The sequence below is a fragment of the Bufo gargarizans genome, chromosome 6 (assembly GCF_014858855.1).
Source record: "Bufo gargarizans isolate SCDJY-AF-19 chromosome 6, ASM1485885v1, whole genome shotgun sequence".
Taxonomy (NCBI): domain Eukaryota; kingdom Metazoa; phylum Chordata; class Amphibia; order Anura; family Bufonidae; genus Bufo; species Bufo gargarizans.
This window is the reverse complement of record NC_058085.1, coordinates 379,454,876-379,572,756: the sequence shown is the minus strand read 5'-3', so window position 1 is coordinate 379,572,756 and position 117,881 is coordinate 379,454,876. Positions and strand designations below refer to the sequence as shown.

Below are 117,881 nucleotides of genomic sequence, written 5' to 3'. Positions count from 1 at the left end.
CCCCGGATCATGGTAACTGCATGCCTTTTACTAATGGCTGGGCCTGCAACATAACCCGCGGCAGATATGGGAACCAGTGCAAAAAGCACGCCGTTACCGCCACCTTTTGCAATGGGTGCGGTGAAATCCGGAGCAAATCCAAACCCGTATGTAACACGGCGGAAATTCTGCTTTCATCCCTGCAGACAGTCCTCCCCGTTTGGACCCAACAGGATTTTTTGGGTGTGATCCGATCAGCCACAGGATAAAGCAGATGCCACATGTTCAACCCCAAATACCGCAGCCAACCCCAAATACCGCAGCCGGTCAGACTGGGCACCAAAGGGTAACTATCAACCCATGGAGTATTAGTGCTAAAGATGAGCGCATTTCAGAATATAAAATTCATTCACTCTTCGTTTGGTGGTGAAAGGTGAGTTGAGTTATGGATTTGTTACCACGGACCATACCGCAATTCTAGGACGGGAATGTCTTTAGAGGACTTCCCTGCATAACGGAAATGGGACGGATCTGTTTATCAACCCATAGACTTCTATTAAGACCAAATGAATAACGGAATGTCTCTAAAGGCATTCCGTAATAAAATTGCGTTATGGTCCGTGGCAATGGAGTCCGTAATACAATTCTGCTTTTACCACCAAAAGAAGCGTGAACGAATTTCAAAATATGAAATTTGCTCATCTCTACTTAGTGCCCATTACCACAGCACAGGGCTCCCCCCCCCCCCCCCCCCCATAAGCAGCACCAGAGGAATCAGCAGCTTCAAGTGACCTGCAGAGACAATTACATGATAATGTCCTGTCTGCTCACCCCATCACTAGAGGGAGCTCACTACATACAGATTATACAGTCACCACTAGGGGGAGCTCACTACATACAGATTATACAGTCACCACTAGAGGGAGCTCACTACATACAGATTATACAGCCACCACTAGAGGGAGCTCACTGCATACAGATTATACAGTCACCACTAGGGGGAGCTCACTACATACAGATTATACAGCCTGCACTAGAGGGAGCTCACTATATACAGATTGTACAGCTACCACTAGAGGGAGCTCACTACATACAGATTATACAGTCACCACTAGGGGGAGCTCACTACATACAGCAGGGGTGCACAACGTTTCCCGGTTGGGGGCCACATTGCCAGACTAAACCAATGACGAGGGCCGAAATTAAATTTTAAAGGTGTAATAACAACTGAAATATTGTACTTATGGCATATTGAACACACATTATATACCATTAATGTCTAGTTACACTTCCAGGACTCCCCTCTAATGGGAGAAATACATGAAAAATACATGTGAGCAGCAACAAGACATAGGCATACATGTCTGTTACCAGATGGTTGGGGGCCGCATAGAATGGTATCAAGGGCCGCATGTGGCCCCCGGGCCGCAGGTTGTGCACCCCTGACATACAGATTATACAGCCACCACTAGAGGGAGCTCACTACATACAGATTATACAGCCACCACTAGAGGGAGCTCACTACATACAGATTATACAGCCACCACTAGGGGGAGCTCACTACATACAGATTATACAGCCACCACTAGAGGGAGCTCACTACATACAGATTATACAGCCACCACTAGAGGGAGCTCACTACATACAGATTATACAGCCACCACTAGAGGGAGTTCACGACATACAGATCATACAGCCACGACTAGAGGGAGCTCACTACATACAGATTATACAGCCACCACTAGAGGGAGCTCACTACATACAGATAATACAGCCACCACTAGAGGGAGCTCACTACATACAGATTATACAGCCACCACTAGGGGGAGCTCACTACACAGATTATACAGCCACCACTAGAGGGAGCTCACTACATACAGATTATACAGCCACCACTAGAGGGAGCTCACTACATACAGATTATACAGCCACCACTAGGGGGAGCTCACTACATACAGATTATACAGCCACCACTAGAGGGAGCTCACTACATACAGATTATACAGCCACCACTAGAGGGAGCTCACTACATACAGATTATACAGCCACCACTAGAGGGAGTTCACGACATACAGATCATACAGCCACCACAAGAGGGAGATCACTACATACAGATTATACAGCCACCACTAGAGGGAGCCCACTACATAAAGATTATACAGCCACCACTAGAGGGAGCTCACTACATACAGATTATACAGCCACCACTAGAGGGAGCTCACTACATACAGATTATACAGCCACCACTAGAGGGAGCTCACTACATACAGATTATACAGCTACCACTAGAGGGAGCTCACTACATACAGATTATACAGCCACCACTAGAGGGAGCTCACTACATACAGATTATACAGCCACGACTAGAGGGAGCTCACTACATACAGATTTTATTACAAGACCCGGAGGCTCATATTGCTATTCTCCTTCTTTACTCTGACCAATAGCAGCAAAGATAAAAATAAATATTGAACATTTGAACAGCCCCTCCCCATAGTCCCAGTATAACAGGCCACTCCGCCTGCAAATCCCCCTCTTTCTTTGCTGCTGACCGCAGAGATAAGTACCTGTGATATTTGTCTGATTACTATTACTGTTTCTCTTATTGTAGTTTTTTCCCTTTTGGGGTTTTATGTGATACTCTATTGTTTGCAGGTTGTTTTATGGGATCTCCCATTGACTTTTGCTGTGTGATTCCTTAGCACAGCTCTGGTGACCTGTGTTCAGGGGTACCCTGTGTGTCCGATTATCCCTTTGGGGGTTATCATCCCCTTCTGTCTGTGCCTCTCCCTATCAGGGTTTCTTCTGTCATCTGACTGAGTTTTTTCTCTCTCCCCGGCTTGCCGTTCGCACTGCGCAATTCCCCTCGCTCTCCCTCCCCCATCCGCTTATCTTTCGCGCCGCGGCTCACCTTTGATCTGGCCGCCGGCGCTCCTGCTTGCCGCGCTTCGCTCCGCCCGAGATCTCGCGAGATCTCGGGCGCTTCCGCTTCCGGGTTCAGTGCGGCGCTCCGTAGTCTCGGCGCGCACTGTCCTGCATCTGCTCCGGCTCCTGTGCTCGGCGGCCTCCCTGCTTACCGGTTCCCGCTTCTTTCTATCAGGTTTCTCCCCCACTCTAGTTCCTCTCCCTGGCTGGGGAAAATCCTCACCAGCGGAGTTCTTAGGGTAGGATTAGTGTTCAGTTTAACCCCTTTCACTACAGATATAGAGGCGGGCTGTGTGATAATGCCCCATACAGATCTCAGTGGGCAGGGCCCTATGGAAGAGGATATGCCTCAGGCTGATTTAACCCCTTCTGGGGATGATTGTGAGATGGGGACACCCTCTGCGGATCCTTCCCTGGTTTTTCAAACTACCTTATCTAATGTGATTGCTGCGGCCATGGGATCAATGACTTCGGTCATTTCCCAGTCTATTGCCCAAGCCCTTGCAACCCATCCAGCTGCCTCTCCCACCCCACAGCCCGCTACGGTATCTAAACCTACCGGGCCAGGGCCTGCCTCCAGAACAAGCTTGACTGGTGACGTTGTCTCCACCAATGTTGGCGCGCTGGGTTCGCGCAAGAGAGCCTGTACGCGTCAGGCAGAACATACGCGCAGTTGGAAAAGTGCTAGAGCACTGCAGGATACAGCTTCCGGCTCTGAAGTCGGTTCGGATGAGGAGGCTTTAGGTGACGCCTTTGAGGAGGCAGAGGACGACCCTTCTGGGGTCATAGATTCAAACCCTTTACCCGGGTGCAGCTCCATGCTTTCGGCAGCAGACGCGTCTTTGACGGACCCGTCAGGGCAACCTCTCTTTGACCCGGATTCCCTACACCACCCTCGGTCTGCGGAATGGTTGCCGTTGGAGCATGTCTCCAAATATTTGGAGGCCCGAGTGCGTTGCCCCCTCTCCAAAGAGGCGCGCAACAAGCTTAGGGCGGAATGCCCCAGACCCGTAATTCCCAACAGGGTGTGCGAGACTCCGGCGGTAGACCCTAAAATGACCCAATTCCTCACCAAATCTGGGTGGAATCCGAGGAAGGGTCTGGAGTCGGCCCTGCGTGCCTGTCAGGACAAGCTCCTGGACATATTTGGCCCCCTGGCAAAGATTTTTGATCTGGCCGAGGCTGCCAAGGCCGAGGGTAAACAGGTAGACCCTCTAGAGCTGCGCGAGTGGGTGCAGCGCGCGATTTGCGTGGCAGGAAACGTCAACACGTCCCTGGCCATTGAACGGCGCAAGGCCATTCTTTTCAAGATTGAGCCTAAACTCTCCAACTTGGCGCTCACGGAAGCCGGTAAGGAGGCCCAGGGCTTGCTGTTTGGCGAGTCCTTTATTAAGGACTTAGGCCGTTTTGTTGGTGCCTTTACAGCACTCGATAAGGCCCAGAGTTCAATGAAACGGGTGTTTCACGGTAGGGTCTCTACCAGGGCCGGCAGTTTCAGGGGCCGTCTGTCCGGCCGTGCCCACTTCCAATCCCGTGCTACGGGCAGAGGCTCCTTCTCCCAGAGACCGGCATTCCAGGAGCAGAGGCGGGAGACATCATCTTTCTTCCCTTCCCGGGGAGGATCCTGGAGACCTAGAGGATACAGAGGAAACCCTGGTTCCAGACGTCCTTATGGTAAGACCGATGCCTCATTTCAATTCTTCAACTGTTTGTGTAGGGGGCAGACTCCAGCTCTTTTCTCGAGCTTGGTCGCGCATCACCTCGGACCAATGGATTCTCTCCACGGTCAGGGGTTTCCACATAGAGTTGACATCTCCTCACCTATCCATCCCGCCCCCACATCCGGCAGTGCTGTCAGTAGAGAGCCGCATACTTGTGGACTCAGAGCTATCCGAGCTCTTCCGCAAAGGGGCCATAGAGCCGGCTCCGGCATCCTCTGGTGCGATAATCAGCAACATTTTCTTGGTGGCGAAAAAAGGGGGCCAGCTTCGGCCCGTCATCAATTTACGCGCTCTCAACGCGTTCGTCAGGTACCGCCATTTCAAGATGGAGGGCATCCATCTCCTGCGGGACCTGCTTCAGGTGGGCGATTGGATGGTCAAGTTGGACCTGAAGGACGCGTATCTTACCGTCCCTGTCGAGGACGCGTCCAGGAACCTTCTATGTTTCCTTTGGAAGGACAGGATTTGGCGGTTTACATGCCTCCCTTTCGGCCTCTCTTCAGCTCCGTGGTGCTTCACCAAGCTGATGCGCCCTGCTATGGCCTGGCTGCGCAGTCGGGGAGTTCGTCTCATCGTCTATCTGGACGACATCCTGATCATGGCACAGGGTCATGCAGTATTACTGAATCACCTTCGCTGGACGATGGATCTCCTGTCAGATCTGGGTTTCCTTCTCAATCAGGAGAAGTCCTGTCTCACCCCGGCTCGCGAGATGGAGTTCCTGGGGTTTCTGGTGGATTCCACGGCAGGGACTCTCAGCCTACCGCCGACCAAGGTCCGGTCCATTCGGAAGGAGTTGTGCAGAGCCAGGTCGTCTTCCCAGATCCCGTTGCGTCAACTAGCCAGGATCATAGGCCTTCTGGCTTCTTCCATCCAGGCGGTCTTCCCAGCCCCACTACACTACCGGGCCCTCCAGCGACTGAAGATTTTTCCACCTCCGGAGGGGGGCTTCCTATGCGGATTGGATTTCCCTGGACGAGGAAACCAAGGAGGAGCTATCCTGGTGGATCCACAATTTACAGGCTTGGAACGGCAAGGCTATTTTCGGTCATCGCCCGGACTTCATGGTGGATTCGGATGCCAGCCTGTCGGGCTGGGGAGCTCACTGCGAGGGGATCTCAACCGGAGGCGGCTGGTCAGCGGACGAAGCGGGATTCCATATCAATGCGCTGGAACTGTTGGCAGGTTCGTTCGCAATCAAGAGTTTCACGAGAGACACGGCCAAGGCTTGCATTCAACTTCGCATGGACAACGTGTCGGCAGTGCGTTACATCAACGGCATGGGCGGTACACGTTCCACCATCCTATCTCGGTTGGCGAAGGATTTCTGGGACTACTGTCTGGACAAGGAGTTGATCGTCTTGGCGGAATATCTTCCGGGCGTCCAGAACATTCGGGCAGATTGGAGCTCTCGATATCTCTCCGACTCCAGCGACTGGCAGTTAGATCCGGCAGTGTTCCGTTCCTTAACATCTCTTTGGGGGCCTTGCTGTATCGACCTGTTTGCCTCCCGCCTGAACACGCAGCTGCCACGTTTCTACAGTTGGCGCCCGGACCCGGAGGCCGAGGCTGTGGACGCATTCCTACAGGATTGGTCGCGGGGTCTGCTTTACGCATTCCCCCCCTTTCAGCTGATCCCCAGGACCCTGATTCACGTACGCCGTCATTCAGCGGATCTGGTTCTGCTGGTCCCGTTTTGGACTTCCCAGTCGTGGTTTCCTCACCTTCTGGAACTGATGATAGAGACCCCGTACTTGCTCCCGACATCTCAGACTCTCCTCCGAGGTCCGAATCACCAGCTACATCCTCTCCTCCTGGACGGTTCTCTGCGCCTGTTGGCGTGTCGCATTTCAGGGGACCCTGGGAGGTCCCGGGAGTTTCGGGAACAGCTAGAGTCCTGTTGGAGAACGCTTGGGCCCCAGGAACCAGAAGATCTTACAGATCTGCCTGGGGATCTTGGGATCGCTGGTGCGTGGCTAGGGACTTGGATCCCGTTTCGGCTCCTGTGACGGAGATCTTGGATTTCCTATCTTCTCTTTTCGACCAGGGCAAGGCATATCGCACGATCAGCCTTTTCAGGTCGGCCATTTCTGCGTCCCACCAGGGGTTTGACGGTACTCCTGCGGGGCAACATCCTTTGGTGTGCCGTCTATTGCGTGGCTCTCGGATGTCTCGGCCTCCTAGACCTAGATTTTCGGCTACTTGGGACGTGTCTTGTGTCCTCTCGTTTCTAACTTCTTGGCCTCAGAATTCAGACCTGTCCTTAAGGCAACTGTCGGCGAAGCTGGTCACTCTTTTCTGTCTAATTTCCTGCAAGCGGGTGTCTGACGTCCGGGCTTTGGATTATGATGCCCGCTCGTATACTCCGGAGGGGGTCTCCTTTGACATCTCTAGGAGGACCAAGTCTCACATACGCTCAGTCGCTTATCCGGCTTTCCCGGCCTCGCCTTCTCTCTGTCCGGTGGAATGTCTCAAGGAGTATGAAGCTCGCACTTCCATTCATCGATCACGGGAGTTTTCTCATCTTTTCCTCTCTACCATTCGTCCGTTTGCCCCGGTGACCACTCCCACGCTGGCCAGGTGGATGAAGTGGATCATGGAATTGGCGGGCGTGGACACTTCCATTTTTTCGGCGCATTCTGCTAGGGGGGCATCCGCTACCTCTTTGGCGGTGTCTGGCGCCAGGTTGGAGGACATTTTGAAGTTGGCGGACTGGTCCAGAGTGTCCACGTTCAGAGAATTTTACTTTCGGCCAGGTCCTCACGTTTTCTCATCAATCATTGAGAATTTGTCTTAACTTTGAACTCGCAATATGAGCCTCCGGGTCTTGTAATAAAATCAGGTGATTTTCCTATTTCATGACGTAAAGTCATGATTTTATTAAAGACACGGAGGCGAGTATTGCCCACCCTGAGTTCCCTCCCTATAGGTATGTTTATTATTCTGAATGATGTTTATTCTGCAGATAGTATTGATTTGTGTCATACACATGTTGTTCTTAACTCTATGAGTTTTTTTCCTGAGTAGGTTTATCGCAACCAGTTGATTTTGGATGCCATGTCCCAAGTTTTGTTACTGTCATTTTTCTGTTTTTTTTTTTCACCTTTTCAGGTTGAGACCGGCCCGGTGTGCGGTGTCTGTTGGTCTACGTCGTCGGCAGTTCGGTTCCGGCCGTTTGGTTGATGTGGACAAATCAAGGAGCATCCTTCGGCGCTGTTTCCGGCTCTTCCCGTTTCGCTTCCGGATGGAAGGCGGTTGTTGTTCCATGATGTTCTGGGACTCTTGGTTTTTCCGGTTCTGTTGGATGTTCGGTCTTGCGTTACAAAGAAAGAGGAGGATTTGCAGGCGGAGTGGCCTGTTATACTGGGACTATGGGGAGGGGCTGTTCAAATGTTCAATATTTATTTTTATCTTTGCTGCTATTGGTCAGAGTAAAGAAGGAGAATAGCAATACTCGCCTCCGTGTCTTTAATAAAATCATGACTTTACGTCATGAAATAGGAAAATCACCTGATTATACAGCCACCACTAGAGGGAGCTCACTACATACAGATTATACAGCCACCACTAGAGGGAGCTCACTACATACAGATTATACAGTCACCACTAGAGGGAGCTTACAACATACAGATTATACAGCCACCACTAGAGGGAGCTCACTACATACAGAGTATACAGCCACCAAAGCATCTGACACTGTACCACATAAAAGATTAGTATATAAAAGGAGAATGCTCGGACTGGGAGAAAACGTCTGTATGTGGGTAAGTAACTGGCTCAGTGATAGAAAACAGAGGGTGGTTATTAACGGTACACACTCAGATTGGGTCACTGTCACTAGTGGGGTACCTCAGGGGTCAATATTGGGCCCTATTCTCTTCAATATATTTATTAATGATCTTGTAGAAGGCTTGCACAGTAAAGTATCAATTTTCGCAGATGACACTAAACTGTGTAAAGTAATTTACACTGATGAGGACAGTATACTGTATATATACTACAGAGGACAGTATACTGTATAAATACTACAGAGGGATCTGGATAGATTGGACTGTTGGGCAGATAAGTGGCAGATGGGGTTTAACACTGATAAATGTAAAGTTATGCACATGGGAAGGAAAAATGCAAGTCACCCGTACATACTAAATGGTAAAACACTCGGTAACACTGACATGGAAAAGGATCTAGGAATTTTAATAAACAGCAAACTAAGCTGCAAAAACCAGTGTCAGGCAGCTGCTGCCAAGGCCAACAAGATAATGGGTTGCATCAGAAGGGGCATAGATTCCCGTGATAAGAACATAGTCCTACCACTTTACACATCGCTAGTCAGACCACACATGGAGGACTGTGTACAGTTCTGGGCTCCTGTAAACAAGGCAGACATAGCAGAGCTGGAGAGGGTTCAGAGGAGGGCAACTAAAGTAATAACTGGAATGGGGCAACTACAGTACCCTGAAAGATTATCAGCATTAGGGTTATTCACTTTAGAAAAAAGACGACTGAGAGGAGATCTAATTACTATGTATAAATATATCAGGGGTCAGTACAGAGATCACTCCCATCATCTATTTATCCCCAGGACTGTGACGAGGGGACATCCTCTGCGTCTGGAGGAAAGAAGGTTTGTACACAAACATAGAAGAGGATTCTTTACGGTAAGAGCAGTGAGACTATGGACTCTATACTGTAAGAGCAGTGAGACTATGGACTCTATACTGTAAGAGCAGTGAGACTATGGACTCTATACTGTAAGAGCAGTGAGACTATGGACTCTATACTGTAAGAGCAGTGAGACTATGGACTCTTTACTGTAAGAGCAGTGAGACTATGGACTCTTTACTGTAAGAGCAGTGAGACTATGGACTCTTTACTGTAAGAGCAGTGAGACTATGGACTCTTTACTGTAAGAGCAGTGAGACTATGGACTCTTTACTGTAAGAGCAGTGAGACTATGGACTCTTTACTGTAAGAGCAGTGAGACTATGGACTCTTTACTGTAAGAGCAGTGAGACTATGGACTCTTTACTGTAAGAGCAGTGAGACTATGGACTCTTTACTGTAAGAGCAGTGAGACTATGGACTCTTTACTGTAAGAGCAGTGAGACTATGGACTCTTTACTGTAAGAGCAGTGAGACTATGGACTCTATACGGTAAGAGCAGTGAGACTATGGACTCTTTACTGTAAGAGCAGTGAGACTATGGACTCTTTACTGTAAGAGCAGTGAGACTATGGACTCTTTACTGTAAGAGCAGTGAGACTATGGACTCTTTACTGTAAGAGCAGTGAGACTATGGACTCTTTACTGTAAGAGCAGTGAGACTATGGACTCTTTACTGTAAGAGCAGTGAGACTATGGACTCTTTACTGTAAGAGCAGTGAGACTATGGACTCTTTACTGTAAGAGCAGTGAGACTATGGACTCTTTACTGTAAGAGCAGTGAGACTATGGACTCTTTACTGTAAGAGCAGTGAGACTATGGACTCTTTACTGTAAGAGCAGTGAGACTATGGACTCTTTACTGTAAGAGCAGTGAGACTATGGACTCTTTACTGTAAGAGCAGTGAGACTATGGACTCTTTACTGTAAGAGCAGTGAGACTATGGACTCTATACGGTAAGAGCAGTGAGACTATGGACTCTTTACTGTAAGAGCAGTGAGACTATGGACTCTTTACTGTAAGAGCAGTGAGACTATGGACTCTTTACTGTAAGAGCAGTGAGACTATGGACTCTTTACTGTAAGAGCAGTGAGACTATGGACTCTTTACTGTAAGAGCAGTGAGACTATGGACTCTTTACTGTAAGAGCAGTGAGACTATGGACTCTTTACTGTAAGAGCAGTGAGACTATGGACTCTTTACTGTAAGAGCAGTGAGACTATGGACTCTTTACTGTAAGAGCAGTGAGACTATGGACTCTTTACTGTAAGAGCAGTGAGACTATGGACTCTTTACTGTAAGAGCAGTGAGACTATGGACTCTTTACTGTAAGAGCAGTGAGACTATGGACTCTATACTGTAAGAGCAGTGAGGCTATGGACTCTTTACTGTAAGAGCAGTGAGGCTATGGACTCTATACTGTAAGAGCAGTGAGACTATGGACTCTATACTGTAAGAGCAGTGAGACTATGGACTCTTTACTGTAAGAGCAGTGAGACTATGGACTCTTTACTGTAAGAGCAGTGAGACTATGGAGCTCTCTGCCTGAGGAGGTGATGATGGTGAGTACAATAAAGGAATTCAAGAGGGGCCTGGATGTATTTCTGGAGTGTAATAATATTACAGGCTATAGCTACTAGAGAGGGGTCGTTGATCCAGGGAGTTATTCTGATGCCTGATTGGAGTCGGGAAGGAAGTTTATATTCCCCTAAAGTGGAGAAAATTGGCTTCTACCTCACAGGGTTATTTTTTTGTTTGTTTTTTTTGCCTTCCTCTGGATTAACTTGCGGGATAACAGGCCGAACTGGATGGACAAATGTCTTTTTTCGGCCTTATGTACTATGTTACTAGAGGGAGCTTACTACATACAGATTATACAGCCACCACTAGAGGGAGCTCACTATATACAGAATATACAGCCACCACTAGGGGGAGCTCACTACATACAGATTATACAGCCACCACTAGAGGGAGCTCACTGCATACAGATCATACAGCCACCACTAGGGGGAGCACACTACATACAGATTATACAGCCACCACTAGAGGAGCTCACTACATACAGATTATACAGTCACCACTAGAGGGAGCTCACTATATACAGATTATACAAACACCACTAGAGGGAGCTCACTACATACAGATTATACAGCCACCACTAGAGGGAGCTCACTACATACAGATTATACAGTCACCACTAGGGGGAGCTCACTACATACAGATTATACAGTCACCACTAGAGGGAGCTCACTATATACAGATTATACAAACACCACTAGAGGGAGCTCACTATATACAGATTATACAAACACCACTAGAGGGAGCTCACTATATACAGATTATACAGCCACCACTAGAGGAGCTCACTATATACAGATTATACAGCCACCACTAGAGGGAGCTCACTACATACAGATTATACAGTCACCACTAGAGGGAGCTCACTACATACAGATTATACAGCCACCACTAGAGGGAGCTCACTGCATACAGATTTTACAATGTTACATGTCAAAAAAAAACTAAACCATTATTATTTTTTTTTTATTATTAAAACCCCACATGATCTCATTAGAGCTTCATTTAATTAGATAGTTTTCATTAGATAATACATATAATATTATTAACATTGGGCAGTCGTGGTGACACCATGGCGGTGGATCCTACGCTGTAAGACCACCAGAAGAAGTGCAGCGAGGCTGTCACCTGCTGTAATACATAGTGCGGAGAATACATGATTCAGCCAGGGCCCCGTCTGTGGAAGCAGCACCACCTAGTGGAGGATGGTAAGACAGCGCTACACTAGGGTAACCACAGGGGGGTCCAAGTCACTGCTGCTCGGCCCGAGGTATTGACTTATGGAGAACGGATTTTTCTGTATGATCGACATTTATAAAAACAAACAAACATAAAACCTCAATCCCTGTATAACAAGAAGTCCTGCAACTTTCTGATATGCCTTCTGGCCCTTACAATTTATAAGAGTTCTGCTTGCCGTCAGTGAATGGGAACACTGGAGGAAATTTAACAAGTAGAACGTGACAAAAAGTAAACCAGCCAAGAAGCGACATTACGGCGGCTGCACACCTTCATGCTGGCCAATAGGAAATTATTAATGCCGCCTAAACATGATGATCTGAGTGTGCCGGTTTTTCAGGCGTTTAACCATAAATGTCACTATAGGAAAAAAATTAGGCATGTGACCCAATATATGCCACCCCAAAAACGTGCGAATTTCACACAGACGAAGAAAGGTTCCAACACCTATGCACATGGGGTGGGGGAAGGGGGTGCCTTTAAAGGGCAACATTAATAAATCTCCACCATTTGCATCCAGAGGTGGAAAACCTGCACATACCCAATGCATTCACAGCTGGGGGTTTGTTACAATAGCATCCAGTTTATAAAAATCCTCTGATTTTCACAATGCTTACATTCATTAACAGCAAGCAGAGCTCTTAGATAATTGAAGCTCTGAGCCCATTAGAAAGCTGCAGAACTTCCCATCACACAGAGATTTAGTTCCATAACCCCGGAGACCCCCTGTAGTTCACGTGTCCATGTCATGAAGTCTCTGCGCGGTCAGTAAAGTGCGGGTACATTGATAGAAGACGTCACAGAACCTTTCCTCATCGGCATCCTGAGAGCCATTCAGCAAAGTACTTCTCCATGGTGGTGCGGGATTTCCAGTTCCCCATATTGACGGTCGGGATGATTTTCTGAGGTTTTATAAACTGCACAAATCTCTTCATCTCGGAGAAGCTGCTGTGTTCGCTGTAGGGGATCCCTGAGGCGAGAAGCAGAAGATCAGAGACAGCAGAACCAGGACAGAGACAGACCCACCACAGACACGACACATACCATAGAGGGTCACTTTTCCTCGAATTTGCGGCCGGATATCGGCCACTGAACCGCAGCCCGCAGAATACGTCCATCCTGTCGGCTTGAAGGCCAAGATGCGGTCGTATCTTCCAGAGAACTTGTTGAGGTGGGCGTTCAGACCCTGCAAGAAGACATGACGCATATACCTAGGTAACACAATGGGGGTCATTCACCAAGGTATTATGTGCATTTTTTGTTATGGTTAACATGTCAATTACAAAAATGTAATTACAGGAAAAACCAACATGGCCACCACTGCAGCCTCCAAAGGGGTTTCCCCAGATTCCTGAACAGCATTTTGGATGAAAGGCAGCGTTGCCATCGAGGAACGCCGTCCGTACAGTGGAGGCTAAATCCCCGACACCTTACCTTAAAATTAACCTGCATCATGGGGAGGACGTGCAGCGCGGTGCTGTGCCAGTCTGTGGTCACCAGTGCACGGATCTCATCGGACTCCAGACACTGCATGGTTTTGTATTTGTCTTGGGACATGCAAACCTTACAGCCCAAAACGTCAGCGATCGCTGCAAACAAGTGGCAAATAAACACAATGAACGGCGGTATTGTCGCAGTTTACATAATTCCTCTACTGTACCGATCCTGTGTACAGACACCCCTCCCCCATTATAATCAGAAGACCTGTAAGGGGGGTGTACGATACAGATAAATGAAGTACACCATCCAGCAGTCTCCTGATGAAGGGTTAGAGGACTGGAAGCAGAGTCTGGAGTGAGGAGGGCGAGCAGAGGAGATGGCCCCATAGTCAGAGCTATGGTTCGTCAGCTGCTGCCGGTCACGGGTTCTGCTGCACAAGTGTCCCCGGCAGGGATCCGGTCATGCTCCAGTGAGACATGCTGCTTGTATGTATGATGCCATATTAGGGGGAGGGGTCCACTTTATATAGGATTTGTAAAATAACGCAAGATGAACATATGCTTTAACCCAAAACAATTACCCAAGAACACTCTCTCCTTTCCTACAGAGTATGTGCCGCAAACCACCAACGTTCGAGGATGTAGAGTCATCATCTCAAACGCAGCATTCACAGCAAACTGCACCGCTTCCTGCTGCGGAGGGAAGGTGTACTCCGGACTGCAGTATCTGCAAGGGAAAATACACACCCGACGGTGTAAAGAAAGCGGGAGAGCAAGAATATCACACAGATCCACCTGCAGAGATGTGGTCTGTACACATTACTGTATTGTACTCCAGAGCTGCACTCACTATTCTGCTGGAGCAGTCACTGTGTACATACATTACTTATCCTGAGTTACATCCTGTATTATACTCCAGAGCTGCACTCACTATTCTGCTGGTGCAGTTACTATGTACATACATTACTTTTCCTGTACTGATCCTGAGTTACATCCTGTATTATACTCCAGAGCTGCACTCACTATTCTGCTGGTGCAGTCACTGTGTACATACATTACTGATCCTGTATTATACTCCAGAGCTGCACTCACTATTCTGCTGGTGCAGTCACTGTGTACATACATTACTTATCCTGTACTGATCCTGAGTTACATCCTGTATTATACTCCAGAGCTGCACTCAGTATTCTGCTGGTGCAGTCACTGTGCACATACATTACTGATCCTGTACTGACCCTGAGTTACATCCTGTATTATACTCCAGAGCTGCACTCACTATTCTGCTGGTGCAGTCACTGTGTACATACATTACTTATCCTGTATTATACTCCAGAGCTGCACTCACTATTCTGCTGGTGCAGTCACTGTGTACATACATTACTTATCCTGTACTGATCCTGAGTTACATCCTGTATTATACTCCAGAGCTGCACTCACTATTCTGCTGGTGCAGTCACTGTGTACATACATTACTTATCCTGTAGTGATCCTGAGTTACACCCTGTATTATACTCCAGAGCTGCACTCACTATTCTGCTGGTGCAGTCACTGTGTACATACATTACTTATCCTGTACTGACCCTGAGTTACATCCTGTATTTTACTCCAGAGCTGCACTCGCTATTCTGCTGGTGCAGTTACTATGTACATACATTACTTTTCCTGTACTGATCCTGAGTTACATCCTGTATTATACTCCAGAGCTGCACTCACTATTCTGCTGGTGCAGTCACTGTGTACATACATTACTGATCCTGTATTATACTCCAGAGCTGCACTCACTATTCTGCTGGTGCAGTCACTGTGTACATACATTACTTATCCTGTACTGATCCTGAGTTACATCCTGTATTATACTCCAGAGCTGCGCTCACTATTCTGCTGGTGCAGTCACTGTGCACATACATTACTGATCCTGTACTGACCCCGAGTTACATCCTGTATTATACTCCAGAGCTGCACTCACTATTCTGCTGGCGCAGTCACTGTGTACATACATTACTTATCCTGTAGTGATCCTGAGTTACACCCTGTATTATACTCCAGAGCTGCACTCACTATTCTGCTGGTGCAGTCACTGTGTACATACATTACTTATCCTGTACTGACCCTGAGTTACATCCTGTATTATACTCCAGAGCTGCACTCACTATTCTGCTGGTGCAGTCACTGTGTACATACATTACTTATCCTGTACTGATCCTGAGTTATATCCTGTATTATACTCCAGAGCTGCACTCACTATTCTGCTGGTGCAGTCACTGTGTACATACATTACTTATCCTGTACTGATCCTGAGTTACATCCTGTATTATACTCCAGAGCTGCACTCACTATTCTGCTGGTGCAGTCACTGTGTACATACATTACTTATCCTGTACTGATCCTGAGTTACATCCTGTATTATACTCCAGAGCTGCACTCACTATTCTGCTGGTGCAGTCACTGTGTACATACATTACTTATCCTGTACTGATCCTGAGTTACATCCTGTATTATACTCCAGAGCTGCACTCACTATTCTGCTGGTGCAGTCACTGTGTACATACATTAGGCACATATAAGATGAGGAGTTTTCTGCCCCCCTCCCCCGCTTACAGCCAGTATATTATTTGGGAGGTGGGGGGGGGGGGGGGTCTCTCAGGTCAATGATCTTACGTGGTGTCCAGGTACAGGGTGTGGATCTTCCGGCCCAGCAGCGCTGGATACCTCTCCATTGAGGGCTCTGCGCGGAAGTCTCCTGTGTGTAATATCGAGGTCCCATTGGGGAGGATGAAGAGCAGCAGAACCGCCCCTGGGCAGCTAAAAGGTGACAGCAAAGGGGACACATGAGCCAAGCGAAGAAAAGCGCAAAGAGCAGGGGTTTATCCCTCTACCTGCATCTCTCCTGTGCTCCGTGCTGCACGCTCTCCATAACATGCCGAAATACAGTAGGGGCTGTTTCACACGAGCGGATGCCGTGCGGGTAATCCACTGCGTGAGAGACAGCCAAGCCCCGCTCCGGACAGCAGAGACACGGAGCAGTCACATGACTGATAACGCTCCGCGCCTCTCTGATCTACATAATCACAGTAAGATAAAGTGGTCACCAGGATTTTGTAGTAAAGGTCAGAGAGGCGCGGAGCGTCATCAGTCATGTCCGGAGCGCGGTGTGGCTCTCGTTCACACAGCGGATTCCACGCACGGGATCCGCTCGTGTGAAGGAGCCCTAACTGTGCCCTATAATCTGTATAGGATCCTATGCTGTAATGTCAAGAATACTTCTCACAGCTGAGGGTATGCTGCAATTGTATCCGGTCCACACAATCATCTGAAGTCAATTATTAGCAGCACAGATCTGTCACAATGTATCAGTGCAGGTAACATGTATCAGTCTGGGGGCCAGGCTGTGTCCATCACATAGGATTGTCTAGACTGGATACAACTGTAACAAACCTCCAGCTGTGAGCAGTAAGTCAGGACAGGATTTCAGCCTCCCGACAAAGAATGTTCCTATTCACTGACTGCAAGAAGATCTATTGAAAATGGTGTCTTATTACAATCTGACTAAAAAAGGTTCAACCCCCTGAACGCGAGGAGAGCGGATACGCACTGGTTGGCGTCCAGCAGCACCACCTTGACGCCGTCCACGGTGCACTCCATGTACATGGGCAGGCAGGTAATGAACTCCTTCTCTACTCGCAGCTTACTCTGCACCAGGTTCCCCGTGATCTGAAAGACAAGAGCAGTGACTGCATGTATGACACACGCATGAACAAGACCTGAAAGGCGCACAACTGCATGGTCCGAGTATGACGCGAACAGGCTCATAATCACGGGCCGTTCTGCAGCTTTACAACAGGCTCTGCGCTGGAACACTGTAACAAGCAGGACAGCTGCAGTAGCACCAGGACTAGGTCATGTAATAGAACGCATCTATTCACTGACAGAAAGCAGAAACCTGTAGACTAGGTCTACACAACTGTGAAAAGTGTCAGAACCATCGCAGTCTATGGGGCTATTCACACGTCTTATTTTTGGCTGTTTTCACAGCAAGACGGATCCCAGTGAAAATCAAATCAATGGGACAGGAGTGCACCCGTCTAACAGCCGTGAGAAACAGGTGCACTGGGGAAAAACGGACGGGATAAGGCTGGCGGCCACTACGAATGCTGGGGGCATTAATGAAAATCATCCACTTTTAAAGGCAGCTAAAAACGGACAGAAAATTGATGCAAAAATGGCCACGAAAAGCTAAAATTGTGTCCGTTTTTAGGACCATTTTTCAGTTCTGTGAATGAAGCCTTAATATGGAAAGAAACAAACCGCTGGGCGAGAAACTGTTCATTGTAATCTGTTTAAGCTTTAGTTACAGCGGGCTGGCCCTTTAACCCCTCAGTGCCCGCTGCTATGCAGGAGTAGCTGAGCGGAGCGGCTCCTGCCAAGCTAAGAGCTGACCTGCAGGACGACAGAAGTGCAGCCTGATGGGGATACTCTGCAGGCCTGGGGCCTGGTCAAGACATCAGCACCTGCGATCTTATTTGTGGGGTACAGATGGGAGACAGAGGGAGCTCCCTCCCTCTAAACCACTTAGATGCAGCGGTCGCTATTGACTGCAGCATCTAAGGGCTAGACTAATGCTTCTGCCTGTCCGGGCCATGAGAGCCAAGGCCCTGCTCTCCACAGGAGACTCGTGCAGCGCTTAGACTAGGCCTCCGTAACAAGGTGTATTGGTGGTCACTACCAGTTAAAATATCAGAATGAACAGAAGCGCGTGGTTTGTACCTTGCTGCAATAAATTGGAAAGCGGAATTTCTTGGTGAGACCGCCATAGTGATCCGAGTGAAAGTGGGTGAGGAAATACGCAGAGCAGCCTTCTATTTCACCATACTGGAACGCGTCCACTGCAAAACCAGTGCCTATAGGACGACCAGAGGGAAATCAGCATAAGTACAGAGAACAGTGAAGAACGGGAAACTACGGGATCTGAGAACTCCTGGAATATCAAAGCTCGTATCTACCAGACGGCCCGTTAGGTCAGTATCGTCATCAGAGCTAAACCTTTGTTACGGCCGGCGTCAGAAAATGAAGGTTGCGCGAAATGCTAATTATCCATCCGAGTGCTTGGTTGTAATCATGGGTGGGAAGCCAGACTGAAGTCTCAGACCGTCTATTTTTAAGTCTCATTTACCCACTGATTTTGCACCTTAATTAGCAGTCTTAGGCCTCATGCACACAAACTTATTTTCTTTCCATATCCGTTCAGGTTTTTTTGTGAACCATTCATTTCAATGGCTCCGCAAAAACAAAACAAAAAAAAACAAACATGGAAGTTACTCTGTGTGCATTCCGTTTCCATATTTCCGTTCCGCAAAAAATTAGATCATGTCCTATTATTGTCCACATTACAGACAAGGATAGGACTGTTCTACATACATAAAATACATACGGTCGTGTGCATGAGCCCTTATTTATTCCCCATCTGTTTTAAGAGGGAACTTGCACAATTTTTTGCACCGACAGTTGTAACTTTTTTTCCTCTGGTCATTTGTGCGTTTTTTTTTTTCCATGCGCAAACCAATGAGACCAGTCTTGGTGAATATGAACCAGTCTTACAAGAAAACGACCACTAGAGGTCAGACTTAACCAAATACGATTAAGCCGATTTATTAAGGGATTATTTAAAGACAGAGGTTTTCAAGTGCTCCAGACTTTTTTTTTACTCCTTAGGCCTCATGCACACGACTGTTGTGCAGCCATTCCGTGCATTGTGGACCGCAATTTGCAACATCCATGTGGTGGCCAGGACGGATCGAGACCCTTTCAACTTGAATGGGTATATGATCCGTCCGCACCGCGAAAAAATATAATGCTCTATTTTTTTGCGGTGCGGAGACATGGACAGAAACACCACGGAAGCACTCCGAAGTGCTTCCATGGGCTTCCGATCCGTGCTTTCGTTCCGCAGCCGTGATGCGGGGTGCACACAGCCGGTGCCCGTGTATTGCAGACCCACTGTATGCGGGCCGCAATACAGCAACAGCCGTGTGCATGAGGCCTTAAAAAGACGGCGAGCTTAAGGTCTCTTTCACACGAACGATACAGATTGGCTCCGGATGCCTTCAGTGAAACTCGCACCATTTTGCGAGTTCAGTCAGTTTTGTCTGTGCGGGTGAAATGAGTTTTGATGCGTTTTTCACAAACATCTCTTGGCGACCATCAGTGAAAAACGCATTGCATGCGGACTTGGTTCCCGATACCATGCGTTTTTCACTGAAGCCCCATTCACTTCTAAGGGGCCAGGGCTGCGTGAAAAACGCAGAATATAGAGCATGATGCGTTTTTTACACGGCTCAGATGCGGACCCATTCACTGTCCGCATCCATTGCTACGTTCCGTGGCCCCAACATGTCCTATTCTTGTCCGTTTTGCAAGACAACAGGTATTTCTATTATTGGCAACCCGTTCTGCAAATTGTAGAACGCACATGGGAGGCATCCGTGTTTTGCAGATCCGCAATTAGTGGACTGCAAAACGCGGCACTGTCGTGTGCATGTAGCCTAAGGCCTCATGCACACGACCGTTGTGTGCATCCGTGGCCGTTGTGCCGTTTTCCGTTTTTTTTCGCGGACCCATTGACTTTCAATGGGTCAGTGGAAAAAAAATCGGAAAATGCACCGTTTGGCAGCCGCATCCGTGATCCGTGTTTCCTGGCCGTGAAAAAAATAGGACCTGTCCTATTTTTTTCACGGCCAACGGTTCACGGACCCATTCAAGTCAATGGGTCCGTGAAAAATCACGGATGCACACAAGATTGTCATCCGTGTCCGTGATCCGTGTCCGTTTTTTCCTATCATTTCAATGGCAAACTTGACTTAGATTTTTTTTTCATTTATCATGTCCGTGGATCCTCCAAAAAACAAGGAAGACCCACGGACGAAAAAACGGTCACGGATCACGGACCTACGGACCCCGTTTTTGCGGACCGTGAAAATAAACTGTCGTGTGCATGAGGCCTTAACCGGAGGAATTCCCTGTCAGCTCAGCCTCTTGCTTCTGGTCTAGAGCCAGATGATTCAACACTAGTGTTGGGCGACTTGTGTTTTCCAGTTCGGCGTACAGGTTCAGATCATCTAAGAATCCAGTTATGGATTATGTTACCACGGACCATAACGGAATTCTATGACGGCGTGCACCACAGAAAGTTAAACCTATAAGAGGCATTGCGTATGGCCAGCATAGACTACTATTATGAAGGAATGAAATATGGAATGCCTCTTATAGGCTTCCGTGGTGCACGCCGTCATAGAATTCCTCATCCCAATTCAACACATAAGGCCGAATGCACACGGCCGTGTATAGTGTATTACTGTAGTGCAGCGTCGGCATGAAGCGCACGGCGTCATAGCAACCAATGATGCCGTGCGCGCCTGCTCTGAACAGGAATCCAGCCCGGCATACCACGGACCGCTCTCGGCCGCGTGCATTCGGCCTTGTGTTGAGTTGGGATGAGCTAACTTGTTTTTCAAGTTCGTGGTACAAGGTTTGGGTTTTCTAAGAATTCTATTATGGATTCCGCTACCACTGGCCATAACGGAATTCTATGACGGCGTGCACCACGGAAGCCTATAAGAGGCTTCGGCCTAAGAGGAATGTTACTGCATAGTATGTATAACAGAACACAACGTAAAGGGCAAATAGCAAAAACCAGCAGGTGTGAACGAAGGCAAAACCCGTAACATGCATTTTGTTTTTTAACTTTCAACCTGATTTAAATGGATCAGCTCTATTCCCACACTGCAGGGACAGTACGTGCAGCGCTCATGTAAATACACCCTTAGTAAAACCTACAGCAACATTTTTTTAAAATTTTTATAAAATATAATAATAAAAGCAGCCCCACAGGGCGAGCTGAGACACTGACCTGGGATCTTCTTGTAGAAGGGGCACTGCTTCTTCCCCCTCCCCCCCTCCTCAGTGGTCGTGTTCTGCCTGAACCTCTTTCCACCTCTTCTCTGGGTTCCTGAAGCCGCCGGCACTGGGATCCCACTAACATTTTCCACAACTCCACCATAATCGCCAAGAGAACCAGTTGCCTTCCTCTTCTGGGCTGGTCTCACATTCTGCGAGGACACGGCATTGGACGTCTGGGTTTTTAAAGGCACCTTTTCCTCAGTCTTTGTGGTCAATGCTTTAGGTTTTAACCCAAAGAAAACCCCAATGTCCATTTGCTTCATGGCTTTGGCTGAGGAGGTCATGGCCTGAGACGCCTGTGACAGTCCTTCCTGGCAGTGTGCTGCGGGCCGCTCAGCCTTTACTGGATGCTGCAGGTGGGGGAGCAACACATCAAGCTGTGAGTTTAGGGACGAGGCTGCGTCTCCTTCTGTCTTCATATGAGGTAGAAGGAGCCGATTATCGGGGCCGTGGTCATGGATATCTGAGGCAGCGGTGCCGCACCCAGACCAATAATCAGCATCCAGCAGCTCTTCTCCTCCGGGCTGAGTCCACTCACAGGTGCTGCCGCTGTTACGGGGATGGCCACTGCTAATATTGCACGGAGAGGGGGTTTCTACTGCTTCATTCTTATGGGGATGGGGTGACCTTCCTGGGGTTGTCAGGTCACCCTCGTCTTCACTGAACAGCTCCTCATCACTGACCAGTGGAGAAAAGGAGATGGTTCTGTCACATATGTCTTCATCTTGCTGGGGCAGAGGGTGACTCTTAGCGGCAGTGACCTGGCTGGAGGTTTCTTGGGATAAGGAGTCCTGAGAGGCTTTGGATGGTGAGGAGAGCCAGACCTCCAGCGGCGTCCTCCTCACCACCTCCTGGGAGCTGGAGGGCGACTGTGACTTGGGCGACTTCAGCTTTGGGTTATTTTTACTGGTTGAGGTGTTGGCTTTTGCTGGACTCAAACCACTGAAAATAAGTAAAGCAGGAGCTTTAGGTAAAGCAGGATCTGGGGTACGAGGTGGAGAAAGCGCGGGCTGATCCAGGGCCCGGCTCTGTGCCAGCAGGAAATGGGAGAATCGCTTGTAGTGAGACGGGAGAGTCGACGAGCAGCGCGCACCGTCCGGACATTCTGCAAAAATATCAGAGAAATCAGGAAAACCTCCAGAACGTGTTACCCCCAAATCTAGGCCTCATCCTAATGCGATCCTGTGCACCCCACCCCCAAAAAACTAAAACAAAAAACTTATTAGAATAGGCCCCTATGGGAAGGATTGCTCAGCGACAACCACAGATCACCAGGGAAAATGGAGATCTCAGTTGTCACCACTTCAGCTCGTAGACTGTTACTAAGCAACCATCCAGACATCTTCCGACAGCTATCGCATTATGCCAAAGAAGCCGTGCCGGCCCGACGCACCAGGATTCACAAGGGAGAACGGCTTCCATACTGACGCCCTATTCTTCAGTCAGATGATCATCGGGGGAAGGGCGGAGGCAGAACCCTCCTCTCAGTATTTATGAGGAGTATTTTCACACACTGAGGACATAAGACGCTCAGCTGCTGTGTTTTTAGTGTCACCATTTTGGGGTAGATATTAACTTATTAACTTTTATTACTTTTTTGGGGTGGTAACGGATATAAAAGCAGTTCTACAATTTTTTTGTGCATAACTAGTGTGTTCCCTTTATTCTGGAGGTCAGTAGATTACAGCGATACCAAATATGTATAGTTTTGTGTGTGTTTTTAAATTTTTTTTTTTTACTACTTTTGCACAATAATAGCGCGTCTCGTTATTTCGCCACATTCCATGATCCAGAACGTAGTCCCTTCTGTGCTGTTCTAGCTGTATGGGGCTCGTTTACTGCGGGTGTATATTTCATTGGTTCCTTTTTTGGGGGTACATGAAATGTATTGATTTAACTTATATTACTTTTTAGAACGGGGTCAATCGGAAAAAAATTAACCATATTTGGTGTTCTTTCTTACGCTGTTAGGCCTCATGCACACGACCGTTGTGTGCATCCGTGGCCGTTGTGACGTTTTCCGTTTTTTTCGCGGACCCATTGACTTTCAATGGGTCCGTGGAAAAATCGGAAAATGCACCGTTTTGCAGCCGAGGCCGTGATCCGTGTATCCTGTCCGTCAAAAAAATATGACCTGTCCTATTTTTTTGACGGACAACGGTTCACGGACCCGCACACTGCCACCAATGTTGTTACTGCTATAGAGGGAGGGGGGCCGATGGGGGGCGCACACTGTGCCACCAACGATTTATTACACTAGAGGGAGGACGGGGGGCCCGATGGGGGGCGCACACTGTGCCACCAACCTATTATTACACTAGAGGGAGGCCGGGGGGCCCGATGGGGGGCGCACACTGTGCCACCAACGATTTATTACACTAGAGGGAGGACGGGGGGCCCGATGGTGGGCGCACACTGTGCCACCAACGATATTCAAACTGGGGAGGGGGGGGGGGGTCTGCCCCCTGCTGCCTGGCAGCCCTGATCTCTTACAGGGGGATATGATAGTACAATTAACCCCTTCAGGTGCGGCACCTGAGGAGTTAATTGTGCTGATCACGGCCCCCTGTAAGAGATCGGGTGCTGCCAGGCAGCAGGGGGCAGTCTTGTACAAAGTTTGTAGTGTATTCTAACTAGAAGCGTCCCCATCACCATGGGAACGCCTGTGTTAGAATATACTGTCGGATCTGAGTTTCACGAAGTAGCTCATATCCGACAGTATATTCTAACATAGAGGCGTTCCCATGGTGATGGGGACGCTTCAAGTTAAAATATACCATCGGCTTGGAGAAAACTCCAATCCGATGGTATAAAAGAACTCCAGACTTTACATTGAAAGTCAATGGGGACGGATCCGTTTGAAATGGCACCATATTGTGTCAACATCAAACGGATCCGTCCCTATTGACTTGCATTGTAATTCAGGACGGATCCGTTTGGCTCCGCACGGCCAGGCGGACACCAAAACGACTTTTTTTTCATGTCCGTGGATCCTCCAAAAATCAAGGAAGACCCACGGACGAAAAAACGGTCACGGATCACAGACCTACGGACCCCGTTTTTGCGGACCGTGAAAATAAACTGTCGTGTGCATGAGGCCTTAACTGGGCAGTTTTAATAATATGTTAACTTTATTACACAGGTTGCGGCAAACACTGTGAGATGTGTTTTTTTAAAATTTTTACAAAATAAAACCAAGTTTTTATGGGAAAATGGTTTTATTTTTTAAATTTTATTAACGTAGAACTATTATTTTTAAGTCCCACTTTTATAATGCACTGGTCTGTCTTATATAGCGATGCCTTTTAGCCTAGCACTGCGCCTGCTGCGCGGTCTAATAGACACTGGTGTTAGGCCGCTAATGGTGGCAGAGGGAGCCCTTACTCTGATGCCGGCCGTTACAGCGGACGCCTGGCTTCAGTCAGTGCCGGACATTCCCACGGAGCGCTTTATCAGCGCAGTCTGTGAGGCCTCCTCAGTTTCTGCCGCCGATGCCAGGATTAATGGGACTGAAAAGGCTCCACAAGCTGCGCTGATCCGCGCTCCAGAGCATAGTAATACGCATGAGACTTTTAGTAAAGCGTAAAATTTCCAGGAGGCGCCAAAAAGTAAGTCCAGGCAAACCCCTGTAGGCATCCGAGAAGGCGAAGCTGAGGGGCAGCCGGCAGTGTCCTGACAGCGGACTGACCCGCCCTGGTGCTCACTGCCAGGACAGACATCAGAGCATTTCCTCCCAGATCCTTGGCTTTGTCTAGGGCTGGGATTTTTTGGTCGCGCCCCTAGTGTTAATATGGGAAGGAGTGGCTGCTGTACCTGTCTGTGCGGTTGACGGTGCGTCCAAGCATTCGCTCACGTGCCATCGCGGTGTCTGCACCAGTAATATGGAGAACGGCATCTGGCAGCTGGGGCAATGGCCGCTGTTCCTGTTTTGAGGGGTGACTGGGCTCGGGGTGTTGGCGGTTTCAGCTTTGTTTCTTTTCGGTGTGGACAGTTTGTCTTCCTGGGAGCCCGGCCGGGGTGCAGTGGGGGCCCGGACCTGGCTCGTCTTCCTTTGCGCACTTCTCTTCTTACTATCCCGGCTTTTCGTCTGCACCCGGGATTCTCTTGCCTGTTCCTGGCATCCTGCTTCCTCCACGTTTCGATCTCTGCGTTTCCGGATGGATTTATAACCCCAGATCTCATCCTCATTGTCGGACATTGCTTCTCACTAAAGGTAATGAGGAGAAAAAAAACGTTCAGGATGAAAAGCGACGCAAGAGAAGCAGCAGAATCGGAAATGGGCATCAACTGCACCCAGAGGATGATTCCCTTTACAGAAAATGGTCTCATACAGACCTGGCAGCTGAGGGGCTGTTACAGTGTATCAGTCTACACTCCAGCATGCTCCACTCACTTCTATGGGAGTTCTGAGGACAATGGAGCAGGGGTGTCTGCTGGGAGTTGTAGTTTCACAACAGCTGACCCCCGGACTAGACAATCCTCTGTCAGCAGCAGCACAAATCTCTCTCCTGTTTGTTACAGTGTATCAGTCTGGAGTTCAGGCTGTTTAGGCCTGATCCTCATGACCGTGCCCAGTCCGGCAAAACGCGGCCCGTAAGTCGCCTGCATCTCCCAGACCCGAAGTGACTGCCACACAGTACGTTCCTATGGAGGGTCCATGATGTGAGTGCAGTACAATAGACCCGCCATCAGACACTGCGGTGCGGTCAGGGGGGCCGCGGCCAACACACGGGACATGTTCCCCGGACTGGGCACGGTAGTGTGAATGAGGCCTAAGAGTGGATACAGCTGTAACAAACCCTCAGCTGTGGGACGTATAAAGCTACGTTCACACGCGTTTTATTTCATCTAGAGCAGGGATGCCCAACCTGCAGCCCTCCAGCTGTTCTAAAACTACAACTCCCACCATGTCCTGCTGGGAGTTGTAGTTTCACAACAGCTGGAGGGCTGCAGGTTGGGCATCCCTGGTCTAGAGGATCTACCAGCGTCTTCGTTGCGCTGGATCGGCACCAGGCTTATCCCGCGGCCACTCAATAATCCGCGGCTTCTCCATGCAGAATCCATGGAAATAAATAGCGCACTTATTTTACACGCCGCAGCGTAACATGAACGCGGAAATTCTCCACAGCAGCTGAACGGAGTAGCGGATACTGGACACAGACGTCACAAATCCAATAGGTGTGAACGGACACTTCTGTTCAAACTGAAGAAAATTCTGCGCTCAGCCACGTATTTCTGCCGCAGAGTCGCACCATTTAACGGGGTAACAGCGTCAGGACGCGACTTCTTTTTCCCGACAATGTCCCGCGCTGCGCAAAAGTACACAGGTGTGTGGGGGTAAAAAAAAAAAGCTGCATGGTAAGAATGGTGCCAGAACTCAAAGAGTTAATAGTTTTTCCATCAAGGGAATGAGGAGAAATCTAGGTCCAATCAGTATTTGGGGCGACCTCTAGGGACAGGTGCACAGGCGGGGGGGGGGGGGGGTGTGTCAGACATCCTGACTGCAGATCTTCGGCAGCGTTTTCCCCACACCGGCCGTAGCGTCCGCCCAGAGCCGTAAACGTCAAACCCTCAAATCTCCGACGTCTACACGGGAGGCAACATGTGAAACATCTGTGCTGGGGGGGGGGGGGGGGGGAGTCCTGGGGGTCACATCGGGGGGGGGGGGGGGGGGGTCCTGGGGGTCACATCTGTGCTGGGGGGGAGTCCTGGGGGTCACATCGGGGGGGGGGGGGTTCTGGGGGTCACATCTGGGGGGGGTCCTGGGGGTCACATCTGTGCTGGGGGGGGGAGTCCTGGGGGTCACATCTGTGCTGGGGGGGGAGTCCTGGGGGTCACATCGGGGGGGGGGGGGTTCTGGGGGTCACATCTGGGGGGGGTCCTGGGGGTCACATCTGTGCTGGGGGGGGGGAGTCCTGGGGGTCACATCTGTGCTGGGGGGGGGAGTCCTGGGGGTCACATCGGGGGGGGGGGGGGTTCTGGGGGTCACATCTGGGGGGGGATCCTGGGGGTCACATCTGTGCTGGGGGGGGGGGGGAGTCCTGGGGGTCACATCTGTGCTGGGGGGGGGGGGGAGTCCTGGGGGTCACATCTGTGCTGGGGGGGGGAGTCCTGGGGGTCACATCTGTGCTGGGGGGGGAGTCCTGGGGGTCACATCGGGGGGGGGGGGGTTCTGGGGGTCACATCTGGGGGGGGTCCTGGGGGTCACATCTGTGCTGGGGGGGGGAGTCCTGGGGGTCACATCTGTGCTGGGGGGGGGAGTCCTGGGGGTCACATCGGGGGGGGGGGGGGTTCTGGGGGTCACATCTGGGGGGGGATCCTGGGGGTCACATCTGTGCTGGGGGGGGGGGGGAGTCCTGGGGGTCACATCTGTGCTGGGGGGGGGGGGGAGTCCTGGGGGTCACATCTGTGCTGGGGGGGGGAGTCCTGGGGGTCACATCTGTGCTGGGGGGGGAGTCCTGGGGTCACATCTGTGCTGGGGGGAGTCCTGGGGGTCACATCTGTGCTGGGGGGGAGTCCTGGGGGTCACATCTGTGCTGGGGGGGAGTCCTGGGGGTCACATCTGTGCTGGGGGGGAGTCCTGGGGGTCACATCTGTGCTGGGGGGGAGTCCTGGGGGTCACATCTGTGCTGGGGGGGAGTCCTGGGGGTCACATCTGTGCTGGGGGGGAGTCCTGGGGGTCACATCTGTGCTGGGGGGGGAGTCCTGGGGGTCACATCTGTGGGGGGGTTCTGGGGGTCACATCTGTGGGGGGGGTCCTGGGGGTCACATCTGTGGGGGGGGGTCCTGGGGGTCACATCTGTGCTGGGGGGGGGTTCTAGGAGTCACATCTGTTCTGGGCGTCACATCTGTGCTTAGGGGGGGTCCTGGGGGTCACTCTGTGCTGGGGGGGTGGGGTCCTGGGTGTCACTCGGTGCTGGGGGGGGTCCTGGGTGTCACTCGGTGCTAGGGGGGGGGGTCCTGGGTGTCACTCGGTGCTAGGGGGGTGGGGTCCTGGGTGTCACTCGGTGCTAGGGGGGTGGGGTCCTGGGTGTCACTCGGTGCTGGGGGGGTCCTGGGTGTCACTCGGTGCTGGGGGGGTCCTGGGTGTCACTCGGTGCTGGGGGGGTCCTGGGTGTCACTCGTGCTGGGGGGGTCCTGGGGGTCACTCGGTGCTGGGGGGTCCTGGGTGTCACTCGGTGCTAGGGGGGTGGGGTCCTGGGTGTCACTCGGTGCTGGGGGGTCCTGCGTGTCACTCGGTGCTGGGGTCCTGGGGGTCACTCGGTGCTGGGGGGGTGGGGTCCTGGGTGTCACTCGGTGCCGTTCAGATACTTTCTACCTACGACAGGTGTGAACACAGCCTTAAGTTATTTTTTGGGCTGCTGCAAGTAAACAACAATGTCCTATTCACTGACAGCAAGCATAGATTGTGAAAATGATTACTATGATTAAACTTAGTTTTTTTTAATCCAATTTTCTAACTGCTGTAAATTACAACTTTGGCGCAAACGATGTCACAAAAAAATCGTGGGAAAAAAATATTTTTTCCCGTGGTTTTAATGATGATTGTTATAATTCTTTCCTGTGAATTGACTATAGATAAGCCCATCCCCCGGTCGGTCTGTGGCCCCCACCCCGGGAATTACCGCTCCGCGCCGCGAGGATCCAGTCATCTCCTCGGTCTGTTCCCGGCCATTCTCTGCGCCTCCCCCGGCCCAGTCCGCACATCCGCCGCCGCACTTTCCTCTCATTTCATCACACCATAAATCTGGAAATACACCCTTTCGTCCTTTGAATGAGATGTACTTTCTTTGTCCAAATTTTATTCCAAATTTACTAAACATCAGTAATAGTTTTATCAAAGTTTTGTAACCGTGCCGAATCAAGAGTCACGGAAGAGAAACTACGTCTCCGACGTAAATCATATCAACCCATCCGCAGATTCGCCAAAACAGTGAATATAGAACTCGTTTTACCACATAAACATGAATTATGAGAAATTATCCCGAGGTTATGTATTAATGTGGATTTTTTATTACTAATTTCTATGTATTTTAAAGGTTTGTGCTGAGGCGGAGCCGCCAATGTGCGGATGGGAACTGTAAAGTGCGGGACGCTGCTGCCGTTGCCTGGTAACGCTGAGTCCTGTCAATTATTGTAGCAGGAGCAAGATGGCGACGTGCAGTCTGAATGATGTGCAGCCGCTGCAGAGCCCGCTGGAGGACGCCCTGCAGGAGGCGGGGTCTCAGGAGGAGAGGGAGAGGCTGGTGCTGGAGTATCTGGAGAAGGTGAATGGGCGGGCACCAGGGCTCAGGGTGCCAGACTTCTCCCCAGGTACTGATGTATTGCTGTGTGTGGACCCCTTCTACATGATGTCAGGGGTGCACAGTTGCCATGGTTACTCATTAAGTTTGTTGCCTTCTCAAAAGTGTTTAACCCATTCAGTACCGGGCCACTTTTCACCTTAAATCCCAGGCCGATTTTTGCAAATCTGACCTGTGTCACTTTATGTGGTAATAACTTTGGAGCGCTTTTACTTATCCGAGCCGTTCTGAGAACGTTTTCTTCATGCCATTGGTAAATTTGAGTAGACATATTTTACACCTTTATGTACAAAAACACTAAAAAATGTATAAAAAAAGACTGAATTTACCCAAAATTTTTAAAAATTAGCAATTTTTAAAATTTTTATTTCTTTTTTTCACTTTAACGGGATTCTGTCACCTCTCTTTACCCTATAGAGATGCGGACATGCACGGCTAGATCGCCGCTAGCATGTCCGCAATATACCTGTCCTATAGGGCTGTGTGGTTTTATTTAGGGGAAAAAATGATTTTATATGTAAACCAGCCTGGTAAGGAGCCCAAGGGGCTGTACCAACTGTTCTGGAGCCCAGCCACGCCTGTAACCAGCAATCTCCTCCTTGCTAACGAAGTCAGATCGCCGTAATCTTGTGTTGCACGAGCTCGCGCATGCGCAGTTTCTTCCCTGAGGCTGATGCCAGCACAGGGAAGAAACACTATGCCGGCACTGCGCATGCGCAAGCTCGCGGTGATCTGACTTCGTTAGCAAGGAGGAGATTGCTGGTTACAGGCGTGGCTGGGCTCCAGAACAGTAAATACAGCCCCTTGGGCTCCTTACCGGGCTGGTTTACATATAAAATCATTTTTTCCCCTAAATAAAACCACATAGCCCTATATGACAGGTATATTGCGGACATGCTAGCGGCGATCTAGCCGTGCATGTCCGCATCTCTATAGGGTAAAAAGAGGTGACAGAATCCCTTTAACCTCTTAAGGACACGGGGCGTACCTGTATGTCCTGTGTATTTCCGATCACCGGCAGGCACCTTGGGACAATGCGCGGGGGGTCCAGTGATGACCCGCCCCCCCCCCCCCCCCGTGTCGGCGATCGCCATGAACCGCAGGTCAATTCAGACCTGCGGTTTGCGGCTTTTACGGGAGTTGCGGCATGCGGTCAGAGTTGCCATCGGGTCCCCGTGCGGCTGTAGGGGGACCCGATGGTATGGAAGGCAGCGCGATGCCTTCCGGTGACGACCCTGTGAGATCCAGCCCCCTGGATCTCACAGGCAGGAAGATGTATGAGTAATACACAGTATTACTCATACAGACAATGCATTCCAATACAGAAGTATTGTAATGCATTGTAAAGGGGATCAGACCCCAAAAGTTGAAGTCCCAAAGTGGGACAAAAAATAAAGTGAAAAAAAAGTTGAAAAAATAAAGTTAAGTTTCAAGTAAAAAAAAAAAGTCATTTCCCCCAAGTAAAGTTAAAATTATTTGTAAAAAATAGGAAAAAAACTAAAAAGTTGACATATTGGGTATTGCCACATCCGTATCGAGCGGCTCTATAAACATATCACATGACCTAACCCCTCAGATGAACACAATAAAAACTGTGCTAAATAAACAATTTTTTTGGTCACCTTACATCACAAAAAGTACAACAGCAAGCGATCAAAAAGGTGTATGCCCACCAAAATAGTACCAATCTAACCGTCACCTCATCCCGCAAAAAATGAGCCCCTACCTGAGACAATCGCCTAAAAAATAGAAAAAAATATGGCTCAGAATATGGAGACACTAAGACATAATTTTTTTGTTTTAAAAAAGGTGTTATTGTGTAAAACTTAAGTAAATTAAAAAAAAGTATACATATTAAGTATCGCCGCGTCCGTGACACCATTTTTGGGTGGTTTCTACTATGTAAGCCTCGCAAAGTGACTTCAGACCTGAACTGGTCCTTAAAAAGTGGGTTTTTGAAAATTTCTGAAAAATGTCAAGATTTGCTTCTAAACTTCTAAGCCTTGTAACGTCCCCAAAAAATAAAATGTAATTTCCAAAATGATCCAAACATGAAGTAGACATATGGGGATTGTGAAGGGTTAACAATTTTTGTAGGTATTACTATGTATTATAGAAGGAGAGAAATTGAAACGTAAAAATTTGTGTGTCTTGAAGTACAATATGTGACGAAAAAACAATCTCAGAATGGCCTGGATAAGTCAAAGCGTTTTAAAGTTATCACCACATAAAGTTACACTGGTCAGATTTGCAAAAAATGGTGCTTAAGGCGAAAATGAGCCCGGCCCTAAGGGGTTAAGGACCAGGACATTTTTGCAAATCTGACACGTGTCACTTTATGTGGTAATAACCTTGGAACACTTTTACTTATCCACGCCATTCTGAGACTGTTTTCTCGTGACACATTGTACTTCATGACAGTGGTAAATTTTAGTCAATATATTTCACCTTTATTTATAAAATAAACCACAATTTACCCAAAATTTTTAAAAATTCACAATTTTCTAAATTTGAATTGCTCTACTTTTAAGACAAATAATAATACCTCATAAAACCATTTTTTTAAGCACCAGTTCAGTTATAAAGTGATTTTGAGGGGCTTACGTAATGGAAACCCCCCATAAATGACCTCATTTTAGAAACTACACCCCTACAATTATTCAAAACTGATGTTACAAACTTTAACCCTTGAGGTGTTCCACAAGAATTAATGGGAAATTGAGGTAAAATTTTTAAATTTAAATATTATATTATTTTTTCAGATTTTCCATTTTCTTTCATTTTTAACCTGCTGTATGGGCGCCCAGTGTGTGCTCGTAGCCTGCTGTGCGGGCGCCCAGTGTGTGCTCGTAGCCTGCTGTGTGGGCGCCCAGTGTGTGCTCGTAGCCTGCTGTGTGGGCGCCCAGTGTGTGCTTGTAGCCTGCTGTGTGGGCGCCCAGTGTGTGCTCGTAGCCTGCTGTGTGGGCGCCCAGTGTGTGCTCGTAGCCTGCTGTGTGGGCGCCCAGTGTGTGCTCGTAGCCTGCTGTGTGGGCGCCCAGTGTGTGCTCGTAGCCTGCTGTGCGGGCGCCCAGTGTGTGCTCGTAGCCTGCTGTGTGGGCGCCCAGTGTGTGCTCGTAGCCTGCTGTGTGGGCGCCCAGTGTGTGCTCGTAGCCTGCTGTGTGTGCTCGTAGCCTGCTGTGCGGGCGCCCAGTGTGTGCTCGTAGCCTGCTGTGCGGGCGCCCAGTGTGTGCTCGTAGCCTGCTGTGTGGGCGCCCAGTGTGTGCTCGTAGCCTGCTGTGCGGGCACCCAGTGTGTGCTCGTAGCCTGCTGTGCGGGCGCCCAGTGTGTGCTCGTAGCCTGCTGTGCGGGCGCCCAGTGTGTGCTCGTAGCCTGCTGTGCGGGCGCCCGTGTGTGCTCGTAGCCTGCTGTGCGGGCGCCCAGTGTGTGCTCGTAGCCTGCTGTGCGGGCGCCCAGTGTGTGCTCGTAGCCTGCTGTGCGGGCGCCCAGTGTGTGCTCGTAGCCTGCTGTGCGGGCGCCCAGTGTGTGCTCGTAGCCTGCTGTGCGGGCGCCCAGTGTGTGCTCGTTGCCTGCTGTGCGGGCGCCCAGTGTGTGCTCGTAGCCTGCTGTGCGGGCGCCCAGTGTGTGCTCGTAGCCTGCTGTGCGGGCGCCCAGTGTGTGCTCGTAGCCTGCTGTGCGGGCGCCCAGTGTGTGCTCGTAGCCTGCTGTGCGGGCGCCCAGTGTGTGCTCGTAGCCTGCTGTGCGGGCGCCCAGTGTGTGCTCGTAGCCTGCTGTGCGGGCGCCCAGTGTGTGCTCGTAGCCTGCTGTGCGGGCGCCCAGTGTGTGCTCGTAGCCTGCTGTGCGGGCGCCCAGTGTGTGCTCGTAGCCTGCTGTGCGGGCGCCCAGTGTGTGCTCGTAGCCTGCTGTGCGGGCGCCCAGTGTGTGCTCGTAGCCTGCTGTGCGGGCGCCCAGTGTGTGCTCGTAGCCTGCTGTGCGGGCGCCCAGTGTGTGCTCGTAGCCTGCTGTGCGGGCGCCCAGTGTGTGCTCGTAGCCTGCTGTGTGCGCTCGTAGCCTGCTGTGTGGGCGCCCAGTGTGTGCTCGTAGCCTGCTGTGCGGGCGCCCAGTGTGCGCTATTAGCCTGCTGTATGGGCGCACAGTGTGTGCTCGTAGCCTGCTGTGTGGGCGCACAGTGTGTGCTCGTAGCCTGCTGTGTGGGCGCCCTGCTGTGTGCTCGTAGCCTGCTGTGCGGGCGCCCAGTGTGTGCGCTCGTAGCCTGCTGTGTGGGCGCCCTGCTGTGTGCTCGTAGCCTGCTGTGCGGGCGCCCAGTGTGTGCGCTCGTAGCCTGCTGTGTGGGCGCCCAGTGTGTGCGCTCGTAGCCTGCTGTGTGGGCGCCCTGCTGTGTGCTCGTAGCCTGCTGTGTGGGCGCCCTGCTGTATGGGCGCACAGCAGGCCTCTAGAGGCAAAGTGCAAAATATGGATTTTGCTGGCCTGAATTGGCAGACATGTATTTTAGCTGCCATGTTGCATGTTCAAAAGTTCCTAAGGTCCCCAGAAATTAAAAACTCCAATAAGTGACCCCATTTTGGAAAGAGCACCCCCGTACGAACATTTTAAGGTGTGGAAAGGGCACTTTTGACCTAACGGGTGTCTCACAGAAATGAATATGTAGTGGTTGGTGAGAAGTGGATCTGTAAGCTATGCGGACTAAATCGGAGATATAAGGTGGTAAAACTACAGGGTGCATCATGGATGAGATTAAGTGAATGCTCCCTGGATGAGTGGCAGACTCTGAGACTCTCCTGCATGCACAGGCCAGGTTTTTCAGGGCAGGTTTCACAGTGGTAAATGGGGGTCTTTCCTTATCCCCCTTTTGGAACACACCCTGCATCTTTTTTGGGTCCTTCCCTTCCTCGCTTTCTGGGGGACTTCACCAGGGAAATATTACCCTGGTACAACTCGGGCACCGTAACTTACTGAAGTACTGGGACCCTCCATTGCTTGGTTTGGAAGAATATGGGCTTTTATCACCTCCTCTTGAAATTGTAGGAATGTTCTTGTCCTCTAGATCTAAATAGCACGTACGCATTGTACAGCGCCGTCTGTACGAGGAGCACGGCCAGCTTTTTGTACCACACTTCTGTTTTTCGTGTGGCACTGTAGGGCTTCAGAAGTTGATCTGAAAGATCCACCCCTCCAATGTGCCTGTTGTAGTCCAGGATACAAACTGGTTTGGGGACAGTGGTTGTGGTACCACGTACAGGGGCTGGTGTTAGTGTGGATGGTGGTCAGTTCTGCAGTTTTCTAAATAGACTAATTTCCTAGATCGTGGCTACGAAGGGTCCCCTCCCCTTAGTGTAATCAGAGCTGGTCTGAGGAATCGGGTTACATCGTGTGGACGGCTGGGGTGTGAGCGTCACTTACCTGGAGTAGAGATGGCACCAGGTGCACTATGGGAAGAAATCGGCCTGGTCTGAGGAATCGGGTTACATCGTGTGGACGGCCTGGGGTGTGAGCGTCACTTACCTGGAGAAGAGATGGCACCAGGTGCACTATGGGAAGAAATCGGCCTGGTCTGAGGAATCGGGTTACATCGTGTGGACGGCCTGGGGAGTGAGCGTCACTTACCTGGAGAAGAGATGGCACCAGGTGCACTATGGGAAGAAATCGGCCTGGTCTGAGGAATCGGGTTACATCGTGTGGACGGCCTGGGGTGTGAGCGTCACTTTCCTGGAGAAGAGATGGCACCAGGTGCACTATGGGAAGAAGGCGTCTGGTCTGATAAATCACATTACATCATTTGGACGGCCTGGGGTGTGAGGGTCACCTATAGGAAGTAGTGATGATGAACAGACAAGTACCCCCTTCATGGCAGCGGTGCCCCCTAATGGCAGTGCCCTGATTTAGAAGATTATTGGCCCGGCCACACTTAAAAAACTGCCCAGGAACGAGGGACACAATAAAGAGATCAAGGTGGCGACTTGTCCCCGAATTCCCAGATCTAAATCGTCATGTGCGGGGCACACTGGAAAACATGGAGTCTGCTCAGAGCCGCTTACAGGATCTGATACCACAAGGCACATCCAGTTTGACATAGGGTTGTTGTGGGTATCGAAATTTCGATACCCAATCGATACTTTTGTCCCGGTATCGATACGATACCAGGATTTCCATTTTTTTCCATACTCGGCTGCGCTTCTGCGCAGTCTAGTATCTCTAAACATGAGCGCGCTGCTGTCGGCGCGCTCATGTTCTCTCAGCAGCACGGGGAGAAGGAAGCTGTCCTCCCTCCCCTCCCCCCTGCGCTGCTGCGGCCAATGAGAGGAGAGGGGCGGAGGAGGGGCGGGCGCACTGCGCCACCAATGATACGACTTTTCCTACACAGAGCGGCGCCCAGCGATGTCCCAGCACTCGCCATTATTCCTGGCCGCGGCAGAGACTGGATCCCCTTGCATCATGTGACCATTTGTCATGACTTAAGGGGAGCCGGTCCACAGGTAAGTCCTCTTTCCTTTACAGTTCCAGCCAAGTGGGGAGGGTTTGCCAACACCCCCCCCCCCTATTCTTGTATAGCCCCTTTAACGTTCTAGCTGATTGGTGTATACTCTGTTTAGAAATGTATATTTATTGTGTTTCTTATTTTCTTCTCTATTTTTTGTATTTTCCAGGTTTAGAATGGCTGAACACGGACACCGGCATTTCCCTGCTCCGGGATCTCAGTGGGAAGGTCGTGGTGTTGGATTTCTTCACTTACTGCTGCATCAATTGTATGCACATCCTCCCGGACCTGCACGCTCTGGAGCAGCGCTTCTCTGACACGGGTAGGAGCCATTGCTGGCCTGGAAGACGCAACGTCAGAAATATTGCACTGGTTCTGTATACAGTATAGCACCAAGTGGGGCCAGCGGGCTGGGGGAGGAGCTAGGAAGCTATTCAGCAAGCAAGGGCGGAGCTAAGGACATTGGGGGGAGGAGTCGCTTTGCCTGTGAGTCTTCTCATCCGGACCTCCATTAACCCTCCGTATGACATTCATGTCATTAGAACACTGCCTAATTGAAGAAAAATCGCTGCACTTCAATGATATGATGCAATTAGTGTCATTTATTTCACAAAAACAAGAGAAGTTCTGATCTAGACGTGTATGTGTATGTATGTATGTATGTATGTATATATATATATATATATATATATAAAATATAATTTCCCCAGTCGTCTCCATGACAGCACAACCTGAGATTGCCTTCCTCTGATAGGACAGGAAAAACACAGAGAGGTTAAAAACCTCACCCCCTCCCCTCATCGCCAGTGTTTTTTCCTGTCCTGTCAAGGAAGGAATGGCAGATTGGTGCTGGGAGCTCTTCTGGGTTCCCTAGCTCTTTTCTCTATGTTGCCCAGCTGTGGCCTGGCATCACCTATGGTTTCCTGCAGACCGGAGGTCTGTTCCGGGGTCCTGCTCTTCCCTTCTCCAGGCGCGGTCTGTGCCCGGGTCTCCCCTGCTCATGGAGCCCTTGGCGAAGTTCCCCCTGCGGCGGCCCCTGCTGGGCTTGATGCAGCATGGTATGGGCAGCTGGAGCGACACTATGACGCGCTTCCCTCCAGTCGCCGGATGACGACGTTGTACGTCGGAGGCGCCAAATTCAAATAGGAGCTGATTTCCTGCACTGTGCCCTGCGTTCTCACCCTGCCTGATGACGGCAATTCATGTGAATGGGAACTGGAGAGATGAGCGCCCCTACCACCACTGGTTCGGGTCCTGAGCCCCCCACCACTCTGGGCGGTGTGAGTAGCCTGCTGGCACCTGGTCATTCTTTGTTTGCCCTGCTGTGGTTGACCCTTTTCTCCCTTGTATATTACAGGGAGAAAAGGAGTCTACCTCCTCTGTTAAAGGAGGTGTGGCGTTTGCTCTAAGCGTCTTCCTTCCCCTGGGTCCTAGCCGCTGTGTAAGGATTGCACCTCTGCTATTGTGAAGTCTGAGTCATCCAGTCTTATGGAGGAGATTAAGACACTAGTCAGAGTTGATGTCCGGTCAGCTCTGGCCTCTAGGGACCCTCCTGCCTCTCCTAGACCCCAGCCTCACTACGGCCACAGACCGCCCTCTTCCAGAGATCCCAACTACTCTGGTAGTGACCTCGACTCAGTTAACCCTGACCTATCGGACACTGAGACTCTTCCTAGATCCCTAGAATCGGAGGAGAATAGAGAATATAGGAGGTTCCTCTTCAACCCAGAGGACATTGACGAATGAATTAATCAGAACCATCAGAGCCACTATAAGAATGAAGGTCCCTAAAAAACCAAAGTCAGTCCAAGAGGAGATTTTTGGGGATTTAGGAGAAAGGCACAGGTCAGTGTTCCCTGTTCCGGACAATATTTTCGGAGGCCCCAGCAAGATCCCAGGGCCAATAGGAGAGGCGGGAGGGGAAAGAAATTTTTCCTCAATCCCAACAGGGGAGATCCCTCACCTAGTCAAAGCAAGAAGGGGGTTCTTCTACTAGAGAGAGTGCGATCTGGAAGAGTGTCTTTTAGATGCTAAGAAGAAAACTCCCTGAATTTTCTCCATGGAAACCAGGTAGCATCGAACGTGTGAGACCTCTTGGATTCCCACCCTGCTATCTGCTCCATCCGGACCATTATAAATTTAAAACCCCCTGAACAAGCATATAACTTACCACAAGTTCAGGGTGGAGACCGTCAAGTCGGCGGTAAAACTCCTCAAAAGAGGCGGTATGATGGCTACAATAGACCTCAGGGACGCATATTTTCATATCCCGATACAGGTTCTTTCCAGAAGATTCCTGAGGTTTGCGGTGGAGCAAGGGGGGAGAGTTCATCACTTTCAGTTCAAGTGCCTCCCGTTCGTTATATCATCTGCGCCCCACATCTTTGCCAAAGTTATGATGGAGGTCGTGGCCTCCCTGAGCAAGGGCGGGATAATTGTGCCTTACCTGGACGACCTGCTGATAATAGTGGAGACCTCGGATCTCCTGCACAGGCACATTCAGGTGGTTCTCTCTCGTCTCCAGGACTTAGGCTGGCTAGTCAACCGGGAGAAGTCCGATCTGCTTCCAAACCATCGGAAAGTATTCCTAGGTATCCTCCTAGATTCTACTCTCCAGAAATCCTTTCTCCCCCTCTAAGGGTCCGGAATTTGAAGCTTATAATCCTTCACTTCACAAAGCAACCCCGTTGCTCAATAAGACAGGCCATGGAGATGCTGGGTCACCTAACCTTCTGCATCCCTGCGGTAGCCTGGGCAAAATTCCATATGAGACCCCTACAGAGCCTTGTCTTCAAACAGTGGAACAGGTCTCAACTAACCCTGGACCAAAGGATGTCGGTGTCCCAGGAGGTGAAAACTTCACTTGGTTGGTGGCTCAAGACCAAGAACCTGGAAACTGAGTTCCTTGGAGGCAGGAGAAGGTGGTTTCTCTCACAACAGACACCAGTTACCGAGGCTGGGGAGCTCTTACGGCTTCAGAAGCTTTTCAGTCCAGAGAACAGAGGAGGATGTCTTCCAACTACAGGGAGCTTCGGGCAATATGGGAGGGCCTCAAATCAATCCAGGTCCAAGTCAGGAATCGCAACGTCCTGGTCCATTCAGACAACTCCACAGCCGTGGCATTTATCCAACATCAGGGAGGAACAAGACACGGTCACCTCCAGAAGCTCTCAAACCAGATCTTCCTTTGGGCAGAAAGGAATCTAAACTCCCTGGCGGCAGTACATCTGAAGGGTTCCCTGAATCTCCAGGCGGATTACCTCAGTCGGCGAAGTCTGGATCCAGGCGAATGGTCCTTGTCCTAGTCTGCTTTCCAAAGAATCCGGGATCGGTGGGGGAATCCCGTCCTAGACCTGTTCGCCTCAGGGAAGAATCACAAGGTTCAGAATTACTTTTCTCTCAATCCAAGAGATCCATGTGTGGCAATAGACGCTTTCACTCAGGATTGGATGTCGGGTCTGGTCTATGCCTCCCCCCCCCCCCCCCCCCGATACCAATTATTCCAAGGGTGCTCCAAAAGCTCCAATCCGAAAAGTGCAAGCTAATCCTGGTGGTCCCATTCTGGCCCAGAAGGGGCTGGTTCGGGCTCCTGAGGTCCATCAGCCTGGACGATCCTATCCGGTTCCTCCCGGAGGAGAGCCTTCTGACGCAGGGTCCCATCTCTAACCACAATTCCAACTTCTTCTAACTGTCTGCCTGGATTCTGAGCAATGCCTCCTGTGAGGATTAGGTCTGTCTGAAAGGGTGGTCGGTACTCTCTTACTTAGGAGAAAATCCAACATCTCTAAAGCATACCTCAGTCTAGAGGAAGTTCGCTTCCTGGGGCGGGGTTAGGTTTAATCAGTCCTTCCCTGATATTCTTCTTATCCTGGAATTCCTCCAGGATGGGTTGGATTTGGGCCTTGCTCCTAACACACTGAGAGTCCAAGTGTTGTCCTTGGGAGCCCTATACAATACCAGCCTTTACGAGGTCCCCTGGGTGGCGAGATTTCTGAAGGCAGCAGATCGACTAAATCCCCGTATCAGGATTATGGTTGCACCCTGGAACCTTAACACCGTCCTGTCAGGTCTGCCAGATGCACCATTTGAGGCCCTTCGCTCCGCAAATGGCTCACGTTGAAAACCATTTTCTTAGTTGCCATCTCCTCTGCAAGGAGGGTCTGTGAGCTCCAGGCTCTGTCCATACAGGAGCCCTTCCTCAAAGTACTGGAAGATGAGCTCATTTTTAAGTTAGACCCTCGTTTTCTTCCCAAGGTGGTCTCTTCCTTTCATAGGTCACAAGATATAGTCATCCCATCTTTTTTTCCTAACCCTAAAGACGAGCAGGAAGCTAGATTCCACAATTTAGATGTTAGGCGTAGTGTGCTTCATTATTTACACGCCACAGAAGAATGGCGTATTGAGAAAAATGTATTTGTCCAGCTTGCAGGCCCAAATAAAGAATTAGGTGTGCCATCTCCAAGGGCTATAAAGCCTCCGGTAAGGAGGCTCCTCCGTCCCTCAGAACCCATTCAGTTAGATCGGTCTCTACTTCCTGGGCTCAGACGTCCTCTGCATCGTTTGAAGAAATTTGCAGAGCGGCCACTTGGAAGAGTGCTCACACCTTCATCAAACATTATAGAGTTGACGTATTTGCCAATGAGGACTTGGCCTTTGGACAAAAGGTCCTAGGTGCTGTAGGCTCCATTCACACGTCTGCAATTTCGTTCCGCATTCTGCGGAACGGAATTGCGGACCCATTCATTTCTATGGGGCAGACAAGAACAGGCATGTTCTATTGGTGCCGGCAATGTGCAGTCCGCAAAATGCGGAACGCACATTGCCGCTGTCCGTGCTTTGCGGATCCGTGGATCTGCAAAACACGTTGCGGACGTGTGAATGGAGCCTTACTTTGATAGTTCTCAGGTTGTGCTGTCATGAAAACGACTGGGGAAATGAGTATTACACTCGCCGGTAATCCGGTTTCCGGGAAGTCTCCATGACAGCACACATATTTCCCGTCCTTGTTTTTGTCAATAGATTAAATTGACTAGTTATGTTTTACCCCTTGTCCTGTTTATAATACACTGGCGATGAGGGGAGGGGGTGAGGTTTTTAACCTCTCTGTGTGTTTTTCCTGTCCTATCAGAGGAAGGCAATCTCAGGTTGTGCTGTCATGGAGACTTCCAGGAAACCGGATTACCGGTGAGTGTAATACTCATATATAGTAAACTATCCATGGTATGGGTCACCGGATGTGTCTGAGGAGGCTGGATTACTTAGACGCCATCCCCACATCACAGGTTACACCGCCGAGGAAGGTCCTATTGGGCCGAAATGTCTGGTGACCAGTGGCGTAGCGTGGGTTGCCAGCACCCGGGGCAAGCCAAAAATTGCGCCCCCCCCCCCCCCCCCCCCCCCCCCGCGCCTACCCCAGGCACGACACTTTTAACAGATACTGTAGTAGATCACTAGCAGTCCTATGTTACACCTCAGATAACACAGAGATAACTCTCTGAGTACAGATAATGTAGTAGATGTCACCTGCAGTCCTATGTAACACCTCAGATAACACAGTGATAATTCTCTGAGTACAGATAATGTAGTAGATGTCACCTGCAGTCCTATGTAACACCTCAGATAACACAGTGATAATTCTCTGAGTACAGATAATGTAGTAGATGTCACCTGCAGTCCTATGTAACACCACAGATAACACAGTGATAATTCTCTGAGTACAGATAATGTAGTAGATGGGTGTGAGCCCCCAGAATTCAGAACACACACAGTGTGACCTGAAGTCTGGGGCCAGAATGCGGCAGTATGGGCCAAATTCTGAATCTTCTCCCCCAACCCTACCATGAAACAGATATGTGGATGGACATTATTATTACAGTAGAATACCGCACCATACCTGTTACATCCAGTGACGTCTCCTGTGATGTAGACTCTCCTCGACGTCTTCATTCAGAGAAAAGACCGCCATGATAACTTCTTTCAGCCGCTTCTCGTCTCTGCAGAGTTTCACCGAAAAAAATTTAGGTTCCTCACTTTACTATCATCCTCTCCTTCCTGGTGTCTCAACACTGTCATCCTGCTGCCCCCCAATACTGTGCTAGAGCCAGACAGATAGCTTTCATTCCCCATAATATTATTCCCCCTGTATATTATAATGGCCCCCTCTTTATTATTAATGTACTGGCCCCCTCTTTAATAACAAAGAGGGGGCCATTATATTAGCAAAGAGGGGGCCATTATATTAATAATAAAGAGGGGGCCATTACATTAATAATAAAGAGGGGCCATTACATTAATAATAAAGAGGGGGCCATTACATTAATAATAAAGAGGGGGTCATTATATTAATAACAAAGAGGGGGCCATTACATTAGCAAAGAGGGGGCCATTATATTAATAATAAAGAGGGGCCATTACATTAATAATAAAGAGGGGCCATTACATTAATAATAAAGAGGGGGTCATTATATTAATAATAAAGAGGGGGCCATTATATTAATAACAAAGAGGGGGCCATTATATTAATAACAAAGAGGGGGCCATTACATTAGCAAAGAGGGGGCCATTATATTAATAATAAAGAGGGGTCATTACATTAATAACAAAGAGGGGGTCATTACATTAATAACAAAGAGGGGGTCATTACATTAATAACAAAGAGGGGGTCATTATATTAATAACAAAGAGGGGGCCATTATATTAATAATAAAGAGGGGGTCATTATATTAATAATAAAGAGGGGGTCATTACATTAATAACAAAGAGGGGGTCATTACATTAATAACAAAGAGGGGGTCATTACATTAATAACAAAGAGGGGGCCATTATATTAATAATAAAGAGGGGGTCATTATATTAATAATAAAGAGGGGGTCATTACATTAATAATAAAGAGGGGGTCATTGCATTAATAATAAAGAGGGGTCATTACATTAATAATAAAGAGGGGGCCATTACATTAATAATAAAGAGGGGGTCATTACATTAATAATAAAGAGGGGGTCATTACATTAATAATAAAGAGGGGGTCATTACATTAATAATAAAGAGGGGGTCATTACATTAATAACAAAGAGGGGGCCATTACATTAATAATAAAGAGGGGGTCATTACATTAATAATAAAGAGGGGGTCATTACATTAATAATAAAGAGGGGTCATTACATTAATAATAAAGAGGGGGCCATTATATTAATAATAAAGAGGGGGTCATTATATTAATAATAAAGAGGGGGCCATTACATTAATAATAAAGAGGGGGTCAGTATATTAATAATAAAGAGGGGGTCATTACATTAATAATAAAGAGGGGGTCATTATATTAATAATAAAGAGGGGGTCATTATATTAATAATAAAGAGGGGCCATTACATTAATAATAAAGAGGGGGCCATTATATTAATAATAAAGAGGGGTCATTACATTAATAATAAAGAGGGGCCATTACATTAATAGTAATAATGTACTGGCCCCCTCTTTATTATTAATATAATGGCCCCCTTTTTATTAATAATGTAATGTCCCCTCTTTGCTAATGTACTGGCCCCCCTCTTTGCTAATATAATCACCCCCTCTTATTACTGTGCCAATGCCATTGAATAGGAAAGCCTTTCTGCTCCAGTCCTCTCCTCTCCCACCCCCCATACTGCCCCCAGAGCCTCTGCAATTAGGTAAGGTAACATAAAAAAAAATACTTACCTATCTCCATCCCCGCTTGTTCCCGCCGCAGGCAGTCACGAACGCCTCACTGTGCCTTCCTGCGCCGCGTCATCGCGTCATCTCGCGAGACCCGACGCAGGAGGTCACAGTGAGGTTATCGTGACCGAGTCCTGCATCGCTCTACTGCCTTATAGGCTTCAGGCCACTAGGCCTGAAGCCTATGGGGCATAACGGAGGGGACAGGAGCCATAGGCTCCCGTAGCCCTCATTGAAATTTCGGCTGCCTGGCGCCCCCTGCAATTTGGCGCCCGGGGCAACGGCCCCTCCGGCCCCCCCCACGCTACGCCCCTGCCGGTGACCCATGTCTTGGATAATTTTATATATATTTATATACACACACACACGTCTAGATAAGAACTTCTCTTGTTTTTGTAAAATAAATGACACTGTAATTGCATCATATCATTGGAGTGCAGCGGTTTCAATTGCTGAATTGACTACGAATTCCTTTCGCTTGCACCACCGCACCTAAGAAGAGTAGTGCAGACCCCATTTCCGTTCAGACATTAGAGCCTCCTGATTCTGCACCCATAAAATCTGAAATAAAAAGGAAAGGTAATCTGCTGCTGTTGTCACCCGCTGGCCATGGTCCGTTCAGTTGGATGTGGAAATGTTGAGTTTTTTTATTTTTTACGTTGAAGATCCTGCAGGAATAACGCTCTTTCTTCCTCCAGACGGACTCGTCATCATCGGCGTTCATTCAGCCAAGTTTCCTAACGAGCGGGTTCTGGATAATATACAGAGTGCCGTCCTCAGGTACAACATCACCCACCCGGTGGTGAACGATGCCGACGCCACCTTGTGGCAAGAGCTGCAGGTGTCTTGCTGGCCGACCCTCGTCCTGCTTGGCCCTCAGGGGAACCTCCTGTTCTCGCTGGTTGGAGAAGGACACAAGGAGGACTTGTTCCTCTTCACCTCTATGGCGTTAAAGTTCTACAAAGCGAGACACGAACTAACGGAGGACAGGATTCCCCTGCGACTGTACAAGGACTCGCTGCCCCCGTCACCGCTGCTCTTCCCCGGTAAGGTGGCTGTGGACCCGTCGGGTGACGCTTTGGTGATCTCTGATACTGGACACCACAGAATCCTGGTTGTGTCCAAGGACGGCCGGATCCTTCACACTGTCGGAGGTAAGATTGTGCGGTAGTCTATGTATGGAAGTGAGGCTTAAAGGGGATGTCCACCTTCACAACCAATTTTTTTTGTGTCCCAATGAATCTGAAATAAAAAAATATAAAGCAGCTGTGCAGTAGGTCTTAATTAAAAATGCCCTATAGTTTTTGTTTCTACAGCTCCTATGCACACTATGCGTTTCCATGGTAACCGGCAGCGAACAGCTTCTGTACGGTGTAGTACCACTGCTTTCTTCCCTTTGTCCCTACTTTGCACTAATGTGCATTTGGTGGCTCTCGCTGCAGGATCAGACTGTACGTAGTATGTTACTCTGCACAGGAAACGCATACTCTGCACAGGAGCTGTAGAAGCAAAGCGATAGGACGTTCTCAATCAGCGGAAGGAAAGTGGCTTCGTTTTTTATTTTTATATATAGTGATAGAATAAGAAATGATTGTGAAGCTCGGCTTCGCCATGATGGAAAGTTCTGCAACTTTTAATAGACTTTGGGTCAAATTTATCAATAATGTCAAAAATATTGACCGTATAAGCGTGGAGGAGACGGGCATGAGAGGTGGCACATTTACCACAGTGACGCGCGCTGCGTTTGGATTTGATGCATCTCGATAGACATTTGTCTCCTCTTTAGGGCTCATGCACACAGCTGCATCTTCAGTCTGCATCCGATCCGCATTTTTGCAGATGAGATGCGGACCCGTCCATGTCAATGGGGCTACAGAACACTGTGTGCCATCCGCATCCACACGTCGTACAAAACACGTCGTATTCTTGTCCGTTTTGCGGACAAGGATAGGACATTTCTACAAAGAATTAAAATGCCTGCATGCATTCGGACGGGATTTGTAATTTGCAGATCCGCGATTTACGGACAGCAAAACTGTTACGGCCAAGTGCATGAGCCCTTACATTTCCTCATGACTGAAGTGGCCATGACCCCCATGGCGCAGAAACGGTCTAAAGCAAGTAATCTGGCACACCCCGCGTGCAGAAGGTTTTTGTGAACTGTGTGTCACATTTACCAGTGAATAAACCCTGTAGAGGCGTATACAGCTCACAGCTGAGAGGTTGTTACAGTTGTATCCAGTCCCGACAATCCTCTGTGATATAAGCATCCTGCAATTGACCTGCACTGATACATTCTGTCCTGATCGTCTGATACAATGTATGTTTGTGCCGTGTTTGGCAATAAATAGAAGATAAAAATGGGGGATTCCTCAGTGGTTGGTGCCTTTTTATAGCCTGGAAAGCTTGCAATTGTCTCGTCATCTCATTAAAGGTTATCAACCACTGACTGCAGGACCTCATTACAGGAGGGGTCCCAATGAGGTGCAGCACTGAGTGCGTGGTCTCACATGGTGTCAATAACAGGATTGGGGGAGGCAAAATGGAGACGGATTATAGCGGTGTCCAAACAAGGCAGAGCTAAAAATCACCGACGCTGTAGAACAGGTATGCTCAACCTGGGGCCCTCCAGTGGTTGCAAAACTACAACTCCCATCATTCCCGGACAGTCTACAGCTATTAGCCTACAGAAGGGCACGTTGGGAGTTGTAGTTTTACAACAGCTGGAGGGCCGCAGGTTGAGCATCCAGGCTGTAGACGATAAAGGTCCGGCAGCAGAGGCGGCCATTATAATAACTTCCTGTGTGTCTGGTGTTATTCTTATAGTTGGCTCATCAGTACCTGTGATTAATGCTGCGGCTGCGTCTCCGTGTGCGGGGGGGGGGGACCTTTCCTTACAGGAGACTTTGATGGTGGAAGATGAATGGCTGGAAAGTTTTTGATCATCTTTACATTTTTTTTTTCCGAGTAAGAGACCAAAATGTACTGTTACTGGGTCAGCCTTCACAATACTCCAGATCCAGATACTCCAGGAGAGCGATTCTGGGGTGTGAGAAATCCACCCTGTTCTATAAATCCAAGGTAAAAATGATCCTTAACCCCTCAAGAACCGGCCTAATAGCTCTGCCATACAGACCCCTCTGTGTAAGGCCGAATGCCCACGGCTGTTTTTCACGGCCGTGAGCGGTCCGTGGAACCGCGGCCTGGATTCCTGCTGAGAGCAGGAGCGCACGGCGTCATTGGTTGCTATGACGCCGTGCGCTCCCTGCTGCCGCCACAGTACAGTAATATACAGTATGATCTATACCAGTGTATTACTGTATTGTGGCGGCAGCAGGGAGCGCACGGCGTCATAGCAACCAATGACGCCGTGCGCTCCTGCTCTCAGCAGGAATCCAGGCCGCGGTTCCACGGACCGCTCACGGCCGTGGGCGTTCGGCCTAGCTCCTTAGATTCTGCTCAGTTGTTGCAGTAAGATGTCAGCTCTTTGTAACAGCCATAATCGCTCCTACTTAAAGACGTAATGTTTAGTGTTGAGCGCGAATATTCGAATCGCTTCGAGAATTCTCAAATATTTAGAATATAGTGCTATATATTTGTATTCGCGAATAGCGTTGGTCGTGAATATTATAATCGCAAATTTATTGCGAATATCGGCGCTTAGCAACATCTCTAGCAACCAATATGAAAGTTGCCTACCCCTTAGTGTTGATTGCGAATATTCTAATCGCACATTTTTATCGCGAATATATTTCACTAGCTGAAGGACCCGACTTCGCTCGGGTATTTGTAATCTATTTCATTTAACGTTTGTGTGTGTCATTGAAAGATATCAACACTATCCACTATAACAGTGACCTCCCCAGCCCCCCGCCCCCAAAACAGTGACCTCCACAGCCCCCCGTCCCTTAACACCGCTTTACTGGCTAGGGCAGCGCTAAAGCCCGCCCATCGGTGCCGGTGACGTCACCGGGCTCACTGCTGGGCGGGAGAAGAGGCTTCGCTCGGTAGAAAGGGACCCTGTACGTCACGGGCTGTAAGAAAAACAGCACTTCCAGCTGGGATTTTCTCAATGGCAAAAGTGGCATAAAAAGTGTAAAATTTAGGGCACTGTTGTCCACACACACCAATCTTCCCAATCCCGGACAACCCCTTTAAAATTGGAAATTCACAGCAGCCCACCCCCTTAACTTTGACCTTTACAGCAGCCTTCCCCTGTCACGGCCTCGGTGTTGTGCGCGTGACACATGGCCGTGCATGCCGGTTGCCAGGGGCCACACAATTATGTTGGCTTGTATGTGCCTTCTCCCCTTCTCCTGGTTCCTCCCCTGTTTGGTGCTGGAGGGGTTAACTTGCTGGGGGTGGACACTAGGTGCTTCTTATACCTGTGGCTTAAGGTCAGGAGTCAGTTGTACACCAGCCTTGGTGTGTGCTGGAGTTAAGCCTCATGCACACGGACGTTTTTTTTTGCGGTCCACAAAAACTGTTTCTGTTCCGTGATCTGTGTCCGTTTTTTCTTCCGTGGGTCTTCCTTGATTTTTGGAGGATCCACGGACATGAAAAATGAAAAAAAAATCTAAGTCAAGTTTGCCTTTGAAATGATAAAACGGACACGGATCACGGACGCGGATGACAATCTTGTGTGCATCCGTGATTTTTCACTGACCCATTGACTTGAATGGGTCCGTGAACCGTTGGCCTTGAATAAAATAGGACAGGTCCTATTTTTTTCACGGACTGGAAACGCTGATCACGGACGCGGATCCCAAACGGTGCATTTTCAGATTTTTCCACGGACCCATTGAAATTCAATGGGTCCGTGACGGAAAACGGAACAACGGCCGTGGATGCACACAACGGTCGTGTGCATGAGGCCCAAGTGTGAGGGCCACCTAGTGGGACATCGATGTCTTCCCATTCTATCCTCCATGTTACCCTACCTTACCTGTGGTTATGTTTAATGTGGGTATGTGTTTTGGGGTTGTTGTTCCGTGTCTGGTCAGTGTTTGGTGTATTCTGTCCAGCATGGATGCTAGATGTTCCCCTGTTTGTCTGTTGTGGCCTCCGGGAGGGGGTCTCATAGTTTCCCGGAGGGGTGAATCAAAAGTAAAGTCTGTGAGCTGTTGCTGGAGTGCTGGTTCCTGTGTGTCAGTACGTACTGCATCCATTTGGTGTTTGGATTGCAGTATGTTTGTATGGGTTCCAGTTTACCTTGGTGTGCTTTTCTGTTGTACTGTCCAGCAGCTGCGGCAGGTAAGTGACCAAGCCTTCCTGGGTTTTTGGTTCAGTGGTTAGCCCTGCCTGTATTATATTAATTGGTGCCCCTCCCCCCCATCATTGGTGGCAGCGGAGAGTTCCAATCGGAGTCCCAGTTTAATCACTGGGGCTCCGATCGGTAACCATGGCAACCAGGATGCTACTGCAGTTCTGGCTGCCATGGTTGCTTAGCAATTTTAGAAGCATTATACTTGCCTGCTGCGCTGTCTGTGGCCGGCCGGCGCTCCTCCTACTGGTAAGTGAAAGGTCTGTGCGGCGCATTGCTTATAGCACAGACCTTTCACTTACCAGTAGGAGGAGAGCCGGCCGGCCGGCCACAGACAGCGCAGCAGGTAAGTATGATGCTTCTAAAATTGCTAAGTAACCATGGCAACAAGGACTGCAGTAGCGTCTTGGCTGCCATGGTAACCGATCGGAGCCCCAGCGATTAAACTGGGACTCTGATCGTAACTCTCCGCTGCCACCAATGATGGGGGGGGGGGGGGCACCAATTAATATAATACTGGGGAGGGAGAGGGGCCGCACTGGCCACCAATGAATATAATACTGGGGAGGGAGGGAGGGAGGGGGGCCGCACTGTAAGAGGGCAGGGGGCAGTCATGTACACAGTTCTTAGTATATTCTAACTTGAAGCGTCCCCATCACCATGGGAACGCCTCTGTGTTAGAATATACTGTCGGATCTGAGTTTTCACAAAGTGAAAAATCTGATCTGAAAAAAAACTGTTATGCAGACGGATCCTTTCTGGACGGATACCATTGTTTGCATTATAGGAGCGGATCCGTCTGTGCAGACAGCAGACGGATCCGCTCCGAACGCAAGTGTGAAAGTAGCCTAACGGTGACTTTCAAAGCATACCACCCCCTTGACAGTGACCTCCACAGGGGCCCGCCCCCTTAACAGTTGCCTTTACTGGATCGGGGGCGTGTCCTTTTGAACAGCAGCACTGTGCTGTCAGAGTGTTAGGCTACTTTCACACTTGCGGCAGAGTGATCCGGCAAGTTCCAGGATCCTGATCAGTCAGAAAAATGCATTGCAATACCGGAACATTCTTTCCGGTGTCATCCGGAAAAACGGATCCGGCATTTTTTTTTCACATTTTTTTCGGTCTGCGCATGCGCAGAATGGAAGGATGGATCTGGCGTTCAGGCAAGTCTTCAGTTTTTTGGGCCGGAGATAAAACCGTAGCATGCGGTATTATCTCCGTCCTGAACAGTCAAAAAGACTGAACTGAAGACCTCCTGAACGAATTGCTCTCCATTCAGAATGCATGGGGATATGCCTGATCAGTTATTTTCCGAGATAGAGCCCCTAGGGCGGAACTCAATACCGGGAAAGAAAAACGCATGTGTGGAAGTATCCTAAGCTGCAGGGAGAAAGTCACCCGCCCTCCCACCCCTGCAGCTGACAGAAGTTGATTTTTACCTTCATTTTTTCAATCCCTGTCGGCTCAGGAGTGGGAGGGGGCATCATGGCCTAACCAGATCAGGGGCGTGGCTTAGCGGGACCTGGGGGAGGGGTTTTAAGTCTTTTGAGGGTGGACACATTGTGACAGGGGGCGTGTCTGGGCTCCTTCCTGCAAGAGTGACGCCCCTCTGGGCACCTTACTGGCTCATTTGCATACCAAATAAACTGGATTTTCAGAGGATAAAGACATTTATTGCTGGAACAAAGGCCCATGTAGAAATAAGGTACTAAGTGCTATTAGGCCGTGGCTTTACTTCAATAGCAATTATCCTGGTGACAGATTCACTTTAAAGCTCTCCTACAGCAGTGAAGATAAATGGCTGGGTTGTTATGGAAACCTGGAGTAAAACTGTGTAGGTGGAGGCTGGAGGACCTGCAATTGGCTGATAATGGTCATGTGACCAAGCTTCTATTGGCTAATGTATTTTTTAGGAATATCTCAGGAACTGTACGTCCTAGAGAGCTGAGACCTGGTCTAAAACCTTCCCGAGCGCCTGATGTACCTGTGTGCCAAATTTTGTGTAAACATGACTCTGTGGATTCCTTTAGCGGGGACACACACACAGCTTTATATATTAGATAGATTGTCGATTTTCGCATTCAAGAAAATACGAATTCTCCAATTTGCTAATTAATGGCGAATATACGGCTAAAAATTTGCAAAATATCGCGAATTCGAATATTGCATATGCCGCTCATCACTAGTAATGTTACGTCCTATTGCATGAAGGGTTTAAGTAAATATCCACTTTTAATCTCCAGTTCTGTGTGAAACAGAGCTCCAAATTCCCTGCATAGGCGCATGATAAAATCCAGGCTGCATACAGATATATACACCACCAATAGAGGGAGCTCAGGAGATTACTACATACAGATATATACAGCCACCACTAGAGGGAGCTCAGGAGATTACTACATACAGATATATACAGCCACCACTAGAGGGAGCTCAGGAGATTACTACATACAGATATATACAGTCACCACTAGAGGGAGCTCAGGAGATTACTACATACAGACATATACAGCCACCACTAGAGGGAGCTCAGGAGATTACTGTATACAGATATATACAGCCACCACTAGAGGGAGCTCAGGAGATTACTACATACAGATATATACAGCCACCACTAGAGGGAGCTCAGGATCTTACTACATACAGATATATACAGTCACCACTAGAGGGAGCTCAGGAGATTACTACATACAGACATATACAGCCACCACTAGAGGGAGCTCAGGAGATTACTACATACAGATATATACAGCCACCACTAGAGGGAGCTCAGGAGATTACTGCATACAGATATATAAAGCCACCACTAGAGGGAGCTCAGGAGATTACTACACACAGATATATGCAGCCACCACTAGAGGGAGCTCAGGAGATTACTACACACAGATATATACAGCCACCACTAGAGGGAGCTCAGGAGATTACTACATACAGATATATACAGCCACCACTAGAGGGAGCTCAGGAGATTACTACATACAGATATATACAGCCACCACTAGAGGGAGCTCAGGAGATTACCGTATACAGATATATACAGCCACCACTAGAGGGAGCTCAGGAGATTACTACATACAGATATATACAGCCACCACTAGAGGGAGCTCAGGAGATTACCGTATACAGATATATACAGCCACCACTAGAGGGAGCTCAGGAAATTACCACATACAGATATATACAGCCACCACTAGAGGGAGCTCAGGAGATTACTACATACAGATATATCCAGCCACCACTAGGTGGAGCTCAGGAGATTACTGCATACAGATATATACACCACCAATAGAGGGAGCTCAGGAGATTACTACATACAGATATATACAGCCACCACTGGAAGGAGCTCAGGAAATTACTACATACAGATATATACGGCCACCACTAGAGGGAGCTCAGGAGATTACTACATACAGATATATACAGCCACCACTAGACGGAGCTCAGGAGATTACTGCATACAGATATATACAGCCTCCACTAGAGGGAGCTCAGGAGATTACTGCATACAGATATATACAGCCACCACTAGAGGGAGCTCAGGAGATTACTACATACAGATATATACAGCCACCACTAGACGGAGCTCAGGAGATTACTGCATACAGATATATACAGCCTCCACTAGAGGGAGCTCAGGAGATTACTGCATACAGATATATACAGCCACCACTAGAGGGAGCTCAGGAGATTACTACATACAGATATATACAGCCACCACTAGAGGGAGCTCAGGAGATTACTACATACAGATATATACAGTCACCACTAGAGGGAGCTCTGGAGATTACTACATACAGGTATATACAGCCACCACTAGAGGGAGCTCAGGAGATTACTGCATGCAGATATATACAGCCACCACTAGAGGGAGCTCAGGAGATTACTACATACAGGTATATACAGTCACCACTAGAGGGAGCTCAGGAGATTACTACATACAGATATATACAGCCACCACTAGAGGGAGCTCAGGAGATTACTATATACAGCCACCACTAGAGGGAGCTCAGGAGATTACTACATATAGATATATACAGCCACCACTAGAGGGAGCTCAGGAGATTACTACATACAGATATATACAGCCACCACTAGAGGGAGCTCAGGAGATTACTGCATACAGATATATGCAGCCACCACTAGAGGGAGCTCAAGAGCTTGCTGTATACTGTGTTATTATTGAGGTCAGTGTATATACAGCCTGCAGTGTTTCTGCCTCCTTAGTCTCTGATTTGCACAGGACAATGTCTTCCTGCTGGGATAGAGCCATATAAAGTGCGGTGACTATAGCACTGTCCTGAATCCTGTTTTTGGGAGGCCGCTGCACAGTTGGAGAAGCCTTCTTTAATGTGACTGGTTGTTTTGTGCGCAGGTCCTGACAGCGGCTGGAGGGATGGCGGCTTCTCAGAATGCCTGTTTAATTCCCCTCAAGGCATGGCCGTCCAGGACAGGAGCATCTACGTGGCGGATACAGAGAACCATCTCATCAGGAAGGTACAGTCCCCATGGGTTCTCATTGGCCATACAGGAGATGAGGAAACTCGGAGCCAACTGCTGCTTCTCATCACTATGCGGGCTCGGCCGAGTGTGCATGTTTATTTCCTTGTGGAGGCACCTCTTCCCCCCCCCCCCCGTGCCTATGCTCCCTTCTTTTAGGCATCTCTGCACCCCTTTCTCTCCTCTTGTCCCGCTCTCCATGCACTTGTGCCCCCTGCCCTCCCTTTAGACCCCTCCGCCTGCTGCTTATCTCCTGAAAGTACATCACTATGCGGTATCTCTCATTTCTGGCTTAGTACCGCTGTTCAGCAGGTTACTCATCAGTGATTTTGTTTTCTCTGGTTCCAGATTGATCTCGACGCACTGACGGTGAGCACTGTGGCTGGGACCGGCAGTCAAGGAGTTGACAAGGAGGGCGGAGCTCTAGGAGAAAAGCAGCCAATCAGCTCGCCTTGGGATGTTGCATTTGGCGCTCCAGGTGCGTCTGTGTTTGCTCCACTGACTGAAGCTGATCTCAGGATGAACAGTTTTACGTCCAGATAACTGCTGCCTGCAGGATAAACTGTGCTGTGTCCAGATAGCTGCTGCGTGCAGGATGATCGGTGCCGTGTCCAGATAGCTGCTGCCTGCAGGATGATCGGTGCCGTGTCCAGATAGCTGCTGCCTGCAGGATGATCGGTGCCGTGTCCAGATAGCTGCTGCCTGCAGGATGAACGGTGCTGTGTCCAGATAGCTGCTGCGTGCAGGATGAACTGTGCCGTGACCAGATAGCTGCTGCCTGCAGGATGAATGGTGCCGTGTCCAGATAGCTGCTGCCTGCAGGATGAATGGTGCCGTGTCCAGATAGCTGCTGCGTGCAGGATGATCGGTGCCGTGTCCAGATAGCTGCTGCGTGCAGGATGATCGGTGCCGTGTCCAGATAGCTGCTGCGTGCAGGATGAACGGTGCTGTGTCCAGATAGCTGCTGCCTGCAGGATGAATGGTGCCGTGTCCAGATAGCTGCTGCCTGCAGGATGAACTGTGCCGTGTCCAGATAGCTGCTGCCTGCAGGATGAACGGTGCCGTGTCCAGATAGCTGCTGCCTGCAGGATGATCGGTGCCGTGTCCAGATAGCTGCTGCCTGCAGGATGAACGGTGCCGTGTCCAGATAGCTGCTGCGTGCAGGATGAACTGTGCCGTGACCAGATAGCTGCTGCCTGCAGGATGAATGGTGCCGTGTCCAGATAGCTGCTGCCTGCAGGATGAATGGTGCCGTGTCCAGATAGCTGCTGCGTGCAGGATGATCGGTGCCGTGTCCAGATAGCTGCTGCCTGCAGGATGAACGGTGCCGTGTCCAGATAACTGCTGTGTGCAGGATGAACGGTGCTGTGTCCAGAAAACTGCTGTGTGCAGGATGAACGGTGCTGTGTCCAGATAGCTGCTGCGTGCAGGATGAACTGTGCCGTGTCCAGATAGCTGCTGCCTGCAGGATGAACTGTGCCGTGTCCAGATAACTGCTGTGTGCAGGATAAAGCTTGGTTTACTTTATTACTCAGGTCGATTCCTCTCCACAGCACCACATGATGGCGCTAAATATGCTTCTATTAGCCTGCTGCTCATTAAGAATATAGTCCTACTACCGTGATTAATACCAGCGCCTATCTATAGTGTCTGCATCATTTCTGAGGTCTCCCCCCCCCCCCCCCCCCCCTCCAAAACTGTAAAAAAAAAAATATGCTACAGCTCATACTCTGCTTTTCCTGCCATCGGCGCCTCTGGGAAGCAGCATCGTACACATTCAGGATGTTACCTCCACACAGGTGGCGCTCGTGCGGGGTCGCCTTTACATTATTTGTACTGCTCGCTGTAGTTTAGTGCGGGGTCATCTGTGCATTATTTGTACTGCTCGCTTTAGTTTAGCGCGGGGTCACCTCTGCATTATTTGTACTGCTCGCTTTAGTTTAGTGTGGGGTCATCTGTACATTATTTGTACTGCTCGCTGTAGTTTAGTGCGGGGTCTCCTCTCCATTATTTGTACTGCTCGCTGTAGTTTAGCGCGGGGTCTCCTCTCCATTATTTGTACTGCTCGCTGTAGTTTAGTGCGGGGTCTCCTCTCCATTATTTGTACTGCTCGCTGTAGTTTAGTGCGGGGTCACCTCTCCATTATTTGTACTGCTCGCTGAAGTTTAGTGCGGGGTCACCTCTCCATTATTTGTACTGCTCGCTGTAGTTTAGTGCGGGGTCTCCTCTCCATTATTTGTACTGCTCGCTGTAGTTTAGTGCGGGGTCTCCTCTCCATTATTTGTACTGCTCGCTGTAGTTTAGTGCGGGGTCACCTCTCCATTATTTGTACTGCTCGCTGTAGTTTAGTGCGGGGTCTCCTCTCCATTATTTGTACTGCTCGCTGAAGTTTAGTGCGGGGTCTCCTCTCCATTATTTGTACTGCTCGCTGAAGTTTAGTGCGGGGTCTCCTGTCCATTATTTGTACTGCTCGCTTTAGTTTAGCGCGGGGTTGCCTCTCCATTATTTGTACTGCTCGCTGTAGTTTAGTGCGGGGTTACCTCTCCATTATTTGTACTGCTCGCTGTAGTTTAGTGCGGGGTCACCTCTCCATTATTTGTACTGCTCGCTGTAGTTTAGTGCGGGGTCTCCTCTCCATTATTTGTACTGCTCGCTGAAGTTTAGTGCGGGGTCATCTGTACATTATTTGTACTGCTCGCTTTAGTTTAGCGCGGGGTCTCCTCTCCATTATTTGTACTGCTCGCTGTAGTTTAGTGCGGGGTCTCCTCTCCATTATTTGTACTGCTCGCTGTAGTTTAGTGCGGGGTCTCCTCTCCATTATTTGTACTGCTCGCTGAAGTTTAGTGCGGGGTCACCTCTCCATTATTTGTACTGCTCGCTGTAGTTTAGTGCGGGGTCACCTCTCCATTATTTGTACTGCTCGCTGTAGTTTAGTGCGGGGTCTCCTCTCCATTATTTGTACTGCTCGCTGAAGTTTAGTGCGGGGTCATCTGTACATTATTTGTACTGCTCGCTTTAGTTTAGCGCGGGGTCTCCTCTCCATTATTTGTACTGCTCGCTGTAGTTTAGTGCGGGGTCTCCTCTCCATTATTTGTACTGCTCGCTGTAGTTTAGTGCGGGGTCACCTCTCCATTATTTGTACTGCTCGCTGTAGTTTAGCGCGGGGTTGCCTCTCCATTATTTGTACTGCTCGCTGTAGTTTAGCGCGGGGTCTCCTCTCCATTATTTGTACTGCTCGCTGTAGTTTAGTGCGGGGTCACCTCTCCATTATTTGTACTGCTCGCTGTAGTTTAGTGCGGGGTCACCTCTCCATTATTTGTACTGCTCGCTGAAGTTTAGCGCGGGGTCACCTCTGCATTATTTGTACTGCTCGCTGTAGTTTAGTGCGGGGTCACCTCTCCATTATTTGTACTGCTCGCTGTAGTTTAGTGCGGGGTCTCCTCTCCATTATTTGTACTGCTCGCTTTAGTTTAGCGCGGGGTCACCTCTGCATTATTTGTACTGCTCGCTTTAGTTTAGCGCGGGGTCTCCTCTCCATTATTTGTACTGCTCGCTGAAGTTTAGTGCGGGGTCTCCTCTCCATTATTTGTACTGCTCGCTGAAGTTTAGTGCGGGGTCTCCTCTCCATTATTTGTACTGCTCGCTGAAGTTTAGTGCGGGGTCTCCTCTCCATTATTTGTACTGCTCGCTGAAGTTTAGTGCGGGGTCTCCTCTCCATTATTTGTACTGCTCGCTGAAGTTTAGTGCGGGGTCTCCTCTCCATTATTTGTACTGCTCGCTGAAGTTTAGTGCGGGGTCTCCTCTCCATTATTTGTACTGCTCGCTGAAGTTTAGTGCGGGGTCTCCTCTCCATTATTTGTACTGCTCGCTGAAGTTTAGTGCGGGGTCACCTCTGCATTATTTGTACTGCTCGCTTTAGTTTAGCGCGGGGTCACCTCTCCATTATTTGTACTGCTCGCGTTAGTTTAGCACGGGGTCACCTCTCCATTATTTGTACTGCTCGCTTTAGTTTAGCGCGGGGTCACCTCTCCATTATTTGTACTGCTCGCTTTAGTTTAGCGCGGGGTCACCTCTCCATTATTTGTACTGCTCGCTGTAGTTTAGTGCGGGGTCACCTCTCCATTATTTGTACTGCTCGCTGTAGTTTAGCGCGGGGTCTCCTCTCCATTATTTGTACTGCTCGCTGTAGTTTAGCGCGGGGTCATCTGTACATTATTTGTACTGCTCGCTGTAGTTTAGCGCGGGGTCATCTGTACATTATTTGTACTGCTCGCGTTAGTTTAGCACGGGGTCACCTCTCCATTATTTGTACTGCTCGCTTTAGTTTAGCGCGGGGTCACCTCTCCATTATTTGTACTGCTCGCTGAAGTTTAGCGCGGAGTGGCCTCTGACAGTTCACAGTAGGGGTAATCTTCCTGATCTGTACTGTTCCTGCGCTGGCGCCTTGTTCAGCATGCTGCAATAAATATAAATATTCCCTATGATTAAAGAGAACAATGAGCTGTCAGCAGCTTCTGGAGGAGGATCCAGTCACGACTCCTGCGCTTACAAACAGCCTGCGCTTGGGGGGTCTCTGCAGACTCCAGGTTACCTGTCACACTGGGGGTCTCCACAAACTCCAGGTTACCTGTCACACTGGGGGTCTCCACAGACTTCAGGTTACCTGTCACACTGGGGGTCTCCACAGACCTCAGGTTACCTGTCAAACTGGGGGTCTCCACAGACTTCAGGTTACCTGTCACACTGGGGGTCTCCACAGACTTCAGGTTACCTGTCACACTGGGGGTCTCCACAGACTTCAGGTTACCTGTCACACTGGGGGTCTCCACAGACTTCAGGTTACCTGTCACACTGGGGGTCTCCACAGACTTCAGGTTACCTGTCACACTGGGGGTCTCCACAGACTTCAGGTTACCTGTCACACTGGGGGTCTCCACAGACTTCAGGTTACCTGTCACACTGGAGGTCTCCACAGACTTCAGGTTATCTGTTGCTTGGGGCGGGGGGGTTGCAGACTCCAGGTTACCTGTCATGCTGGGTGTCTCTGCAGACTCCAGGTTACCTGTCATGCCGGGGGTCTCTGCAGACTCCAGGTTACCTGTCATGCCGGGGGTCTCTGCAGACTCCAGGTTACCTGTCATGCCGCGGGTCTCTGCAAACTCCGGGTTACCTGTCATGCCGGGGGTCTCTGCAGACTCCAGGTTACCTGTCATGCTGGGGGTCTCTGCAGACTCCAGGTTACCTGTCATGCTGGGGGTCTCTGCAGACTCCAGGTTACCTGTCATGCTGGGGGTCTCTGCAGACTCCAGGTTACCTGTCATGCTGGGGGTCTCTGCAGACTCCAGGTTACCTGTCATGCTAGGGGGGGTCTCTGCAGACTCCAGGTTACCTGTCATGCTGGGGGGTGTCTCTGCAGACTCCAGGTTACCTGTCATGCTGGGGGGTGTCTCTGCAGACTCCAGGTTACCTGTCATGCTAGGGGGGGTCTCTGCAGACTCCAGGTTACCTGTCATGCTGGGGGGTGTCTCTGCAGACTCCAGGTTACCTGTCATGCTGGGGGGTGTCTCTGCAGACTCCAGGTTACCTGTCATGCTGGGGGGTGTCTCTGCAGACTCCAGGTTACCTGTCATGCTGGGGGTCTCTGCAGACTCCAGGTTACCTGTCATGCTGGGGGTCTCTGCAGACTCCAGGTTACCTGTCCTGCTAGGGGGGGTCTCTGCAGACTCCAGGTTACCTGTCATGCTGGGGGGTGTCTCTGCAGACTCCAGGTTACCTGTCATGCTAGGGGGGGTCTCTGCAGACTCCAGGTTACCTGTCATGCTGGGGGGTGTCTCTGCAGACTCCAGGTTACCTGTCATGCTGGGGGGTGTCTCTGCAGACTCCAGGTTACCTGTCATGCTGGGGGGTGTCTCTGCAGACTCCAGGTTACCTGTCATGCTGGGGGGTGTCTCTGCAGACTCCAGGTTACCTGTCATGCTGGGGGGTGTCTCTGCAGACTCCAGGTTACCTGTCATGCCGGGGGTCTCTGCAGACTCCAGGTTACCTGTCATGCCGGGGGTCTCTGCAGACTCCAGGTTACCTGTCATGCTGGGGGTCTCTGCAGACTCCAGGTTACCTGTCATGCTGGGGGTCTCTGCAGACTCCAGGTTACCTGTCATGCTGGGGGGTGTCTCTGCAGACTCCAGGTTACCTGTCATGCTGGGGGGTGTCTCTGCAGACTCCAGGTTACCTGTCATGCTGCGGGTCTCTGCAGACTCCGGGTTACCTGTCATGCTGGTGGGTGTCTCTGCAGACTCCAGGTTACCTTTCATGCTGCGGGTCTCTGCAGACTCCGGGTTACCTGTCATGCTGGGGGTCTCTGCAGACTCCAGGTTACCTGTCATGCTGGGGGTCTCTGCAGACTCCAGGTTACCTGTCATGCTGGGGGTCTCTGCAGACTCCAGGTTACCTGTCATGCTGGGGGTCTCTGCAGACTCCAGGTTACCTGTCATGCTTGGGGTGGGGGGGGGGGGGTCCCCCTATTCAGTACCCCTATTCAGTACCCCTATTCAGTACCCCCTCTTTAATCCACAGCAGAAGCCACCGGCCTGAGCGGAGCAGGATGCAGCGTGACCACATATGACATAAAATGTGGGATGATGGGAGGTATCCCACCGCTGCAGCCACCCTGCTGACCTCAGCCGAGCGCTGGGATATCGTCATCCAGACCAACCCCTGTAATAAGGGAAACATCGGAGTTTAAAAAATATCTGAAAATGATGTTTTCCTGTGAAACCTATTCTAAAGCGGAGATGCATAGTAATGAAGCCCCTCCCCTTTAGGCCCCACCCCCTGCCATTAATGGTTTTTTACTTTATTTTGCAGGGGTGCTATGGATCGCCATGGCCGGGACCCATCAGATCTGGGCTCTGCTATTAGAAGAGGGGACGTTACCCAAGGGCAGGTAAGTGATCGCCCTCTCAGCCGTAGCCCCTGGACTGTTCACACCATGTGTTATAACATGAGCGTGTTCTCCTCTCCTGTGCGCTCCTGGGGTATAATAAAGGATGAAAATTCTGTATTTATATAAAGACCCTCTTCTCCATCATCCTCCTGTCACCTCAAACGCTAAACTTTCCGAGATTTTCATTTTTGGCTTCTCATGTAATTTCGGAGTTCTCCTCTCTCAAGTTGTAAAATTTCTATTGTCGGATTATTCACAGCTAAGCAGTCATATGATCTCAGCTCTGAACGAATGTCATGTTTCCTGGACTGATCCTGAGTTACCTCCTGTATTATACTCCAGAGCTGCACTCACTATTCTGCTGGTGCTGTCACTGTGTACATACATTACTTATCCTGTACTGATCCTGAGTTACATCCTGTATTATACTCCAGAGCTGCACTCACTATTCTGCTGGTGCAGTCACTGTGTACATACATTACTGATCCTGAGTTACATCCTGTATTATACTCCAGAGCTGCACTCACTATTCTGCTGGTGCAGTCACTGTGTACATACATTACTTATCCTGTACTGATCCTGAGTTACATCCTGTATTATACTCCAGAGCTGCACTCACTATTCTGCTGGTGCAGTCACTGTGTACATACATTACTTATCCTGTACTGATCCTCAGTTACATCCTGTATTATACTCCAGAGCTGCACTCACTATTCTGCTGGTGCAGTCACTGTGTACATACATTACTTATCCTGTACTGATCCTGAGTTACATCCTGTATTATACCCCAGAGCTGCGCTCACTATTCTGCTGGTGCAGTCACTGTGTACATACATTACTTATCCTGTACTAATCCTGAGTTACATCCTGTATTATACTCCAGAGCTGCACTCACTATTCTGCTGGTGCAGTCACTGTGTGCATACATTACTTATCCTGTACTGATCCTGAGATACATCCTGTATTATACTCCAGAGCTGCACTCACTATTCTGCTGGTGCAGTCACTGTGTACATACATTACTTATCCTGTACTGATCCTGAGTTACATCCAGTATTATACTCCAGAGCTGCACTCACTATTTTGCTGGTGCAGTCACTGTGTACATACATTACTTATCCTGTACTGATCCTGAGTTACATCCAGTATTATACTCCAGAGCTGCACTCACTATTCTGCTGGTGCAGTCACTGTGTACATACATTACTTATCCTGTACTGATCCTGAGTTACATCCTGTATTATACTCCAGAGCTGCATTCACTATTTTGCTGGTGCAGTCACTGTGTACATACATTACTCATCCTGTACTGATCCTGAGTTACATCCAGTATTATACTCCAGAGCTGCACTCACTATTTTGCTGGTGCAGTCACTGTGTACATACATTACTTATCCTGTACTGATCCTGAGTTACATCCAGTATTATACTCCAGAGCTGCACTCACTATTCTGCTGGTGCAGTCACTGTGTACATACATTACTTATCCTGTACTGATCCTGAGTTACATCCTGTATTATACTCCAGAGCTGCATTCACTATTTTGCTGGTGCAGTCACTGTGTACATACATTACTCATCCTGTACTGACCCTGAGTTACATCCTGTATTATACTCCAGAGCTGCACTCACTATTCTGCTGGTGCAGTCACTGTGTACATACATTACTTATCCTGTACTGATCCTGAGATACATCCTGTATTATACCCCAGAGCTGCGCTCACTATTCTGCTGGTGCAGTCACTGTGTACATACATTACTTATCCTGTACTGATCCTGAGTTACATCCAGTATTATACTCCAGAGCTGCACTCACTATTTTGCTGGTGCAGTCACTGTGTACATACATTACTTATCCTGTACTGATCCTGAGTTACATCCAGTATTATACTCCAGAGCTGCACTCACTATTCTGCTGGTGCAGTCACTGTGTACATACATTACTTATCCTGTACTGATCCTGAGTTACATCCTGTATTATACTCCAGAGCTGCATTCACTATTTTGCTGGTGCAGTCACTGTGTACATACATTACTCATCCTGTACTGATCCTGAGTTACATCCAGTATTATACTCCAGAGCTGCACTCACTATTTTGCTGGTGCAGTCACTGTGTACATACATTACTTATCCTGTACTGATCCTGAGTTACATCCAGTATTATACTCCAGAGCTGCACTCACTATTCTGCTGGTGCAGTCACTGTGTACATACATTACTTATCCTGTACTGATCCTGAGTTACATCCTGTATTATACTCCAGAGCTGCATTCACTATTTTGCTGGTGCAGTCACTGTGTACATACATTACTCATCCTGTACTGACCCTGAGTTACATCCTGTATTATACTCCAGAGCTGCACTCACTATTCTGCTGGTGCAGTCACTGTGTACATACATTACTTATCCTGTACTGATCCTGAGATACATCCTGTATTATACCCCAGAGCTGCGCTCACTATTCTGCTGGTGCAGTCACTGGCCCAGATTCAAGAAGCACTTGCGCGGGAACAAGTGTGATTTGCGCCGCGCAAGTACTGATTTGCTCCTATGCAAATTTGCGGCTGATTCTGTAAACCAGTTAAGCCTGAAATGCGGCCATTTTCCCGCGCACGCAGCCTAGCTGTTCCTGCGCAATTTTCGTGCAATTTTGCGCGGGGTGTAAGTTGCGCCTTCATGGAATTCCCTCAGCGAATATGCAAATTAGGTACTGCCGATGATTCAGAAACATGCGCGTGTGATGCGCATCTTGCGCTGGAAGCGTGCAAGCTTTTTTCCCTGGGCAAACTTGCTCCTGTTAAAAGCAGGGGCAAGTTAGCAAAAGATGGCCAAATGTCATCCCAGGTACGCACTTCATTACCCAGGGCATTGATGTCCAGGGCAATGGCTTCATATATAGCCCTCCTTTGGGCAATGGTGGTGTTTGCCCGCTGGGCACCATATAGGACTTCCTTATGCTGCTGGAGTGCAGCAATCAGGATGTCCATCTCTGCAGCCACAAAGTTGGCCTTCCTTATTTTGGTCCCTTTGGGAGGTGCCATGTCTTGCAAAAGGGCTGAATTTCCTTGCTCAGGGGGGGGGTAGGAAAAAGCAGGATGAAATTCAGCAAAGAACCTGCGCAAGTCTGCTCCTATTTATTTGCTCAGTGCAAGCAGCTGAGCAGGATTTGCCCTGAAATTATGCTAGCAAACCTCTGCTGAGCCGAAAATTCCTCATTTACATAGGGGCACACCCACTTTGACTTGCACGGCCTTGCGCCCTCAGCTTTGCCTTAAACAGGAGCAAATTAAATGAACAAACGATTCCTGAATCAGGTGGCAATTTGGCAAAATTGCTCCAGCGCAGAGAAATTCAGCTGAGCGGCTCAGGTGTAAGTAATGGGCAAATCTACCTGAATCTGGGCCACTGTGTACATACATAACTTATCCTGTACTGATCCTGAGTTGCATCCTGTATTATACTCCAGAGCTGCACTCACTATTCTGCTGGTGTAGTCACTGTGTACATACATTACTTATCCTGTACTGATCCTGAGTTACATCCTGTATTATACTCCAGAGCTGCACTCACTATTCTGCTGGTGCAGTCACTGTGTGCATACATTACTTATCCTGTACTGATCCTGAGTTACATCCTGTATTATACTCCAGAGCTGCGCTCACTATTCTGCTGGTGGAGTCACTGTGTCCATACATTACATATCCTGTACTGACCCTGAGTTACATCCTGTATTTTACTCCAGAGCTGCACTCACTATTCTGCTGGTGCAGTCACTGTGTACATACATTACCTCCTCTGTGGCCTCCCATCTAGCACTCTTGCTCCAATCTATCCTCAACTCTGCCACCGGACTAATCTACCTCTCCCCTGTTACTCCTCTGCCAATCCCTTCACTGCCCCCGTTACCCAGAGAATCCAGTACTAACCACTATGACATACAAGGCCGTCCACAAACTGTCCCCTCCAGACATCAGTGACCTCCCGATACCTTCCTACACGTAATCTCCGATCCTCACAAGACCTTCTCCTCTCCTCTTCCCACAATCTCCTCCAGGATTTCTCCTGTGCATCCCCCATACTCTGGAACTCGCTGCCCCAACATATCCGACTCTCACCTCCAGTGGAATCCTTCAAAGAAACCTGAACCCACCTCTTCAGACAAACCTGCAACCAGTGACCCTGCTGCCTCTATACCGCCATGACCGTCCTTAGCCTCACCTCGTAGACTGTAAGCCTCGCGGGCAGGGCCCTCTCCTGTACCAGTCTGTGGCTCGTCTTCCATCCTGCAGAGTCCGGGAACAAATGTATACGTTGTTGTAACGGACCGTTTCAGCAGACAAGGGGTTAAAATCCGTTTAGGCGATATGCCCCTTTCCGAGAGACAGGCACAGCTACTGCAGAACACCAACCTCCCGAACTGGATACAAAATAGCACTCCAAACTGGAACCTCGCGAATAGCTGCCAGCAGACGAACAGGAAAAGCGTACAGTCAGCTTACACTCCTGGCAATCAGTCTCCAACAGCATAAATGGAATCCCCCCAATAACGAGACAAGGCTCCGTCTTGAGGGTCAAGCAGTGGTCTGAAGTGCTGGCACACCCAGCCTGGTTTTTATTACAGTTATGCAAATACAGAACAGATACAACACATCCCCACAATGCATCATGGTTTCCTCCTCTCTGCCTGGGAGACGACCGAAGGCAATCCAATTATCTCTCAGGACAAAGGGAGATCGCCAATACACATGTGGAGACAACAGGACAGACATCACCATTTAAACACACAATGTCACACCCCCACAGTAAACACAGACATTTAACATATCCCCAGATAGCTCAAGTCTGAGTGCATATCATTAGGTGAATGGCACTCAGAATACACGAATACAATAATATTAGCTATCTGGGTGCCCTCACAGAACATACAATTTAACCGAACGCATAATAACATAAAATACAATTCTACAGACAGATTTAAGCTGTGCGGCCGGTCTGTCTTCTCCTTTAAAGTTACTATGGGCCATAATCCTGAGGCAAGAGGCCTTCAAACAGCCCCCTCCAAAACACCGTGGCGAGGTTGGTTTCGCCACAGTTGTGTATGTGTTTTATTACAATGGAAATGTATGGTGACGGAGGCCCCTGTATGGCGTCCGCTTAACGTACATGTAAGGCAAAAATACAACGTGAACCCAGCCTAAGAATGTCAGGGAGCTGCCCCCCCAACAGATGGAGGGGAGGAGCCTCACTAAGGGGAGGGGCCTGACAGTCCCTTGATGCACGGACTCGTGGTGCTGTTTTGGTGACGGCTTTTCCCCCAGTTCATGGTAACCTGTTGTCTCCTTTCAGCCTCCTCCCTGGAGGATCCTGCGTTCGCTTTGCCGGAAGTGGCAACGAAGAAAACCGGAACAATTCGTATCCTCAGAAGGCGGGTTTTGCTCAGCCGTCCGGACTGACCGCGTGCAGGGGGGATCCCTGGAACTGCCTGTTTGTGGCCGACAGTGAGAGCAGCTCCATCAGAAGCGTGTCCTTCAAAGACGGAGCGGTGAAACACGTCGTGGGCGGAGAGCGCGACCCCACGGTAACTATCCTTAAAGGGACAATAACCCTAATATTACCACATAAGAGAAGCTGTGACCCCTGAGCACCGTGTACACATAGTTCTCTATGGAGGGATTCCTGGAGACACAATCATGTGTGCCGCTACCCCTGACCCCAAAGCCCTCAGCAGTGCTGTAATAAAGTATTCACACAACATGGCGGACAACAACCTCTGTAATAACACCCGCCATCCACAGTGACGGTAGGTCCTACCCACAAGTGACACAAGAATAGCAGAATAGTGTCATGTCAGCGGCACGACGAGCTATACACAGCCAGGGCCGGACATTACAGATCACTGCCTTGTTATCGGGTGGTCTATAGGGGGCGGTATTATAGTAGTAAACAAAACGCACCAACTTCTATCGGGTGCAGATCCGGAACAGGAAAGTCTTTACTGCAGCTGTGCCACATCTTCACGGTACAGACGGCGACACAGGAAAACCGCATTTACGCATTTCAGGTGCTTGGAGCATCCTTAGTCAGCATAAAAGCAATATTATAGTAGTTATATTCTTGTACATAGGAGCAGTATTATAGTAGTTATATTCTTGTACATAGGAGCAGTATTATAGTAGTTATATTCTTGTACATATGAGCAGTATTATAGTAGTTATATTCTTGTACATAGGAGCAGTATTATAGTAGTTATATTCCTGTACATATGAGCAGTATTATAGTAGTTATATTCTTGCACATAGGAGGCAGTATTATAGTAGTTATTGTCTTGTACACAGGAGCAGTATTATAGTAGTTATATTCCTGTACTTAGGAGCAGTATTATAGTAGTTATATTCTTGTACATAGGAGGCAGTATTATAGTAGTTATATTCTTGTACATAGGAGGCAGTATTATAGTAGTTATATTCTTGTACATAGGAGCAGTATTATAGTAGTTATATTCTTGTACACAGGAGCAGTATTATAGTGGTTATATTCTTGTACATAGGGGCAGTATTATAGTAGTTATATTCTTGTACATAGGAGGCAGTATTATAGTAGTTATATTCTTGTACATAGGAGCAGTATTATAGTAGTAATATTCTTGTACATAGGAGGCAGTATTATAGTAGTTATAGTCTTGTACATAGGAGCAGTATTATAGTAGTTATATTCTTGTACATAGGAGCAGTATTATAGTAGTTATATTCCTGTACATAGGAGCAGTATTATAGTAGTTATATTCTTGTACATAGGAGCAGTATTATAGTAGTTATATTCTTGTACATAGGAGCAGTATTATAGTAGTTATATTCTTGTACATAGGAGCAGTATTATAGTAGTTATATTCTTGTACATAGGAGACAGTATTATAGTAGTTATATTCTTGTACATAGGAGCAGTATTATAGTAGTTATATTGCTGTACATAGAAGCAGTATTATAATAGTTATAGTCTTGTACATGAGAGCAGTATTATAGTAGTTATATTCTTGTACATAGGAGGCAGTATTATAGTAGTTATATTCTTGCACATAGGAGGCAGTATTATAGTAGTTATTGTCTTGTACACAGGAGCAGTATTATAGTAGTTATATTCTTGTACATAGGAGGCAGTATTATAGTAGTTATATTCTTGTACATAGGAGGCAGTATTATAGTAGTTATATTCTTGTACATAGGGGCAGTATTATAGTAGTTATTTTCTTGTACATAGGAGCAGTATTATAGTAGTTATATTCTTGTACATAGGAGCAGTATTATAGTAGTTATATTCTTGTACATAGGAGCAGTATTATAGTAGTTGTATTCTTGTACATAGGAGCAGTATTATAGCAGTTGTATTCTTGTACATAGGAGCAGTATTATAGCAGTTGTATTCTTGTACAGAGGAGCAGTATTATAGTAGTTGTATTCTTGTACATAGGAGGCAGTATTATAGTAGTTGTATTCTTGTACATAGGAGGCAGTATTATAGTAGTTGTATTCTTGTACATAGGAGGCAGTATTATAGTAGTTATATTCTTGTACATAGGAGGCAGTATTATAGTAGTTATATTCTTGTACATAGGAGGCAGTATTATAGTAGTTATATTCCTGTACATAGGAGCAGTATTATAGTAGTTATATTCTTGTACACAGGAGCAGTATTATAGTAGTTATATTCTTGTACATAGGAGACAGTATTATAGTAGTTATATTCTTGTACATAGGAGCAGTATTATAGTAGTTATATTGCTGTACATAGGAGCAGTATTATAATAGTTATAGTCTTGTACATGAGAGCAGTATTATAGTAGTTATATTCCTGTACATAGGGGCAGTATTATAGTAGTTATTTTCTTGTACATAGGAGCAGTATTATAGTAGTTATATTCTTGTACATAGGAGCAGTATTATAGTAGTTATATTCTTGTACATAGGAGCAGTATTATAGTAGTTGTATTCTTGTACATAGGAGCAGTATTATAGCAGTTGTATTCTTGTACATAGGAGCAGTATTATAGCAGTTGTATTCTTGTACAGAGGAGCAGTATTATAGTAGTTGTATTCTTGTACATAGGAGGCAGTATTATAGTAGTTGTATTCTTGTACATAGGAGGCAGTATTATAGTAGTTATATTCTTGTACATAGGAGGCAGTATTATAGTAGTTATATTCTTGTACATAGGAGGCAGTATTATAGTAGTTATAATCTTGTACATAGGAGGCAGTATTATAGTAGTTATAATCTTGTACATAGGAGGCAGTATTATAGTAGTTATAATCTTGTACATAGGAGGCAGTATTATAGTAGTTATATTCTTGTACATAGGAGGCAGTATTATAGTAGTTATAATCTTGTACATAGGAGGCAGTATTATAGTAGTTATATTCTTGTACATAGGAGGCAGTATTATAGTAGTTATATTCTTCAGCATTTATGTTGGTTATAGTTCTGGGTGTTGTCATTGTCGCTGTATACTCCTTTATCACGTGCCGTCCTCCTGTAGCCTGATTATACTTTGTACTTGTCCATTTCATTCACAGAACCTGTTTGCTTTTGGTGATGTTGATGGGACCGGAATTAATGCTAAACTTCAGCATCCTCTGGGAGTATCATGGGATCAGAACCGTGGGATCCTGTACGTGGCAGATTCATATAATCACAAGGTGAGGATCTCATTAGTTTTCTTCACTTTATGTTGTAACATTTCCTTCTTGGTTCGAACACTTTTAGCTCCATCATTCATTGAAATAAAGAGACCACGCTGCGCTACAGATTTGCACGCCCTTATTTTTCACAGATGTATTTTTTTATTTTTTTATTGGCAGCTACCATTAGGTGAATTTCACTGCATGCCGATTTATAACGCCTCAGCTGAACTGTATAAGAAATGCAGTAACGATGTGTGCACCGGAGATTTGTATAGAAAACCGCCCTCGTGCTGCCAATGAAAGAGTATACAGCATGCATGAAACTGTCCTCTACTACATTATCTGTACACTGTAGTGTTATCTGTGGTGTTACATGGGACTGCAGGTGACCTCTTCTACATTATCTGTACTCAGACAGTAACACTGTGTTATCTGTGGTGTTACATGGGACTGCAGGTGACCTCTACTACATTATCTGTACTCAGACAGTTATCACTGTCTTATCTGTGGTGTTACATGGGACTGCGCGCAGCAGTGCTGTGTTGCTGTGTGTGAGGTCTGTTGTAGTTACAGTTGCTCCTTGTTACTTTTCCGAGTCGTTGCTGTTTCCCGGTTACATCTCTAGGTCTCATGGGCGTCACTCACCGTGGATCGGGCACAGTTCATCTGATGTGTAATTAATGGCTTCCTATAATTCATGCCGGTTGCAGGGCGCGGCGCACACTGGGGCTGGAGAGGAATATTTATGCCTCCCCATCGCCATATTGGTCATGATTTAGAGGATAATTTGATTTTGTGATTTTGTTTCTGCCGATCCAGCTCTAATTAATCACAGAGCGGAGTCCTTTGTGTGGAAATCTCCGTCCTGAATCTTTAATCACTTTTTTTTGTTTCATTTTTTTGAGCATCAGTCACATCGCGCCGACGCCTTGCGTACAATGGCGCCGTTATTAGTATTAATCTCTATGGTTTTTATGATGTGTTTAATGGAGTTTTTTCTTTTGTTAAGGTTTTTCTTTTATCTTGTTTTGTTCTTTTCTTCTTATTATAATTAGTTGTCTTTTTCCAGAAAATGGCGCAGACGTCGGCTGAAAGTGTGCACACTCGTAATCTTAGTAATTGTGGGCCATTGTGTCTGGTTATGCAATGCTCATCATACACAGAACAATGCGAGTGATAGGCTTTGTGTATAAAGAGTTTTATTTCGCAGCGCCACCTCTGTCCGGTGGCTGTGTCCGGTATTGCACTTTAGTCCTTTTCTCGTGAATGGCGCTAAACAGTAATACCAGAGGCTGCCACAGGACTGATGTGGCGCTGTTTCTGAGAGGACGAAAGCAAAAATTCTGATCTTCAGGTGAGTTGAAATGTTCGGACATTTCTGCGTCAAGTCTGCAGCGTTTGAATTCGCAGTTTTTGATGCTCAGAATGAACGTGTAATATAAAGGAAGGACGTCCGCTCTCCTCCCTGCTGGATTCACTTCTTGCTTTGGCTCTTCCCATTTCCCGCAATACTTCCCATTTCCCCCGCTGCTCCCATTGCGATGCTTCCCAGTTCCCCTGCCGATCTCTCTTCTTCCTTGTACTTTTCAGCATGGACATGTGACCTCTGCCGCCAATCACTGGCTGTATCCGGTGACCGCTGATCGGCTGCAGCGTCTCATCTCCGCTTCAGGTTTTATTATTTGACACCACATTGAGTGGCCGGACAGGCCTATAATTATAGGAGTAGCATACGGGGTTAATGCTCTAGACATGACCGTCCGCATTATATTTATCACAGTTTTTTCTCCTTTTCTGACAGATCAAAACCGTGGATCCGAAATCCAAGAGCTGCGTCACGTTGGCGGGTACAGGGCAGGCTGGGAATGCGCCAGGACCAAGCTTCACGGAGGCATCATTCAATGAACCAGGAGGTCTGTGCGCGGCGGCAGACGGGCGGTCACTCTATGTTGCCGACACAAATAATCACCAGATAAAAGTCCTGGACCTGGAGACCAAGATGGTGTCTGTGGTGAGTGACCTCCGGATTCTTCTCCAGCATTCGCACTTTTCTAGATTATCTCCACATAATTTAGGGACGAAATCCGTATTTTCCTCCATGAGCCAACCCTTGCAGCCTCTTAGTTTCCATCTTTCTGCGTCTCCGGGACACGGCGCCCTCTACAGCTCCGTGCAGGTCTGCACCCAGCTTTCCCAGAAGCTGTTTATAAGGATATGTTCACACCTGGCAGCAACTTGCATATGAGATTTTACCAAATTTCTCCCACACGCCATGTGAAAAATCCACGTGGAAAATGACGTGCGGATTTTCATTTCATTTTCTGCTGGGAATTTGACCCTTTGCAGTGTTTATCGGGTGAAATCTGCGGAAAATCCACAACAAATGCACTTGAATCGTTCACTTTTGCTGCAGATTTTTCCTCTGAAATTTACGTTGAAGAAATATATAAAATATAATATATATATGCAACTTCCTACTATAATTTGTTTCATGTCATCAAAAGTTCTGAGACCCCTGCTTGCTGCCAGTGAATGCAACATTCATTTCCTACCTAGAGAGGCTGAAAACTGTCCTTAGTTCTCACATCTGGACCTTTGCTACAGTTGTATCCAGTCTGGACAATCCTCCGAGTGATCAGCATCCTGGACTGCAGACTGACACATTTTACCTGCACTGATACATTGTAACAAACTATATGGAAAGGAGCTCTCTGAATTGTGAGAGGATTTCGATCTGAACAGCATTTCAGCCTCTAAATGTAAATTGGAATGTTCCTGTTCACTGACAGCAAGCAAAGATTGTGAAAATGGTGACCAATAACCCAAAGTCTAATTAGAGGGTTATGGTGAATTTACACGTTCCGATTTTCGGGCAGATTATTGTGAACGGCCGTTCCTTCGAACGCTTGTTCCTGACGATCTGGCCCTCTAAATGTGCCGCCAATCGCCCGATGACTGAGCCAAATGCTCATTCTTCGGGCGATCCTGTCATTCGCGCAGGCACATCAGTCATCGTTCTTGGGCAGCAGATCGTGCGGTCTAAACCGGGAGCAATGATTCTGTATGAGGCTCACAATAGCGACTTCTCGTCCCCATACTGTGGAGGAGATCGCGGCATGTAGATGTGTCTCCTCCACAGAGTAAGCAGCCAACCGTCGGGAAGGAGCGCCTTCTTCCTGACAATCGGCTGTAACATCGGGACGCGTAAATCCGCCTTTCCGGAACTCTTTGTTATACGAGGATTAGGATTTATGTGATACTCCAGGATCGGCCTTTAAAGGGCTAGCCCCCTGGTACACCTTTATGGCGTGTACACACTCACCATCATCCACAGAACAAGTTGTAGGACATTTTAACCTCACGCGATTCAAGAACCCCTGACGGCCCAGAACCTGCCACCAAATTTCCATAAACACTATCCTGTGCAATGAAACTCTGGACTGTTGGCTACTTTGCCTGTCCACTGGATATGCTGTGCATGAAAGATAGGTGCGGCTCTGTCGATGGGTGCTTTGAATTGGCATGCAGGAATCCCAGACACCCCCCCTGTCCCCGTTCTCCTGTGGGGTGAGCTCCCCAGCGTCACGTCATGTAAATCTTATAAATATTGGAACTACCCCTTTAAGAAGCTCTCCTGTGAAATATGGCTCTGTCTCTTTAAGAAGTGTCAGTTTATAGGATCACTGTATGAGGCGGTGTGGATAAGCGGCGCCTCTCTGATATCTGAGGTGTCTCGCCGTCCGTGCTTCTCCCAGAGGGCAGCGACGCTTTCCTGTCGGAGCGCAGGGTTTTGTTTCGTCAGCGAGGTAGGCGTCCATACATCAATCTCCCCCACAGTACAGAATCCTGGGGTGAGTTCTGCCGCAGGACCTGCCAGTATAATGAGAGCCATCAGTCTTCACATAAAGGCCCCCTCCCCCGACACCCACACATTGTACTGTATGGATCCTTACATCCTCGGATAGCACAATATGCAGATCCGCCGCGCTGAACTCCGCAGCCGCGCTCTTCATTTCGCTGTCAGACGAGGATTATTTTCTTTTGTTCTGCTGAAATCTTCGTGTCTAGAAAACTTTTTATTATCCGCGTTAATAAACTCCTTCATCTTCACTGAGCGACGAACCGGAATCGAGAAAACTTCAGTGAGCAGACGCCGCGCTGTGACTGGTAATGCAGCGCAGCCGCGCTCAACACATTCTACCCCTCAGTGAGAGGGGCCCAGGGGTCGGGGCCCCACCAGTCAGACACTGAGGCCGCATCCTATAGGAAACAAAATCTACATTGCCAGAATCATACCTGATATTTCAGGCAGGGGATAAGCGGCGATCAGGCAACTCTCACACCGCTTATCCCATTACCATCATAACTGACATCAGGTCAGTAATACCCGCTATAAATCCCTATAGTCTGCGGCAGCAATCTCCAACCTGTCGCTCTCCAACCTGTCGCAAAACTACAACTCTCATCAGCAGCAGACTGTCAACGCTTGGGAGTTGTAGTTTTGTGTGAGGTTTGTAACCATGGAGATGCATATGCCTGCACGGTGGGAAATATCGAGACTGTCCTCAGGGGCACCGGATTTATTTCTTATTTTAATTGCAGAAGTGTGCATACCCCCTCAGGACACGGTCTGCCGCTGCCTGCACGTCTTCTCGTGGAATTACCCTTAAAATTCTAACTTTTTTCATATATAATTAGAGGGAAATAAGTAGGGACACTCTGCCGGAGAGCGCATCTAACTGTAGACTACAACTCCCATCCTCCCAGCTGTCAGTGTTTGCGCCATTGGCTGATGTTTGTGCCCCCCCATTTTTGTTGCAGCTCCCCATTTTCTCCCAAGAGTCTTCCGATTTGGTAGACAGTGCACTGCCGCAGCGGATCAAGAACCTGAAGCTGCCTAAATCTGCTCCTAATGTTAAGCTGGACCCTCTGCCTGTATCCCCCGGCCGGACCCTGCAGTATACACTGAACCTCAAGCTTCCTGCCGGGGCGAAGCCGACGGAGGGAGCCCCCAGTTTCTGGTTTCTGTTCACAGAAGGTAAAGTCTGAGCAGTGAAATCTGCTGCAACTATACTGAACTGAGCTCCATCATGGGTTCTTCTCTAGTCACATCCAAGGCTGCATTCACAAATTAGCTCTTAGTTGCAGTACCTCCTTGCCGCCCCCTGCTGGGTCATTTAGAAAGCTGCATAATATGAAAATACTTTACATCTCCTGTACTGATGTGAAGGTACATAAAAATATCTTGTACGTTAGTCACATCCAAAGCTGCACTCTCACAGTCCTTCCTTCCCATCAGTATGTACACTTTTCCCACAGTACCGTGCAGCAAGTCACAGCATGAGGCGGATTAGAACAGGGCGGCAGCAGGATGGTGAATGCGTCACTGAACAGATCTGTCAGCAGAGTGCCAATGGATTCCAAACGGCAGCTAGTGAATGCAGCTCTGGATGCGACTGGAGTATTCCATCAGTCTGTGTGCAGCCAATGAGTTGTTGGCAGTTTATAATTTCACCCTGTGATACACACCGCTCCAGAACGATCACAGCTGTGCCTTAAAGGGGTTGTCCCACTCAAAAATATTTTTCGGTTTTCAAACCAGCGCCTGAATCTGAATACGTCTGTAATTACATGTAATTAAAGATTTTGTATAGCCAGTGAGTTATTTAATAAAATGTATCTGCACAATGTCAATGAGGTGGTCGCACATGCTCAGTCCAATCCTTTAACTGGCTGTGATAGGGAGAGCAGTAGCAGAAAGGACACGACCCCTCATCAGAAGCAGAAAGGACACACTCTTCATAGTTGGCAGTATAGTATTTATTTATTTTATATAGCGCTACTATATTCCGCAGCGCTTTACAGACATTATCATCCAGATGTCCCCAATGGGGCTCACAATCTAAGGTCCCGATCAGTCTGTCTCTGGAGTGTGGGAGGAAACCGGAGAACCCGGAGGAAACGCAGGCAAACACGGGGAGAACATACAAACTCCATGCAGATGTTGCCCTTGGTCGGCACCTGTCCTAACCACTGAGCCTCCGTGCTGCCCATATAATAAGTCTAGCTGATCTCTGGATCCATGTGAGGTACAGGGCTGGTTCTAGCTTGGTTAGAAAAAGGTTGTCATGTGCTATATGATGTCTGACTTGTATTTTTTACATTAATCATGGGATACCCCTTTAATGGAGCTGTGCCGCAGTGTAAAGCATGAGTGAGCAACAAAGCAGCTTCTTGAGTCTCTGATGAGACAGGAGGTGGATTTCAGACTCCAGTAGATGGTGCAATTTCACCTTCTCCTTTGATTGTCAGCTCACATGTCCAGGTACTGTGCTAGTAGTAATAATTCTGCTCTTCTCCTCCAGGTCATGACTGGCTTCTTGCAGGACAGAAAACCTACGGTGAGATCGGGAGTCTCACTAAACCTGACCAGATAGAGGTGACGCTCCCCCTGCAGTTCCCCTGCGCCGATCCTGAGTTGCGTATCGGCGTCTGTGTGTACTACTGCATCGAAGGCACCATGTGTATGATGAAGTCCGTGTCCTTCTCCCAGCCGCTGCACGCCACCGCCGGAGACACGAGCAGCACCGCTCCGCTTCATCTCTCCTACAACTTCTGACTCCAGAGGCACACTAGGTGGCAGCCTGTACTCAGGGGCCTGATGGTGGGAGCCTGTACCCCAGAGGCACACTAGGTGGCAGCCTGTACTCAGGGGCCTGATGGTGGGAGCCTGTACCCCAGTGGCCTGGATGTGGCGGCTTGTACCCCCCTCATGGTGGTGGCAGCCTGATCATCTCTAATGGTGCTGCCATATTGTCATCTTTTAGAGTAAGGCTACATTCACACGAAAACTGCCATTAAAAACGGACACACGGTCAATTTTTAAGGGCCATTCTGCATCCATTTTCTAGCCGTTTGTCATTTTTTTGTGGCTGTTTTGGATCCGGATGAATGTCATTACTTTATCTTTTTTTGGAACATCCTAACCCCTGCAGTGCCTTCAGTTTAAATAATAGCCACCATATTGCCCCACTATCTATAATTGCCCCCACTATCTATAATGCTCCCCATAGTGGCCCAGTATATATAAGGCCCCACACAGTGCCCTCCAGTATAAATATTGCCCCCAATAGTGCCCTCTAAAAAAAAAAATACCGACGTCATACACTTGAACGTGAGGGAACACTCGCTCTGCACTGGAGGGAGCATGTCCCTGCGTCACATGATCATGCTGGGACTGTCAGGTTTTTGTCTTGTTTTTTAACCCTTGAAAGGCACTTTCACCCATTCACCCCAAAGGGGTTTTCCAGGAATTAGGAAAATAAAATTACTGAAAATACTTAAAAGCTATGGATACCTTTTAGGGGCAATTTTTTTATGATTGCATTGTACTTATTTTGATCTAAAAAATATTTTTTCAATTGGTCTTTATAAAAAAAAAATGGAGCCCTTTTTCTCTGTACAGAGCTGAGATGCTCTAGCAGCAGTCTGTGGATTTTCAGTCTTTTCCGTCAGTTGGGGAGCTGACGGGCTCCTTATCTCTGCTCTCTGACATTGTAAACACTCCTTATTGCTCAGCTCTTATCTTACTGATAATAATGTGGCTTAAATAAGTGTTTATGACCCCTCAGTAGTTTAGAGATAAGGGTTATGGCACGAAGTGAAAGTACCAGTCACACAGTTAGAAAAACAGATAACCCTTTGTGACAGAATGGCTCAATAAAGGCCAATTGAAAATATGATTTTTAGCCAAAAATTTGTAAAATGTAATCATAAACAAAAATTGCCTTTTAAAGGTGTACATAGCTTTTACATATTACTTTATTATAAATCTATTCCCAAATACCTTTCATTAGTTATAATGATTTGTTTTGTCTGGGGAGCAATCATCAGGGGAAATAAAATGGCTGCTGTCCTATTAGTACACAAAGAACCTGTCCTAATCTCACAGCAGGACAAGTTACTTCACAACACTGAGCTAAAGAGCTGCTTCATCCTCTTGTGCTCTGTAGCTGAATCTTTGTGGGAATGGCGTCTATGAGGAGACCTGAAATACAGAGAGGACGGACAGGACAGATGGTGGTAATGTGGGGCTGTGGTGATGGAGACTGCATACAAGTGCTGCTGCCACATCCCACCTTCTCTCTGTACTTCATGTCTCCTCATGGACTCCATTCCTACAGAGATTCAGCTGAAGATCTTATCTGTAGTCAGGACCATAGTTCCTGAGAAGCAGAGAGGAGGATGAGGCGGCTCTTTAGCTCAGTGCTGTGAAGTAACTTGTTCTGCTGTGTGATTAGGACAGGTTTTGTGTGTACTAATAGGATGTCGGCCATTTTGTTTCCCTTGATGATTGCTCCCCAGAAAAAACAAACCATTATAACTAATGAAAGGAATATATTTATAATAAAGTAATATTTATGTATTATTTTTTTATTTTATTTCTGGAGATCCCATTACAGGGTTAACTCCTGTCTAAACGGCTGTTAAAAACTGGCCCATTAAGTTCAGTGTGGACCGTCTGCCCATAAAAACCGCCAAAAATAGGATGTTCAGTGTTTATTCGAAAAATGGCCATATGGGTAGCCCCGTAGACCTCCATTGGTTCTGAAAATGGCCGTCATACGGCTGTTTTTCCAGTTCGTGTGAATGTAGCCTAAGAATCACCCCGAGTCGTCCTGTTCTGTCAGGTTGTCCCATCTATATCTGGGAAGTTGGGTGACCGCTCCCAACACCCACCTTTCTTGTGTCCTGAATGGGAGATCCGCCTTATTATGCACTGAGATGTCCTTTACTCAAATGTAGATGCGTTGGTGTGCAGGACTCCAGGAAAGCTGAGTGGTTACCTGCCGGCCCCATTGTAGTTCCCACAGGGACTATCGCCCAGCTTTATTATCCCCGAATTTGGGCTGTTATCTACAATAATACATCAGTAACACCGAGGATCACTATATTTTTTTCCTACTGCCCCTGTTCCCCCATCGTCGGCTCTGAAAGCTGCACTGAAATACAGTCCGGACTGCTGTGCTGATGTAACATGATGGCAGGACTCCCGAGCGCATGCGCAGCAGTCCTGACAGTGTATTTCAGTGCAGCTCTGAACGATGACCGCAGGTGAATGGGGGGCAGTAGGGAAATACACAGTAAGGGCCCTTGCACACGACCGTATGCCCTCCGAGATATACAGTCCGTGAGCGGCCATATGTCCCGGAGCGGCATTGATCGGGAGCATAGATTACAATGATGCTGTGCACATCGGGGCTCCCGCTGGACTATTGTCCTGCACTTATAAGATCATATGAGTGCGGGACAATAGCCCCGCGGTCGGGCCGACGTCCACAGCAGCATTGTAATCTATGATGCGGTGTGCCACCGTGCGCACGATCAATGCCGCTCCGGGACATATGGCCCGCTCACGGACCGGAGGGCATACGGTCGTGTGCAAGGGCCCTAATGTGGACTCCTTTTTACTACTCTTGTATTACTGTAGATAATAGACCAAAATCGGGGTGACAGATTCCCTTCAATGCTGTGGATAGAACGTCTCCTGCTTCATGCAGAGCTCTGGGAAAGCAGAGTTATTACCGACTCTGCCTCCATTGCAGCTGACACAGCAGCCTGGCAGAAGAGGACCTCTCCGATAGTCCCAGCTCTGGGGGGGTGCGCCATGCTGTGGCCTGGGGAGCTGTTGTGCCCATTCACCTCGTTATTGCCACGTGCCTGGGGTCTCCCCACTTCTCTGGAGGTGAGGTTGTCTATTGGGGAGATCTCGCAGACGTCGGTCTGATCCATGTCCTACCAGTGCCTTAACCCGGACACGCAGCACTTGCTATATTCTGGACTGTTATCAGATACCCAAGTGCCTCGTACGGCAGCGACTTCAGCTCCGAACAGGAGTAGATTTACCAATGTGCCCATGACGGGTGCCCCTTAAGGCGTCATGATTACATTATAACAGGTTCTTTCTAATAAACTTAGTTTCAATTCCTCACAGATTTTTACGATGTTTCTGCTTTCTGTCATTGAATGTGACCTGTCTCACAGCTGAGGGTTTGTTATAATGTATCGATGTAGACATTCCTATGTAAACTAAACAGCAGCAGCACAAATCTCTTTTTTACTGGACTCCAGGCTGAGCGCTTACCTGTGCTGATACATTGTAACAAGCCCCTCAGCTGTGGGAAGCTCCCTAGGTCAGGATGGGAGGTAGAGAGGACCTATCGCCTGTTTGTTTTTTTTAAACCTAATACCTCTTGTTGTCCCTCCTAAGGAGGTTCCAGTGGAGAAGACACAACAAGCCGAGGAGACATCGAAGATCTCAGATCGGTCGGGAATTACTCGCTTCCATGGGCTTTTGTGGGAAGATTTGGTCAATCTCGGGAGAGCAGCACGTCTTCTCCGTGACTGCGAAGGGGGGGGGGGGGGGGGCAACACGCCAGAACAGAGGGGCCTATTGGGAAGAACAAAACTCTGGAATCTCCTTAGGAGGGCCAACAATGGGTATAAGGTTTAAAGAGGACCTTTCACTACTCTACAAACTAAAAACTAACTATACCTGTGGGCAGAGCGGTGCCCAGGGGTCCCCTGCACTTACTAGTAAGTCTGGGCGCCGCTCCGTTCGCCCGGTATAGGCTCCGGTGTCTGCGCTCCCTCTGACTGATTTCTTGTAGGAGGCGTGTCCCTTGCTGCACTGCTGGCCAATCGCAGCGCACAGCTCATAGCCTGGCTATGAGCTGTGCGCTGCGATTGGCCAGCAGTGCAGCAAGGGACACGCCTCCTACAAGAAAACAGTCAGAGGGAGCGCAGGCACCGGAGCCTATACCGGGCGAACGGAGCGGCGCCCAGACTTACTAGTAAGTGCAGGGGGACCCCTGGGCGCCGCTCTGCCCACAGGTATAGTTAGTTTTTAGTTTGTAGAGTAGTGAAAGGTCCTCTTTAAAAATCACAGTGATAGGTCCTCTTTAAGCTCTTAATATAAACAAGACTGTTTCTATTTCTTGGCAGCAAGCAGAGATCTTTGAATTGAGTAACTGGAATTAAAAGTATATTAGAAAGCTGACAAAGTTTTCATTATACAATAAGAAGTACACCTTTGCATCTGCTATGATGTGTATACAGCTCCTATGCAAACCTGTGCGTCTCCATGGTTACAGACTACAAACAAACACTGTGTAGTCTGCAGCTGCAGTCAGGTGCTCCTCCTGCTCAGCTCTGTAATGGCCGCTGTGGTCACAGCAGGTAGGTGAGTGGTATCCTGAGGAGGCTTCCGAGGGGCATTTCCTCGTAGCACAACATAGAGCAGCCCGGATCTCTGCAGATACACGTGGTACATGCCACGTTCTCCATGTACAGATGCTCCTGTGCCTTACTTACACATGTGTTGTCCCTTTTAAATGCTATTATACCAAAGTGTCACTGCAGTAATACCGTGCACTTGTGTGTGCGCTTTCTGTAACGTGCAAGAAACCTACCCCTCCCCTAGTCCTGTTATCCCTGTTTGTGATCATTAAAGATTGTGATAATTAAAGGGCTGGAGCAGTGTCTTCTGGGTGCACTGAACGTGGTGTTGTGAGGCTCTGCAGCAGGGATGCAATGGTCTGCACTTACATGGTGCTGCATATGTGCACTCCAGACTGCTTCATTTTACATGGACTGATACATTGTAACAAACAACATCAGATGATCCGTCCAAGGAAGTAATAAACCCTCACAACCGCTGCATTAGTTACATATTGTCCCCATCCCTGGCGGATTCTTCATGTGCTGGGTCTGCAGTGAAAAGTAGTGAATGTACAGTGTGTAGAGTGCACCAGACTGCTGAGGGTGCACCTCTCCCACACAACGCCCAGGGTTTGGGTTGGACTTGATGGACCCTGACAACTTGATTCAGAAATAATGCCGTAAAACTAACAATGTTCTGAAAGGACCAGCAGCCCCATCCTACACTGACAGGCCGCTGCCCTATACCGCCGATCAGACATGTTTTATTACACATCTATTCTCTCCCCTTGATGATTCATGAGATGAAATGTGGCCTGGAGAAGTCAGGAAATCCACCAGGGCAAGTTTTCTGCGGGTCTAGAGTAGATCAAGACGGAGACAAAGCTCTCACTCCACCCAATGGATGAATCTACCAACCAGTAAGACCGAATTTCTATCTATAGCAGTTATATTCTTGTACATAGGAGGCAGTATTATAGTAGTTATATTCTTGTACATAGGAGGCAGTATTATAGTAGTTATATACTTGTACATAGGAGCAGTATTATAGCAGTTATATTCTTGTACATAGGAGCAGTATTATAGTAGTTATATTCTTGTACATAGGAGGCAGTATTATAGTAGTTATATTCCTGTACATAGGAGGCAGTATTATAGTAGTTACAGTCATGTGAAAAAATTAGGACACCCTTTGAAAGCATGTGGTTTTTTGTAACATTTTTAATAAAAGGTTATTTCATCTCCGTTTCAACAATACAGAGAGATTAAAGTAATCCGACTAAACAAAGAAAACTGAAGAAAAGTCTTTTCAAGATCTTCTGTAAATGTCATTCTACAAAAATGCCTATTCTAACTGAGGAAAAAGATAGGACACCCTTGCCCCTAATAGCGAGTGTTACCTCCTTTGGCTGAAATAACTGCAGTGAGACGGTTCTTGTAGCCATCTACCAGTCTTCGACATCGGTCTGAGGAAATTTTACCCCACTCCTCAATGCAGAACTTTTTCAGCTGTGAGATGTTTGAGGGGTTTCTTGCACGTACAGCCCTTTTCAAGTCACCCCACAGCATCTCAATGGGATTCAAATCTGGACTTTGACTTGGCCATTCCAGGACTCTCCATTTCTTCTTTTTCAGCCAATCTTTGGTTGATTTACTAGTATGTTTTGGGTCATTGTCATGTTGCATGGTCCAGTTCTGCTTCAGCTTTAATTTTCTAACTGATGGTCTCACATGTTCTTCAAGCACCTTCTGATACACAGTAGAATTCATCGTGGATTCTATGATGGTGAGCTGACCAGGTCCTGCTGCAGCAAAGCAGCCCCAAACCATGACACTTCCACCTCCATGCTTCACAGTTGGTATGAGGTTCTTTTCTTGGAATGCTGTGTTTGGTTTACGCCAAACATGTCCTCTGCTGTTGTGTCCAAATAATTCAATTTTGGACTCATCTGTCCAAAGAACATTATTCCAGAAGTCCTGGTCTTTGTCAACTTTATCTCTGGCAAATGTCAGTCTGGTCTCGATGTTTCTCTTGGAAAGCAAAGGTTTCCTCCTTGCACACCTCCCATGCAAGTTAAACTTGTACAGTCTCTTTCTGATTGTAGAGGCATGTACTTCTACATCAACAGTAGCCAGAGCCTGCTGTAGTTCTCGAGATGACACTTTAGGGTTTTTGGAGACCTCTTTTAGCATCTTGCGGTCTGCTCTTGGGGTGAACTTGCTGGGGCGACCAGTCCTGGGCATGTTGGCAGTTGTTTTGAAAGCCCTCCACTTGTAGACTATCTTCCGGACAGTGGAATGGCTGATTTCAAAATCTTTTGAGATCTTTTTAAATCCCTTCCCAGACTCCTAGGCTGCTACAATCTTTTTTCTGAAGTCCTCTGACAGCTCTTTTGCTCTCACCATGGTGCTCACTCTCACTTCAACAGTCAGGAGCACACCAAACTAAATGTCTGAGGTTTAAATAGGGCAAGCCTCATTCAACATGCAGAGTAACGATCTACTAATTATGTGCACCTGGTGTGATATACCTGTGTGAGATCTGAGCCAATTTAAGAGGGAATACATGTGAGGGTGTCCTATCTTTTTCCTCAGTTAGAATAGGCATTTTTGTAGAATTACATTTACAGAAGATCTTGAAAAGACTTTTCTTCAGTTTTCTTTGTTTAGTTGGATTACTTTAATCTCTCTGTATTGTTGAAACGGAGATGAAATAACCTTTTATTAAAAATGTTACAAAAAACCACATGCTTTCAAAGGGTGTCCTAATTTTTTCACATGACTGTATATTCTTGTACATAGGAGCAGTATTATAGTAGTTAGATTCTTGTACATAGGAGGCAGTATTATAGTAGTTATATACTTGTACATAGGAGGCAGTATTATAGGAGTTATATTCTTGTACATAAGAGGCAGTATTATAGTAGTTATATTCCTGTACATAGGAGGCAGTATTATAGTAGTTATATTCTTGTACATAGGAGTAGTATTATAGTAGTTATATTCTTGTACATAGGGGGCAGTATTATAGTAGTTATATTCTTGTACATAGGAGCAGTATTATAGTAGTTATATTCTTGTACATAAGAGGCAGTATTATAGTAGTTATATTCCTGTACATAGGAGGCAGTATTATAGTAGTTATATTCTTGTACATAGGAGCAGTATTATAGTAGTAATATTCTTGTACATAGGAGCAGTATTATAGTAGTTATATTCTTGTACATAGGAGGGAGTATTATAGTAGTTATATTCTTGTACATAGGAGCAGTATTATAGTAGTTATATTCTTGTACATAGGAGGCAGTATTATAGTAGATATATTCTTGTACACAGGAGCAGTATTATAGTAGATATATTCTTGTACATAGGAGCAGTATTATAGTAGTTATATTCTTGTACATAGGAGCAGTATTATAGTAGTTATATTCTTGTACATAAGAGTAGTATTATAGTAGTTGTATTCTTGTACATAGGAGCAGTATTATAGTAGTTATATTCCTGTACATAGGAGCAGTATTATAGTAGTTATATTCTTGTACATAGAAGCAGTATTATAGTAGTTATATTCTTGTACATAGGAGGCAGTATTATAGTAGATATATTCTTGTACATAGGAGCAGTATTATAGTAGTTATATTCTTGTACATAGGAGCAGTATTATAGTAGTTATAGTCTTGTACATAGGAGGCAGTATTATAGTAGTTATATTCTTGTACATAGGAGCAGTATTATAGTAGTTATATTCTTGTACATAGGAGCAGTATTATAGTAGTTATATTCCTGTACATAGGAGCAGTATTATAGTAGTAATATTCTTGTACATAGGAGGCAGTATTATAGTAGTTATATTCTTGTACATAGGAGCAGTATTATAGTAGTTAGATTCCTGTACATAGGAGGCAGTATTATAGTAGTTATATTCTTGTACATAGGAGCAGTATTATAGTAGTTATAGTCTTGTACATAGGAGGCAGTATTATAGTAGTTATATTCTTGTAAATAGGAGACAGTATTATAGTAGTTATATTCTTGTAAATAGGAGACAGTATTATAGTAGTTATATTCTTGTAAATAGGAGACAGTATTATAGTAGTTATATTCTTAACCATATTTCTTTTTATTGAAAGAAAGCAAAAGATCAGGTCGAGACCCACACATGACATTACAATGGTGATAACAAATTTCCATACGATCATTAAGCATACACGTCACATGTAGACCATACAAGCAATCTTGCCTTAGTTAGTAAAAAACATTAAATAAAAAGGTAAAAAGGAAAGAAGGGGGAGGAACAATCAGGAGGGGGGGAGGGAGGAGGGGGGGGAAACGAGGAAGTGAGATAACATCTGCTCAATCATGAAAAATTTCTATGGGCTTTCCATGGGGACCATAATTTTAAGAAGCGGGCACGTGAATTAGTCTCCCAATGCGCAAGCTCCTCAAAACGGTAAATCTGGTCCACCTTGTCAGTCCACATACGGAGAGTCGGTGGGGAGTCGTTCTTCCACAAAAAGGGGATAAGTAGCTTAGCCGCTGTAAGCAGCATCGTAGGGAGATCATGCTTAGAGGGAGTGAGAGAGCTGTTAGGGCACCATAACAGCACTAGTTTAGCATCTATTGATACCCTTGTGTTGCATATTTGGTTAACCAATGCCTCAATTGAAGCCCAAAACGGTCGAATTTTGTGACAAAGCCACCAAATATGCGACAAAGATCCAATACCTGTGCCACATCTCCATCACGATTCAGGGATCTCTGGGTTCAATTTATGCAAAAACTCAGGTGTCTTGTACCACCTACTGAGAAGCTTAAAGGAATTCTCCTGAATCCTCACACATCGACTGAAGCCGTGTGAGTGGGCCAGAATGGACGCCTTCTCCGGCTCTGTAAGAGACATGGAGAGCTCCCGTTCCCAGGAGACCACATAATGTAGCTCTGGGGGTAATGAAGAGAGTATTTCTTTATACATCTGGGATAACGGTCTAAGGGGGGGTTCAGTAGCCAAAACCTTCTTTTCAAGCCAGGAGGGGGAACTACTACCTGCAAAGGGCCCAGTACATTTTTTAGTGTCTCGTTTAAAATCTGCTAAGTGGAAAAAAGGCGCAGCTTTAACCTCCGGGAGGTCCACCACTGAATCCCAGTTCAAACTGCCATCCGGGAGAAGGACATCCCGCAGAGAAATGTCAGCGAGCTTAGACCAAATCCCGGAGGGGTTCAACACAGAGGGGTGTATGTGGCTCTGCAGTAAGTTAAGTGGCATACTAGGGTTAGGAAAATTAAAAGTAAGAGACTGAACCATTTTGGACCATTCAAACAGCATACCCTTCCAAACCGGAGAGGAGTAGGAGTGATTAGCCGAAATAGGCCTAATGCCCCACAAAGTAAGTAGTTCTTGGTTCGTGAACAGTACATTTTCAAGGCGGGAACAAAGGGAATCGGAGTGACGAGTCATGACAGCCACACATCTACAGAGCTGTACTGCATTATAATATAATTTCACATCTGGCATCCCAAAACCACCAAACCGCCTGTCCCTTGTGAGAACCGAATAAGCTATACGCGGAGACTTCCCGTTCCACAGGAAGCGAGTGAATACTCTCCGTATTTCTGTAAAATATGAGTTTGGCAACCAAATAGGGAGCACCTGCAGCAAATACAGAAATTTGGGAAGAATAAAGGTCTTAATGTAGTTCTTTCTCCCTACCCAGGAGACAAATGGAAGTTTCAAATTTTGTAAATGCGTACGCACAGTGTTCAAAAGCGGTATATAGTTAAGGGAAGCCAGATCCTGTACATTGGCCGATATGTGAGTCCCCAAATACGCAATGTCTCTGGAGGCCCAAGTGAATGGAGTGGCACGCCTGATAGCATTAATCACCGCTTGTGGGCAGGAGATGTTAAGCGCCATGGATTTCCCATAATTAATTTTAAAATTGGATATAAATCCAAAGCTCTCGAATATAGTCAGTAATTTGGGTAAGGCCTCCTTAGGATTGGAGATCATAACCAATAGATCATCCGCAAATGCTGCAGCAACATGTGTAGAAGCACCAATCTGAAGACCTTTAATATCCGGGTCCCCTCTTATTTTACACAAAAGGGTCTCCATTACTAAAACGAATAGTGCAGGAGAGAGGGGGCAACCCTGCCTCGTCCCATTAGTGATGCGAAATGGTGGTGACAATGCGCCGTTAACTTTGACCCTGGCAGAGGGGGACGAATACAAGGTATAAATGGCTGCAATGAATTGGTCTGGAAGACCAAACTTCGACAGGGTCCGCGACATATAGTGCCAGCTGACCCTGTCGAAGGCCTTTTCCGCATCGGTACTAACCAACACTAAGGGCTTAGAGGATCTTTTGGCCCAATTTACAAGATGAAGAAGCCGTACCGTATTATCGGACCCCTGTCTGCCATGGACAAAGCCAACTTGTTCTTCGTGGACGATATCAGGAAAAACATCCTGAAGCCTTGTAGCCAAAATCTTCGCCCACCACTTCACATCACAGTTGAGCAGAGAAATCGGTCTGTAGTTGCTGCAGCAAGTGGGATCCTTATTCTCCTTATGCAGGACAGTGATGTGCGCCAATAAAGAGTGAGGAGCTAGGGAACCTCCAGAGAGAAGATAATTGCACAAATCCCTGAAGCGGGGAATTAAAACGTCCTTAAAGGACTTGTAATACGTGATGGAGAAACCATCTGGGCCCGGGCTTTTGCCCGAGGGGATGGACTTGAGCACCTTATAAATCTCAGAATCAGTAATGGGTCTAGTAAGCTGGGACGCCTTGGTTGAAGATATAGAGGGAAGGTCTAGAGTCTGTAAAAACGTATCTGTTGCCTCTGAAAGATCACTAGTAGTGGACCCCTCAGGGGAGGGCAAGTTATATAAGGCTTCATAAAAGGCGCAAAATGCCTTGGCGATATCTGGAGTGGACTTATGCATTTCACCTTTGGAGTCCTTAATAGAGGAAACAAAGGAGTCAGAGAACTGCTTCTTGGCAATCGCCGACATCAGTCTGTTTCCCCTATCTCCATGGGCGTATGCCTTAAAACGTGAGCGCAGGACCAGCTTAGCAGAGGTGACATTCAATAGATTCCTTAAGCGTACTCTGGCTTCAGTAAGATCCTTCAAGCAGCGCTTGGCCTGTGACTCCTTGTGAGAGGATTCAAGGCGAGCAATGTCTGCTAGTACAGTATCTAAGGCCTGCGTCCTCTTTTTCTTCACATGAGCTCCTAACGCGATAAGTTCCCCCCTAATTACTACCTTATGGGATTCCCACAGTATGGAAGGAGAAGGAGGGGAGTCAAGTGTATCATTAATTTTGAAAAATTCAGAAATGGATGTCTTAATTTTGCAAGCGTGGGTGGGATCCAAAATCAATGTGTCGTTGAGACGCCATAAGCGTTCCTTTCTGAGTGGTCCAGACAGGGAGAAATCAATAATAACAGGCGCGTGATCGGATAACGTGATACTACCAATCCGGGCCCCAGAGACATTGCGTATGTGTGAGTCAGACAAGAACAGGTAATCCAACCTATGGAAGGACGACTTGGCATGTGAATAATATGTATAATCCCTGCCACTGGGATTCAAAGTACGCCACACATCCCTGACCTTCAATTTTCGTAGGGGAGTTTTAAGCCTCTTCAAAAGCCTATAGGACACGGACGGTCTGCCCACTGAGGTGTCCACCGCCGGCTCCAAGGCGACATTGAAGTCGCCCCCCAAAACTAGCAGTCCATCAGAGAAAGACGCCAATAAATCAAGGGTCTGAACGAGCCATGGTATTTGCCCTTTATTAGGCGCATATAGATTGGCGAACGTAACCGGTGAGTCGCTTAACACACCCTTCACAAAAATGTACCGTCCCTCAGGGTCCGCTGAGGTAGCGGTGTGTTTGAATGGTAGATTTTTGTGCAGCGCCACACTAACTCCTCTACTGGCCGAGTCATTTGTGCTATGGAACCACTGAACAAATTTCTTAGGGGGGAGGTTGGGGATTCTACCTGTCCTAAAATGAGTCTCCTGCAGGAAAGCAACTGAGACCTTGTCCCTCAGGAGAAGAGAAATAATTTCAGACCGTTTGCATGGCTCGTTCAGCCCATGAACATTTAGGGAGGCGACTACAATGGAAGACATATCAATATACATTCATGAGAGAAATAGTACCAAATACCCAGGAAAGCAATAAAGAGCACATAGTAAATATGAGCAGAGTGAGGAATATGGGGAAAAAGGGGGAAAGGTAAAAATAAACAGAAAATAAGAGATATAACAACCAACATGTGAAGCTGGTAGAAAACCAGCACAAAAAGAGTGAGTGCTTCACCTATCACCATCCAAGACAGGGTTGGATTGGTGAGGGGGCAGGTAAAGCACCTCTAGGTCTACTACAAAAAAGGAGACCAAAGACATAAAACATTTCCAGCACCTGAAACGATCCGGTCATTCCCCTGCAGTTGGGGAGAAAAGATTGCCTACTGGGAGGCAGAGTTCCAAAACATCAGAAAAGAGTCCCGGTTAAAGCATGACTTCTTATAAAAACACTAGGCCAAAAACGTAGAACATTGCAAAAAGCAAGATGATCAGAAAAGGCCTCAACCGTCTATGTAAACAATAAGCTATGTAGCTGAGAGACAGTCATCTTCAATGTAGAAAAGGAAAGCAAGATACATTATTAGCAGCCCCTGCTAACAGGCAAAAACAACCAACGTCACCTTAGCCTGGGCTCATGTGAGGGCCCTGTCCATCTTGCTGCGACCAGCGCGGTCCGGCTTACTTGCGGATGCCGTCTGCCAAGGAGACACCCGCGGCGGGATAGGCAAGGGGCCATCTTGGTCGGCTGGTAGCCACGAGGGAATCTCCACCGGAGGGACATCCAAGGACCTCCAAACTGATTCCAGGTCTGCAGGTGATCGCACTGTGAGCAGCTTTCCATTCCTAGAGACCGCCAGCCCAAAAGGGTAAAGCCACCGGAACGGAGTCGACGTCTTCCTGAGGACTTCTAGGAGAGGCTTGAACAGGCGCCGCTTAGCCAGGGTGGATGGCGCCAGATCCTGGAACATCTGTATCTGCGCGTTTTCGTATTCTAGCACCTCCATCTCTCTTTGCCTTTTTAAGAGGGCTGCGGTGTCTACATAGCTCAGTAGACCGCAAATTACGTCACGTGGTGGCTCTTGTGGTTTAGGCCTAGGGCGCAGCGCCCTATGTATGCACTCCACCACGATCCCCTCCGCTCTGTCGGGCCCCAGCATAGTGGAGAACAGCTCACGCGCCACAGTCGGTAAGGCCTCTGCTGCTATCGACTCAGGAAGGCCGCGTATGCGTATATTGCGCCGGCGGCTCCGGTTCTCCTGGTCCTCCAGTTTCAGGAAGGCCTCATTCAGTAGAGCCTTATGGGATGCTAGCACTTCTGACGCTTTACCTTCATAGGTTAAGATGGCGTCCTGCGTACCCTCCAGCGTGACCACTCTCTGGCCCAAGTGCTTCATGTCATCTTTGATGTCCGCCAAATCCTGCTTGAGAGGTGTAAGGGCCGACTCAAGGACCCGGCGAAGGGTCCGCTCTGATAGAGGTGGATCTCTGGGCCTCCTATCCGAGGTATCAGAGCCGCTGCCCGCATCGGACAGCTCTCCAGCGTCAGAGTCCTGTGCAATAGACGCCGCCATATTGGCGCCTTTCTGTGCGGCAGCTCTCGGCGTTTTTCTGAGAAATTTCAGGCTGTCTGGAGCGCTGTGGGGTAGACTCTGAGCTTCCTCTTGTCTTTTCTTTGCCAGGTTTCCCCATAATCAGGTAAAATCTAGGCTTTTATAGGGTAAATGAGCCGGATTGCTGGAGGAGCTCAAGCTCGTGCGGCCATTCAGCAGCGTGGCTCGGCCTCGCCCCCTATAGCAGTTATATTCTTGTACATAGGGGCAGTATTATAGTAGTTATATTCTTGTACATAGGGGCAGTATTATAGTAGTTATATTCTTGTACATAGGAGCAGTATTATAGTAGTTATATTCTTGTACATAGGAGCAGTATTATAGTAGTTATATTCTTGTACATAGAAGCAGTATTATAGCAGTTAGATTCCTGTACATAGGAGGCAGTATTATAGTAGTTATATTCTTGTACATAGGAGGCAGTATTATAGTAGTTATATTCTTGTACATAGGAGCAGTATTATAGTAGTTATATTCCTGTACATAGGAGGCAGTATTATAGCAGTTATATTCCTGTACACAGGAAGCAGTATTATAGTAGTTATATTCTTGTACATAGGAGGCAGTATTATAGTAGTTATATTCTTGTACATAGGAGGCAGTATTACAGTAGTTATATTCTTGTACATAGGAGGCAGTATTATAGTAGTTATATTCTTGTAAATAGGAGACAGTATTATAGTAGTTATATTCTTGTACATAGGAGGCAGTATTATAGTAGTTATATTCTTGTACATAGGAGCAGTATTATAGTAGTTATATTCTTGTACATAGGAGCAGTATTATAGTAGTTATATTCTTGTACATAGGAGCAGTATTATAGTAGTTATATTCTTGTACATAGGAGGCAGTATTATAGTAGTTATATTCTTGTACATAGGAGCAGTATTATAGTAGTTATATTCTTGTACATAGGAGCAGTATTATAGTAGTTATATTCTTGTACATAGGAGCAGTATTATAGCAGTTATATCCTTGTACATAGGAGCAGTATTACAGTAGTTATATTCTTGTACATAGGAGGCAGTATTATAGTAGTTATATTCTTGTAAATAGGAGACAGTATTATAGTAGTTATAGTCTTGTACATAGGAGCAGTATTATAGTAGTTATATTCTTGTACATAGGAAGCAGTATTATAGTAGTTATATTCATGTACATAGGAGCAGTATTATAGTAGTTATAGTCTTGTACATAGGAGGCAGTATTATAGTAGTTATATTCTTGTAAATAGGAGACAGTATTATAGTAGTTATATTCTTGTAAATAGGAGACAGTATTATAGTAGTTATATTCTTAACCATATTTCTTTTTATTGAAGGAAAGCAAAAGATCAGGGCCGAGACCCATACATGACAGTACAGTGGTGATGACAAATCTCCATACGCTCATCTAGCATATACATCATGTACAGACAATACAAGCAATCTTGCCTTAGTCAATAAGAAACATTAAAGAAAAAGATAAAAGGGGAAGAAGGGAAAGGAACAATCAGGAGGGAGGGAAGGGAGGAGGGGGGGGGGAAACAGGGAAGTGAGATAACTTCTGCTCTATTATATAAAATTTTTATGGGCTTTCCATGGGGACCACAATTTTAAGAAGCGGGCACGTGAATTAGTCTCCCAATGCGCAAGCTCCTCGAAACGGTAAATCTGGTCCACCTTGTCAGTCCACATACGGAGAGTCGGTGGGGAGTCACTTTTCCACAAAAAGGGAATAAGTAGCTTAGCTGCTGTAAGCAGCATCGTAGGGAGATCATGCTTAGAGGGAGTGAGAGAGCTATTAGGGCACCATAATAGTACGAGCTTAGCATCTATTGATATCCTAGCATGGCATATTTATAGTAGTTATATTCTTGTACATAGGAGCAGTATTATAGTAGTTATATTCTTGTACATAAACAGCAGTATTATAGTAGTTATATTCTTGTACATAAACAGCAGTATTATAGTAGTTATATTCTTGTACATAGAAGCAGTATTATAGTAGTTATATTCTTGTACATAGGAGCAGTATTATAGTAGTTATATTCTTGTACATAGGAGCAGTATTATAGTAGTTATATTCTTGTACATAGGAGCAGTATTATAGTAGTTATATTCTTGTACATAGGAGCAGTATTATAGTAGTTATATTCCTGTACATAGGAGCAGTATTATAGTAGTTATATTCCTGTACATAGGAGCAGTATTATAGTAGTTATATTCTTGTACATAGGAGGCAGTATTATAGTAGTTATATATTTGTACATAGGAGCAGTATTATAGTAGTTATATTCTTGTACACGGGAGGCAGTATTATAGTAGTTATATTCCTGTACATGGGAGGCAGTATTATAGTAGTTATATTCCTGTACATGGGAGGCAGTATTATAGTAGTTATATTCCTGTACATGGGAGGCAGTATTATAGTAGTTATATTCTTGTACATAGGAGCAGTATTATAGTAGTTATATTCTTGTACATAGGAGGCAGTATTATAGTAGCTATATTCTTGTACATAGAAGGCAGTAATATAGTAGTTATATTCTTGTACATAGGAGCAGTATTATAGTAGTTATATTCTTGTACATAGGAGCAGTATTATAGTAGTTATATTCTTGTACATAGGAGGCAGTATTATAGTAGCTATATTCTTGTACATAGAAGGCAGTATTATAGTAGTTATATTCTTGTACATAAGAGCAGTATTATAGTAGTTATATTCTTGTACATAGGAGCAGTATTATAGTAGTTATATTCCTGTACATAGGAGCAGTATTATAGTAGTTATATTCTTGTACATAGGAGGCAGTATTATAGTAGGTATATTCTTGTACATAGGAGCAGTATTATAGTAGTTATATTCCTGTACATAGGAGCAGTATTATAGTAGTTATATTCTTGTACATAGGAGGCAGTATTATAGTAGGTATATTCTTGTACATAGGAGCAGTATTATAGTAGTTATAGTCTTGTATATAGGAGAAGTATTATAGTAGTTATATTCTTGTACATAGGAGCAGTATTATAGTAGTTATATTCTTGTACATAGGAGCAGTATTATAGTAGTTATATTCTTGTACATAGGAGGCAGTATTATAGCAGTTATATTCTTGTATATAGGAGCAGTATTATAGCAGTTATATTCTTGTACATAGGAGCAGTATTATAGTAGTTATATTCTTATACATAGGAGCAGTATTATAGTAGTTATATTCTTGTACATAGGAGCAGTATTATAGTAGTTATATTCTTGTACATAGGGGCAGTATTATAGTAGTTATATTCTTGTACATAGGAGCAGTATTATAGTAGTTATATTCTTGTATATAGGAGCAGTATTATAGTAGTTATATTCTTGTGCATAGGAGCAGTATTATAGTAGTTATATTCTTGTACATAGGAGCAGTAGTATAGTAGTTATATTCTTGTACATAGGAGCAGTAGTATAGTAGTTATATTCTTGTACATAGGGGCAGTATTATAGTAGTTATATTCTTGTACATAGGAGCAGTATTATAGTAGTTATATTCTTGTACATAGGAGGCAGTATTATAGTAGTTATATTCTTGTACATAGGAGCAGTATTATAGTAGTTATATTCTTGTACATAGGAGCAGTATTATAGTAGTTATATTCTTGTATATAGGAGCAGTATTATAGTAGTTATAGTCTTGTACATAGGAGGCAGTATTATAGTAGTTATAGTCTTGTACATAGGAGCAGTATTATAGTAGTTACATTCTTGTACATAGGAGCAGTATTATAGTAGTTATATTCTTGTACATAGGAGCAGTATTATAGTAGTTATATTCTTGTACATAGGAGGCAGTATTATAGTAGTTATATTCTTGTACATAGGAGGCAGTATTATAGTAGTTATATTCTTGTACATAGGGGCAGTATTATAGTAGTTATATTCCTGTACATAGGAGGCAGTATTATAGTAGTTATATTCTTGTACGTAGGAGCAGTATTATAGTAGTTATATTCTTGTACATAGGAGGCAGTATTATAGTAGTTATATTCTTGTACATAGGAGGCAGTATTAAAACTGGTATTTTCCTTATTATAGGGGGAAGTATTATATTTGTTATATCAACATAGACCCTGATTTATCAAATGAGCTGTGCCGGTCTCGATGGGGCCTGTGCTGCCAGAGGAGGCATGTCATTATGACGAGGTGCAGGTTATAAATTACCTGCCGCCTCTGGCTCTCCTTGCACTGGAATGAACTCTCTGGCAGCTCTACTATTTATGCCTGCTTCTGACGTAAATAATGATGAATTAGTTTGGTCTGCTGGCCCCGCCCTCACCACACCCCCTTTTCGTAGACTTGACTAGGGTGATGTAAAATACAGATTGCAACTAGAAAAGTTACAAATCCAGTCATTATGTGACTTTTCTGCTCCAAAAAGAGGCGTACGGCTGCCTTCACACAATGTGGAATGTGTTGCAGAATTTTCCGCGACTGAAAATCAGTTCCATTCATTTGAATGGGAAGGCGGGGGGCTAAGCACATGGATTTCTGCAAGCCCCATTCAGGTGAATGGAACTGATTTTCAATTGCGGAAAATTCGTGCAGTGGTGTTGCTACAGGGGGGCAATTGCACCCCCCCCCCCCCCCCCAGGTCATTCCTTGCCCCCCCGGGTGCCCACCCTGCTGATTCGCTGCTGCGCCCGGCCGCCCGCACTACTGAGTCAGTGATTCACAAATCATTACACAGACATGACAGATGGGGGTGGGGGCGGCGTTCGGACCCAGCGGAGGCAGAGCGTGCAGGGTGGGCGCAGGCTGGGAGTGCGGCAGCCGCACTGTTGACGTCACCGACTCACCACGTTAAGCTGCGTGCCTGCCCGCCCGCGCGAACGCTTGCTTCTGTTCTGCAGCTCTGCTACTGCGTCTGCTAGTGTCAGTGAGCCTGTCTGTGCCCAGCCCAGGCCCCAGCGGCCTCGGGCAGGAGAGGACTCAGAGGAGGACTGTGTCTGTGTGTGGCCCTGCCCTGGCCGGCCCCTAGGCAAGCTAAGAAGAAAACAAAGTAAGACTAAAAAGTTTAAAAAAAAGTATGTACCCCCACTACCTCGCCTCATGGCCTGCCTGCTTGCACCCAGCCCCTCCTCAACCATGATACCCCTATAACTTAGGGGTATCATGGGACATTATACAGGGGGTAATATAACTAAGGACCCTTGTATAATGTACCCTGATAGCAAGTCCTCCTCAGTGGTATTACCCTTATATTACCCATAATGTCCCCTGATACCCCTCAGTTATATAACTGAGGGTAATCGGGGTACATTATACAGGGGGTAATATAACCAAGGGGTATCAGGGTACATTATACAGGGGGTAATATAACCAAGGGGTATCAGGGTACATAATGATACAAGGGTAATATAACTCAGGAGGCCTATCAGGCATTATACGGTGGTAATATAGCTTACATTACCCCTGTATAATGTCCCATGATAGCCCTCCTCAGTTATATTACCCTTGTATAATGTACCCTGATACCCCTCAGTTATATTACCCCTGTGTAATGTACCCTGATATCCCTTAGTTATATAATATAACTAAGGGGTATCAGGGTGCATTATACAGGGGGTAACATAACTGAGGAGTGCTATCCTATCAGGGACGTAATACAGGGGTAATGTAAGCTATATTACCCCTTTATAATGTCTGATAGCCCTCCTCAGTTATATTACACCCAATGTACCCTGATACCCCTTAATTATATTACCCCGGCGCCAGGGGCGTAGCTGCAGGGGACGCGGCTGCTTTGGGGCCCTGACCTAGAAGGGGCCCATCCAGGAGGAGGCGGACTAAAAGATTTTGTCAGGGCCTCCTCAACAGTATTACACTATGAAAAAATATACTTGATGATCTGTGAAACACGGATGGCATCCGTGGTTTTCACGGACTCATTGACTATAATGGGTGTGAGGGATCCTGGAACATGGACCAAGATAGGACATGCATCGGTGCTGAAAACACGGACCCACAGACCGCGCTAAAACACAGATGTGTGAATACACACATTCCAATGAATGGGGACGTGTGCGGTCCGCGGAGAACGCGTACGTGAAACACTGACGTGTGAATAAGGCTTTAATCTTTAACAATTAGTATAACCAAAGAGTTTCAGTAACACAGCAGAGCTGAGTGTGCGCACTCCTTCACCACCAGTGGAAATACCCGCTGTGCAGTTACTGGTGACCTTCCTGCAGGTTTATGAGGGGAAGATCTCGGCCAAGTTCTCTTATCAAGGCGACATCAGCACAACACATCATAGTAGTGGCCTGGAGACTGGGTTTTATGGCATCACGACATCCATACTGGTCACTGGACCAATCGTTCTTCTGTTTATGAAGCGCGAACGTGTGCAGGGCTGGAGCGATGTCCTCAGGGAGACCTCAGTACAGGCACGGGGGTTACTGCACCCCTGTAGTACAGATTGGGGTTACACCCGCTTTTATACTAGCAAATCCCATCCTGCCCCAGCTACGAGCATCACGGGGATCTGTGGCCCTAATACGCTTGTGTGAAACTGGCCCCTGGAGCAGGAGTATCTTAGGGATAATGCACACGGCCAGAAGTGTTTTTTGGTCCGCGAAAACAAGGATCCTGGCCGAGTGCATGCCGCCATTTTTTTTATTTTTTATTACTCCTGCAGAAATATCAGATCGTTCTCCACAAAACAGAGAATAATAGGACTGGGGCTGTGGACAGCACGCGGTGTGTGTGTATAATATATATATAATGCAACTCTGGAAGTGAGTAAAGTATAAGACATAATGTAAATGCAGCTCTAGAAGTGACTGGAGTATAAAACATTATATAAGATGTGTCTTTGTCAAGTTCAAAATTGGAAAAAATACTCCAGCAATTGTATGAGTGTATTGAGCAGCAGACTGATGAACTGGAACTGGATGACGGATTTGATGGCGAAGGTCTGATCGCTAGTTGATGGTTTGCGGGTGTAAATCACCGCGGGGAGATGAAGGAGGCATTGTCACCTTGTATTACCAACCATATACTGCAGATATAATCAGACATTGTCATATAACAGGATAGATTTATAACCTCATCTATCCAAAGAACAAACATAAGAGCACAATAACCCCCATCATCTTCTGAACACAAGGAACACTGCCCAAAACCAACAGAAAGAGTAGGATCCATGATCACTCCAACAGCCTGGGCATCTCCTGTATACAATTATATATGTACAGCTGGTATAACCTGGGCATCTCCTGTATATAATTATATATGTACAGCTGGTATAACCTGGGCATCTCCTGTATATGATTATATATGTACAGCTGGTATAACCTGGGCATCTCCTGTATATGATTATATATGTACAGCTGGTATAAGTTATACATCTTCTTGTATACAGTGATATGGACCATGCTGGTATAACCTGGGCATCTCCTGTATATAATTATATATGTACAGCTGGTATAACCTGGGTATCTCCTGTATATAATTATATATGTACAGCTGGTATAACCTGGGCATCTCCTGTATATAATTATATATGTACAGCTGGTATAACCTGGGCATCTCCTGTATATAATTATATATGTACAGCTGGTATAAGTTATACATCTTCTTGTATACAGTGATATGGACCATGCTGGTATAACCTGGGTATCTCCTATATATAATTATATATGTACAGCTGGTATAAGTTATACATCTTCTTGTATACAGTGATATGGACCATGCTGGTATAACCTGGGCTTCTCCTGTATATAATTATATATGTACAGCTGGTATAACCTGGGCATCTCCTGTATATAATTATATATGTACAGCTGGTATAACCTGGGCATCTCCTGTATATAATTATATATGTACAGCTGGTATAAGTTATACATCTTCTTGTATATAGTGATATGGAGCATGCTGGTATAACCTGGGCATCTCCTGTATATAATATAATATGTACAGCTGGTATAACCTGGGTATCTCCTGTATATAATTATTTATGTACAGCTGGTATAACCTGGGTATCTCCTGTATATAATTATATATGTACAGCTGGTATAACCTGGGCATCTCCTGTATATAATTCTATATGTACAGCTGGTATAACCTGGGCATCTCCTGTATATAATTATATATGTACAGCTGGTATAAGTTACACATCTTCTTGTATATAGTGATATGGAGCATGCTGGTATAACCTGGGCATCTCCTGTATATAATTATATATGTAGAGCTGGTATAACCTGGGCATCTCCTGTATATAATTATATATGTACAGCTGGTATAACCTGGGCATCTCCTGTATATAATTATATATGTACAGCTGGTATAAGTTACACATCTTCTTGTATATAGTGATATGGACCATGCTGGTATAACCTGGGTATCTCCTGTATATAATTATATATGTACAGCTGGTATAACCTGGGCATCTCCTGTATATAATTATATATGTACAGCTGGTATAACCTGGGCATCTCCTGTATATAATTATATATGTACAGCTGGTATAAGTTATACATCTTCTTGTATATAGTGATATGGAGCATGCTGGTATAACCTGGGCATCTCCTGTATATAATGTAATATGTACAGCTGGTATAACCTGGGTATCTCCTGTATATAATTATTTATGTACAGCTGGTATAACCTGGGTATCTCCTGTATATAATTATATATGTACAGCTGGTATAACCTGGGCATCTCCTGTATATAATTCTATATGTACAGCTGGTATAACCTGGGCATCTCCTGTATATAATTATATATGTACAGCTGGTATAAGTTACACATCTTCTTGTATATAGTGATATGGAGCATGCTGGTATAACCTGGGCATCTCCTGTATATAATTATATATGTAGAGCTGGTATAACCTGGGCATCTCCTGTATATAATTATATATGTAGAGCTGGTATAAGTTATACATCTTCTTGTATATAGTGATATGGACCATGCTGGTATAACCTGGGCATCTCCTGTATATAATTATATATGTACAGCTGGTATAAGTTATACATCTTCTTGTATATAGTGATATGGAGCATGCTGGTATAACCTGGGCATCTCCTGTATATAATTATATATGTACAGCTGGTATAAGTTATACATCTTGTATATAGTGATATGGACCATGCTGGTATAACCTGGGCATCTCCTGTATATAATTATATATGTACAGCTGGTATAACCTGGGCATCTCCTGTATATACTTATATATGTACAGCTGGTATAACCTGGGCATCTCCTGTATATACTTATATAAGTACAACTGGTATAACCTTGGCATCTCCTGTATATACTTATATATGTACAACTGGTATAACCTGGGCATCTCCTGTATATACTTATATATGTACAACTGGTATAACCTGGGCATCTCCTGTATATACTTATATATGTACAGCTGGTATAACCTGGGCATCTCCTGTATATACTTATATATGTACAGCTGGTATAACCTGGGCATCTCCTGTATATACTTATATATGTACAACTGGTATAACCTGGGCATCTTCTGTATATACTTATATATGTACAACTGGTATAACCTGGGCATCTCCTGTATATACTGTAGGAAGGTGCAAGGGTCCGTCATTGACGGAAGGTACGTGTCACCGAGGTTCCTGGCCTCGGTGAGATAAGAACCGGTTATTTTATGTGTCAGCAGCAGCTAGTGCTCGCTGACACTGTTTATTCTTAGTGTGGCTGAAAAGCCGATCCGGGCCGGTTCTTATTGGGAGCAGCCAAAGAGCAGGGTGGGTGGCTGTTCCCCGCGTCCAGGCCAGGTTTTGGGCTGGGGTTTAAAAACCCAGCCAGCAGCTCAGCTGGGTGTGGTATGTTCCTCCAAGTAGAAGTGGTGCTGTGAAGGCTCTGTGTTTTTGGGGAGCTGCATGAGAGCCACCAGCCGGAAGCCAGGCACCCTAAAAGCCGGCTGTGGATATTCAGGTGACGTGTTCGTTTTGAGTTCTGTGGACTTTGGCCATGTGAAATAACATGGGGATTTTCTGTGGTGTGAATTAACACCAGGACTCTGCCAAGTGTTTATGTTATTTTTCCTTGTTGTGTGAATAAACACTGACTTTTTCGTTACTACCGTGTTCTTGCCTCTGTACTGCGTCCGCTTACCCTGCCTACCAGAGCGAATCCCCACAATTGGTGGCTTGGAGCGGGCAAGCGCAGTGAGGCTGGCGTGAAAGCCGAATTTTTTTTTCTCTCTCACGGTTGTATGTCATTTATCAAACCGGCTAGATTTAAACCGGTGTCAAGAGACAAAATGGAGGCTGTTATGAAGGCCCTCGTGGAAGCTAACCTGCAGCAACGCGAGGCTAATAAGCAGCAGCAGGAGACCAACCAGTTGCTGCTACAACATGTAATGGCATTACAGTCAGCAGGAGCAACCCCAAGCGTACATGATGTCCGGAAAGCAGTACGTGCAGCGATCCCTAAAATGACCCCTGCAGACGACGTCGAGACCTACCTGGCGATGTATGAAAAAGTGGCCACCAGGGAAAAGCTGCCCCAAGACCAGTGGGCTGAGGTCGTCGCTCCGTTTCTGACGTCAGAGTCCCAGCGGGTGTTTTTTGACTTGCCTGACGATCAAGCAGCCGACTACCCAAAGGTAAAGGGGGAGATCTTGGCAAGACTGGGGGTGAATGTACTGGTCCGGGCCCAGCGGGTGCATCAGTGGGGGTTCAACCCGGCGGAGCCCGTGAGACCCCAGTATTATGACTTGCTTAACCTGTTACAAAAGTGGCTACAACCTGACGTGTTGAGCCCCACTGCTATGTTGGACCGGTTATTAGCAGACAGGTTCTGGAGGGCTCTGCCACCCCCTCTCCAGCAATGGATTGGCCAGGTCTCCCCAGGGAATGCGCTGGAGATGGTCGACCTGGTGGAGCGCTATGAGGCTACCCGAAACTTACAGGGGGGTTCTGTTGGGAGGGGGGCAGTCAGATCCCGTAACTCTCCACCCCGGACCCAACAACCGGTGCCCATCAAACCTGCCCGAGATATAACCCCTGTGGACCCCGCTCCAATAATCTGCTGGCGGTGTCGGGAGCCAGGTCATGTTCGAGCGGACTGTCCACGTCAGGGGGAACCCATGGACACAAACTGTGGCTTCCGTCAATCGTTATATGCCAGGAAACTGTGTGCAGTGGGTGCTTCGGAGCCTCTGAACCACCTGTGCCAGGTTGAGGTGGGAGACACTCCAGCGGAGGCTCTGTTGGACTCAGGAAGTCTGGTGACCCTGGTAAGGGCTTCCCTGGTACGCTCCGCTGAGTACACCGGCCGTAAGGTTGGAGTCATGTGCATCCATGGGGACTTAAAAGACTATCCTACTGCTATGGTGTCTCTGTCTACGGTTTCTGGACGGTGGATCCACGAGGTGGCTGTTGCAACCCACCTCCACTATGAACTTATAGTAGGGAGAGACTTCCCGGGTTTCACGGCCCTGTGGCCGGTTCCGAGAGTGACTGATATGCATGATACAGGGGTAACCCTAGCAGAATGGCCTGGCTCAGGGGGGAGACCAGAACCCTGGGAACCTGAGTCTAAAGGTCCCGCGGTAGGGGTGACCGCCACTTCGGTGGAAGAGGAGGAGACAACCCCACTGAGTGTAATGGTGGGAGACATGGAGGACTTGCCGCCGGGGCCTGAGCTGGCAGACCTCAATGTCTCTGGGGGTAATTTTGGTACCGCGCAACACCGGGATCCAACCTTATCCCGGGCCTGGGAAAATGTGCTAATAATAGATGGTGAACCACAACAACCAGGGGCAGAGTCGGTGTTCCCCCGTTTTGTGGTCCATCAGGATATGTTGTATCGGGTAAACCAGCTGCGAGGTGAATCCATTGAACAGTTAGTGGTGCCTCAGGCTTATCGCAAACTCGTGTTAGAGTTAGCACACCAGCATGTTCTCGGGGGTCATCTGGGAATGCAGAAAACACAGGACCGGATACTACAACGGTTTTACTGGCCCAGTGTGTTTAAAGAGGTGGACGACTTCTGTAAATCTTGCCCGACCTGCCAGGCAACGAGCCCCCAGCACCTTTTTCGCAGTCCCTTGGTACCCCTCCCGATCATTGAGGTACCGTTTGAGCGAATCGCTATGGACCTAGTAGGACCTGTACCAAAGTCCGCCAGGGGACACCAACACATCTTGGTTGTCCTTGATTACGCTACTCGGTACCCGGAGGCCGTGCCACTGCGACATACTTCTGCAAAACTTATAGCCAAAGAGCTAATGGAGATGTTCTCCCGAGTGGGGCTACCTAAAGAGGTCCTGACTGACCAGGGGACCCCTTTTATGTCCAAGGTCATGAGGGAACTCTGCAAGTTGCTGCGTATAAAACAGTTACGGACGTCTGTGTACCATCCACAAACGGATGGACTAGTGGAAAGGTTTAATAAAACTCTAAAAACCATGTTAAAAAGGGTGGTGACCAAAGATGGAAAGGATTGGGACCTTCTTCTGCCTTATCTCATGTTCGCAGTGCGAGAGGTGCCCCAGGCCTCTACTGGGTTCTCGCCCTTCGAATTGCTATATGGCAGACATCCTCGTGGCTTGTTGGACGTAGCCAAAGAGGCGTGGGAAGAACAACCCACTCCGCATAAAAGCGTCCTGGAATATGTTACCAAGATGCAACAGCGGATAGAGACCGTTTTGCCTCTTGTCAGGGAACATATGGAGGCCGCTCAGCGAGCCCAGAGTCGGATCTATAATCGGCAGGCTCGGGTCCGGAACTTTAACCCGGGTGATCGGGTTTTGGTTCTCGTGCCGACAGTGGACAGTAAGTTCCTAGCCAGGTGGCAGGGGCCCTACGAGGTACGTGAAAAAATAGGAGAGGTAAATTACAAGGTACACCAGCCGGGGAGGCGAAAGCCGGAGCAGGTTTACCATGTTAATTTGCTAAAACCTTGGAAGGATAGGGAAACCTGTACGGAAGACAGCCCGCGACCGGGTTTTCTTGGACAAGAGGTTCCGGCTCCTAAGCCTGATGCAAGGGAAGCGGTTGCCACAGTAAAAATTGCTGACAGCCTCTCCTCTAAACAGGCTCAGGAAACCAGGGAGTTTGTTAGTCGGAACACGGATGTGTTCTCAGACCTCCCTGGACGTACTTCCGTAATCCAACATGACATTGTCACCGAGCCTCAGGCAAAAGTCCGGTTAAAAGCATATCGAGTACCCGAGGCTCGGCGAAAAGCCATCTCGGAGGAAGTGCAACTTATGTTGCGGCTGGATGTCATTGAGGAGTCTAAAAGTGAGTGGGCCAGTCCGATAGTGTTAATACCCAAGCCAGATGGGACACTGAGGTTCTGTAATGACTTCCGCAAGCTTAATGAGGTGTCCAAATTTGACGCGTATCCCATGCCCCGAGTGGATGAGCTTATTGAAAGGTTGGGCCAAGCCCGGTATTTTTCTGTGTTAGACCTCACCAAAGGGTACTGGCAGGTACCCTTGACAGAGGCTGCCAAAGAAAAAACGGCTTTTGTCACGCCAGAGGGGCTTTATCAGTACAAGGTACTACCCTTTGGTCTACATGGCGCTCCCGCCACGTTTCAAAGGCTAATGGATATTATACTCCGTCCACATCGTCGATACGCTTCGGCGTACCTGGACGATATCGTTGTCCACAGCACCGACTGGGAAAGTCACCTACCTAAAGTACAGGCTGTAGTGGACTCTCTTAGAAAGGCGGGACTAACAGCTAACCCAAAGAAATGTGCAATAGGGTTAGAGGAGACTAAATACCTTGGGTATGTCATTGGACGTGGAGTCATTAAACCTCAAGTGAGCAAAATGGAGGCGATACGGAATTGGCCCCGACCTGCTACCTCTAGACAAGTCAGGTCATTCCTGGGAATGGTGGGCTATTACATGAGGTTCGTTCCCCATTTTGCCACTTTAGCGGCTCCATTGACAGGGCTTTTAAAGGGACGGAAGTCCGTGATAGTCCGCTGGAATGATCAGGCGGAAGAGGCTTTCTCCGCTTTGAAGTCGGCCCTGTGTGGGTCCCCGGTTTTGGTGACGCCCGACTTCAAGAGGGAATTTGTGGTCCAGACTGATGCCTCCGAAGTAGGCCTCGGTGCTGTACTGTCTCAGGAAGTCAACGGGGAGGAGCATCCCGTTGTCTTCCTCAGCCGTAAGCTCACTCCAGCGGAGACCCGGTACAGTATAGTGGAGAGAGAGTGCCTGGCCATCAAGTGGGCACTCGAGTCTCTCCGCTATTATCTGTTGGGGAGGAAATTCCGTCTGGTGACCGATCACTCCCCTCTCAAGTGGATGAGCCAGGCCAAAGAGAGGAATGCTCGGGTCACCAGGTGGTTCTTATCGCTGCAAAACTTCAAATTCACAGTAGAACACAGGGCAGGCCGGTTACAGGGAAACGCGGATGCCCTGTCCCGAGTGCACTGTCTGGCGTGTGTTCACCCCCTCAGGGTTGAACAAAGGGGGGAGGTATGTAGGAAGGTGCAAGGGTCCGTCATTGACGGAAGGTACGTGTCACCGAGGTTCCTGGCCTCGGTGAGATAAGAACCGGTTATTTTATGTGTCAGCAGCAGCTAGTGCTCGCTGACACTGTTTATTCTTAGTGTGGCTGAAAAGCCGATCCGGGCCGGTTCTTATTGGGAGCAGCCAAAGAGCAGGGTGGGTGGCTGTTCCCCGCGTCCAGGCCAGGTTTTGGGCTGGGGTTTAAAAACCCAGCCAGCAGCTCAGCTGGGTGTGGTATGTTCCTCCAAGTAAAAGTGGTGCTGTGAAGGCTCTGTGTTTTTGGGGAGCTGCATGAGAGCCACCAGCCGGAAGCCAGGCACCCTAAAAGCCGGCTGTGGATATTCAGGTGACGTGTTCGTTTTGAGTTCTGTGGACTTTGGCCATGTGAAATAACATGGGGATTTTCTGTGGTGTGCATTAACACCAGGACTCTGCCAAGTGTTTATGTTATTTTTCCTTGTTGTGTGAATAAACACTGACTTTTTCGTTACTACCGTGTTCTTGCCTCTGTACTGCGTTCGCTTACCCTGCCTACCAGAGCGAATCCCCACAATACTTATATATGTACAGCTGGTATAAGTTATACATCTTCTTGTATACAGTGATATGGACCATGCTGGTATAACCTGGGCATCTCCTGTATATAATTATATATGTACAGCTGGTATAACCTGGGTATCTCCTGTATATAATTATATATGTACAGCTGGTATAACCTGGGTATCTCCTGTATATAATTATATATGTACAGCTGGTATAAGTTATACATCTTCTTGTATATAGTGATATGGACAATGCTGGTATAACCTGAGTATCTCCTGTATATAATTATATATGTACAGCAGGTATAACCTGGGCATCTCCTGTATATAATTATATAGGTACAGCTGGTATAACCTGGGCATCTCCTGTATATAATTATATATGTACAGCTGGTATAACCTGGGCATCTCCTGTATATAATTATATATGTACAGCTGGTATAACCTGGGCATCTCCTGTATATAATTATATATGTACAGCTGGTATAACCTGGGCATCTCCTGTATATAATTATATATGTACAGCTGGTATAAGTTATACATCTTCTTGTATATAGTGATATGGACCATGCTGGTATAACCTGGGTATCTCCTGTATATAATTATATATGTACAGCTGGTATAACCTGGGCATCTCCTGTATATACTTATATATGTACAGCTGGTATAACCTGGGCATCTCCTGTATATACTTATATATGTACAACTGGTATAACCTGGGCATCTCCTGTATATACTTGTATAACTTATACCAGCTGTACATATATAATTATATACAGGAGATACCCAGGTTATACCAGCATGCTCCATATCACTATATACAAGAAGATTTATAACTTATACCAGCTGTACATATATAATTATATACAGGAGATGCCCAGGTTATACCAGCATGGTCCATATCACTATATACAAGATGATGTATAACTTATACCAGCTGTACATATATATCATCTTGTATATAGTGATATGGACCATGCTGGTATAACCTGGGCATCTCCTGTATATAATTATATATGTACAGCTGGTATAAGTTATAAATCTTCTTGTATATAGTGATATGGAGCATGCTGGTATAACCTGGGTATCTCCTGTATATAATTATATATGTACAGCTGGTATAACCTGGGTATCTCCTGTATATAATTATATATGTACAGCTGGTATAAGTTATACATCTTCTTGTATATAGTGATATGGACCATGCTGGTATAACCTGGGTATCTCCTGTATATAATTATATATGTACAGCTGGTATAAGTTATACATCTTCTTGTATATAGTGATATGGAGCATGCTGGTATAACCTGGGCATCTCCTGTATATAATTATATATGTACAGCTGGTATAACCTGGGCATCTCCTGTATATAATTATATATGTACAGCTGGTATAACCTGGGCATCTCCTGTATATAATTATATATGTACAGCTGGTATAAGTTATACATCTTCTTGTATATAGTGATATGGAGCATGCTGGTATAACCTGGGCATCTCCTGTGTATAATTATATATGTACAGCTGGTATAACCTGGGCATCTCCTGTATATAATTATATATCTACAGCTGGTATAAGTTATACATCTTCTTGTATACAGTGATATGGACCATGCTGGTATAACCTGGGCATCTCCTGTATATAATTATATATGTACAGCTGGTATAACCTGGGCATCTCCTGTATATAATTATATATGTACAGCTGGTATAACCTGGGCATCTCCTGTATATAATTATATATGTACAGCTGGTATAACCTGGGCATCTCCTGTATATAATTATATATGTACAGCTGGTATAAGTTATACATCTTCTTGTATATAGTGATATGGACCATGCTGGTATAACCTGGGCATCTCCTGTATATAATTATATATGTACAGCTGGTGTAAGTTATACATCTTCTTGTATATAGTGATATGGACCATGCTGGTATAACCTGGGTATCTCCTGTATATAATTATATATGTACAGCTGGTATAACCTGGGCATCTCCTGCATATAATGATATATGTACAGCCGGTATAAGGCCACTTTCACACTTGCGTTTGGGGTTCCGCTTGTGAGATCCGTTTGAGGGCTCTCACAAGCGGCCCCGAACGGATCCGTACATCCCCAATGCATTCTGAATGGATGCGGATCGATTTAGAATGCATCAACTTGGCTCCGTTCCGCTCAGGAGACGGACACCCAAACGCTGCTTCCAGCGTTTTGGTGTCCGCCTGGCCGTGCAGAGCCAAACGGATCCGTCCTGACTTACAATGCAAGTCAATAGGGACGGATCCGTTTTTGACGTTGACACAATATGGTGCAATTGCAAACGGATCCGTCCCCCATTGACTTTCAATGTAAAGTTAGGAGTCCCTATTAATATACCATCGGATTGGAGCTTTCTCCAATCCGATGGTATATTTTAACTTGAAGCGTCCCCATCACCATGGGAACGCCCCCCATCACCATGCGGCACCTGAGGGGTTAATTGTGCGGATCACAGCCCCCTGTAAGAGATCGGGTGCTGCCAGGCAGCAGGGGGCAGTTATGTACACAGTACTGGTAAGTTAAAGGTCTGTGCTATAAGCAATGTGCCGCACAGACCTTTCACTTTCCAGTAGGAGGAGCTCCCGGCCGGTCACAGACATCGCAGGTAAGTCTAAGCTAAGTAACCATGGCAGCCAGGACTGCAGTAGCAATATGGAGCATCTGGGGTGTGGCAACATTGCCAACACACTCATAGAGGTGATGATCGCTTCATTGTGATACGCAAGCCCCTTCACCACAACAAGGTAACGATCACAAAGGGAATTGACACTTGTATGTGCCATTTTTTTTGTTTTGTTTTTGCAGCCACAGTGCAGCACTAGAGGCCAGAAAAACTAGGCATGTACACATGCCTGAAAAATAATGGTATTGTTGCAGCCGCTGTTGTAGCAGCGGCCGGAAAAATTGATGTTTTCAAGGCAGAAAGGTGACTAAAACATTGCGGCTTGAACCCTAGTTGGTGGCGTAGAATTCACGAAAGTCATCCGGTATGCAGACATTAAATACAGCAGCGTGGGGACCATTTTGAGGCCAAGGCATCTCATCAGGCCTATTGTTAGTCAAACGTATCCCCCACTGTCAGTCCCTTTGGGATCCATGCCTCATTCATCTTAATGAAGGTGAGGTAATCTAGACTTTTTTGACCGAGGCGACTTCTCTTCTCGGTGACAATCCCTCCTGCTGCACTGAAGGTCCTTTCTGACAGGACACTTGAAGCGGGGCAGGCCAGAAGTTCTATCGCAAACTGGGATAGCTCAGGCCACAGGTCAAGCCTGCACACCCAGTAGTCAAGGGGTTCATCGCTCCTCAGAGTGTCGATATCTGCAGTTAAGGCGAGGTAGTCTGCTACCTGTCGGTCGAGTCGTTCTCTAAGGCTGGATCCCGAAGGGCTGTGGCGATGTGTAGGACTGAAAAAGCTCTGCATGTCCTCCATCAACAACACATCTGTAAAGCATCCTGTCCTTGCCGCCGTGGTCGCGGTAGGAGGAGGATTACTTTCCCCTCTTCCCCTGTTAGATTCCAGCTGTGCTGTGACATCCCCCTTATAAGCTGTGTAAAGCATACTTTTTAGTTTGGTTTTGAACTGCTGCATCCTTTCTGACTTTCGGTAATTTGGTAACATTTCCGCCACTTTCTGCTTATACCGGGGGTCTAGTAGCGTGGCCACCCAGTATAGGTCGTTCTCCTTCATCCTTTTTATACGAGGGTCCCTCAACAGACATGACAGCATGAAAGACCCGATTTGCACAAGGTTGGATGCTGAGCTACTCATTTACCGTTCCTCCTCCTCACTGATGTCATTGACTGTCTGTTCTCCCCCCCCCCCCCCCCCAGCCACGTACAAGACCACGGGTCCCAGATAGGTGACAACAACGAGCACCCTGGGATGCCTGCTGTGGTTGGTCTTCCTCCTCCTCAAAGCCACATTCCTCCTCTGACTCCTCTTCCTCATACTCCTCTTGCAGCGTTGCCGCAGGTCCGGCAAGCGATGACGACAAGGCTGTTTCTGGTGGTGATGGTGACACCAACTCTTCCTCTTCCCGCTCATCTACAGCCTGATCCAGCACTCTTCACAGGGCACACTCCAGGAAGAAAACAAATGGGATGAGGTCGCTGATGGTGCCTTCGGTGCAACTGACTAGGTTTGTCACCTCCTCAAAAGGATGCATTAACCTACAGGCATTGTGCATGAGCGTCCAGTAACATGGCAAAAAAATTCCCAGCTCCGCAGAGGCTGTCCTAGCACCCCGGTCATACAAATACTCGTTGACGACTTTTTCTGTCCCAATAGCGACAAATTTTTTGAAGGCCTCAGACTCCACCAGCTGGTATGGTAAAAGCTGGCGGGCTAACAGTTCAGTCAAGCCAGCTGTCTGACGCCGGGCAAGGGGGTGACTCTGTGACATTGGCTTCTTACGCTCAAACATTTCCTTTACAGACACCTGACTGTGGGCAGATGAGATGGAACCGCTGAAGGTGAGAGGCGGAGTGGCGGGTGGTTGAGAGGGGGCAAGGAGGACAGCAGTGGTTGAAGATGCTGGACCAGGAGGAGGATGGTGGCTTTGAGTTTGTGAGCTGCTTCTACTCGTCATCATGTGTTGATCCCATAGGCGTTTGTGATGTCAGATCATGTGCCTTCGCAAAGCAGTTGTACCGAGGTGGGTGTTGGACTTCCCACGACTCTGTTTCTTTTGGCACAGGTTGCAAATGGCATCGCTGTTATCAGAGGCAGACACACAAAAAAAATGCCACACTGCTGAGCTTTCCAATGACGGCATTCTGGTGGTGGCAACAGCATGCGTTGATTGGCGTGCTGTCTGGCTGACCCCGGGTGCCGATACATGCTGTCTGACTGTGCCACTAGCTCCTTGCGATGACCTCCCCCTGCTTTGCTTCTAACTTGTCTCCTCCTCCTCTCTGTCTCCCCATCTGAACTTTCCCCCTCTTCTTCTCTTCGAGCAGGCACCCATGTGGCATCCACGGACACATCGTCATCATCAACCACTTCACTTGTATCTGACACCTCAGCAAAGGAAGCAGCAGCGGGTACAACATCATCATCATCATCATCACACCTTACGTCCATGTGGGTAATGCTGCCTGACTGAGACATATCCCTGTTATCTACATCATCTGGCAATAATGGTTGCGCATCACTAATTTCATCCAACTGATGTGTAAATAACTCCTCTGATGGATCAAGTGAAGCGGCTGTGGTGGTAGTGGTGGTGGTGGCGGCGGGCGGGAAAGTGGTGACCAAAGCTGAGCTGGAGGAGGATGGTGCGTCAAGGTTCTTAGCGGAAGCTGTTGAAGATTGGGTGTCCTATGTAAGCCAGTCAACTATTTTCTCAGAATTTTTTGGGTTCAGGGTACTTGGCCTCTGAGCACTGGGCATTATTCCAGGGCCAGTGGAAATCACAGCACCACGAACACGATGGCCCCTGCGGCGTGGCCTGCCTCTGCCTGTCATTTTTTATTAGATAAGTGTTACTATGCGTGCAAGGTACTGTGCCACCCTATATAAGTAGTGGGCACAGTACAGTCTGTGTGGGCCTGACACACACGGGCTTGCAACTGTGATTAGATCACAGTTAAATTTTAAAATAGATTTTTTTTATCTGCGAGGTATTTTCTGTCACCCCCTGTATGAATGGTGCACACAGTGCTGTCTGTGACTGAGCCTGCAGCCTCTCCCACACGGGCAGCCAGGCAACTGCAATATATATATATATGAAAGAAAAATAAAGCAGACTGATGTACCAGCCCTGAGAAGGGCTTTTTGGGGTGCTGTCTGGACGCTGTCCTTACAGCAGATGAGTCTGTGGACACAGAACACTGTCCTAGCTAACGCTTTCCCTATTGAATCAGCAGCAGCAGCACTGTCCCTGCTCTCACTGTGAATGCAGCTTCCGAATGAATCTACAATGGCTGCTGTCCAGGAGGTGGGAGGGTCTGGGAGGGAGGGTCTGCTGCTGATTGGCTGGAATGTGTCTGCTGACTGTGAGGTACAGGGTCAAAGTTTACTCAATGATGATGTATAGGGGGCGGACCGAACATCGCATATGTTCACCCGCAGCGGCGAACACGAACAAGCTATGTTCGCCGGGAACTGTTCGCCGGCGAATAGTTCGGGACATCACTACTCATCATATAATAGAGTTCTGTATCTTTCTAGCAGACATTGGGGGCCCTTTACAAGACCGGATTGTTCCCCCTGCTCTGTTTGGGGATTCGCCTATCTTATGATGATGCCCAGGCTTCGCACTTCCGAGGCGCTGTGTACCTGCAGTAAGCACTACTCCAGCCCCTGTTTTCAATGGTAAAAGGACAGTAAATTTGCCGGAGCTGAAGTTCCAGCCCTGAGCCCCCTCCCCCCCCCCCCCCCCCCCCCCCCACACACCGTCCCAAGTGGTGAAGACAATGTAAAAATGCCCATGAGGCAAAGTACTGTCACACGGGTGTTTAAAAAGTCACAAAAAGGCTATAGGCACAAATGCGACTATTTTAAAACTGCCGTAAAAATGCTTGTAAATGACCCCCATCATTTTCAAGATCTCTGCTTGTTGTCTGTGAGTAGACAGTATTGGGCCATTCAGGGCTCTGTTAAAACTGGGTGACAACCCTTCTAAGTATTAACATGAATAAAATGGCTCCCAACCTGTTAGAAGTGGCTGAATAGGATTTTAACTGAGGAGGACGATGGCAGGACTTGTTTTTTCAGAGCTCTTTGTCATCTCCTCATCAACCGCAGGACTCATTGGGCACATTTACTATAGTGTTTGCGCCTGTTTGTAGTCTACAAAATGCTGTTTTAGACAGTCCTATTTTTTTTTTGTTGCATTTACTACTGAATTTGTGCCTGTTTTGGAGGCTCTTGCGCCTCGTTTGCCTATTATGAGTTTTTAGACCAATTCAGAAGTTTTATAACTTTAGCGGCTTTTTTTTTCTGACCTATTTATGTAGCTGCTGCTTCTTTATTTTTTTTTGCCCCTGAATTTGTTGCAGAAACAGTCTCATTTCTACTCCACTCCAGGGCTGGCGTACTTTGCTTCATCAGTTTTTAGTGATGAAGTGCATTAAAAAAAAATTATTGCACTTTCCGGGAGACATGGGACTTTTCTCAGCACAGATGCGACTTTTTTCATGCGCAAATAAAGTAGACCAGTCTAAGTGAATATGAACCTGTCATACTGAAAAACAACCACCAGAGGGCAGACGAATAGCGATATGCCAATTAATCTGCTGCTGTGAAACTTAGGCTCCATTCAGACGTCCAAAGAATGGGTCCGCATCCGTTACGCAATAATGCAGGAACGGGTGCGGACCCATTCATTCTCTATGGGGACGGAGGAGATGCGGACAGCACACTGTGGCCCTGATCTTCCGGGTCCTATTCCGCAGTTGCGGACAAGAATAGGCATTTTTATGGGGATGTCGGCTGGGTGTATTGCGGATCTGCAATTTGCGCATCCGCAATGAACTACGGACGTCTGAATGGAGCCTAATACTCAGCAAAAGAAAGACAGCAGAATGAAATACACCGGTCTAATTTTATGGCCAAAAACAGGAGAGCTTGATAGATATGTCACATTGTTCAGATAGAACAAGATAAATCTAGCCCGGCCGCCATCAGCCGCGTATAGGGATACTACTATGTACTAAGATTTAGAAAGCAGCCGGGGCCCTTTAAGGATTATATAATGCGCCCACAGGTTCCCTGCACAGGGATCATTATTTCAGCGCAGTTAATAATAGATTTCTCTTACATCTTAGCAGCCAATAAACTATAGGGGAAAAAGTATTTATTACCACAAACAAAGGCAGCTGAAGGGCTTTCTCAAAGGACCAGTAAACCTAATACCCGAGGACAATCGTACCATTCAGCGAGGTGATTATCAGTCCCCCGGACCCTGAGGCACAGTACTAGGACCTTATAGATTAGAAGGTAATTGATGCTATTTTTATTTTATTTTTACTTTATTTGGTGCGTCTTATAGGCTGAAAGAATATGGCATTCCTCATATAGATGTTACATAGTTAAAAGGGTTTCCCAACATTTCATAACTGATGACCTCTCCTCTGGATAGGTCATCAGTATCTGATCATTGGGGGTCCGACACCCGGGACCCATGCCAATTAGCTGTTGGAGAAAGCACCGGCGCTCATGTGTGCACCGCGGCCTTCTCCGTGCTCACCAAGCACAGCGCCGTACATAGTATAGCGGTTATGTTTGGGATCGCGCTCACCCTTCTATGAGACTGAGCCCTGGGCCACGTGGCTGCTAAATGTGTCGTCACTGGCCTAGGAGAAGCTGTCAGATGGCCACCCCACTATAGTGAGCAGTGGTGCCCTCTCAAACAGCTGATCGGGGCAGTTCCCCGTGTCAGACCTCCACCAATCAGATACTGATAACCTATTCAGAGGATAGGACAAAAGTTACAAAGTCTCAGAAAACCCATTTAAAGCTACTTTCACACCTGCGTTCGGTGCGGATCCGTCTTGTATCTGCACAGACGGATCTGCACAGATAATGCAAACGCTTGTGTCCGTTCACAACTGATCCGTTTGCATTATTCTTTAAAAAAAAAGTCTAAGCCAAACCGGATCCGTCCTGACTTACCGTATTTTTCGCCGTATAAGACGCACTTTTTCCCCCCCAAAAGTGGGGGGAAAATAGCAGTGCGTCTTATACGGCGAATGTAGCTGCTTTTGCCTTGTTTTCAATGATACACCCGCCGCGATGCCGTGCGGCGGGTGTATCAGCTGTGAGGGAGGAGGGGCTGGGGGCGGCATCTGCATTTATAATGACAGCGGGGCCCGTGCAGTGACTGTATTCTACTACACGGGCCCCGCTTACTGTATAATCATATCCCTAATAGTTAATTGTTGTGTGCATGTAAAAGCACAATGAGCGCTGTGTATTACTTACAATTAGAAGCGCTCGCCGTTCGGAGCAGAGAGGAGGCAGGAGGCAGGCCGGGAGGACGGGCGCTGGCAACGTGAGTCATACGTCACGCGCCTGCGCTGCCCACTTTATGAATGAAGCAGGCGGCGTGGGCGCATGACGCATGACTCACGTTGCCAGCGCCCGTCCTCCCGGCCTCCTGCCTCCTCCCTCCTCTCTGCTCCGAACGGCGAGCGCTTCTAATTGTAAGTAATACACAGCGCTCATTAACGCTCATTATGCTTTTACATGCAGTGCACACAACAATTAACTATTAGGGATATGATTATACAGTAAGCGGGGCCCACGTAGTAGAATACAGTCACTGCACGGGCCCCGCTGTCATTATTAATGCAGATGCGACCCCCACACTTATGGAGGGGATCTGTGGATGACACATAGCATAAGATGCTATATATGTGTCATCCACAGATCCCCCCCCCATAACTGTCATACACAGATCCTCATAACAGTGCCATCCAGAGAGGATCCCCCATAAGTGTCACCCACAGATCCCCCATAACAGTGCGTCATCTACAGATCCCCCATAACAGTGCGTCATCCACAGATCCCCCATAACAGTGCGTCACCCACAGATCCCCCATAACAGTGCGTCACCCACAGATCCCCCATAACAGTGCGTCACCCACAGATCCCCCATAACAGTGCGTCACCCACAGATCCCCCATAACAGTGCGTCATCCACAGATCCCCCATAACAGTGCGTCATCCACAGATCCCCCATAACAGTGCGTCACTCACAGATCCCCCATAAGTGTCATCCACAGATCCTCCATAACAGTGCGTCACCCACAGATCCCCTATAACAGTGCGTCACCCATAGATCCCCTATAACAGTGCGTCACCCACAGATCCCCTATAACAGTGCGTCACCCACAGATCCTCCATAACAGTGCGTCACCCACAGATCCCCTATAACAGTGCGTCACCCATAGATCCTCCATAACAGTGCGTCACCCACAGATCCCCTATAACAGTGCGTCACCCACAGATCCTCCATAACAGTGCGTCACCCACAGATCCCCTATAACAGTGCGTCACCCATAGATCCTCCATAACAGTGCGTCACCCACAGATCCCCTATAACAGTGCGTCACCCACAGATCCTCCATAACAGTGCGTCACCCACAGATCCCTCATAACAGTGTGTCATCCACAGATCCCCCATAACAGTGCGTCACCCACAGATCCCCTATAACAGTGCGTCACCCACAGATCCCCTATAACAGTGCGTCACCCATAGATCCTCCATAACAGTGCGTCACCCACAGATCCCCTATAACAGTGCGTCACCCACAGATCCCCTATAACAGTGCGTCACCCACAGATCCCCCATAACAGTGCGTCATATACAGACCACAATTAGTTCAAAAACCACCAAAAGCACACCTTTTGGTTCAAAATATTTTTTTTCCTCCTCAAAAACCTAGGTGCGTCTTATGGGCCGGTGCATCTTATAGGGCGAAAAATACGGTACATTGAAATCATATCTTGTGCACAACATTATAAGTCATTCATGTATCTGATGTTCCCTTTGATTTGCTGGTGTCTGATTTTATTTGTTTCCATTTTTCAACAGATTCCTTGCAACGGGGAACTCATTTGCATCCCTGCATTTTAAGTTTCTTTTAGGAACCTCGACGATCTCTCGGATTGTACGTCACACTTGCCAGGTCATCTGGCACATCTGCCGCAGCCCCAGGTTGACGATTGGCTTCGGATCGCTGAGGGCTTCCAAATTTCTGCGCAGTTTCCAAACTGCATCGGGGCAATGGATGGCAAGCACATCCGTGTGAAGAAGCCGCCTCACTCAGGGTCCCGATTCTTCAATTATAAACAGTATTTTTCGGTAGTGCTGATGGCTGTTGCTGACAGTAACTACCGGTTTATAATGGTTGATATCGGGGCCTATGGAAGCACTGCTGATGCTCGCTTCTTTAGTTCTTCTAGAATGGGTGAGCGGCTTCATGCCAACCAGCTTGCCCTGCCCGAGTCCAGAAGACTGCCCGGATATGCAGGTCCGCCGGCTCCATTTGTTATCGTGGCGGATGAAGGGTTTGCATTAACTCACCATGTTATGCGGCCTTTTCCAAAGCGTGGTTTGGATGTCAGGAGGCGTATTTTCAACTACCGGTTGACTCGTGCCCGTCGGTATGTTGAGTGCGCTCTCGGAATACTCTCTAGCAAATGGAGGGTGTTTTTGTCATCCTTACAGATGGATCCGGAGAATGCTACCCTGGTGATTCAAGCTTGTGTTCTTCTACACAACTTCACCAGGATTCACGAGGCTTCCTCTTCTGTTGACATGGAAGATTTGCCCGCGTCAGCAGGTTTGGGCTTGGATCGGACCCTGCATAGACGACCTGGGACTGCAGGCATTGCCGTTCAAGAACTCTATGCAGACTACTTTTACAGCCCAGAGGGGTACGTGCCGTGGCAGAGGGACACAATTCGTGGCAGTGTTTGATTTCTTCTGTGCTCGCTATTTTCTTTTTTGTTTTCAAGATAGCTTCTGTAATTTCAGACATAGTTGAGTGTAGGGACTCGCAAGACAATGAGGACCCTTGACGTGGGCTTGCGGGCTGAGGTTTTTTGGAACTAAAAGTTAATCAATCTAATAAAATAAAAAGATGTTTATGATTTCAATTATTGAAACATCATTAATGGATTTGCTATATGTTTCTAAAAACCTTCTAATACCTCTATAATTCATTTTTTTTTAAGTGGGCCTCATCATGTAAAATAAACTTGGTTTACTACTACAAGTATTGTTTGTGTCTTTAAGGCCTCATGCACACAACAGTATTTTTCCACGGTCCGCAAAAACGGGGTCCGTGATCCGTGACCGTTTTTTCGTCCGTGGGTCTTCCTTGATTTTTGGAGGATCCACGGACATGAAAAAAAAGTCGTTTTGGTGTCCGCCTGGCCGTGCGGAGCCAAACGGATCCGTCCTGAATTACAATGCAAGTCAATGGGGACGGATCCGTTTGACGTTGACACAATATGGTGCCATTTCAAACGGATCCGTCCCCATTGACTTTCAATGTAAAGTCTGGAGTCCCTTTTATACCATCTGATCGGAGTTTTCTCCAATTCGATGGTATATTTTAACTTGAAGCGTCCCCATCACCATGGAAACGCCTCTATGTTAGAATATACTGTCGGATATGAGTTACATCGTGAAAACTCATTTCCGACAGTATATTCTAACACAGAGGCGTTCCCATGGTGATGGGGACGCTTCTAGTTGGAATATACTACAAACTGTGTACATGACTGCCCCCTGCTGCCTGGCAGCACCCTATCTCTTACAGGGGGCTGTGATCAGCACAATTAACCCCTCAGGTGCCGCACCTGAAGGGGTTAATTGTACTATCATATCCCCCTGTAAGAGATCAGGGCTGCCAGGCAGCAGGGGGCAGACCCCCCCCTCCCCAGTTTGAATATCATTGGTGGTCAGTGCGGCCCCCCCCCCCTTCCTCCCTGTATTGTAATAATTATTCGTTGGTGGCACAGTGTGGGCCCCCCATCGGTCCCCCCCCTTCCTCCCTGTATTGTAATAATTATTCGTAGGTGGCACAGTGTGTGCC

General features: G+C 47.3%; 2 protein-coding genes across 3 annotated transcripts; one reads left to right on the top strand and one right to left on the bottom strand.

Annotated features, from left to right (window-relative positions):
- Positions 1–11,816: 11,816 nt before the first annotated feature.
- DCLRE1A (DNA cross-link repair 1A) lies at positions 11,817–29,209 on the bottom strand. 2 transcript variants are annotated; one of them, XM_044296799.1, is made up of 10 exons: positions 29,123–29,209; positions 25,311–25,704; positions 21,448–22,602; positions 18,309–18,442; positions 17,137–17,255; positions 16,203–16,346; positions 14,126–14,271; positions 13,540–13,694; positions 13,150–13,291; positions 11,817–13,075 (listed from the first exon to the last, which is right to left on the bottom strand). In XM_044296799.1, exons 2-10 carry the CDS (start codon positions 25,693–25,695, stop codon positions 12,918–12,920), a joined length of 2,538 nt encoding a protein of 845 aa, XP_044152734.1. In that variant the 5' UTR covers positions 25,696–25,704; positions 29,123–29,209; the 3' UTR covers positions 11,817–12,917. The 2 variants fall into 2 exon arrangements, with proteins under 2 accessions (XP_044152734.1, XP_044152735.1); XM_044296800.1 differs by lacking the exon at positions 29,123–29,209 and having other exon boundaries at positions 21,448–22,439; positions 25,311–25,508.
- A 438-nt stretch (positions 29,210–29,647) lies between these two features.
- On the top strand, positions 29,648–77,014 carry NHLRC2 (NHL repeat containing 2). The gene is made up of 11 exons (XM_044298054.1): positions 29,648–29,810; positions 36,442–36,594; positions 44,663–45,118; positions 53,597–53,718; positions 54,070–54,199; positions 60,586–60,664; positions 66,011–66,242; positions 69,232–69,354; positions 71,141–71,350; positions 74,161–74,377; positions 75,705–77,014. Exons 1-11 carry the CDS (start codon positions 29,648–29,650, stop codon positions 75,956–75,958), a joined length of 2,139 nt encoding a protein of 712 aa, XP_044153989.1. The 3' UTR covers positions 75,959–77,014.
- Positions 77,015–117,881: the final 40,867 nt, after the last annotated feature.

Coding starts and splice junctions, on each gene's coding strand:
- DCLRE1A (XM_044296799.1), bottom strand. CDS start 25,695: ATGTCCGACAATGAGGATGAGATCTGGGGTTATAAATCCATCCGGAAA. Junction 18,443..21,447: donor CTTCTACAAGAAGATCCCAG/GTCAGTGTCTCA, acceptor GTCGTCCTATAG/GCACTGGTTTTGCAGTGGAC. Junction 13,076..13,149: donor AGGAAAAGTGACCCTCTATG/GTATGTGTCGTG, acceptor TTCTCGCCTCAG/GGATCCCCTACAGCGAACAC.
- NHLRC2 (XM_044298054.1), top strand. CDS start 29,648: ATGGCGACGTGCAGTCTGAATGATGTGCAGCCGCTGCAGAGCCCGCTG. Junction 54,200..60,585: donor TGTTGCATTTGGCGCTCCAG/GTGCGTCTGTGT, acceptor TTTATTTTGCAG/GGGTGCTATGGATCGCCATG. Junction 71,351..74,160: donor AGACCAAGATGGTGTCTGTG/GTGAGTGACCTC, acceptor TTTTTGTTGCAG/CTCCCCATTTTCTCCCAAGA.